The sequence below is a fragment of the Panthera onca genome, chromosome B4, assembly GCF_046562875.1.
Source record: "Panthera onca isolate mPanOnc1 chromosome B4, mPanOnc1 haplotype 2, whole genome shotgun sequence".
NCBI lineage: Eukaryota > Metazoa > Chordata > Mammalia > Carnivora > Felidae > Panthera > Panthera onca.
Genome location: NC_138345.1, coordinates 43,058,092 through 43,202,270, shown reverse-complemented (window position 1 = coordinate 43,202,270; position 144,179 = coordinate 43,058,092). Strand labels below are relative to the sequence as shown.

Here is a 144,179-nt window from a genome sequence, read left to right as displayed (position 1 = left end):
AGCGTCCGACTTCGGCCAAGGTCAAGAGCTCACGGTTGGTGAGTTCAAGTCCCACATCTGGCTCTGTGCTGACAGTTGGGGACGTGGAGCCTGCTTCAGATCTGTGACTCCCTCTCTTGGCCCTTCTCCTGGTTGCGCTCTCTCTCTCAAAAGTAAATAAACATTTTTTAAAAAAATTTTAAAGTAACTAAAAGGGGGGAATAGAAACTCTGAAACGTGGGTTCTAGAAAGATCCTACTGCCCAGAGATCCATGGAACTGCATGAGGAAGACATGTTCCCACATGAGGAGAGAGAGACCTGAAAACCATAACTGAACGAATGGCTTGATTTCAAACTCAACAACAGCAAGAAAGAAAGAGAGAAATCGAAACCCTGTTATGCAAATTAACGATAGGGTTGACACAACTAAGAATACAAACTATTTAAAAGGAAATGAAAATAAAGACTCGTCATACCACAACCACCAGGACAGAAGAAAAGTGGCATTGTGAGGACAACGTCAGATTTGAAATATGCTAATAGAAGAAAGACTGTAAAGAATTATCTCAATACCACATGTTATGAAATTAAACATCTTAAGAGAGGCACATGGGAGGCTCAGTCTGTTAAGCATCTGACTTGAGCTGAGGTCACCATCACTCCGGTTATGAGTTAGAGCCACGGGTCCCCCTCTGTGCTGACAGCTCAGAGCCTGGAGCCTGCTTCAGTTCCTGTGTCTCCCTCTCTCTCTGTCCCTCCTCTGCTCACACACTCTCTCTCAAAACTAAATGAAATAACAAAAACTTTGTGAATCTTCCAAAAAGCTAACTTCCAAGAATTTCAAGAGTGACCTAACAAAGATCAAAGTAAGAAGAAATAAAATAGACAATCGCACTTAAAAGAGCAGTGAAATCTAAACCTAGACTTTTCCGGGAGACCTGGGTGGCTGAGGCGGTTAAGCCTCTTAAGTCGGCTCAGGTCATGATCTCCAGGTTTGTGAGTTCGAGCCCCGCGTCGGGCTCCGTGCTGACACCTCAGAACCTGGAGCCTACTTCAAATTCTGTGTCTCCCTCTCTCTCTGCCCCTCCCCCCACCTATTCTCGCTCTCTCTCTCTCTCTCTCTCTCTGTAGTCAAAAATAAATACTTGTTAATTTTTTTTTTTTTCAAATGTAGACTCTTCCTAGGATAAAGTAAATGGCTACACTTGACACAAGGTAATCAAAAGCTAGAACAGATTCCATACCCAGAAAAGATCACCAAGATTGCTTCACAAATAGAGTCACCTAGACATGGCTTCCTACCTGAGTTACATAGTTAACTTTTACAGAGCTGGGCACTTACAATAATATTTCAACTGTTATCCCAACAAGGGACTCACCTTCATTTCATCAAGTCAGCTTAATGCCAAAACGCCCAGATATGGCCCCAACAAAGAAAACTAGTCAATACCAAGTAGGAGTAGAGATGAACAATTCTACCTAAAATGCAATCAAATACAATCCAGCCACACATCAAAATAATACATTTTATTTACACATACAATAATCATTGAACATCAAGACACCTTTGGGTACAACTTCTTATAACAACACTGTATATTCATTGGACTCTCTACTTATCACAGTTGCAGTTGCCTTTAAAACATCATTTCTCAAATTTCGATGTGGCCGTCAGACCTCTAATGGCGCTGGTGACAAGTAAGCCCAGGTCGAGGTAGACAAAAGTAACACGTATTCACAGTGTTGCACTCTCTGAATCTTGAGTCAAGGAAAGAAAAACCACGAATATTCCCAGTGGCTGATCTTCTCCAAGCAGTGGTCATTTCAGAGCATGTAGCATATTTGAAACAAGTTCTTCCTGGAAGAAAGGTTTAAAACAAGTTAAAATTAATTGTGCATTTCCGGGGTGTTGTGGGCAGCTGGAGCCTTGGACAAAGTCCACACTTCAGAAACAAAGTGTGAAAAGAAATATTCTCTTCAGTGACCTGACACTTGTGTTCTATATACTCTCATGGTATTCTCAAGATGAACACAAGAGATAAGATTAGTATTTGTAAGACTTTACATCACAACACTCAGACAGACAGGGATGCCTGGGAGCTATGTTGGTTAAGCCCCCAAATCTTGGTTTCAGCTCACATCATGACCTAATGCTTCTTGAGTTCGAGCCCTACGTCCGGCTCTGGGCTGACAACATGGAGACTGTTTGAGGTTCTCTCTCTCTCTCCCTCTCTCTCTCTCTCTGCCCCTCCCCCACTCATGCCCTAGCAGGCATGTTGCCTCTCTCCCTCTCTCTCTCTCAAAAGAAATAAATAAAGTTTAACAATATATGTATTTTTTAAAAAGTAAATAATTTGGGCAACACAAAGACTGTTGTGTCTTATGGGTTTCATTGTCGTGTGAATCTCAGCCCACAGCCGCTGGTCAAGCCAAATAAACCGCAAAGAAACACATAAAGGTGTTGGAAAAACACAGAATTCAGTGACCATGGAACAGCTTGGGAGTACTCACACAGCTCTTCACTTCTTCCATTGTTTCATACAACATTTTGAGAAACTTTCTCCTCTTTTTATGGTGCGAGATTACCTTAAGGAAAAGACAATCAAATGGGACGTATTATTCAATCTTATTTCATTCAAAATTTTGAAAACTCTATTCTTTCATTGTTCACGATTTCGTCACTGCAAAATGTTCATGTTGCTGTACTCCCCAGACGAGTACAACTCTGGGACATTTCAGCTATTTGAAATGACTCTCTTTTCTTTCCTAATATCACCAACTTAGAGGCAATTCTCCTTGGAAGGAGACCTCTGACATCAAGACAAATGGCCATTTTGGAGACATGAATTTTCCGCACGACTTGCCATCGGCCTTACCTTTTTCCGGCCATGGTGGCGAGTTTTCCTGAGTTTCTTCTCTGTTCTTGATTCCCACATTCCATCCTGGTCCCTCTCAGGAACCAGCGATGTTCTGTCTGCCTCCTGATCATCCAGCTTCAAATCTGACACTTCAAAGAAAGATAGCTCTGAAGGGGAGATGAAGAAGGTCAGGTTTTCCAGAGCTGGGGATATTTGAGATTAAGCTCCACCCATGTAGAAATAGATACATGAAAGAGTGACTATGTGCATGAACAATCCAACTGATAGAGGCTAAAATCCCGAAATCTGTCCTAAGCAATTGTAAGAAACCAAAAATACATCTGGTCTCTGATGTCTCATCCCTAACTTTTGCCCCACCCCAGTCGTCTTCCAAACCTCTTAGAGACTCAAACTAACCTCGTGAAGCAGCTTGACACACATCTTCCTTTCCTGTCATTTCTTTTTCTCCATTTGCTGGCATCTCCAACAGCATTTTAATATCATCTTCGATTTCATAGTTTTGGAGAAACTGGGCTAGAAACTCATCGCCAACAACGGGTTTATCTGATGATACAGAAAAGAAATGCTGAAATTTGGAGACTCCGGGGAAATTAGATTTCCCCAAACATATTCTTCTTGTACAACACTCAGTAATACCCCTACGTCATGAATTAGAGTTAAGCCATGGGTGGGTACTATGGAAAACAGAGCAGAAAACAGTTAGATAATGAAGAGAGAGGGGCGCCTGGGTGTCTCAGTCATTAAGCATCTGACTCTTGGTTTCCAGGAAGGTCCTGATCTCACAGTTCTTGGGATCCAACCCGCGTCCACCTCTGCACTGACAACATGGAGTTTGTTTGGTTTTTTCTCTCCCCCTCTCTCTCCTGCCCTCTACCCCCCCCACCCACCCCGACACAAATAAACAATTAAAAAAAAGAAAAAACCTGCGGGATACAGGTATCATCTGAGAGCGATATATTCACTCAGGTCTTAGACTAAAAGACAAGTAAAGATTTCATTTCATACAAGGCTAAAACCTCTCACATTTAAACATATAGTCTTGTCCTTGGCATCGAGTTCTCCCTTTGCCTAACCAGCAGAGAAGTGTTGAAAGGTCAATAGATAGACATTAAGGATCTGAAAGGCAACAGCTTAAAGGAATAACACACACAAATTCTAAAGAGAAGGACAGTGTTGTCAAAAGAATACCTGTATGGGAGATCTCCTCTCTTTGACGTATGTTCAAGGGAATTTCCATTGAATGATTCTGGAAAAAAAAATGGAGAAGAGTTTCATTTTGGTGGGACTTCTGAGCCCAATGGAGCACATAGATTTCTTAGACATGGTGGACAACCAAAGGCGATATTTGTGAGGGTCTTTTGGCTGAATACTGTCACCTGGAAGGTGAACTGAAACTAAGGCTGTAATCTCCACAAACTTAAATGGTATCTGATACGTTTTAGTCCGGACACTCGTAGCCAGTTACGTCCTTGAAGGCAAGTTGGAGACAATTCCACAGTCTATGGCTTTGCCCTGATGCCACCCGCTGTGACTCTGGGCCCAGTATTTGGCTCATGAAAAATCCAATACAGTTGCAGAGAATCCAGCCTCCATTCTTATACTCCCATACTCCTCACAAGCACCTTTACAATTCTAGGTAATTCTCCAGAGCCCCCAAGTGTTAAGTGGTGCCGTAGTTCAATACTAATCTTTCCTTCATGCAACGGCCCCTCCATGTTAAGCATGCCCTCGACATGGACTCACTAGTATTTCCACGTGCCCAAGGTCAAAACTCCCCTAGGCATCTCCAGGATGCTTCTTGGCCCTCAAAGTATTCTACAACCTGCATAATAGTTTTCTGCTCGTCCCATTTTTCTCTAACTCCTGGGGAAAAGCCATAACCCACCTGGTATGGCAAGCTCTCCATCCTTGAAATGGCTGAAGACAGATTTCCACCAGGAGACTTCTCTTTTTCAAGGCAAGGAAATCGCATTAGCATTAACCAAATCAAATCAATCAAGTTGTTACAGGAAGCTTGGCTCTCACCTTTATCCCTGATAACATGAGGACCTTTCAGACTCTTTCACCATGAAGATGATACTCCCACTTTGATTTGAGTACATACGTTTTCTATGGGTACCTTGGATCCCTGAAGCCCATTGATGGAAGTCACGTGTAAACTCCCTGGATAAGTGAATTTTCCCTCCAGAGTCTAGTTCCCAAACACAATCATATGGGCCCCGCACCTAAATTTTAGGAAGATTCATAGCAGAGCCCAGGAAGACTGAGTGCAACCGTAACTATTGAGAAGCTAGCTACAAAAGAATTCTTCAGTTCAAATTGTCTGTTGTTCCCTTCTAGAATTTTGATTTCAGAAAGAAAATACAAATTTGGCATTGCAGAGTTGGCTTTAAAATATTTGATAACCTCCTAAGAATGTATGTGTTTACTCTGTCAACGAATACAATGGCAGTGTTTTTGTCAAGGCGATACAAGTTTTTCGAGTATTTTTAACAGGCTCAGCCAACTGAGATCCTACGAGGAAATCAGCTAAAGTTCCTGTCTCCCGGGCACCTGGGTGGCTCAGTCAGTTAAGCTTCCGACTTCAGCTTAAGTCATAATCTCATGGTTGGTAAGTTTGATCCCCACGTGGGACTCTGTGCTGACAGTTCAGAGCCTGGAGCCTGCTTCACATTCTGTGTCTCCCTCTCTCTCTGCCCTCCCCCGCTTACACTCTTTGCCTCTCTCTCCCAAAAATAAAGAAACACTACAAACGAAATTGTTTTAAACCCTTCAACAAAACTACAGACAAATCATATTGATTAACATAGATTTGTTAAGATCTTAAAAGGTTGCTTAGAAAAGGAATGTGTTAGGGGCTCCGGAATGGCTTATCTGACTTGGGCTCAAGTCATGATCTCAGGGTTAGTGAGCTCCAGCCCAACTTCCTGTGAGCCCTGCTTCTCTCTCCCCGCCCCCTTCCCCTGGCTCACCTGGACCCAGTCTCACTCCCTCTCAAAAAAAATAAAAAACAAAAGCAGTATATTAGGAAGAAGTGCACTTTACTGCAGGAATTCAAGGACGGTTCAGCATATAGGAATCAATTAACATTATCTGTTTGGGTTGCAAATTAACACTATAAACTGAGGAAGACAAGTCCCGGTGATAATACTGATAGGTGTCAGAGGAAAATATGTGATGCTCTACAACAACTTTCACATTTTAAAAAATTCTCATCAAATTAGATGCAGTGAAGCACTTTTTTTTGTTTTTAAATTCAGACAAGTTAATTAGCATATAGTGCAACCATAATTTCAGGAGTAGATTCCTTAATGCCCCTTGCCCATTTAGCCCATCCCACCTCCCACAATCCCTCCAATAACCCCCTGTTCGTTCTCCATATTTAAGAGTCTCCAACGTTTTGTGTTACTCCATTGTATATATTTATCACATCAATGTATTACTCCATTGTATATATATATATCACATCTCCTTTATCCATTCATCCGTCGATGGACATTTGGGCTCTTTCCTTACTTTGGCTATTGTTGGTAAATACTTTTTAAAATATGAATGAATATAGATAGGACAGGTATTTTAACGCTGATGTTTTTTTCTTCTCTTTTTCAGTATTTCTTCTTTTTTTAAATTTTTTACTTTTAATATTTATTTATTTTGAGAAAGAGACAGAGACAAAGAGGGAGAAGAGGAGGGCCAGAGAGAGAAAGAGGGACACAGAATCTGAAGCAATCTCCTGGCTCTGAGCTGTTAGCACAGAACCTCACGTGGGGCTTGAACTCATGAACCGCGATATCAAGACCAGAGCAGAAGGCAGGTGTTTAACCGACTGAACCACTCAGGTGCTCCTTTATCTACTTTTTCTAGACCCATGGTCTGTTCTTTCCAAGCCTTTGGTCCCAGTCCAATGGAGATCATATCTTTGTGTTTTGCTCTCTTGACGATGAGCAGGTTTCGGTTTAACTTTCTGTCCAATTTTTTTAGTACATCATTTAATAAGCTGAGCTTTTTTTTAAGTGTGTGATCCTCCTTCTTCATATTTAATACTGTTTCTTTTTCTTACTCCCCGTTTTAAAATATTTTTATTCATCTTCAAATGGGTAGGATTCTTGCCAGACTCCCGGGCTGAGAGGCATGTAGATTTCCCTTGGCTTATTGCATTTGACATACATATGTGTGGGTTGAATGCCCTTCAAGGAGCAATATTTACCAGTCACTTTGTTGTCATTAGCACTTACCTCAATTCCTAGTGGTCTACCTCAAATCTTTCATCGAAGGCAGTGTTTGTTAAACTAAAGATCACAACGTATTAACAGAGCCTGATATCACTTTAAAAAATCACAACTCCAAATGTCCTTGTGCATTGCCTGTAACTGTGTAACGCCTGCTCGGCCAAGGCTGTTTTCAGTTGTATGTACATATTCATTCATATGTGCGTAAAATGCATTTCTTACTGTGGTCATAGTCACAATTGTTGAAGAGCACTGCTCTTGGCGGATATGCTCTGCTAAAATCGGTTGATCCCTTAGTCCCACTGCCTGTTTCTCGAATCCTTTGAAATACAAGAACGTAACAAAACTTAAATCCACCTTCTGATGCACGTGTTTGTCACACATCAAAATAGATTAAAACTTTCTCTGATACTCTGACGCATCCCTCCTTCCCTATGTCCTCAAGCCCTGCTGGCCCTGGCCTTTGCGAAGACTGCTTTTCAATGCAGTGATAAAGGATTAAATGCAATGGACAGCGTCCACAGTTCAGGGACAACTAACTGTTCCATATGATGCTTTAACAGGACCCAACATCTCTCAACAAGGGAGAGGAAAGGAGGCAAGAATAAAGTCTCTTTCAGGCTCCTGTCAGGTAGATGGAGCTTCTGTATCTGTTTAGAACACATCATCACCATCTGTGCATTCAGTGGAAGGAAATCGTGAATTGCTAGTAGTCTTTTACTTAACCTTTCTTTTTTTTCCCAAACTCGTCTGTTTCATGCTACATATTTCCTGGAGAAACTGCAGTAAAATTTCCAGTCTCACGACATTTGAAATCACCTATTTTATTTTACTTATTATTTTTTTTTTAACATTTATTTATGTCTGAAAGACAGAGAGACCCAGAGTGCGAATGGAGGAGGGGCAGAGAGAGAGGGAGACACAGAGTTCCAAGCAGGCTGCAGGTTCCAAAGTGTCAGCACAGAATCCGATGTGGGGCACGAACTCACGGACCGCAAGAGCGTGACCTGAGTCGAAGTCAGTCGCTGAACCGACTGAGCCACCCAGGCGCCCCTTCTTTGATTTTATTTTTAAGTTTATTTATTGATTGATTTATTGATTGATTGATTGAGATAGAGACATTCCCAAGTCAGGGAGGGGCAGAGAGAGAGGGAGACAGAGAGAATCCCAAGCAGGCTGTGTGCTGCCCCCACAGAGCCCCATGTGGGGCTCTAACTCAAAAGAAGGTGGGATCATACCTGAGCCAAAACCCATAGTCTGACACGGAATCGACTGAGCCACCCAGGTGTCCCCGAAAGCATCAATTTTATGTATTTGAAATTGTCACCTGCCTGTTTTGTGTATCATTATATCCACTTTTTTTCCCTCATCTTTGTCTCTTTGTTTTTGTGTCCTTTGCAACTTTGCGAAAGATGTTCAACCTCAAATGGACCCAGAGGATCCAAAAGGAAATATGTCCTGCGTACGTGCTCTGCACTTAGGAAAACAACGTGTAAGAACTACGGGGCTGATTTTCCGTAAGTGCCCGATTTACACAAAACGGATAACATTGACATCATCTGAAATGACAGGGATGTGGTCAGGGGTTACCTTGTATGACCCTTGTGATGTGCTGTTTCACCTACAGTGTCCAGACACGTGAACAAGAACCACCCCCGATCAGGTGGGTCTCACCAAAGAAGCCCTTGTGAACTGCATTTGGATGATTGGATTGCTTTTGTCCACTGGGGGAATTTTCAGAGCTGCTCTCTGTTTTTATTCTAGCAGATTCTGAGTGCCTCTCCCCTCTTTGGATTCCCAGCTCATTAACACAGCCTCTGCCACGCCCTCAACTCACCCACCTGTAGCTTGCCTCACTTTGCCCATTTCAAATTGCAATTCCTCCCTTATTCCCAAACAAAGTCATCTGTTTTGAGTTTGGAGCTTCTTTTTTAGGTCAATATTCCTTGCATCAGAAGTAGGATTCAGGGGGGTGCCTAGGTGGCTCAGTGGGTTAAACGTCCGACTTCGGCTAAGGTCAAGAGCTCACAGATATTGAGTTCAAGTCCCACATCTGGCTCTGTGTGGACAGCTAGGGGCGTGGAGCCTGCTTCAGATCTGTGACTCCCTCTCTTGGCCCTTCTCCTGGTTGCGCTCTCTCTCTGTCGCGCTCTCTCTCTATCTCAAAAGTAAATAAACATTTTTAAAAAAAATTTTAAAGTAACTAAAAGGGGGGAATAGAAACTCTGAAACGTGGGTTCTACAAAGATCCTACTGCCCAGAGATCCATGGAACTGCATGAGGAAGACATGTTCCCACATGAGGAGAGAGAGAAATGAAAACCATAACTGAACGAAAGGCTTGATTTCCAACTCAACAACAGCAAGAAAGAAAGAGAGAAATCGAAACCCTGTTATGCAAATTAACGATAGAGTTGACACAACTAAGAATACAAACTATTTAAAAGGAAATGAAAATAAAGACTCGTCATACCACAACCACCAGGACAGAAGAAAAGTAGCACTGTGAGGACAAGGTCTGATTTAAAATATGCTAACAGAAGAAAGACTGTAAAGATTTATCTCAATTCCACATGCTATGAAATTAAACATCTTAAGAGAGGCACATGAGAGGCTCAGTCTGATCAACGTCTGACTTGAGCTGAGGTCACCATCACTCGGGTTATGAGTTAGAGCCACGGGTCCCCCTCTGTGCTGACAGCTCAGAGCCTGGAGCCTGCTTCAATTCCTGTGTCTCCCTCTCTCTCTGTCCCTCCCCTGCTCACACTCTCTCTCTCTCAAAAATAAATGAAATAACAAAATCTTTGTGAATCTTACAAAAAACTAACTTCCGAGAATTTCAAGAGTGACCTAACAAAGATCAAAGTAAGAAGAAATAAAATAGACAATCCCACTTAAAAGAGCAGTGAAATCTAAACCGAGACTTTTCCAGGAGACCAGGGTGGCTGAGGCGGTTAAGCCTCTTAAGTCGGCTCAGGTCATGATCTCCAGGTTTGTGATTTCGAGCCCCGTGTCGGGCTCCGTGCTGACACCTCAGAACCTGGAGCCTACTTCAAATTCTGTATCTCCCTCTCTCTCTGCCCCTCCCCCCACCTATTCTCTCTCTCTCTCTCTCTCTCTCTCTCTCTCTCTGTAGTCGAAAATAAATACTTGTTAATTTTTTTTTTCAAATGTAGACTCTTCCTAGTATAAAGTAAATGGCTACTCTTGACACAAGGTAATCAAAAGCTAGAACAGATTCCATACCCAGAGAAGATCACAAAGATGCTTCACAAATAGAGTCACCTAGACATGGCTTCCTACCTGAGTTACATAGTTAACCTTTACAGAGCTGAGCACTTACAATAATATTTAAACTGTTATCCCAACGAGGGACTCGCCTTCATTTCTTCAAGTCAGCTTAATGCCAAAACACCCAGATATGGTCCCAACAAAGAAAACTAGTCAATACCAAGTAGGAGTAGAGATGAACAATTCTACCTAAAATACAATCAAATACAATCCAGCCACACATCAAAATAATACATTTTATTTACAGATATAATAATCTTTGAACATCAAGACACCTTTGGGTACAACTTCTTATAACAACACTGTATATTCATTGGACTCTCCACTTATGACAATTGCAGTTGCCTTTAAAACATCATTTCTCAAATTTCCATGGGGCGGTCAGACCTCTAATGGCGCTGGTGACAAGTAAGCCCAGGTCAAGGTAGACAAAAGTAACACGTATTCACAGTGTTGCACTCTCTGAAATCTTGAGTCAATGAAAGAAAAACCACGAATATTTCCAGTGGCTGATCTACAAGCAGTGGTCATTTCAGAGCATGTAGCATATTTGAAACAAGTTCTTCTTGGAAGAAAGGTTTAAAACATGTTAAAATTAATTGTGCACTTCCGGGGTGTTGTGGGCAGCTGGAGCCTTGGACAAAGTCCACACTTCAGAAACAAAGTGTGAAAAGAAATATTCTCTTCAGTGACCTGACACTTGTGTTCTATATACTCTCATGGTATTCTCAAGATGAACACAAGAGATTAGATTAGTATTTGTAAGACTTTGCATCACAACACTCAGACAGACAGGGATGCCTGGGAGCTATGTTGGTTAAGCCCCCAAATCTTGGTTTCAGCTCACATCATGACCTAATGCTTCTTGAGATCGAGCCCTAAGTCCAGCTGGGGCTGACAACATGGAGACTGTTTGAGGTTCTCTCTCTCTCTCTCTCTCTCTCTCTCTCTGCCCCTCCCCCACTCATGCCCTAGCAGGCATGTTGCCTCTCTCCCTCTCTCTCTCTCAAAAGAAATAAATAAAGTTTAACAATATATGTATTTTTTAAAAAGTAAATAATTTGGGCAACACAAAGACTGTTGTGTCTTATGGGTTTCATTGTCGTGTGAATCTCAGCCCAAAGCCGCTGGTCAAGCCAAATAAACCGCAAAGAAACACATAAAGGTGTTGGAAAAACACAGAATTCAGTGACCATGGAACAGCTTGGGAGTACTCACACAGCTCTTCACTTCTTCCATTGTTTCATACAACATTTTGAGAAACTTTCTCCTCTTTTTATGGTGCGAGATTACCTTAAGGAAAAGACAATCAAATGGGACGTATTATTCAATCTTATTTCATTCAAAATTTTGAAAACTCTATTCTTTCATTGTTCACGATTTCGTCACTGCAAAACGTTCATGTTGCTGTACTCCCCAGACGAGTACAACTCTGGGACATTTCAGCTATTTGAAATGACTCTCTTTTCTTTCCTAATATCACCAACTTAGAGGCAATTCTCCTTGGAAGGAGACCTCTGACATCAAGACAAATGGCCATTTTGGAGACATGAATTTTCCGCACGACTTGCCATCGGCCTTACCTTTTTCCGGCCATGGTGGCGAGTTTTCCTGAGTTTCTTCTCTGTTCTTGATTCCCACATTCCATCCTGGTCCCTCTCAGGAACCAGCGATGTTCTGTCTGCCTCCTGATCATCCAGCTTCAAATCTGACACTTCAAAGAAAGATAGCTCTGAAGGGGAGATGAAGAAGGTCAGGTTTTCCAGAGCTGGGGATATTTGAGATTAAGATCCACCCATGTAGAAATAGATACATGAAAGAATGACTATGTGCGTGAACAATCCAACTGATGGAGGCTAAAATCCCGAAATCTGTCCTAAGCAAATGCAAGAAACCAAAAATACATCTGGTCTCTGATGTCTCATCCCTAACTTTTGCCCCACCCCAGTCACCTTCCAAACCTCTTAGAGACTCAAACTAACCTCGTGAAGCAGCTTGACACACATCTTCCTTTCCTGACATTTCTTTTTCTCCATTTGCTGGCATCTCCAACAGCATTTTAATATCATCTTCGACTTCATAGTTTTGGAGAAACTGGGCTAGAAACTCATCGCCAACAACGGGTTTATCTGATGATACAGAAAAGAAATGCTGAAATTTGGAGACTCCGGGGAAATTAGATTTCCCCAAACATATTCTTCTTGTACAACACTCAGTAATACCCCTACGTCATGAATTAGAGTTAAGCCATGGGTGGGTGCTATGGAAAACAGAGCAGAAAACAGTTAGATAACAAAGAGAGAGGGGTGCCTGGGTGTCTCAGTCATTAAGCATCTGACTCTTGGTTTCCAGGAAGGTCATGATCTCACAGTTCTTGGGATCCAGCCCGTGTCCACCTCTGCACTGACAACATGGAGTTTGTTTCGTTTTTTCTCTCCCCCTCTCTCTTCTGCCCTCTACCCCCGCCCACCCTGACACAAACAAACAATTTAAAAAAAAGAAAAAAACCTGCGGGATACAGGTATCATCTGAGAGCGATATATTCACTTAGGTCTTAGACTAAAAGACAAGTAAAGATTTCATTTCATACAAGGCTAAAAGCTCTCACATTGAAACATATAGTCTTGTCCTTGGCATCGAGTTCTTCCTTTGCCTAACCAGCAGAGAAGTGTTGAAAGATCAATAGATAGACACTAAGGATCTAAAGGCAACAGCTTAAAGGAATAACACACACAAATTCTAAAGAGAAGGACAGTGTTGTCAAAAGAATACCTGTATGGGAGATCTCCTCTCTTTGACGTATGTTCAAGGGAATTTCCATTGAATGATTCTGGAAAACAAAATGGAGAAGATTTTCATTTTGGTGGGACTTCTGAGCCCAATGGAGCACATAGATTTCTTAGACATGGTGGACAACCAAAGGAGATATTTGTGAGGGTCTTTTGGCTGAATACTGTCACCCGGGAGGTGAACTGAAACTAAGGCTGTTACCTTAGTTTGATACCACAAACTTTAATGGTATCTGATACGTTTTAGTCCGGACACTCGTAGGCAGTTAGGTCCTTGAAGGCAAGTTGGAGACAATTCCACAGTCTATGGCTTTGCCCTGATGCCACCCGCTGTGTCTCGGGGCCCAGTATTTGGCTCATGAAAAATCCAATACAGTTGCAGAGAATCCAGCCTCCATTCTTATACTCCCATACTCCTCACAAGCACCTTTACAATTCTAGGTAATTCCCCCAAGTATTAAGTGGTGCCGTAGTTCAACACTAATCTTTCCTTCATGCAACAGCCCCTCCATGTTAAGCATGCCCTCGACATGGACTCACTAATATTTCCACGTGCCCAAGGTCAAAACTCCCCTAGGCATCTCCAGGATGCTTCTTGGCCCTCAAAGTATTCTACAACCTGCATAATAGTTTTCTGCTCGTCCCATTTTCCTCTAACTCCCGGGGAAAAGCCATAACCCACCTGGTATGGCAAGCTCTCCATCCTTGAAATGGCTGAAGACAGATTTCCACCTGGAGACTTCTCTTTTTCAAGGCAAGGAAATCGCATTAGCATTAACCAAATCAAATCCATCAAGTCGTTACAGGAAGCTTGGCTCTCACCTTTATCCCTGATAACATGAGGACCTTTCAGACTCTTTCACCATGAAGATGATACTCCCACTTTGATTTGAGTGCATACATTTTCTACGGGTACCTTGAATCCCTGAGGTCCATTGATGGAAGTCATGTGTAAACTCCCTGGATAAGTGAATTTTCCCTTCAGAGTCTAGTTCCCAAACACACTCATATGGACCCCGCACCTAAATTTTAGGAAGATTCGTAGTAGAGCCCAGGAAGACTGAGTGTAACCGTAACTATTGAGAAGCTAGCTACAAAAGAATTCTTCAGTTCAAATTGTCTGTTGTTCCCTTCTAGAATTTTGATTGCAGAAAGAAAATACAAATTTGGCATTGCAGAGTTGACTTTAAAATATTTGATAACCTCCTAAGAATGTATGTGTTTACTCTGTCAACGAATACAATGGCAGTGTTTTTGTCAAGGCGATACAAGTTTTTCGAGTATTTTTAACAGGCTCAGCCAACTGAGATCCTACGAGGAAATCAGCTAAAGTTCCTGTCTCCCGGGCACCTGGGTGGCTCAGTCAGTTAAGCTTCCGACTTCAGCTTAAGTCATAATCTCATGGTTGGTAAGTTTGATCCCCACGTGGGACTCTGTGCTGACAGTTCAGAGCCTGGAGCCTGCTTCACATTCTGTGTCTCCCTCTCTCTCTGCCCTCCCCCGCTTACACTCTTTGCCTCTCTCTCCCAAAAATAAAGAAACACTACAAACGAAATTGTTTTAAACCCTTCAACAAAACTACAGACAAATCATATTGATTAACATAGATTTGTTAAGATCTTAAAAGGTTGCTTAGAAAAGGAATGTGTTAGGGGCTCCGGAATGGCTTAGCCGGTTAAGCCTCTGACTTGGGCTCAAGTCATGATCTCAGGGTTAGTGAGCTCCAGCCCAACTTCCTGTGAGCCCTGCTTCTCTCTCCCCGCCCCCTTCCCCTGGCTCACCTGGACCCAGCCTCGCTCCCTCTCAAAAAAAATAAAAAACAAAAGCAATATATTAGGAAGAAGTGAACTTTACTGCAGGAATTCAAGAACGGTTCAGCATATAGGAATCAATTAACATTATCTGTTTAGGTTGCAAATTAACACTATAAACTGAGGAAGACAAGTCCCGGTGATAATACTGATAGGTGTCAGAGGAAAATATGTGATGCTCTACAGCAACTTTCACATTTTAAGAAATTCTCATCAATTTAGATGCAGTGATGCACTTTTTTTTTTTTTAATTTCAGACAGGTTAATTAGCATATAGTGCAACCATGATTTCAGGAGTAGATTCCTTAATGCCCCTTGCCCATTTAGCCCATCTCACCTCCCACAATCCCTCCAATAACTCCCTGTTCGTTCTCCAAATTTAAGAGTCTCCTACATTTTGTAATACCTCATTATATATATTTATCGCATCAATGTGTTACTCCATTGTATATATATATATCACATCTCCTTTATCCATTCATCTGTCGTTGGACATTTTGGGCTCTTTCCTTACTTTGGCTATTGTTGGTAAACACTTTTTAAAAAATGAATGAATATAGATAGGACAGATATTTTAACGCTGATGTTTTTTTCTTCTCTTATATTTTTGAGTATTTCTTCTTTTTTCAATTTTTTACATTTAATGTTTATTAATTTTGAGAAAGAGACAGAGACAAAGAGCGAGCAGAGGAGGGCCAAAGAGAGAAAGAGGGACACAGAATCTGAAGCAATCTCCTGGCTCTGAGCTGTTAGCACAGAACCTCACGTGGGGCTTGAACTGATGAACCGCGATATCATGACTGGAGCGGAAGGCAGATGTTTAACCGACTGAGCCACTCAGGCGTTCCTTTATCTACTTTTTCTAGACCCATGGTCTGTTCGTTCCAAGCCTTTGGTCCCAGTCCTATGGAGATTATATCTTTGCATTCTGCTCTCTTGACAATGAGCAGTTTTCGGTTTCACTTTCTATCCAATTTTTTTAGTACATCATTTAATAAACTGAGTTCTTTTTTAAGTGTGTGATCCTCCTTCTTCATATTTAATACTGTTTCTTGTTCATACTCCCCTTTATAAATATTTTTATTCATCTTCAAATGGGTAGGATTCTTGCCAGACTCCGGGGCTAACAGGCATGTAGATTTCCCTTGGCTTATTGCATTTGATAAGCATATGTGTGGGTTGAATGCCCTTCTAAGAGCAATATCTACCCGTCACTTTGTTGTCATTAGCACTTACCTCAATTCCTAGTGGTCTACCTCAAATCTTTCATCGAAGGCAGTGTTTGTTAAACTAAAGATCACAACGTATTAACAGAGCCTGATATCACTTTAGGAAATCACACCTAAAAATGTCGATGTGCTTTGCAGGTAACTGTGTAATGACTGCTTAGCCATGGCTGTTTTCAGTTGTATGTATGTGTTCATGCATATGTGCGCAACATGCGTTTCTTACTGTGGTCATAGTCACAATTGTTGAAGAGCACTGCTCTTGGCTGGATGTGCTCTGCTAAAATCGGTTGATCCCTTAGTCCCACTGCCTGTTTCTCGAATCTTTTGAAAGACAGGAACGTAACAAAATTTAAATCCACCGTCTGACGCACGTGTTTGTCACACATCAAAAGAGAATAAAACTTTCTCTGATACTCTGGCATGTCTCTCCTTCCCTATTTCCTCAACCCTGCTGGCCGTGGCCTTTGCAAAGACTGCTTTTCAACGCAGTGATAAAGGATTAAATGCAATGGACAGCGTCCACAGTTCAGGGATAACTAACTGTTCCATATTATGCTTTAACAGGACCCTATATTTCTAAACAAGGGAGAGGAAAGGAGGCAAGAATAAAGTATCTTTCAGACTCCTCTCAGGTAGATGGAGCCACTGTATCTGTTTACAACCCATCATCACCACCATCTGTGCATTCAGTGGAAGGAAATCATGATTTACTATTAGTCTTTTACTTAACTTTTTTTTTTTTTCCAAACTCGTCTGTTTCATGCTACATATTTCTTGGAGAAACTGCAGTAAAATTTCTAGTCTGATGACATTTGAAAGCACTTATTTTATTTTTTTAATTTCTATTTTTTAACATTTATGCGTTTTTGAAAGAGTGACACATTGTGCGAATGGGGGAGGGGCAGAGAGAGAGGGAGACACAGAATTCCAAGCTGGATCCAGGTTCCAAACTGTCAGCACAGAACCCGATGCGGGGCTCGAACTCATGGACCGCAAGAGCATGACCTGAGTCAAAATCAGCCGCTCAACTCAGGTGCCCCTTCTTTGATTTTATTTTTAAGTTTATTTAATTATTTATTTTGAGATAGAGACATCACAAGTCGGGGAGGGGCAGAGAGAGAGGGAGACAGAGAGAATCCCAAGCAGGCTGTGTGCTGCCCCCACAGAGCCCGATGTGGGGCTCTAACTCACCAGAAGGTGGGATCATACCTGAGCCGAAACCCACACTCTGACGCTGAATCGACTCAGCCACCCAGCTGTCTCCAAAAGCACCTATTTTATGTATTTAAAAATGTCACTGCCTGTTTTATGTATCATTATATCCACTTTTCTTCTCTCATCTCTTTTTCTCTTTCATTTTGTGTCCTTTGCAACTTGTGAAAGAATTTCAACCTCAAATGGACCCAGAGGATCGAAAAGGAAATATCTCCTGCGTACGTGCTCTGCACTTAGGAAAACAACGTGTAAGAACTACAGGGCTGATTTTCCATAAGTGCCCGATTTACAGAAAACTGATAACATTGACATCATCTGAAATGATAGGGATGTGGTCAGGGGTTACCTTGTATGACCCTTGTGATGTGCTGTTTCACCTACAGTGTCCAGACACATGAACAAGACCGCCCCCGATCAGGTGGGTCTCACCAAAGAAGCCCAAGTGAACTGCATTTGGATGATTGGATTGGTTTTGTCCGCTGGGGGAATTTTCAAAGCTGGTCTCTGTTTTTATTTAAAGAGATTTTGAGTCAACTCTCCCCTCTTGATCCCCTGCTCATAATCACAATGGTAATATCCACTTCCTTCAGGATGCTTACGCTTCTGCCTTTAGAAATAATTACAGGACAACTGAAGCACTTAAGGCCCTCCCCACACACACTTGTTCTTACCCACAACTAATGAAAGGGCTTATACTAAATCAAGCACTTAGAAAACATTTAGGCTCTGGTAGAACAATCTTTCCACAGTCCATTCCAGATGAAGACACACATCACAACTTACAGCCTGGAAACTTTTTCTATTGGAAAGACAGCTCCAAAAATACTCTTCAACATCACTGGCAAGGCCTCTACCAGCTATTATTATTAACCAATCTCTGTGCACCCAGACTTCAAGGCACACATTCCTGGATTCATGGGTCACACCCCAAGTAAGCCCCACATCTGCATGGACTTGTACACCAACTAGTGACCTGACACTGAAAATTTCTGGGAACTGAAGCAGACAGCATCTGAAGTAGACAACTTACCCGAGATATACAGACCAGACCTGTATAACTTGACATTTTTTTTAAATTCCTCTATGCTTAATATTTCATCCCATTCAGGCCTTCCATTGATCTTTCTCTAGTTTTCCTGACATTCTTTACTTTCGCTTTAACACATCATTTTATCCCTACCTTACAGAAACTCTGATTCTGCTACCTTACTGATTATTGGATTTGTGCCAGAGCAAATAAAGCTCATGATGAACCCGAATTGTGGCGCAACTATTGTCTTTAGAAGGATGGCGAAACCTATCTGGCAAAGATAATGGATCTTCCTGTGGTAACTTTGAAACCATTCATGTCCTCTTTCTAGAAGTCTGGCACTAAATATTATGGCTTTCCATTGGGTTTCCCTTACTCATAAAGGGATACCCTCACTCAGGTCTGGACTCTTACCCAAAATCTGTTTTGAAAACTATTATGAAAGTGGAAACACTCTAGGATATCTCCCACTAACTACTTATAACTATGTTATTTTATATAACCTAAATAAACATGAGGGAAACTTAATTCAACTTGCTTCTTCCCTAGATATCTTTTTCCCCAGATATCCAGACTTCCAGCAAAATCTTACTGATATTACATCAACTCACTTGTTACTTCAGGTCTATACAAATTTAAGATGTTCACATAACCATTCCCATAATGCTAGTAAACCAGATTATCATATGCTCCATGTAAATGATTCTATTTCTGATCATGCTATTCTCTCATTTTAGGAAAAAGAATTTGGTCAAAGGGACCCAATTATGCTCGACTATGCTTTATGCTTAGAATACATTGGATATTTCTTTTTATGTGGGAAAAAAAAAAAAGGTATATTCTATCCTTTCCCTTAATTGGAAGGGACATTGTGGGATCATTGCCCTCACCCCTGATGCCAAAATTAGAAACCCTCTTTCCTCTATTGCTTATATATCTAATCTAGAGTCTTTCTCCTATCAACTTAAAAGGACACAGCAGAGCTGGGAAGTTTATAATTTTGAGTGGATATCTACAAATAACCCTATAGAAATGGTTTGGGGCATGCTTTCTCCAGGGACTTTTGAGCTTGGATTGGAGTAGCAGACCTTGAAAAAGCAATCTGTGGTCTTTCTAGAATCATGTCTACCACTTTCAATGCTTCTGTCTGAGCTTTTAACTACCAACAAGCCCAAATAAGCCTCGCAGGAACAAGCTTTACTACAACTTTAGGCTGCAGAGCCCTAATCCTGCTTAGCAGGGGGGAGCATGTGCCCTCCTTAGAAAGTAATGTTGTTTTGATGTCAGTAACCTGGAAAAAATAACACAAGCACTAAAAATAATGAAAGACACTATCGGGCAGAATACTGCCTTCTTCTGCTAGCGGAAGTTGGCCAAACTCTTGGAACCTGGGACACGTTTGATCTACTAAGCATAGGCAATTGGGCAAATTGGCTGAGAAGTACATTTTAATCACTAGCTATCATTGAGGTTTTGGTCATCAGTTTACTTGTTTTCTTAAATCTCTATTGTTTTAGTAAGCAAATGTCTTCTTCCCAAATGTAGGTACAAAATAAAATTCTTTCCTTTTCAAAGGCTTTTCCTGGAACTCAACTAACCATGGAAACTAAACCATCCACCCTAGAGGGACATAACTGGGATTCTTCGTTTTCAACCCTCTTGTTCAAATAAGGCCAGTGAAATCCCATATCATGTTCCTCCTCTGTGGGACAAGACGCAAAAAGATGGTCTTCCTCAGCTTCATGGAAAAAGACCCCTGCACCTGAGAACAGCCCTTCTCAGCTCCATGGAACATACAATACAATCTGCATTGTATACAAATGAATACAATGAATTGTAACAATGAATACAACCAACATTGTTTTCTATGAAAGACCTTGATCAAAGGAGGAAATGGGGGGGGGGGGGGGGGAGAAAGGAGGAGAGGGATATGAAAGAATTTGTAAATGGAAAGTGGAGAATGGAAAGTCTCATGTATGTGCCCTCAAGGGGAAAAAACATAAGGAATGAGAGACTGATTTCCCATAAATGCCTGATTTACAGAAAACAGATAATGTGGAATTTTCTTAAATGATAGGGAATTAGTCAGGGGTTCCCTCTCATGAGCATTGTGGAAAGTTTTGCTTATGGTTTCCAGAGACACGAACAATGAACCGGGTCAGGACGATCTCACAAAAAGCAGACTTGAGCTTTATGTGTATGATTGAACTGGTTTTGTCTGCTAGGGGACTTTTCAAAGCTGGTCTATGTTTTTCATTCTAAATGAATTCTCCCCCCTTTCTATTCCCTGCCCATAAATGCAGCCAATCCCAAACCCTCAACAGTAGCTTGCTAGAGTTTGTGTGTCCTGCAATGCGATTTCTCTGTTATTCCCAAATAAATTCATCTTTTTTGAGCCTGCCCCCGTTTACTTCTTTACTAGGTCGACAATTTCTTTCTATTTTTTACTACTTTACCTTATATTTCATATTTGACCTTTTTTCTTTAGCATACATCTATTTTCTTCTTTTTCAGTTTTCACTTAACTTGTTCATTGTTTTAATAGTTTGTTACACTATTTTAACCATGTCTCTATTTATTTCATCTTTTCATGGACTTATCCATGTTTTGCATTAGAAAACGTTATCCTGAAAGCACAGTTGTTTCAATTTCTGGACTTTTCTTCTCACAATCTCAAAAAAGTTCTAACTTCCTTAATAGTTACTCTGTTATCTCACTTGCAACTTCCCCTTTCTCAATCCCCATGCAAAAAATTTGAAATTGTAATTCTAAAGATTTATAACCCAAAATCTGCACCACGATCCCATGATACTCACACATCAGTGACCACTGTAGTGTCTTTTTTTTTTTTCCCACTCCACGTGTAGTCCAATTCTTCCAAGAGAACAAATGAAATATAAAATACGTAATATCTTACATAGGATCATTCAGCGCTGATTAAATCCTGAAGAGGCATTACTGCATAATAGGAAAGAGAGATTACAATTTATGAGAATCTTCAAAATAAATCTCAGATTTAACCGTTAAGAGTAATCAGCTTACTTCCAAAAGCTTCGTGAGGGTTGCCTTCCCTGTTTCTTATAATCAATTTGTCAGTTGATTTGCCAACAGATAATTAAGAGTAAGAACCTATTTCTGTTACTCTACGTTTTTGGAAAATAGCGTTCCATCTTTCTGTTTCTGATTTGGTGAAAAATAATAATAATAATATCATAAATACAATAATACAATAATAACGTTGGATTGATTTCTCAGGCAAGATGTGAAATGAAACGCATAAGAGGCTCTTCTGGAATTTATTTTAAACACTTAAAACTTTGGGGGCCTGGGTGTCTCGGTCAGTCATCCGACTCCTGATTTCAGCTCAGGTCTTGACCTCAGGGTCGTGAGTTCAAGCCCTGCATTGGGCTCGGTGCTGAGTGTGGATCCTAACTAGAAAGAAAGAAAGAAAGAAAGAAAGAAAGAAAGAAAGAACAAATAAAGCACAAATGACAAAATAAACAGTTTTTTGAAAAAAAAAAAAAAACACTTAACAACTTTGCAATATTGTGCTGTCTCAGAATCTTGACTCTGATAAATCCCCACAGGAATCTGTGGAAAATCTGGAAATCCTGCACAAGGAAATGGAGGGTGGAGGAGGGGATGATCATCCATGCAACTGCCCTTGCCTTGCTTCCTGGCATGAAAAGTTTCAGCAGGCCTGATGTTCTCCGAAGTCTTCGATGGAAAGATAGCAATTCCTCTGTTCGTGGATTTTCCTTGCCCGAAGGAGGGACATTTGCCCTGATGCAATTGCCCCATCCTTGAATACAACCTCGTAGTTGGAGAAGGCGCCTAGGGCTTCCCAACATCTGTCCCTCTGTCCTCTAGCTTGGAGCTCCTTTAGGAGATCTGGGTAACTAAAAGATCCCTTTTAAAAAGATTTTCAACCTAGAACATCTGTCTCTGAAAACAGTAAGCTTATCTTTTCTGAGTAGTTCCTTAAAAATGTATGCTTATTGGGGCGCCTGGGTGGCTCAGTCGGTTAAGCATCCGACTTCAGCTCAGGCTATGATCTCACCGTTCATGAGTTCGAGCCCTGCATCAGGCCCTGTGCTGACAACTCAGAGCCCGGAACCTGCTTCGGATTCTTTGTCTCCCTCTTTCTCTGCTCCTCTCCCACTCCTTCTCTGTCTCTCAAAAATAAATAAATAAATGTTAAAAAAAAAAAAAAAAAACATTTTTTAAATGTAAGTTTATTGTCTTCTTAGAAAATTGCAAAATAGCATCTCTCAGACTCACATTTTCGTCTGGAAAAAAATCAGCGTTCAAAGATTGTTATGTTACTCTTAGTTATTGCTGTATAAAATCATTTTATTACAAAATCAATCAGGAAAACATGTTTATCACTGAAACTGACCTTTGACATCGACTCTCCGGTCATTCACTGACTATGGAATAAGCTACCTGGACTCAAAAAAGAGTTTTATATCATTTTACAAAATCTTTATTTTCATACTACCTCAAAAATATTATTACATAGCAATATTCCACCATCAGAAACAATAATAAAGTGGAAGAGTGCAACAGAGAACTGCCTGTCTATCTTTCTTCCATTAGCTAATATCTTAACCATTTAAAAACATGCTTACAAAGGAGCACCTGGGTGGCTCAGTCGGTTAAGCGTCCGACTGCAGCTCAGGTCATGATCTCACGGCACATGCGTTCGAGTCCTGCGTCGGGCTCTCGGCTGACAGCTCAGAGCCTGGAGCCTGCTTCAGATTCTGTGTCTCCCTCTCTCTCTGCCCCTCCCCCTGCTCAAGCTCTGTCTCTCTCAAAACTAAATAAAAAATTAAAAAGTAACATGTTTACATGTACAAGATAATGTATTTTTACCCGTGTCCTTAGCAAAAAGGAAGGACTGTTGTGTTCTGTTGATAAAAGTATGTAATTGAATCTTGTTAATTGATTTCTTGCAGAAAGACAAGTTTAACAACATATTAGGTAAATCTTAACTCATTCTCCTTGAAATATTATTGTTCCATATCAAATATATACATACAGTTCAATGGATTCCTTTATAATTTTTATTTATTTTGTAAGAGAGAAAAAGCAAGTGTCACATCTCATGGGCCCATGATTCTTCATTCATTTACTCAACAATGATTGAACGCTTGCTGTTATTGGATATGGTTCCCATTCACAAGGATCAGTGATCCACAAAACTGCATTTAAAATGGCAGTCTACCCCCCTATCTTGTGGCATTACTGACCTCCCTTGTTCTGCTAGGAACTGCAAGCATTAAGTCATTATTGAATAAATGGATGAAGAATCATGTGCCCATGAGACAGGACACTTACTTCTCATTGAGAAGATGACGGGTGAGCAAAAGCAGAAGAGAGGAAGTTAGCCATGTCAGTATCTGGGAGAATACTGAAGGGTGAAGGGAATAAAAAGCACAAAGTCTTTAAGGCAGGAAAGCTTCTAGGTTCTGGAGGAAAGCAAGTGCCGTATGGCTAACGCAGACAAGGTAGAATCAGCAGTTTGGGCATGAGGAGACTGGGGATCACAGGACCGTGGGGGAGGGTTGTGCGGGCATAGAAAATGGCACACTCCTGAACAAAATTTCCAAAGATTATTCAGAGGCAGGAAATTGAGCTGCATCGAAAGTTATTTTGCCACTGGGGCAGTTTTTAATGATGTCCATGAAGAAAATACTACTGCCATCTAAAGGAGGAATCACAGCTCAGCTGACAAGCCCATTGGCCTGATCTCTGAATCATCATGGTGACATTAAACATGAGTCTTTCTAATAAGACCCCCCCGAAAAGCATCTTCTTTATATTCTTATTATCATTCACCTTGCTTCTCAAAATCTGACTGGAAATCCTTAATGGATAGAAATGTGTCCTTTATGCTCCCGAATTTTCCAGCTTGCTCTCTACTATAAGGATAAAAATGTGTCCTTTATGCTCCAGAATGTTCCAGCTTGCTCTCTACTAAGCCAAGTATTCACGGGGAGAAAAATATATATATACCCCAAATCAGCAAGTTACTATAGAGGATAAATTATCACAGCCAGGATTTCTGGTTCTTTCATCCATTAAAAGCATCGCTATGAATGTCCCACGTGTGTTAATACAAGTTTCAAGTTTATTCTACACCTGGCAATGCTTCTAACTCTACCCCCCTACTCTACGTACACTAAGGTGGCAAGGACACTCATTCACATCCGCTCACGGTTGCTCAATGTTCTGTAAACATACTTTTCTTTGAAAATAACATTGGTTTAGAGCTATGTCCAAAGGTAATGATGTCTTTCATAGAGTTTTTTTAATAGCTTTATTTTAAGAATTGTTAAAAATGTATTTGTTCAATTAACATTATATCAGCATTGGGGCACCTGGGTGGCTCAGTCGGTTGGGCGGCCGACTTCGGCTCAGGTCATGATCTCGCGGTCCGTGAGTCCGAGCCCGGCATCGGGCTCTGTGCTGACAGCTCAGAGCCTGGAGCCTGTTTCAGATTCTGTGTCTCCCTCTCTCTGACCCTCCCCCGTTCATGCTCTGTCTCTCTCTGTCTCAAAAATAAATAAACATTAAAAAAAAAATTTAAAAAAAAACATTATATCAGCATTATCAGTGATACAAAGTCGACTTTTCATGTTTACTTACTCTCCTCTAGTCTTCGTTTATGTAAATATTTAATGCCATTATTAGAGCCATAACTTAGCTTTTGTTCTCTTTTTCATGTAGCAGTAAATAGCAGTAATAATTTACATGTTAACTAGTGTAATCCAATCATGCAGGAATTATTGTCATTAAGTCAATGTTACAGGTGAAGAAGCAGAAACACTGAGAGGTTGCGTAATTTGCCCAAGACGGCACAGGAAGTGAGGAACCTGGGATTTCATCCCAGACGGTTCGGCAAGTGAGTCTATTGTGTGAACCCCTGTGCTGTCCTACCTTAAGTCCAGTTAAAATATTCTCACATTGTATTTCAGATTTCTTCTTTTCCAGACACTTTTCTTGCTTATATGAACATGATTTTAGCCAGGAAACGCTGTCAAATTATTTTATTTATTACTGCATTCAACAAATATTTATCAAGTGTCTATTAAACTGATGCTTGGAATTCCGTTACTGTATGTTCTTTCATGTGAGTTTAGTGGCTACCTACTATTAAAAATTGGAATGCTGGGACACTGATCTCTGACCTTAACATTTGGCTAAAACCTGCCATTCGGGTTCAGCCTTGGCCTCAACCTATTTCAACATCATTTCTGGATCCCTCAAATTGTGCATGATCAATAATCCAATGGTCTTTGTGGGTCATAATTATATAAAATCATTATCATAATGTTGATAATATAATCCAAGTATAATTTGTGGATCTATTTTAATATAGGAATTTTCACTTACAGTTATATGTATTTTAGATCTATCTTGCAGTGGAAAACTTCTTGCTCATCTCTTCCAAAAGGACAAATCAAAATATTGATATTTGCAAAAACTCCCTTGAGACATCAAAGCCCACTGTTGACCTTATTCATCCATCTGTCCTAAACATATTCCTGGTATAAAAAATATAGCATTATAAATGGGTAAATTAGGCTCACTTTTGAATTTTCTGTACTCACACATTTCATAAGGGTGGGTGGCAGATATAATGACAACTTTTATGTAAATCCCCACCTCTTTTCTGCAACTCTTGTCAATGTCTATTGCCCCTGAGAGTTCTGTAGGAATAAAGCAGAGAGCATGGGAAGAAATACTGAAGCCTGGTGTCTTCATCTAGGCAACAAATCCCCAGCAAGACCCTACCTTATCTCAGAATTTAGAAGTCAGACAATTGCCACAGGGATGTATATTTGTCGGTTTAAGAGAATTAAAAATGAAGCAATATCTGTCCTATCAGAAATGTTTCATTCGACCAATTATTTTGACAATGAGGACTGGCTTTGCAAAATTAGCTTATCGGTAAACATTTTCTAGAAATGTAATCAGCTAAATGTGTAAGTCATCATTTAGAAAATAGGTTAAAAAATTTTATAAAGTTTTATATTTTAAAAGTATAATTGAATTAATATTTCAATTTTCCAAAATTTCTTGAGTGTATTAAGTGTGTGTCTTTAAGTGAGAAAGTAACCATCAGTAGCCATTTATAAGTGCTGATAAGTCTTTTTCTAGAGACTGAATATGAGGATGATTCTAATGGCTGAGTTCCAAATTCTTTAGCAATTGACCTAGTTTCCAGTACTTTGCTTTCAACAAAATTAAGGAGGCTATTTTTTTTTCAGCTGATAGATAATTAAAATTATATTTAATGATGATTATAATGTGACTTTTGGTTTATAACCTAGATGCCTAAATAATTAAATGATATTGTTATAATAGAACTTCTCTCATATTTGTCTCTTTATGTGAAAAAGTTGCCTTGGTGTCTACACCTTTATGACAGAAAACAGAGCAGGAATATTCTAGAATAGAAGTAGAATAGGATCAGGTTGCCTGCATGGCTCAGTCAGTTAAGTATCGACTCTTGCTTTCAGCTCAGGTCATGATCTCATAGTTCGTGGGTTCAAACCCCACATTGGATTCGCCCTAACAACGTGGAACCTACTTGGGATTCTCTCTCTCCTTCTCTCCCTGCCCCTCCCCTGCTCATGCTCTCTCTCTCTCTCTCAAAATAAATAAATAAACATTAAAAAGATTTTTAGAATAGAATAGAAAAAAACAGGAAGTAAATAAAGAGTGGAAACTTGTCTCAAGCAATAAGTAATATTCATCCAAAGATAAAAAATCTGATTGGGGGAACCAGATGGATGAAATATACAATTTCTTTCATTAAGAAATTATTTTCATACAAAATTTTATCTCTTGTGTTTAACATTTATTAAGATTGTAGTAGATATGTATGATCTTGATAAGTGATATACTGATAATATTTGTAATGATAACTCAACCCAAAAAATCGTATTCCTACTCAGAACCTTATAGCTACAAAAAAATTTTTTATAATTCTGATTATCTTTAGTTATAGAAATGAATGATAAGGTATTCATTAAGGTGTATTGAAGAATAAAACACCAGGATAAAATTATGTGGGGAATTAGAATGGAAATACAAGATCAAGAAGAAACAAGATTGATGTAAAATTTCCAGCTGGTAACAAAGGAGTTCATGTGTGTTTTAAATGGATGATGACTATACCAATAAATGACTGTGGTATTCACATTTCACTGCATGTATTTGAAAAGCAATATTACAGTTTTATTTTTAAAATATCATTATTTATAACATGGTTTTTGGCATCTTGCACATGATGAAAAATGTTTAAGTTAAAAAAGTGTGAGGATTTATATGTTTAATAAAATTCTTTTAAGGAATATAAGAAAAAAGGTTGAAGACCAAAGTGTATAAAAGCCATCATTGAGAATCCTGAGAAAGAATTATTTACAACATATAATAAATATTTTAAGTGTACCTAATAAAATTTGCAATTAAAAATCAAAATGATAGGGGTGCTGGATGGTTTTGTCGGTTAAGTGATTCACTCTTGACTTCAGCCCAGGTTATGATCTCACAGTAGTGGGATTGAGCCCCGGGTCGGGCTCCATGATGAGCTCCAGCCTGGGATTCTCTCTCTCCCTCTCTCTCTCTGCCCCTCCCCTGCTCATTCTCTCCCCCCCCCCCCGCTCTCTCTCAAAATAAGGAAATAAACTTAAAAAGAATCAAAATAATAAAGTTTTCATGACACCCAATATGTTCTTCCATTCTCAAAGTTCAAGCTATGAGTTTTGCTTCATCCAAATATGGATTTTTATTTTCCATTATTAGGCATTTGGCCAACATATAGGGTTGTTGCACATCCAAAAAGCTTAATTATGCCTGGGGGAAATAACATGGAGACCTCTTAACATCATTTATTATTTATTATAAGTTAATTTATCCCACATGAAGTCTGTAGAGTGTAAAAGTATTATTTATGACAGTGCAGGAGTGAAGGAGGAAAGCACTGAGGAGATCGGTAGAAAAGAACATAAAGATTCTAGTGAGGGCACAACCCAAAATGAAACAGAAGAGATTTGTACTCATTCAGCAAGCATTTACTAACTACTAAGGGCCAGGACAATGTGTTATTATGGTTTATTCTATTTGACTTGGCATTATATCTCCCATTGAATTTATTACCCTCCTTGAAGTTTTAATATCTTAAATATCTATAGTTTTACAGTTCACAAGAGGTGCCATGTAAATTATCTTCACTTCTCACTCTTTCAGATTATTTACAAAAATGTATGTCAAAAACAAAATATACTTCATCCACAGAAATGCCTGTTTCTCATCACATCATATTTTAGAGTTTAAATTGATTCTCTATTCAAAACATGCACACTTCATTTCGGGTGGTGTTAAATTCATGTAATAGTGTGGATCTTTCATATTTTCAGGATTTCTTACAAATAGATTCTAACACCGGAATAGCTCTTGGGAAATCAATAGGATGCTGAGTCACTATTGATAAGATATTTTTATATTGCTCAAGGTAAAATTAAACAAGAACATTCATCAAATAAAGGTCATTTCCTTAGGGAATAAAATGAATTAATTGGCTTTATAGTCTAGATGTTCAGTGAACTAAGAAACAATAAGAATGTATTATATGGGTGGTATTCTAATGAACTACTATTTTCTTTATAAACAAACATAGGTTTACTATAAAACGCAAGCTTTAAACTGCTAAACAAGGGAGAGATTGTCTTTAGAGTTATTGTGTTTAAAATCCTGTGATAAATTTCACTTCTTTGTTTCACCAAAGAACCATATGTATCACCCAATAATTGCACTACTAGGCATTTATCCACGGGATACAGGTGTGCTGTTTCGAAGGGACACATGCACCCCCATGTTTATAGAAGCGCTATTGACAATAGCCAAAGTATGGAAAGAGCCCAAATGTCCATCGATGGATGAATGGATAAAGAAGATGTGGTAAATATATACAATGGAGTATTACTCGGCAATCAAAAAGAAGGAAATCTTGCCATTTGCAGCCCTGTGGATGGAACTAGAGGGTATTAAGCTAAGTGAAATTAGTCAGTCAGAGAAAGACAAATATCGTATGACTTCACTCATATGAGGACTTTAAGATACAAAACAGATGAACATAAGAGAAGGGAAGCAAAAATAATATAAAAACAGGGAGGGGGACAAAACACAAGGGACTCTTAAATACACTGAACAAACAGGGGTTGTGGGAGAAGGGATGGTCCAGATGGGTAGGGGCATTAAGGAATCTACTCCTGAAATCATTGTTGCACTATATGCTAACTAACTTGGATGTAAATTAAATAATAATAATAATAGATTTAAAAAAACTTAAAAAAAAATAATAAAGAACCAGATGGGATAAAGCTTGTTCCCTGAACTACCAAGAAGATATTTAGGACATGTGTTTACATTAATAGCTATTTTTTAAAAAATGAAAGTCAAGAATATTCACTGAGGGACACCTGGGTGGCTCAGTCGGTTAAGGATATGACTTCTGTTCAGGTCATGATCTCACGGTTCACAGGTTCGAGCCCTGCATCAGACTCTGAGCTGTCAGCTCAGAGCCTGGAGCCTGCTTGAGATTCTGTGTCTCCCTCTCTCTCTGCCCCTCCCCCACTTGCATTCTATCCCTCTCTCAAAAATAAATAAACATTAAAAAACCTTTTTAAAAAAGAATATTAACTGTTTTCATCAAGTCATATAATTTATTTTGCTTCTTCTTCAAAATAGGTTAGGTACTGATTAATAATCAGAGACAGTGTAGCCTGAAAGTAATATTTTTCAAGGACAGAACATTTGAGAAAGCGGATAAAAGAATACTGATGGTCATAGAAATAATCTGGAATTGATTTTTTTATACTGGAAGTAGTTAATATGTTACAAAAATAAAGGGTTAGCAGTTTACTTTCACTGCCCATCAGGTAAAATAAAAACCAGTGATTCTAGGACAAGACCAGAGTTCAAGGAATCAAGGGGCTCAGATTCCTGTTATTTCCTATTTCTCTCCACACCATGAGGAGAAATCAGCTGCCCAGTCCAGTCTTGATTCTACTTTTCCTGCTTCTTCCCAGAGATGCTTTCACTGCTTCAAAACCGTAAGCAACAACATTTTCAGAAAATTCTGTTGTCCTTCTCTTTCCCATTGTTTTATCTGCTTCTTAATGTCTCTCTTATTTGTTTTCTGATTTCCTGTGAATTTATCGGCTGTTGAAGGGGCTTAGAAAGGTCAATAAGTTGTTATTGGTCATGTGGAAGAGGCATCCTCTAATTCTAGAAAACACAGAGACATGGGGCAGTAACGTTTACGAAACATTCACCGAATAAGAATACAGAATTATACAACATTTATTAAATAATAATATAGAACTCCTGCCAAAAAGAAAAAAAAAAAAGGATACATCCTTCATTGGCTCACGAAAAGGGCTGCAGTGTCCATCCAGTGTGAAATAACTCAATCTCTGTATTTTCCCCTGGTCAGAGATCACCAAGATGAATACATGACTTTCAGAGAAGCCAGGATTTTTGTGTCAGATCACTCAAATTCTTGAGCAAACCCGTAGGGGCTGGTGTTTAGATCTTGGGAATACACAGATTAACACAATGTGGACCCTGTCCTCAACACTTCACGGTATAGAGAATAGAAAAAGTGTGCAGGGAAAGGAATACAGTGCAAAACCAGAAGCTAGCCTTGCGGGATTCTGTGAGAACAGTCGCAGAGAAAACCTACCTCCTCCTGGAAGCTGTGAGCCATATAAGGGAAGGGACGTCGCCTAAGTCTTCAGAGAGAAACTTGTTTGGAAAGAAGTCTTATGAAGCAAATAGAACTTATCCAGATAGACAAGGACACTTCAGGAAGAGAGAGAGAGGCGTGGGCAACCAGAACATTGCAAAGTGAAGCATGTTTGGTGGTAGTAAATGGTGGGCGAAACAACTGGAAAGTGGTAGTTTCTTCTGGGTGTGCATGTTAATATATTTGGTGACTAGCCTCGCATGGCTCGATCGACTCCGCTTCCCTCATCACAGAGTGAAAGAAAGAAAAGAGCCAACATTGCTTCTGAAATAGTACTGAGAAGCAATGCCACTCCTCCTTATCCATTAAATATCAGCTATTTAGTGTCCTAGAATAAAGAAATTCATATCACCCACATGAAACCCAAGACCACATGTAGACAGGTTCTTAAGGCTTTCGATGATAATTAATGGGTTAATCACATTTTGTTGTTGCTCAAACAAACATTGTTTTAGCTTCATAGGCATACAATTGACAAAATTATGAAATATCTAAAAAGTACAACGTGATGGTTAAATTTACCTATATACTGGAAGGATTCCTCCCATTGGCTTAATTCACACATCCATCTCTTGAGTATTTATTTACTCTTCCTTTTTGTGTGTGTGAGAACAGTCTAATTCTCCTTCCAGCAGATTTCATTCATACAATGCAGAGTTATCAACTGTAGTCACTGTGTCACACATTGTATCTGTGTCACACTGTGTATCTTCAGACTTTATTCATCTTATTATAACTGAAAGTTTGTACCCTTTTGCCAACTTCTCCCTATTTCCTTCAACCGCGCCCCCTACCCTGCCCCGCCCCTAGTAATCACAAAACCATTGTCTCTTCTGTTTCTGTGAATTTGATTTTATTTAAAAGGGTCTATATAAGTGGCAGCATGCAATATTATCTTTCTCTGGCATATCTCACATGTATATATTTCTTTAGAGAGAGAGGGAGAGTGCACATGAATGGGGGAGAGGGGCAATAAGAGAGAGAGAGAGGGAGAGAGAGAGAAAATCCCAAGCAGGCTCCACACTCAACACGGAGCCCAACACAAGGCTCAATCCCACCACCCTGGGATCACAACCAGAGTCGAAATCAAGAGTTGGATGCTCAACTGACTGAGCCACCCAGGCACCCCTGGCATATTTCACTTACAATGTCCTCAAAGCCCATCCATGTTGTTGCAAACAATGGGATTTCCTTTTTTTAAGGGTGAATAATATCCTATTATACATCATCCCATTTTCTTGATCCATTTCCAAATTTCAAAGCACATAATGATTCATGGATTGCTTATCCATAGCTTAGGAATAGTTCTATGATTGGTGATTACAGAAAAGATTATCTAGAAAACAGCCACAATCATGAAGTCTTTTTAACCTTTCCATGGTTGACCCGGAGCCCTCTTCTCCACAGGCAGTACCTGGTGCTGGTCCCATCTCAGCTGTACACTGGGGTTCCTGAGAAGGCCTGTGTCATGCTCAATCACCTGAATGAGACGATGACACTGAACATAATTCTGGAGTATGGAATGCAGATCAGTACCCTCCTCACCAAGCTGGTGACAGAGAAGAACTACTTCTCCTGCAGCCCCTTCATTGTCAGTAGGACTCTTTGGGATATGGAAGCTCGTTAGAGAAAGAGCGTATTAGCTGATGCCTTGTATTCTGACCCCCAGCAATAAAAAAGCATAATGAAGAAACACATGAGAAGTACAAAGTGAAAGTTTCTACTGAATACGCTTTCATAATATTTACAAACAGTCCTAGTGCAATATATGAAAAGTAATGGTAGTTATAGGAAAGGTTTCATTGGCTCCTACAATTCGGAGATGAATAAAGGCCATGCCGTCACCCATTACAAACACTGAAATTCATAAATTTAAGTGACTTATTTAAGATCTCACACGTGATTGATGGTTAATGTACTGTCCTTCTAACTTTTTGCTACATAAGGTATTAAATAGTTAATCACACTGGCTTACTACCAGTGATAATATGTAACGTTGACGTTGACCATTGGAAAATAACATTTGATAATTACTTCAACGCCATCATACTGCTGTGGAAATTAGAGTTTGTCATTGCCTTCACTGTCATGACTATTTGAAGACTTAGTTGGTTTTATTTCGGTGACATTTTCCCTTTAAATCAACAAAGTGTTCCTGTCATGTTACAGAAGCGTGAGAGTCTATAATTCTTGACTTATCCCTTACTAATTCTCTGGGACTAACCAGAGAAAGAACAAAGTCAGAAAGGCTGAGACATTCAGACATGGGTCTGGGCAGATTTTTCAGTGCTTTTCTGTTTTACAGATTCCAAAGCTGTTCACTTCCTCAGGGTTCATTACCGTGGAGGTGAAAGGGGCAACCCAGGAATTCATAAAGAAGAACATAATACATGTAAGGAGAGCAGAGACCATTGTCATTGCCCGAACAGACAAACCCATCTACAAACCAGGACAAAAAGGTATAAGGAACCAAGGTGGCAAGAGCAACTTTAAGGGGTGGGTGTGTGGCTATTACTTTATTCTGCAGTCATGAAAACACAAGCATGCTGTTATCTGTGTTACTGCTTTGGATTCCCACAGTAGGGTTTCATGGGGAAAATCTCTGTGTTTCAGTGAGATTCCGCATCGTCTCTGTGGATGTCAATTTTCACCCTGTGAATGAAACGGTAAGTCTCCTGACAGTGGATGAGTGTGGGGAAAACAAGCACAAACTTAAGGCCCATTCTTTTGAAAAACATGAGACCAATATGATCTAAGTGGTACCACTGCTGGAGAATGAGATCAGTTCATCAACCACATTATCAAAATAAAATATTCCGTTGAAATTATCTTTTTAAAGAGCCCAGTCATTTTGGGGGTGCCCAGGTAGCTCAGTCTGTTAAGCGTTCAACTTCAGCTCAGATTATGATCTTGCAGTTCCTGAGTTCAAGCCCTGCCTCAGGCTCTCTGTTGTCAGCCCAGAGCCCACTTAGGATCCTCTGTCTCTCTCTCCGCCCCCCTAACCCCCCTCCCTTCCTCTTCCGCTCCCGTGTGTGCACACACTCTCTCTCTCTCTCTCTCTCTGTCTCAAAAAATAAACATTTTAAAAAATGTTTTTTAAATGTTTATTTATTTTTTGAGACAGAGAGAGAGAGAGAGAGAGAGAGACAGCCTGAGTGGGGGATGAGCAGAGAGAAAGGGAGAGGCAGAATCTGAAGCAGGTTCAAGGCTCCCAGCCATCAGCACAGAGCCTGACACGGGCCTCAAACCCACGAACTGTGAGATCACGACCTGAACCGAAGTCAGATGCTTAACCAACTGAGCCACCCAGGCGCCCCAAAAATAAATAAATATTTTTTTAACCCCAGTAACTTTTATTAAACAAAGGAAAGTAAGTGAACTTGATTTCTCTCTTAGAGAGGTGGAGAATTTCTCAGAGATAAATTTCATCTGCAAAATAAACTCACTCTTTTGACCTTTTTACTTAAGTGTAGGTTTCCTCCATTGTACATTATTTCATAAAAGGAAAGTCATGACTTCTCAAGAGATATATATATGAGAACTAAACATGTAAAACTAAACTAAACATGTAAAATGCATGTGAACCAAATTGGGGCACTTTTCCTTGTTTGGATAAAAAATATATACAGACTCACTTCCCCTGATCCAGATAGGCTATCAATGCTGAGATCATGGCTTTCTTTTTCTAACCTCCATCCCACACTCATACTATCTTTTTTTTTTTCTTTACAGTTCTCGGTGGTTTATATTGAGGTAGGTAAGATCTTATGCATCTCCGTTGGGATGTGAACTTACTACAAGTTAGGTTCCACTGCCTGTCCCGCCTCCTCCCTCCCCTCCAGCACTCCACCAAAACTAAACACTGTTTTCCCTATCTATCTTAAGTCCTCTGGAGACTGGGTAAGATGTAAATGAAAGAACAAAATCCCCTGAGATGATACAATTTAGTAACTTTTCCAGTATTTCTAACCAAAATGGATACCCGTTGTAATCTTTAACATCTCATAGCTAGTAACCTTGATGTCCTTTTCTGAGCATAGGATTCCTAGAAAACTTTGTTCACTACCTTTGATTTGTAGCAAAGTACCTTTGATTTGATTTGATGTAGTCAATTTGCCAACTGTCTACTATCCGACTCCCAATGTGCCCTCCCTGGAAAGCTGCCCCTCTACTCAAAATACCTATTTCAATGGTTTCTATGAACTCATGTTTTTACCTATAGAATCCCAAAAGGAATCGAATTTTCCAATGGCAAAATGTCAGACTGCAAGGGGGACTCAGCCAGCTCTCCTTCCCACTCTCGGTGGAGCCCACCCTGGGTACCTATAATATTATGATGCAGAAGGAGTCAGGGGGAACACTACAGCACTCCTTTGAGGTGAAGGAATATGGTAAGAATTCTGCATGTGCTCGAGACATTTATGACATTAGAGTATTTAAGAGCTTAAGAATTTTTATACATAGGTACAAGCAAAAATCTAGCATATAGTAGGTGAAAATTAGCAAGTTTTTTATTTATCTAAATATTCACTAAGTGCTTTTCATGCGCTATCTTGTTTAATCCTCACATCACCCCTCTGAGGCAGAGACTGTATTATCCCCATTTTACAAATGAGTACATGAGTACTAGAACTGTTAGTAATTTACCAAAATCACAGAGCCAGCAAGAGGCAAGAAATATTTTATTAAGTCCATTTGACCCTATTCAATCAGAAATTGTTAACCAATACAATAAATATGTGCATGCATCTGTTGATCTATATCTTATAACTGAGGGTACCTCTGGGCCGCACCTATGACCTAGACCTATACTACTCCAACCAAAGTAGTCAGACGTTGAAGCCACCTTACCAGTTATCAGTTATGTGGATTTTCTCATGCCAATTGAACGTGGGTGAGGAGACTTGATCAACAAAAGCACGATTCCCCAAATTCACCAGACCTGCCACGGGAATTATAGAACAAGGATCTCTTGCAGGAACAGCTAATCTTACACAACTGTGAGAGAGGCCGGAAAAGTAAGGGTCCAGCAGGAGGAGCTAATGAGTCAGAGGAAATTACTAACCAGTTCTCCGGAAGCATGGGTGGGGACAAATAAGTTAGCACCCGCAAGGGTCCCTTCAGATGCCAAAGTGGACCCCCAAGGGCCACCGCCATAGAAGAATCTATGGAAGGCCGTACGTATACATATCTCTTCATATCCACTGCTTCAGTATTTCTGTAGTCAAGCGTCTAGTGGTAGATCTTGGGCCTCTATCAGTTAGCAGGACTCGCAGCTGGGAGGAAATGGACACAGAGAAGGACAGAATTAGGACAAATTGGAATCAACTGGCTTCTCTGTACCTTTCACCACATCCAACCATGTGGATCTTTAGAGACTCAGGGTGCTTCTTTCCTTCCGTCTTTGAAATCTTAAACAAATTCAGAGGAGATGCTAGGAAAGGTAATCCCAGCTTAACCAAGTTAACGCAGGACAGACTACCCGTGGTCGGAAACACATCACCCTCGTCAGAGGTGGCTCTGCTGCTCCTTATTGCAGTTGACATCATTTCATGTGATCTTACATTATAAGGTTCTGTAATAGAATCATTACTAATACTTGCGAGATATCCCGCCCACCTTCATGTCTTTCTCCCTTCTGTTGACAACAGTTTTGCCCAAATTTGAGGTCCAAGTGAAAATGCCCAAGGTTATCGGCTTTCTAGATGAAGAATTTGTGGTATCCGCCTGTGGCCTGTGAGTTACACTTTTTTTTTCATTCCAATTCTATTTCCCGGCTCTATTTGCATTGGTAACTGGACTTCAAGGTATTTTAATTCGAGAATGACTTTCTCCAACTAGGGAGCATGAGAGGCAGCATAAGACATCCTACTAATAATAAAAGTATTGCCTGACCCCTGAAAATGTGCAAGACCGTGTTTTAAGTGCCTTGCCCCTGTTAACATTTATTCTCACACTAACCTTGTGAGATGGGGATAGTTATCCTTAGTTTGCAAATGAGGAAACTATAACACATAGAGGATAAAAAAAACTTGCTCAAGTTTCTACAGATAGTAAATCACAAACTGGAATTTAACCCAACAGTCTGGCTCCAGGGCGTGAACTCTTCACCCCTATCCTATATTCCTTCTGCAATTAAATAAAAAAAAAAAAAAAAAAAATCTAGTTTCATGAAACTTTCTACAACCGAAATTGAATGCAAGATGTCCAACTCAAGGTCATGCTCATGCTCATAAATTCTGTGTTATTCTGTGTCATACAATCCCCATTTTTTTATTGCCCCTGATTTCCTAAACTATGGGAAATTAGAAAAAAATTAAGAACTTTTCTTAAGTAGATATATAGACATATAATGTATAGATATATAGATATATATAGATGTATACATGTGTCACAGTTATTTCTTCCCTGGTTACCTTTTGGTGTAGTAAGACACTCTTCACGTGTACTGAAGAGACACTTTACCTCTTGGTTTTGAAAGCAGTGTGAGGATCATCATATCTTCATCTTTCTCGCCAGTTTTGATGCCGTAGATCTTTCCCTTAGAAGGGGGAGCACTTTCAGTCAGGTTTAAAGATTCCTCAGAGTGAGAGTTAGTAAATCATTTATTGCTTTATCAGCATTGCTAGAAACTGGGGTGGGGAGGACTATAAGAAGAGGAGACTCGGGGCCATTGAAGCCAACTGTCACCTACCCCACAGTTTTGGCTAAAGCAATAGGTCTCAAACTTAAGTGAGCAGCTGGATCTATTGAGGTGATTAGCTAAAATGTAGTTTCCTTGGCCACGCCTCTGGAGATTCCAATCGTGAACCTAAGGAAAGATTGAGGACTCCGAATCGCAATACCTATCTCAGGTAATTTCAGGGTAGATAGTCCATGAAGCATACGTTGAGAAAGAACAGACTAACCTGGCTTCACATCATATCTTCATTCAGCCTGCTCTGACACATACCACAGAATGGTTAGTTTATAAACAACAGAAATTTGTTGCTCACAGTTCTAGAGGTTGGGAACCCCAAGGTCAAAGTGCTGGCATGGTCACATTCTGGTGAAGGTTCTCTTTCTTGCTCATGGCTGGTTGCCTTCTTGCCATGTCCTCATATGGTGGAAGGGACAAGCGATCTCTCTGGAGCCTCTTTTATAGAGGCACCAATCACATTCATGAGGGTTCCACCCTCATGATCTAAGCACCTCCCAAAGACCTCACGCCTAATGCTTTCATCCTTGGTGTTTAGGATTTTCACATACAAATTTGGGGGGTGCAAACATTCAGAGCATACCATAGCATATCCTTCCCTCAGATTTGGCAGAATCAGACTAAGTCATTATGATACTGTTCATTTATAACATTTCTGTTCGATAGCTAGTGCTTTTGAATATTTAAATTTCCAGTGAAGTTCTCATTTATCTTCTTAAAATATATACGAATTAGAGATGACTTAGAAATACACCATCTACAGACCCTTAAATTTTTCCCCCAAACAACTTAGGAGGCATTGTCAAAGGTGGAATTATAACTTAGATAATCTGATGGCAAAGAAAGAAGGAAATAAGACAGAGTAAAACCCCAACTGGAAAGGAGGAAAGATCTGAGAAAAACCACATTGTTAATTTTTCATTTGGAGGTGTTTCAAAAAGTTTCAGTAAGTATTTTCTCTTAGAGTTGTAGATGTATATCCACTTGGATAATTAAGACGGTTTCAGAACAAGTGCTTCTAAAGAACAAATTCATATGGAAGGAATTACGACAGCTATAGATGAACAAGATGGATATACGAATGGATCAAATTATGTGAAAAAATATCTGAGTTATTTATATTAAACATATTCTTATCTATAACTGTTTGACTGTCATAGATACACATATGGAAAGCCGGTCTCTGGTCTGGTGACAATTAATGTATGCAGAAAATATTCACGATACCATTCCAACTGCCATGGAAGATATTCACAAAAGATCTGTGAAGAATTCAGTCGACAGGTATATGGAAACCACTCTCCCCAGGACACTAACAACAGATCTTGTTTTCTCAGGGATTCAAATGCAGTAAGGAATATCATACAATAGAATACAATATTGTATTGTGAAAACAGTATAACAAAGAGTAGTGTTTGAAATGGTCCCCTAGGAAAAAATGTAGAATAAGGGAAACATTGTAAGATTGCCTGGCAACGTTAGGAGGTTTCTTGATAGTTGGGTTCATGAATTTATACTGGTATTTATGCGGCCAGCAGAGAGTGGCAGTGAGTGGGCCCTGTAAGGGTATGGAAAAGAAAGTTATCAGAGCTGCAGAGAGCAAATGAATGAAAGGCTAGGATGATGAATATGATAATGAATGTCAAGACAAACATCAATAAGCAACATAAACATGAGAGGAATTTAGTTACAAAACCTTTAAAATATCAGGGATAAGGGATGAGTTTTTATTTTCAAGTGAGTAAATTAAAATATGATTAAGTAAATTAGATGTAAATTAACTATGATTACATTTTATTATGCAATGAATATTTTCATGGAGATAAATAAAAAAATGAAAACAAATCTTTCTTAAGGTATGGATCCCAATATTTAGTTGGGAAATCTATTATAATGATTCATATATTCAATGAATATATGTTTTTATTAATGTCCTAGACATGGAGAAATACAGTGAAGAAAACATAATCCTCAGTCGATGTTTAGATGAAGGTAGTCACAGAGGAGATGTTACATCTTTTTTTAATTAATGTTTTATTTATTTATTTTGAGAGAGAGAGAGAGAGAAAGCAAGGGAGAAGCAAACAGAGAGAGGGAGAGAGAGAATCCCAAGCAGGCTCCACGCTGTCAGCACAGAGCCTGATGTGGGGCTCGAACTCACAAACTGTGAGATCATGACCTGAGCTGAAACCAAGAGTCAGATGCTTAACAGACTGAGTCACCCAGGCACCCCAGAGATATTATGTCTGAGCTGAGTTTAGAAGAGTAGTAACCGTTAGCCCGGATAAGAATGGGAGCAAGAACGTCATCGTCTGAGGAACAGCATACGCAGAGAGGCAGAATTACAAAATACGGTGGCGCATTTGGAAACTAGGAAGTTTAATTGGGCAGAAGCAGAATAGGCTTTCAGAAGAGGAGAGAGAAGCCAGAGGCAATGAGTAACTCGATTAATGAAGAAATATGATGTCTTCTTTGGCTTGGGAAGGGATAAGCACCTGAAAGATGTTCAGAACATTTGTAAAATCTCCTTTGGCAGGAAATGTGGAGCACAAAATTTTCGTAGATTGCTAACTGCTTTTTGTGGCAGCAAATCAGAGGACCCAGGAATTCTCTTTCTTTCCTTTCAGGCAGACGGTAAAGGCTGTTTCACACAACTCGTACAGACGAAAATATTCCAGCTGAGACAAAAGGGGTATGACATGACAATACAAGTGGAAGCCAAGGTCAAAGAGGAAGGAACAGGTTGGCATTGTTTTTAAATATTGATTAATTCATTAGGTTACTAGTTTATTACCCTTTTTTCAAGGTTATGTATGTATGTGTGTGCATGTGTATGTATATATGTGTGTGTATGTGTGTGCATATATTTATAACCATAATAACATTTTCACAAGAAATGTAAAAACTAGGAGCCCCTGAGTAGCTCAGTGGGTTAAGCGTCAACTCTTGACTTCGGCTCAAGTCATGATCTCACGGTTGGTGAGTTCGTCAGGCTCTGCACTGACAGCGTGGAGTCTGCTTAGGATTCTCTCTCTCCCCCTCTCTCTCTGCCCTACCCACACTTGCACTCTCTCTCTCAAAATAGATGAACATTAAAAAAAAAAAAAAAGAAATGTAAAACCTAAAGGCCAAATGAGCATGAAGAGAATTAATTCTAATAGAGAGGCAAAGTTTATAAAGTAGCATGTGGGCTGATTTGTACAGAATGGATAATATTTTGAAAGCTAGCAATGGACTGAGAAAAAAGCATGATTCACATAAAATAAATGTGTTTGGTCTCAGAAGGATTTGAAAATGCAGGTAGGGGCTAAGATGTGTAAAAAGTAAATCATATGCCAAAAAGGTTAGACTTTATTATGAAAAGCCTTGGATATCTTCAGATATATTGGAGTAGAATGTTCTAAATAAATTGATATTTTAAAAATACAATTCTAGCAAACATGAAGGGGACAGGCTAGATGAAACAATTTTAAGGTATCACAGTGTGATACAGCAGATTATTCAAAATGGCTTCAAAGATTACAAATCTGGGGCCTGGAAAATGGAAATGCCATTAACCAAGATAAGGAGTAGATGTGAAAAAGTTATGGTAATGAGAATGTGTCAAAGATAATTAATTATAATCTGGAATACCAAAGTAGAATATGATTCGTTCATCCTCAAAAATAGTTTTAAAAGAAAACCAGAGCAAAATCAGAACCATAAATGCATATCTGAAACAATTCCTATTGTATCTATACCCTTGTAAGGGTAAATGCAATTGTTCTGAAAGAGAACTCACTTAGCTTTGCTAAATTGAGGCTAGAGGCAGACAAGGAGAGGCCCAAGGACAGAAATAACTACATTTAGGACATAGTATCAAATCAGTCAGAATAATAAAATTAGAAGTCATAGGGATGGGGGGAAATAATAAAATAGAGTTTCTTAGAAGACACTGGAAGGGTTTCAGTGGTACTGATGTATGAAGTATTTCTGAGAACTCACTTGGATGAAGTCTGAGATGAAAATACTATAGTGGGAGAAAATAAGGGATCTTTTAGAATTTGATAGAACAGTGCTTTAGATGATGAGGATAAAACACAGATTACACTTCAATAAATGGAAAGGCACCAGGTGTTGGCTATACCTTGCAAGGGCCATACAAGTGAAAAGAAGGGTCTTTCTGGGTAAGAGGTTTGTGATAGAAAATAAGCATATTTTAAACATGATTCCAATGTAAAGAATCATGTTGCATGCAGAAAGTCATGGGGAGAGGGCAAGGATCTGAGAGAGATGGAAACAAAAATGGCGCAAGATCACAGAAGAGGTGAGGAGCTTAAGAACATAGAGCAAGTAGGATACTTGCGAAACCAGAGGAATTGGGGAATGAGGTAAAATAATTTTTTATATGAAGGTGAAGCTAAGGTCATGTTGCTTATATTTTCTAAGTGTGAGAAATTCTAGAAAGGAGAAGATATAGAATAGAGATGGTAATTTGTTATGATGGAGTGAAGCTGGCTTGGAGGTAGGAGGTGAGTTGAATATATAGAACAGTTCAACCTCGCTTATTTCTTTTTCAGAGTTGGAATTAACTGGGCATGCATCATGCATAATCACAAGCACCTTAAGCAAATTGAAATTTACAAAAGTGGATACATATTACAGACATGGGCTCCCTTTTTTTGGACAGGTAAAATATCTTTTCAATAGAATCATAATTTGGGGGATGTGGCCTTTAAGAAAATGAATTTTTGTACCCCAAAGTATAATTTGTTATAAAAATAAATATTTATTTTGAGTGAGGAAAGAAATTATGGCAAATGACAAACTTAAAAGGCAAACACTATCACATGCAGAAAAATAAAGCACACTTTTATTAACTTCTAACACACCTCTAGAATACATTTTTCCCTGTGTAGTTTGCGTATTCTCTCTACCTGTTTATAAACAATGATTTTGTTTTATAACTTTTTAAAGACACTCTTACATCTAGATGATTGAGATTGAATTTTTCATACTGATAGTTTTAAACACATTTTTTTCAGCTTCAAAGATCAGTATCGGTAATCACATTGGTAAATTTTCAGACTGATATCCAGCTAAGTAAGTAAGCTATCAGTTTTCTTTCATATAAGAGATAGAAGTTTTCTGGACATTTAAAATTTTCTTCTTTAGTAACTAATCTTTAACCTGACAGTTGATAGACAATTTCCTTATTTTAGTGATGTTGTGAATTGTATGTTTTCTTCATTTATTGCAGTATTTTGCATCAAATTGGCAAAAAATTAATAAATGTATAGATGCGGTTGTGTAAGACCATTTCAAACCAAGAGGAGGACATGAGCAAACGGAGGACTTAAAAGATGAATATGACTTGGCCAGAAATTTAAGAAAGAGGGGAGAATGGCCAAGGCTCTAGGTTTTAAATAGCTTTTAAAGACCAAGGAAGCGGGGCGTCTGGGTGGCTGAGTCAGGTGAACGTCCAACCCTTGATTTCGGCTCAGGTCATGATCCCACAGTTCATGAGATCGAGTCAGCGTCAGGCTCAGAGCTAACAGTGAGGAGCCTGCTTGGAATTCTTTCTCTGCACCTCTCTTGCTTGTGTTCTCTGTCTCAAAATAAACAAATTTTTTTTATTTAATTTAAGCAAATTATTTTAACTGAAGAGCGAAGAGCTAAGAGGTAGCCAGGGTGACTGGCTGAGATAGAAGATATAACTGGATGGACTGTATAGTTGTAGGTAAGCCAGAGCAGCCGTTGAGGGCCTTTTAGAATAAGCTCAGAATTTTGTACTGAGGAGTTACTAAAGGTTTTAAGGAGAATAGCATGATCAGTTTAGCTGAGGCAGTATAGAGAATGGTTTGAAGCCAGCAGGAAGCAGGAAGAAGGCGAACTGTGTAAGATTCAATAAAATGGTATTGGAAACCAGACGGAGAAAAATATTGTGTCCTGTCATCTGAGAAAAGAGGTAGAGTTAAAATAAAAACAAAGCTTTTCAGAATTGCAATTTGGGAAACATGGATTTGGGCAACAATTCAAATAGTGCCCCCTGGCCTGCAAAAACAAAAATCAACAGTTTTTCAAGACAAAGGGGAATTCTAGTACATGTCTTTTATGAGGAATTTCGATTGGCGTTGGTGGCAGAAGACTAATCTTGACTGAATGTAAGCGGTTACTAAGGATATCATCGAGCAAAATCTCCTGTAGCAGGTGGCAGGTGTTCGGGCTGAGTTTGGTCCAGTTCCGAAGTTCATGGTTCTTCTGCTGAGGACCATCAGCCTGAGTGCCTAAGGCACTCAGTGCCTAAGTGCCTAAGGCTGATCTCCCTAATGGCCTCCCAGCTCCATTGTAAACCTTTTGATAAGAGACCTCATTTTATTTCACCTTTCACAGGTTTTAACTGGAATGGCAGCAATGAATCTAGAGAGAAATGAATAGGAATAAAATGCGTTCAACAGGGAAAGAGATAGCATTTGGCCAATGGTTAGATACAGTCAGTCAAAGAGAGAAAAATGATTTAAAAAGAGAAGAAAAAAAGCCTATGGGATGAATAGAAGCACCATATACTGAGACAGAGAACAGCGGGGAGGAAGAAAATTGGGAAAGGTAATATCACGAGTCCATTCTGGGATATTCGCAGTTGTTTCAGGCTCAGGGAATATCTATATAGAAAAGTCAAATAGTCTAGAGCCCAGAAAACAAGTCTAATTTTCAGATTCTAAGATCTTCGGTAAATGACAGCAGCCACGAGGTCAAGAGGTGAATGCAACAAAGAACGGAAGATGCCATTGCCACGTAACCCTTGACACCAGCTATCTCTTCCTCACTTCTAGGTTCTTCTAGTCAATGAGAAGGATCAGCCAATCCCCAATAAAACTGTAGTCGTCACTGTGGATGGAAATGCATATCATTCCAACTTTATCACGGATGACCATGGTTTGGTAGACATTTCCATTAATACCACCAGGTTCACATCTTCTTCATTCACAGTTTCGGTAGGTGGGAAGGGGCATCTGGGGCTGCAAAAAGATTGCTGAGGCTGCATAATTTAAGGGTATATGGGAAGCATGTAAATTCTACGGAAAAAGAAATGGCAACACAGAGGAAAATAGAAATTAAGCAATGTGGAGACCTAACTCAGAAGAAAACATGATCTGCCAGAAACCTTTTACTTTAGATTGACTCCATTTACAACCTGCCGTAGACATTTATTGGCTCATCTTGACCTTCCCTCGTAAAATTCAATGTTTTCACAATTCTGTTACAGATTAGATTTTCTTGATTTCTTCGATGTGCCACTATTGTTTGTTTTCTGTAGAAGGTTCAGATAACTTTATGCAGTTTATAGGCATAAGGGTATTAAGAAAAAGTAATTGGTCTTGACTGTGAGTGAATATCATCTACTAAATCAGTATGGCACAAGCATGAATAAAGTTAAGGAAAAGTCACTCACAGATTATGCTTTATTTGGGAAAACAAACTATAATGGAGCCAAATAAACATGGTTCACATAAAATCTTTAGTAAATGAGGGAAACCCTGGGTGGCTCAGTCGGTTAAGCGTCCGACTTCAGCTCAGGTCATGATCTCACAGTCCGTGAGTTGGAGAGCCCACGTCGGGCTCTGTGCTGATGGCTCAGAGCCCAGAGCCTGCTTCTGCTTCTGTGTCTCCCTCTCTCTGACCCTCCCCCGTTCATGCTCTCTCTCTGTCTCAAAAATAAATAAACATTAAAAAAAAGAATCTTTAGTAAATGACAGAGTGACCAACACGTACATAATGTATTTTCAAGACCTTTATTCTTTCCACTAGGTCACTTACAAAAAGAACACCCGCTGTTTTGATAACTGGTGGCTTGAAGAATATCATATGCCAGCACAGCACACTGTAAAGCGTATTTCCTCCCCGAGCAAGAGTTACCTACACCTTGAACCTGTTACTGGTACCGTGGCCTGTGGACAAATCCAGGAGATCCGGGCACACTACATCCTGAATGAACAGATTCTAAAGGATGAAAAAGATTTGACCTTCTATTATTTGGTAAGAATAGAAGTACCTCTTCCTTATTACAAGACCTCAATAAGATTGAGTTCTTATCGAAGTGATACGCTTTGTAAGACATCAGTGAAAACCTTTTCTTGTCCTTGTTTTTATGCTTGAAGAGAAGTAGCTTCCTAATACATTATCAATGCTTTCATTTCTCATTTGTGCTCTGGTCTCCACTGGAATTTCTAAGCTTTTTTCTGAGTTCCAATGGAAAATTATTGAAGGAGAGAGGAAAAAGCCAGGGAGAATGCCTTGTTAGACAAAAATAATGTTTTTCTTAGAACTCAATAGATAAATAAGCAAAGGGCAAGAAATCAAGAACTTATTCAACAGGAAATAAAATTATAAACAAGCTTCTGGAAAATATTCAGTTTTGACATTAATTGAAGAAGTGAAAAATAAAACAATAAAGCAGTAGCAATACACCTGTAAAGCTTCTAAATAGTTACAAACCTTATGACCAATGTTAAATGAAGGGAAAAAGGGCATTGACAGGCATATCATAAACTGATATGATACTTTTGAGGCCAATAAACCTATTTGTGCCCTGAGATTAAAAATATAATCCCAGGGGCGCCTGGGTGGCGCAGTCGGTTAAGCGTCCGACTTCAGCCAGGTCACGATCTCGCGGTCCGTGAGTTCGAGCCCCGCGTCGGGCTCTGGGCTGATGGCTCGGAGCCTGGAGCCTGTTTCCGATTCTGTGTCTCCCTCTCTCTCTGCCCCTCCCCCGTTCATGCTCTGTCTCTCTCTGTCCCAAAAATAAATAAAAAACGTTGAAAAAAAAAATTAAAAAAAAAAAAATATATAATCCCAAACTGGCAGTTACTCAGATAAGTCACTTTAAGAAAAAAAAAAAAAAAATTACATGTAAGAGACTGTGTATAGGAAGATTAACTGTAGACAATATGTTTTTAATTTTTTTAAGGTTTTTATTTATTTTTGAGAGAGACAGAGACAGAATGTGAGCGGGTTAGGGGCAGAGAGAGAGGGAGACACAGAATCCGAACCAGGCTCCAGGCTCTGAGCTGTCAGCAAAGAGCCCGACGCAGGGCTCGAACTCATAAGCTGTGAGATCATGACCTGAGCCAAAGTCAGATCCTCAACTGACTGAGCCACCCAGGCGCCCCGTAGACAATATTTTTAAAAATTCTATTGAAAAGTTTTTTAAAAAGTTGACAGTAAGTCAGAATCTTAGTTTTATTGCTTGTTAGTTACGTGACGTTGGGCAATTTACCTGATCTCGTTTGTAAAGACAAACGTCAATCATCTTACCTGAATACTAGGGATGAGATTTATACCCACTTCATGGGAATACTGTGCACATTAAATAAAATCCTATAACTAAATAATTTAGCTCAATGCCTGGCACAAAGAGAGTGTCAATACCTTTGGCTTTTTAACAATAAAGAATACTTACATATATTTTATATCTATCTGCTTTTAGTACATATTGCCTTGTGTATGTTTAAAATATTTGTTGAAAGAATATGCAAATTTGAAATATCAATATTCAAGAAAAATAGCAAATACTAAATAAAATACTAAAACATTGCAAAACATGTATTTGTTATTTAAAGTATGTAACTCTACACATAGGAAAATACTGAAAGAGAACTTTAGTGTTCAAAACTTCTGGGTTGCAGTAGTGAGATAATTTATTTATATATTTTGAATAGGCTCTTGTGAGTTTAATATGTGCCTTTTAAAACGATAATGGATATCTTTCCGTCTTCAGATCAAAGCAAGAGGAATCATCTCCCGATCAGGAATCCACGTGTTGTCCATTGAGCACGGAGAAAGTAAGTACTTCCAGGATTTCCCCCTTTTTTTTTTTTCTCTCGTATACTCAAATTCTGTACATTTTAGCAAGACGGAGCTACTTTTACATTTTACATTTACATTCTACAGAGGTCATGGTCTCCAACCTTCTTCTATCAACCAAAGACGAGGATAAGCTAATACAAAACAAATAAACATTTTAAAGGTTGCTGGGGGGGGGGGGGGGGCGGGGGGCACCTGGGTGGCTCAGTTGGTGAGGTGTCCGATTTTTTATTTCAGCTCAGGTTGTGATCTCACAGTTGTGAGATCTAGCCCTGTGAGACGGAGCCTGCTTGTAATTGTCTCTCTCCCTCTCTCGCTCTCTCTCTCCTCCTCTCCCCCACTAGCCCTCTCTCTCTCTCTCTCAAATAAATAAACATGCAAAACGATAGCATACTAGGTTCATTTTAGTCCATTTAGTAATTTCTCTTATTTTTGTAACATTTCTATATTTTAAATTTTATTCCTAAAGTAAAATATATTCATTTTATAGTTAAATGTTTTAAAATGCATATATTTTTATTAAAATGTTAATTTTATTAACGTATTTATTTGAAAGTGCAGAAAATCACCAAGGAAAAATTTTACTGTGTACGTCTTTGAATTCATTTCCTATTGCTGCCGTAATACATTACCACCCACTTTCTGGCTTATAACTGCAAATTTATCATTTTACACTTCTGTAGGTCAGAAGTCTCACTGGGTTAATATCAGGGTGACAACAGGACTGGCTGCCTTCTAGTGCTCTAAGGAGTTACCCGTTTCCTTGCCTTAGAACCTCCTGCATTCCTCAGTTTGTGGCCCCTCTATCTTCAACCCCGGGAGCACTTCATCTTCAAATCTCTCTCTTACATTTCTGCCCCCTTTTTAAAGATCACTATGATTCAGGGGTGCCTGGGTGGCTCAGTCGATTGAGCGTCCGACTTCGGCTCAGGTCATGATCTCACAGTTGTCTCTCTCCCTCTCTCTCTGCCCCTCCCCGACTCATGCTCTGTCTCTCTCTGTCTCAGAAATAAATAAACATTAAAAAAAAAATTTTTTTTAAGTAAAGATCACTATGATTCCATCGGGCTCACTTGGATAACTAGAATGATCTCCCCCTCTCAAAGTCCTTGACGTAATCACATTTGCAAAGTCCCTTTTGCTGTGTAACATAACATGTACACAACTTTTTCAGATTATGATATCTTTGGGGAGGACGTTAATCTGCCTACCACAAACTGCCCTCTGGCCCCAAAGATTCACATCCGTCCCATGTGCAAAATGCACTCACCCTATCCCAACAGCCTTAAAAGACTCCATCCTTTACAGCATTAACTCAAGTCCAAAATCTCATGTAAGTCTCATCATCTCAAAAGTCCCAAATATCATCTTATTGTCTAAGTTAGATATTGGTGAGGCCTTAAGTGTAACCCTTTCTAGGACAAAAAGAGTTATCAGTCCCAAGAAATTTTGAAAGCCGTTTGGACAAACAACGTTAGGTTTCAGAATACTGCTTAAGCTGCATCATACAAGTATTTGCATGTGATATTTTCATTTGTGCTCAGTTCGAAACATTGTCAGATTTCCCTTTTAATTTCTTCTTTGGACTCTGGGTGAGTCATAAAATAAGTATGTTTTTTAGTGTCTAAATATTGAGGTATTTTTCAGAAACTTTTCTTAGTGATTTCTACCTTCATGCCATTGTGGTCATTTCTTTTAAATTTACTGAGACATGTTTTATGGCCCCACATATGGTCTATCTTGATAAATGTTAGTATTTCTATTCTTCTGCTCTTCAGCGTTTTCTAAATGTCATTTAAGTCAAGTTGGTTCACAACATTTCTATATCTTATACGGCACTTTCCTTCTGAATTTTCTTGAATCACCAACATCTCTCGATTTCTGTTATCCCACGAAGGATAATTAACCTTAAAAAAAAGGGGGCGGGGGTTTGTTCCAAAAGGTAAATACATTTGGTCTGTTTATTTGTTACATGTCCCTAGGCTAAATCTCATAAATAGCTTCCTTTTTTTCTGTTCATTTGATAATTATAAGCTATCATTTTACAAAAACAAAATAAAAATAAAATAAAAACTTTTATTAGCAGCATATTTAGGAACCAAAAAGCTCATTCACCCAAGGTGAATCAGTATATGCAGGAAAAAAATGAAGAGTACCCATTACAAAAATTAAAATATGTTTGTCTTTTACCTTTGAAACCCCATTTCCGTGTCCTTGGCACGGAGTGGGCACACAAGAAATATTTTTAAAGTAATTCATAAATAAAGGATAAGATATCTCTTTGTCTACAACCTGTGGTAGCTAAACTTTATTTGAAGTTTACATATTTGAACTATATTTGAAGAGAACTAACTTTGAAAATAATATAGCTTCCTGTCCTGATATATCTCTATAATAAGAGTTTTGGATAAAAAGTCTATGCCCTCAAGATGTTGTTATGCTATTTTTTATGTTTATTTATTTTTGTGAGAGAGAGAGAGAGAGAGAATGCGAGCAGGGGAGGGGCACAGAGAGAGGGAGACACAGAATCCGAAGGAGGCTCCAGGCTCCGAGCTGTCAGCACAGAGCCCGACGTGGGGCTCGAACCCACGAACTGCGAGATCATGACCTGAGCCGAAGTTGGATGCTTAACCACATGAGCCACCCAGGCGTCCCTGTTGTGACACTTTTTATGTGCTCTTTATATGGTTTTAGTATTATGGTTTCAAATTACTTTATTGAAGTATAATTAACACACAGTGTTATAGTAGCTTCAGGTGTCCAACATACTGGCTTGACAATTCTTTACATTATTCCGCGCTCACCATGATATGTAGAGTCACCATGTGTCATCATACAATGTTACTACAATATCATTGACTATATTCCCTAGGAGATCTGGCCATTAGCGACAACATGGATGGACATAGAGCATGTTATGCTAGATGACAGAAGCCAGAAGTTTCGAATTTATTTTGACCCTGCTGTTTCCGTGCTTCTTCACCCCAAGCTGCCCTCCAACTTTCTAAAGACACGGGAAAGCTATACTTTTGAAAGAATTTCCTGCTACCCAGAACTTAGATCATTTACAAGAAAATTAAGTGTGGACATCACATAAGCACTATGCAATGCACGCAGAAAGAAGCAACTAAGATAAATATAGGCAATTCCCTGATAAAACTCAGATTCACACCCGGTTTTGTCGGTAATTATTCGTACCCGTATCTCTGCGGTATTGAAAATGGCCTGAAGGTCAGACGAGGTTGCGTTCTTTGCCTTTTCCTCGTGCATATGACAGGAATTGTGTTGATGTGGATCAGAGGTAGAGGTAATTAACGATATCTAGAAGTTCTTCCCTCTTGATTTCTTTCTTAAGAAATCTTTTTTTTTTTTTCCTTCCAAGATGTTATTCAAATTCAAGTTAGTTAACATATAGCGGAGCCACTGGCTTCAGTAGAATTTAAGTGATTCCTTACTTCCATATAACACCCAGTGCTCATCCCAACGAGTGCCCTCCTCGATGCCCATCCCCCATCTAGCCCATCCCCCACCCACTCCCCTCCTACAACCCTCAGTTCGTTCTCTACAGTAGAGTCTTAAATCTTTTTTTCAATTGAAAAACAGAAAGGCGCATTAAATGCGTTTTTCGACTTAAATGCACAAATGTATCCTACACTTTTCCGGGAAAACGTCATTGGCTCAGCATGTCCGCACTCAACACAACTGCATACACGATGGTGTAAATGCAAGTCTTCTCTTCCTTTAGTGTGCTCCAAATGTTAGAAGGAGTTAAGTCATTAGAGGGTCTCTTCTGTATAAAGTTGAGAACTCCTCCCTCTTCCTAATCAAGTATCTTGAACGTTTTCTTACTCTTCAGTGAAAGGAGTATTTTCCTTCTCCTTTCGAGTGGAGTCGGACATCGCTTCTGATGCCCAGTTGCTGCTGTATGCTTTTTTGCCTGATGGAGAAATTATTGCCGACACGGAGAAAATCAACATCGAAAACTGTTTTGCCAATAAGGTGAGTCACCTGTATCAGCAGTCCTTTTATTCATCTCCCCTTTTGAAGGGCGGAAAAGACAGATGTCGTGGCCGTTTCTAAAACTGCCATATAGTGTTCCTGGAACTTTCCTCCAAAGGACATCCAGAGGCCGAGAGTGATGCCATACCCTGAGAGGGCTGGTGAAGAAGTTCAAAGCAGGTGGCCCTAGACACACAATATTTGACAAGTTTCTTGTTTTATCTTAAAATTCATGTGCAATTCAAAATCTATTCTGTTATACAACCTGAATAGTTTTAATCTTGACGTTTCGTTCCCTAAATTTTCAGTTAAAAATGATGTCTCCCGAGGATGTGTCCATTTTATCCCATCATACCCCCGACGCACCTCAGTGTGCTATTGCAGAAACCAGTAACTCATTGTGAGTTTAAATTCAGTTTGATAATACAGAACAGGGGTATATGTATGTGCCCCATGTTGAGAAACACAGCCTGGGCACTCTAATAATGACTATAGCATAAAAATATAACATACTTGCACATAGAGTCTTCTCATGTTTCCAAAGAATATATAGCTGTAACAAGAAGCCTTTATCCCAACAGAATTTGGTGCTTAACATGAACAATCAGAGAGCATCCACCAACTTCACTTATCTTTTTAAAAATATACCTAGGACTCTTTAACATGAATTTTATGAAGATTCAAACTATGCAAGGTACCTGGGTGGCTCAGTTGGTTAAGCATCCGACTTTGGCTCAGGTCATGAACTTGCAGTCCGGTGGGTTCAAGCCGCGAGTCCGGCTCTGTGCTGACAGCTCAGAACCTGGAGCCTGCTTCAGAATCTGTGTCTCCCTCTCTCTCTGCCCCTCTCTGCTCATGCTCTGTCTCTCTCTCTCAAAAATAAATAAACATTTAAAAAAATGTTTTTAAGAACAAACAAAAAACTACACATTTAGGGGCGCCTGGGTGGCTCAGTCATTTAACTGCCTGACTCTTGATTTTGGCTCAGGTCATGATCTCACGGTTCATGAGTTCAAGCCCCACATTGGGCTCTGCAATGAGAGCGCAGAGCCTGCTTGGAATTCTTTCTCTCTCCTTCTCTTTCCACCCCTCCTGCACGCGCCCGTGCTCTGTCTCTCAAAATAAATAAGGAAACTTAAAAAAAAAAGAAAAACTATGCTTTGATGGCAAGTGAACATTTCTGCAATGCGAACTACATTAGATTATCTTTTTTAAAAAACATATAATGATCTAAGAAAAATACACAATGGATTCTGGTATAAAATTTTAATTCTATCGTACTAAAGAATGCTAGTAAACAGGACAGGTGTCCAAGGGCATAGTTTCTTCTGCTCTATTTGGATGTTCTTTGTGTTCCATGTGAACCTAGAAGAGATTCCTGTCTCAAACTTCAATGCCCTTACTGCTAATCGCGGGTAGTTGGTTGTTGGTTACACCTTGGAATGGCCATGTTATGCTATAGCTTTCGGCACACTTTGCTTATTCCAGCAGGGGTTTCTTGTTGGTAGAAAACAGGTGACCATTCCTGAGTAACACCAGAAAATTTCCACAGAGGAGTGCAAGCCCCTGGATATCGTTCTCAGTCTCTTCATATCAAATATCTCGTAACTTATTCATCACGAGTAGAGAGACGCTGTGAAAACCAGAAAAGTATTTAGAAGAAAGGTGACTATTTTCATTTACCACCAGCAGTTAGAAAAAAAGAGGTATTAAAAAGTTAAAAACTGAGGACCTTAGAAGGTAGACAGCCTGGCAGGCTGATGAACAAACAGAGGCAAGAACAGGTGGAGAATGGGAGGGAAGAACCAAGTCAGTCTGAGATGTGTGTTCCCTCAAACCAATAATATACTTCAAGTATTCTCTTCAGTCTTCATTAGGATAGAGAAAAACTGTTTTCTATCCAAAATTTGTATCTCTCTTACTTTAACAATAACAGATCTAGTATATAGGTTAAATACCACATAACACTTTGCCTGTCATTCTTAACTGGATTGAATTATTTACGAAGGATAACATTGATTAACTCTCTCTCTTTCACAAATAAATAAACATCAAAACAAATTTTTTTAAGGGGCGCGTTAGTGATTCAGTCGGTTAAGCATCTGACTTTAGCTCAGGTCACGATCTCATGGTTCGTGAGTTCGAGCCCGGCGTCAGGCTCTGTGCTGACAGCTCGGAGCCTGGACCCCCCTTCGGATTCTGTGTCTCCCTCTCTCTCTGCCCCTCCCCTGCTCATGCTCTGTCTCTCTGTCTCAAAAAATAAATTTAAAAAAATTTTCTTAATTTAAAAAATAAATAAACATCACAAACATTTTTAAAGGATAACACTGATTAATATGGATAAGTGCAGACTCTCCAACTATGCCTTAAAATCCTTTGTTTGTTCGCGTATCAGTAAAGCATTTTACATTGTCTAATGTAGTCACTTCTTGATTAATAGTCGTTTCGGTGGATTATAATGCAAATAATTCATGTGTTCATTTGAAATAGGCACTCACAAACATGTTTTCATACGCTTAAATTTTCTGAAAACAAAAACAAACACGTTTAAAACAAAATTCTCCATACGCCATGTTTTCATAATATAGTGAACTACAGGGATGAATACTTCCTCATTTTGAGAATAAATCTATTAATTGTTTTTCGTGTAGCTCTCATGATACACGAATCCAATTGTTACATTAATTCACAGACCACATAGCGGGATGATCACGGTTAAATTCAGCAAGCAAGTGAGATATTATTTTAACTAAGCATACTGACATTTCATTCCAATCCAAATCACCTTGCCGTTCAAGAACCTGGAAAGTTTCCTGGTGCTACTACAGACTCTAGATTCTAAATTATTTTCTTTTCTATATTGAATATAAAATAAAACTCAGACTCTGCTCCAGAAATATTTACAGAAACATGAAGAACGGATAGGTTCACTTATCAGTGAGTTTCTCCCGGCCGAAGCGGCCCTGCACCCCTTTAGAATGTCAGACGACTAAGACTGCGACCTGGAGGAGGCTTCAGGTGGCTGGTCTCAGAGGTGGAGCGTGACTTTTCATGGCACCATGCAAACTGTGCGCATTCACCACGAAAACACCGCACGGAGATAGGTCAACTGCATCAGAGTATGTATATTTGTTAGCAGTGTGCGCTCTTTTTCCCGTCGGGGATTCTGTCTCAATGTGATCAAAACCAATGTACATTTCACCAGCTACACGAGGACCAGGAAATCTCAGTGAACTGGAGCTACATTTCCAATTTACCCCAGAGATCGTTCACTGGTAGTCCCTACCGGTTCGCACCTCTTAAGCCTGCTCCAAAAAGGATGAAGGGAAACCAAGCGTAGAAAGAATTAGTCCTCGTCTGGGGTAGAGGTGTTGAGGCTGTAATACTTAGAACATTTGCTGTCATAATCATATCCTTTTTACAGGTCAATTTGAGCTTCTCCTCAGCCCAGAGCCCACCGGCCTCAAACATCAACCTGGAGGTCACAGCCACTCCCCATTCTCTCTGTGCCCTCCGTGCGGTTGACCAGAGCGTCCTGCTCATGAAGCCTGAAGCTGAGCTCTCGCCTCGTTTGGTGAGTCCCCTTTCAGCCTTGGATTTCAGAAAATGCACATATGCTAAGACCAGTTATAACTGAGAGGACGTATCCTTCAGAGTGTCAGGCATACTCTGGTAAGTTATGTATGAATTGGACTTGAATTCAGTTCCACAAAAGACATTGCGCCAGGTGCTTAACATAATCTGCTCTCACTTCATTCTCTCTCGTGATATATTCTCAGTGAGGGAGCAATATTGTTCCCCACTGCATTCACCGCCTAGCACAGTACTTTATGAATAAAAGGTGCTCAACACATTGTTAGGGAATCAACACATGAGTAATAATTCCTTAAGGTGGTCATTATTACCTTAATTTTATGAATGAAGAAAACACAGCTATGACAGATAAAGCCACTATAGAATATATTAAAATATAATATCTATTATATATAACGTATATAATATATACTATATATAATATATATTATATAAATTATATTATATATATTTAAATATAATATATATATAATTTATATATAATATATTATATATATAATAACATATAATTTAAATATAATATATATGTTATATGTTATTATGTTATATATATAATATATATTATATATAACATATATATTATATTTAAATATAAAATATAATATATATCACATAAAATATATGTATTACACAAAAATATTATATAGTATATATTATATAGAAATATATATTATATAATATATAATATAATTTATATAATATATATTTATATTTATATTTATATTATATTTATATAATATACTATATTTATATTTAATATAGATTATATATAAGTTATATTATATAATATAATATATATTTATTTATGTATACATAAATATATAAATATAATATATATTTATGTATAATATATTATATAAAATATATAATATATATTATATGTAAAATATATAATATATATAAAATATATTTTAAGGGTGGAGTTTGAATCAAATCTCATTCCAAGCCACCTTTAATGCACCACATCAAGATAGTATGTGAAATGCCTGATTTTTCAGCTTCCCCTAAAATCTAGGTGCTTGCTCACCGGTTTGAAGTATGGACAAAAGAGAGTTTCCATTCAAACTTGTCTTTTACAGATGTCTCTTGTAATAGAGCACTTTCAAAAAGGCCTTATAGTTTACTTTCTCTGTCTGTTTATTTATGTAACAAATCTTCACTGCCTCTTCCCTAGAGGCTGGATCCTGCTCTGGAAACAGGAGTTCTAATGGTAAACTTTCAGATGTTGGTTTTGACCATCTTAGACTAACGGTCTTATGAGGCATTAACATAAACAAGTAAGCAACAAAAACATAAACATATAATAGTTCCCAATTTGGGTGAGGATAGTGAAAGAAATAAAAAAGATGCTGAGATAAAGAAAAAAAGAGTTGGACATTGTTTCAAGTGGTGATTGAGAGTGTCTTCTCATGGTCAGAGAATGAAGGAAAAAGGACAAGTATTATGAAGAATGAGGGCAGTGCGCCCAAAGGGCTTGAGGTCAGAACAAGACTGGAGTGTTCTAAAAGGAAAAGGTAATAACCTAATAAGTAATGGGGAGAGACGAGGATGCTAGAGACTGTAGGTAAAATGGAAAGTAAGGAAGATTGTGACGAGCTCTGTTAGCCTGGAGTGGAGTTTGGAGGTGACGGCAAATGCTATGGTAAATCTGAAGAGTTGTAAACAGAAGAGTGCCAATTCCGATTTATCTGTTAAGGAGATCCTGTTTGCTGCTGAGCGAATGAGAGCAAGAATGAAAGAATGGGAACAATTAGTAGGTTATTGTAGTAGCATAGGCAAGAGGTGAATGCAGCCACATTAGAAGGTCTGCGTGGAGGCCTGTGTTTATTTAATGGCCTGGGTACTATGTGACTGAGCAGGTGGCCTGACACCAGGCTCTGGGCAAAAACTGAACTGCAATTGATTTATTTCTAGGTTGCCTGGGCACCTAGTTTTTGGTCAAGCTAGAGTTGGAACTAAAATAGTAGACTAAAACAAACAAAAACAAAAAACTCAGTAAGAGTTAAAAAGAACTTAATCGTAGAAAATGGGAAAAGGAATGAATTGGGAATGTACGGAAATTATTTCTGACTGTTGGGATTATGAGTGGCTTTTGTGCTCCTGTCACACTTCGCTATGCTGTCCACATTTTTGGCTTCCTTTTAAAAGCAGGCATTTGGGGGGCACATGGGTGGCTCAGTTGGTTAAGCATCCAACTCTTGATATCGGCTCAGGCTGTGAGCTCATGGTTGTGAGATCGAGCCCCATGTTGGGCTCCACACTAGGCATGGAGCCTACTTGGGATTCTCTCTCTCTCTCTCTCTCTCTCTGCCTCTCTCAAAATAAATCAATAAACTTCAAAAAAAAAGATAGGCATTTGGTGTAGGAGACAGGAGACGAGTTTTATTCTTACTCAACCAAAATGGGCTCTGAGACTTTGATCAATTAATTTCATTTCTCTATGTATTAATGTCTTTTGTACAACAACAGGATTAGGATCCCTAACATTTATTATCTCCCCATGATTTGTCTGTGGTTCTTTGTATCATTGGCATGGGAGTATTCAATAAACACCACAATCTTTTAAATCCCAGATTGAACATTATCACACTAAAAATGAACTTAAAAGGCAAGACAAAACAAGAAGTTTCCCTTTGTTCTCTCAACTTTGCAGGTCTATGATTTGCTGCCACCAAAGAGGGTCCCTAGCCTTACACACGGAGGTCCCCTGAATGCATATGGTGAAAAATGTATCAATGCAGAAGACATAGTTCACAATGGAATTGTTTACACACCAAAGTGGGCCATAAAAGAGGATGACGTTTACAGTGTTTTTGAGGTAATTCACCTTCCCAAAAGTATAAACAACATTGAGTTTTAAGTTTTTGTTGAAGTGGAGAACAAATGGGCTTCTAAGCTCTAGAATCTGATCCTGCACCCCCCCCAAAACAAAGCTAAGCTTAACAGAAAAACACTGAAACCTCAGAAGCACGGAGAACTTTGTACACATACGGATATTCAATCATCAATGTATCTCGCACTCTTTAGCGCAAGTGGTATGCTTTTAGGGCCCACAGCCTCAACCAGGTTGATCCCAAAGCTGTTTACGACTGCCATAGCCCCCTCAGCAATTGTCAGAGATTCTAGCAAAACATAGAAATGTTTCATAGAAACATAGAAAACTAGTGTGAGCATAGTGAAACATTTTCCACAGTGAAAGGTGAGTACCTTATTGGCGGCCATTATCGTCAGTCTGTTGCACAATACATACAATGTTGAATAAAGAAATGACTGAATACACAAAGTATAATACTTTCATCATCTTTACTGCAGTAAAATTTCCGGGAAAACTGAAAGTAGTCTTTCACAAAGAAAAGATTTACAAAACTTGGGTCAGAATGTGAGCAGGCCTGGGGCAGGTTAAATGCCCCAGGTTAAATAAAATGCCTAGCTTTCAGATTAACTGTAACTAGACAGTGTTACGAAGGGAGAGTTTGTCCAGCTTTGAGATGAAGTCTTATCACACGACCAAAGAGGGCTTAAAACCCTTATTGTATCTTGAGGAAACGTGCCCTTCTTCCACAGCGTAGCGGAGAGCAATTTAAATCTCCTTCTTCTAGAGCCTCCGGGATCTTAAATCAGTTGGTGAGAGAGGGGTAGGTAGAGGACTCTTTAGGCTCATTAGCTAACTGTTTAATCTTTAAACATTTGCTTCTGACTTCTTTCTCCCTGTTTCATGTCACTGCCACCACTGATAACTGTGTCTCAGCCTCGCACAGTTTCCCGCGTATTTGGAGGTAAGACAGCGAGTAGTATTTCCTGGTGACAAATAGTGAGGAAAGAGGCCTCTGGGACCAAGTGGACTCGAGGAATCAGGCTACTGTAGGCATCTGCATGTATGTTTTGGATGCAGAGATTCAAGATGCTTGCAAGAAAATGAGAAAGAAAAGAAGCAAGACTAAATTAGGAAAGTGATGGGCTGAGCATAGATATTTAGGGAAAGACACATTTTCCAATAAAACTTAAACAACACAAAGTGTAACTAACTGTGAAGAAAAATCTCCAATGTGCAACCCTATAATTTCAAATGAAAAGAAACATAAACAATTATTCTGTGCACACACACACACACGCACGCGCACACACACACACACACACACACACACTATATATATATATATTTGTTTGGAGAAACAAATATTAGTTGGTTGGAGAAAAGGAAGGGAAGATAAACATACAGGTGCAAAATAGTTTCTTGGATGCAAAAGATAATTAAAGAGGCATCAGCATATAGCAACAAAATTCAGAAATAGGAATCAGTAGAATCAGGGTTCTAATCCCAACTCCTAGTCACTAACTGGATGAACTGGACTGTCTGTGACTCCGTTTTCATATTTATAAAATAGCTCTCTTCCTTTTTGTGTGGCACTTTCATGATGATCCTATGGGCTATATGCATGATAATAATGAAAGTGTGATCATGTAGGGAAGGAAAAATTCCTCCTCTGCGCCTCAGGGTGTTCCGGCTGGACTAAGAATTAGATTTCTAGGAGACAGTTTAACAGGAGAGAAAAACGGTTTTATTACATGCTCTGGGGGCCCAATAATGAAATTGAGACCTAAAGAAATGAACAAACAGGAAGCTTTTGTACTTTTTAGCCAAAGAGAAGACAAATTTGTGGGAAACTGACAGGATAAAGAAAACATGTTCGGGAGCTTTAGAATTCTAAATGGAATTTGGGCTGAGGTCATAGATTAAAAAAAATAATAACGGGGTTTGTTTCTACAACATTCTTGGCTTTAAAGTTCCTATCTCTGGTGATAAGGATTTTTATTTTCCTTACCCTTTCCATGAAAGGGTACCTTTCATGTGGGAGATTTATTTACTGCTGTGAGGAAGACAGAGGAGGGATTGAGTGTCCTTGAACCAAATGTTTCCCAACTAGCCTCAATTCAAAATAATCAATATGCTATATTCGCTTTGGGCAGCCTGCTCTTGACCCCTACAGTACAAATGTAAGAAAAGATCCCATTCTCAGGATTGGATTGCCAATATGCTTTAATAATCCATTTTCTTCCAGTCTGCAGGATTAAATATTTTTACCAACTCAAAACTCCACAGTCCATCTTTTTGTTGGCTGCCTCCACCATATCCTATAGCCTATGAAGACGGTAAGGGGGAGATACCTTTGCCTGCTAGGATAATAGGGGAAAAAATGATGTTTTGCTGGGGTGGGGTGGGATGAAAAGTTATTTTTCTGAGTATTGAATCTTGTGACTCTTGTGAATCTGCAGCGACTTCTTGGTGAGTTTTCTTCAAATAACACCCCCTCCCCTCCAAAAAGAAACAATTTTTAAAGCAATTATCGTTTCATTTTTTTACTCTGTCTCTGAAATCAAAGTTGACTGCTTTTTTGTCCTAGCCTGCAGTAGTCTTGCAATTTCAAATCCTCCTTATCCAGTGTGGGTTCAACACCTCAATTAGCATAAGACAGATTTTACTGCAATAACAACCAAACTCCCACAGCTCAGCAACTAAGATGATAACATTTGCTTTTCTTTGTTCGCTCACACACAACTGCATATGCATCCAGTAGCTGTCCAGAACGGCTCCCCCCCAATCAGTGAGTTAGGGGTACCCTTTCTACTTTCATCTTGTGACTCCATTTCCCATGTGCCATCCAAGACCATTACCATGAGAAAGGAGGGAAATGATTATTTTGTCCTGCTGTGGAAGTGGGATATCTGCCCTTCCTGCAAGGAAGGCTGAGAAATGTGAAAGATCGTATGGACATTAATTGTCTCTGTCATCTTCTTTTTATGAAAATCAAAGTGACTTTGATATGTTGAATGAAATAGAATAGCCCAACTTTTGGCAGTTAGACTACTGGTCTCCTTGTGTGTTTCCAGTATACCTGGCAATGAGGAAAATTTGAAAAGATTCTGAGTATTCTTTTCTATTGCTGTCACGTCTAGAGAAAGTTTTCTCTACGCATTTGTATATCCACTAGTCCTACTTTCTAATAAGAAATGTTCTAGAATATTGGGGCGCCTGGGTGGCTCAGTCGGTTAAGCGTCCGACTTCGGCTCAGGTCACGATCTCGCGGTCCGTGAGTTCGAGCCCCGCGTCAGGCTCTGGGCTGATGGCTCAGAGCCTGGAGCCTGTTTCCGATTCTGTGTCTCCCTCTCTCTCTGCCCCTCCCCCATTCATGCTCTCTCTCTCTCTGTCTCAAAAATAAATAAACGTTAAAAAAAAAAAAAGAAATGTTCTAGTATAAAGTGTTCCTTAAAAATAAAATAAACACGGACTTGAATACAGTAGACATGATTTACCTAAGAAGACAAAGAATAAAGTTCTAGTTGGCAATAGAGGAGCAAATCAGAATATTCCCTCAACAGAAAGAAAATTCTGTATAGTGAAAAAAGCAGTGTGCTAAGGGCCAAGGGACATGTTCTTATCTGTGTGGTAGGTCATATGGGACTTTCCAAATTCACAGACTAAGGCTCAACTTCTTCAAATCTGAAATCAGAATGACAACATCAAAGTTACTGAGCATGTGTTGTGAGCATAAATGAAAAAATATAATCATGTTGCCATGAATAGTATATGTTCAAAAAAATAATTGAAAAGAGGGGTGACTGGGTGGCTCAGTCAGTTAAGCTTCTGACTCTTGATTTCAGCTCAGTTGATGATCTCGCGGTTCGTAAGTTTGAGCCCCGCATCGGGCTCTGCACTGGCGGTACAGAGCTTGCTTGGGATTCTCTCCTCTCTCTCTCCCTCTCTCTCTGCCACCCAACCCCCTCAAGATAAAGAAATAAACCTAAAAAATAATAATGATAATAATAATAATAATTGAAAAGCACTATTACTTTATTTTCCTATCCCTCTTAATACCAAGTGTGTATTTTCTTTCCAAACATAAGAGAAAACATGCTCATAGAATGATCCAGAAAACCTAAAAACAGAGTAGTGTCATTACATTCTTACCCCAAATATTCTGTAAGACTCTATGCAAACTTTGCATTTGTATTTGTCACCTACCCATTATTTCCTTTTCCTTCTCAGTTATACCACCTTATTCTTGTGCCTCATTATTTCATAACGAAATTAGTTACAAACTACCCTAATTTACTTTTCTTGCCTCCTGTCCTTCTTCACGTCAGTCTATCCTGGATACTGTGAAGGGCACTATCACCCTTAAACGTTGCTCTTATCATGTCACTTATTTCCCATAGATGGTCACCATTTCCAGAATTCATAGAATTATTGTACTTAAGGTTTTAAAAAGGCATGTTCCACTATATTATTTTATGTGTATGTAAAATATATATCATATTTATATTTATATATTTACACCTGTGATCTTTGGATCTTCTGATCTCTAGAGTGTCACTTTTATTTAAATCAAGCTAACTCCTGCATTAACAGATCTACTTTATTTGCCCTAATCTTCCTGGTACTTCATTATATAACTACACCTACTGTTTACTCAACAAACCCTCAAAATAGACATCTCACTCCCTTTTCCCTGTGGAGCATCCCTTCTGACCTCTGTGTACATACTTTTAGAGCCCTTTCCTTCAAATATCTCCTCGATTCTCCTTTGTTTCTCATCTTTCAATGATCATCTAAAATTCTACTTTGGTAAAGTCGTTTCTGGTCACTCCAAAGTTCATTTTCTGTCCTTTATTGAGTTTCTGGGGTCTATAACATCCTCTACTGTATTCTAGTGTTTGTGTCCCTATCTCATTCACTGTCAAGGAAAAAAGCGTTTCTTAAATCCTTTCTGTAGCTACTACTCATTCTTCTCGTTCAGTTCTCACTGCAAGTGGAGAACACGTGATCATCCTTTCAGTGTAAAGGCACTATTGGGTGTGTTATTCCTCCCTTCGCTAATTGAATAATCCACAGAGAGCTACATTTGTTTTCATTTCTGGAGAAAAATACATTTACCTCCAGACTCTTTGAAGGAGATAGGATTAGCTTTCTTAGAGAGCAAATAGGTAAGTGAACAAAGTAACAAGCTGATAGGTTAAATTGCTCTGATAATGAACATTCCCTGAGCAAATGACCTTATTCTGCTTGAGAAACTAGGCAACGCGAAGAAATTCATGATAAAAATGAGGTTTCTGTTGGGCCCTTCGTATTGTCTTTCCACAGCCCTTCCACAAGTCTTACCACAAGTAGCACCTGGTGTTGGGGGAAGAGCTCAAGCAATAACAATGAATGAGAATGTTCCAGCCATGGTAGAACGTCCCAGGAAAGAGACAATCCGAAAGTACTTCCCTGAGACCTGGATCTGGGACTTGGTACCCCTCGAGTAAGTTGTGTGTTGCCCAGAATTTAGTTTAGGAAAAGATGTGACTCCTCCTCTTTGATTCTGGTGTTAGCATTGGTTCCTGAGCCTTTCAGTGCTGTTCCATTTCTTTCCGGTAAACATTTAGGCTCATAGTTCATTGACCTCGTAGATCAGCAATGCAAATTTTTTTCTAATTTCATCCTGAGATATCTAAAACAATGGAAAGTGGGAAGCTACCCTTGCCTCTAAAAAGAAAAGAAAAACTTCCAGAGACCTCCTGAGGAGTCCCAAGTTTGGCATTGGCCACACTGGGTTACTAAGATACCCCGCTCTAGAATCAGCTATGGCCCGTGTTAAAAAATGTGTTGACTCACAGTGTTCCTCTTTTTTCCTTCTCCAGTTTATCAGGTAGAAGTGAGTTGGCAGTGAAGGTCCCTGACACCATCACTGAGTGGAAGGCCCATGCACTCTGCTTGTCTGGAAACACAGGGCTGGGTCTCTCCCCCATCATCTCTCTTCAAGTGTTCCAGCCCTTCTTCGTGGAACTCACTCTCCCCTACTCTGTGGTTCGAGGAGAAGACTTTACCCTCAAAGCCACCGTGTTCAATTATTTGTCCCACTGCATTCGGGTAAGGGCCCTTCTCTGGGAGCAAGCAAGAGTACAAGGAAGGCACCCAGTCGCCACTCATTATCCCGGTCTCCTACATAATCCCCCGGCAAATCATAGCTGAATAATGATGTAGGCTAATTTTGGAATGGAATAGGTGCTAAGAGCAAAGCTACCTGGCCCGTCCAAGGTGGTAACGTTGTATTTGCTTGGGGTTCTATATTTTCTGTGTATTCCTAAATTCAGATATTATTTCCACCTGATTCCTTCTTTTTTTTTCCCCCCCTGTGTTCTTTCTCACACTTGTGGGCGGGTATGGGGTTCAGGTCAGTGTGCAGCTAGAAGCCTTCCCTGACAACTCGGCCGACCTAGTGAGAAAGAATGAAGCCAATCACTGCGTCTGTGGAAGCAGGCAGAAAACGGTGTCCTGGACTGTGACTCCAAAGTCACTGGGTGAGTGATAAGGTTGTTGGCAACTCCCACTTCCTGCGTTGTAGTGATTTGCTTTCCACCCTGACCCTGACCCGGATACGTGGGGTTTTTCCCTCCTCCTTCAACCATGATGCACTGAAAGAAAACCATTATATCTCCTGGAGAAACTTAAAAAGGGAAACCATTCAATATGGAATCACTGTTTAACTCCTTAAGGATCTTATTTTCCAGGCAAGGTGAATTTCACAGCTACCGTGGAGGCCCCGCAGTCTGAAGAATTGTGCGGCAACGAGGTGCCTACAGTCCCAGTGGTTGGGCAGAAGGACACTGTAGTCAAGCCCTTATTAGTTGAGGTACGTGGGTAAACTTCCTGAGTCTCAGAGGCCTTATTATATTATATAGCATTACCTACTATGTATGTGAGTGCCATTTCGTTCCCAAGAATAGAAATGGATCTGCAGCTCAGTGTCTTACTAACATTTTCTCCTCTCCTTTAGAGTAATTGGGTTTTTTTTTTTCTTCTACACTCAGTATGACTTTACTTTTTCACTTTTTTTTTTTTTTCCCCAACGAAAAGCCTGAAGGAATAGAACAGGAGGAAACTTTCAACACACTCCTCTGTGCATCAGGTAAGGGTCAAAAGTAGACAAAATTCTCAAGTTCAGCCACTCGCGCCCAAGTGTAGGGTTGTAGAATGCCATATGCGGTATGTTTTCCTCTGGAGAAAAAATATAGCGTACTCTCCCAAGGGCAAACCTCAGGGCATTTGATTCAGAATGGTCTTTTCCAGATGAAGACTCAAAGAAGTTAAAAGACTTACCTAAAAGCTTCCGGCTAATAAGGAGAACCAAAGCTGATGACCGCAGAACAGGATCCTTTCCAATGCACCTGCGTTTATCAAACTTCTCCCTAAATAATTTTCAAAGTATTGAAATACCTGTGTGGCAAGAGTAGTCATTATTCAATGACTAGCTTAAATGTACTCAAATTTAACTTACTCATGTAAGTCATTTGAAGAAGAACTTCAGGTCACTAGCATGTATAGAAAACCAATATTTTACTAACACTATCAACAAAATGATATAAAAATTACCATGAAAATGTTCAACTCTGCACCATCTAGAATCATCTTGAGAACAGTGCTCCGTGTGCAGATCTCTCCTGTAGGTGAGCATCCCTTGATAATCTCATTCAGTCCCAGAACTTGAATAACTTGAATAACTCCAGCTTTGCACTGGAGACAGCAAAGTGTACAACTTGGGTCCACACTGCTTTCTTAATTCAGACTCGTGTATTCAGCTGCCCACTTATCAACTCCACTGACGGGCCTGTGGACTCATAGGTATTTCAAAACCAGCATGTTCAAAACTACACTTCTCCTGGTTCCCACAAACCTGCTCCTCCTGCCATTTTTTTTAAATCCATCTCAGATGATAAAAATCCCACTCTTCTACTTGCCTGAAGGAAAAATTTGATAGTCATCCTTCACCATTACTTCCTTACATTCCACACCCAATCTGTTTTCAACTATGATCGGCTCCACCTTGACATTTTATCCAGAATCTTCTTACTTATCGCCATGTGCACTTCTACTCTAGTCTTTTCTCTCCTGGATCATCTCAATAACCTCCTAACCGGTCGCCTGGCCACCTGCCCTTGATCCCTGACAGCAGGAGGGATTATTTAAAGCACACTTCAGATCATGTGCCCCGTCCGTTCAGACCTTCTGAGAATTTCCCATGTCCCCAAAAGTTACAGCCTATTCCTCCAATGTCCCCTCCAAACCCTCACGATTGCCATGACTTCATACCCTGTGACTCTCTCCCTCACTCACCCTCCTCTGGGCACAGTGGACTCCCAGTCTGGTCTTGGAACACAGCCAGCATACTCTAATCTCTGGAGTCTTTTCGCTTTTTGTTCCTTTTCCCTGGAAGTCTCTTCCCCCAGATATGTGTAAATCATATCCCTTGACATCCTTCAAATCTCCGGTCACCTATGATTTTATTGAAGAGAGGAGCTTACTTCACACCAGCTCTGTCTTTGCTTTGTCTTACCAGCTGTCCCATATAAACATTCTGCTTTAATTTTCTCTATAGAACTTCTTTTTTTTTTTTTATTTTTTTTTAACATTTATTTATTTTTGAGACAGAGAGAGACAGAGCATGAACAGGGGAGGGGCAGAGAGAGAGGGAGACACAGAATCGGAAGCAGGCTCCAGGCTCTGAGCCATCAGCCCAGAGCCTGACGCAGGGCTCGAACTCACGGACCGCGAGATCGCGACCTGAGCCGAAGTCGGAAGTCGGACACTCAACCGACTGAGCCACCCAGGCGCCCCACTATAGAACTTCTTAACGCCTATCATACTAAATATTTGTTTGTTATCTGATTACTCCCGTTAAAATGAAAACTCTGGGAAGTCAGGAATTTTTTTTTTTTTTTTTTGAAAATTGTTATATCATTGCACTTGAAGCAGAAGCCGGTATATCGCGTGCACTTAATGCATATTTATGGAATGGAGGTATTTTTAAAAAAACACTCATCATATATATCAGCATAAGCAGTTAGGGGAAGAAAATAGTCATAACATAAGGCATGTGCTCAGAAGGAAATCGGTACAAATTTAGCACAGACATATGTTAATATGGACTTCACTGCGAGATGAACCATGACTTTAGGAGAAACTTAGACATCAAAGAAATGATACAGTGATCCAGAGAAAGGACAGGTGGGAATTTGATCAAAAAGGGGGAAGAACTTGAAACAAAAGTAGGACATTGCTCTCTTGTTGTCCCTCCCTTATACATATTTGTCTTCTTTCATTAGAAACTGGAGTGTCTGAAAAGCTGTCACTCAAAGTTCCTTCAGATGTGGTTGAAGGATCTGCCAGGGCGACATATTCGGTTTTGGGTGAGTCTGCCAGCCCGAGGCAAACAATTTTCCATCTCACTATTCTCGTGCACGCAGCCTCACTATCCACAGTTAAGACATTGGCTGTAGGCATTCGTTTGAGAGAAAGAGTGCTAAGCTAAGAATCGCATTGGGTATTAGTCACAAGAGGGCTGAACAGATGTTGTGCTACCTTGACACACTCTAAAAAGTACCAAGGGTCACCTCTTGGTGCCCTCATCTTCAAGAGACTGACTAGGTGGTGAGGCATCCTGAAAGTTGGTTTTTACTGGACAAGTTGTTTATCAGAAAAGATGGCTCCTGCCATTCAGTTTTTTCCATCCTTGAACCACTGACTTTATTTTTCCCACTTTTCTCTATCCTTTCCATTTCTTGTTTTTCTTCGCCTCTTATGCTTTCCTGTCCTTCTCTCCATAAGTGATTTGACCTCACACTTTGCTAGTAATCTATCTTCCTATCCCAACATAGACCAGCTCTGAGTGCCTCAGATTTTTTTTTATGTTCTCATTCCCCAGGTGACATACTAGGTTCTGCAATGCGAAATCTTCAGAATCTTCTCCGGATGCCCTATGGTTGTGGAGAGCAGAATATGGTCCTTTTTGTCCCTAACATCTATGTTCTGAACTATCTGAATGAGACAGGACAGCTGACGGAGGATATCAAGTCCAAAGCCATCAGCTATCTTGTCAGTGGTGAGAGATTACCCCGAAAGGAGAAATCTTAACTGATTCCCTAAATAGCTCTTTCACTGAACTCCAATCAGTTTCTCCTTGGTTAAGATTTTAAAAAATCACCGTTGCCACGATAACCAATCAAATGTCCCACTATACCTCCAGAAAATTCAATGGCATTATCCAGTCTTGGAGATATCTTGATAAAACGGTAGTTTTCCTAAGATTCCTAACCAAGTTTTGAGGAAAAGACTGATTAATTCTCCAATGTTTCTGCTGTTTCCTAAACCTATGAATACTTCCTTTTCAGGGTACCAAAGGCAGTTGAATTACAAGCACAAAGATGGTTCATACAGCACCTTTGGGGATTATGATAGTAGAAGTCAGGGAAACACTTGGTAAGATAATTATTTCCATATGCTCACTGCAGATTCATTCTATTTGGGAATTCTGGAAATATTGATTCTCTGATACCTGGAGTTGTTTCATGGAATGCGCTATCCTTTAAAACTCCACAAGCCTGTCATCACTATCGTGTGATCTCACCAATTCATGTATGAACACTCACCTGTAAAATAAAGTAAATAGTAAACAGTAAAATAAAGATCCCCCAAAATGGAAATATAAGGCAGGAAGCATTGTAATGTGAATGGTAAAAGAAGCTTCTATACTGTGTATTAAGGGAAGGAAGAGGGAAAGGACAGAAAGGGACTGTGATGTGATAAAGAATCATTTAGGAAATGGCAGTTTGGGTGATGGACAGCGTTGTCGGGCAAACATTGTGCACGAAAAAAAAGTGAAAAAAAAAGTGGAAGGTTCTTCATCAATTCTGAAGAAACCAGTTAAGTCTAGAGATTCAAGAAAGAACTCAGATAGTTGCTGCACAAACAAAAGAATATTTAGCGTGCATGTGTCCTGTCCCCACCAATTCCCCCAATGGTTGCTTCCACTGAGTTGTGAGGACCAAAGTCTGAATGCCGTTGCCCAAAATGAGCTTTGAACGTGAGATGGTCCTCATGTCTGTCTCTTCTGTGCTGGACAGGCTTACTGCATTTGTGCTCAAGTCCTTTGCTCAAGCCCGGTCGTACATTTTTGTGGAGAAGTCGCACATCACGGATGCCCTCACTTGGCTCTCACAGAAGCAGAAGGAAAATGGTTGTTTCCAACGCTCTGGATCACTGCTAAACAATGCTATTAAGGTGGTGCCATTAATTTTGTTCTGGTCCCTGGAAATAGTCACATGTAGGGACAAAGATACTCCTACTGATTCCTCAAGTCTTGGTGACATAGATTTGAGGTAGGGAAGTAGGTTCTAAAAGCTTCTGCAACCTGACAACAAATCAGTAGTTTTTTAGGGAATTAAAATAGTGTGCGAAACGCCTCAGCGTGTTACTAAGAGTGAGGGTGAGTGATTTGGAACCGATTCAAGAATTTTAGGGTGGAGGAGAAAGAGGGGAAAATCAATCATACTGCACAAGAAAAGATGCTTTCTGGTGAAAAGTGAGCAAGGGGAAAAGTAGAGTTAGCCAACTCCGGCTAATGAATATTGGGATGTTTGAGTATCTCTGCCTGTGATCTTTACAGGGTGGGGTAGACGACGAAGTGACGCTCTCTGCCTACATCACCATTGCTCTGCTGGAGATGCCACTGCCTGTCACTGTATGTACCAGCACAGTCCCTATATCCTGTCTCACAAATATAAGGAATACAAATCACGAAATTATGAATCTCTGAGGACAATGAGTCGTGGTTTTTATGTTATTTAATTTTGGTATATTTTCACTGGCACATAAAAGACTAGATACTTTTGGAAGCCGCAGAGGAAATTATTCTCGGGTCAGAACCGTGATGTTACGTGACACATGGAGACTATTCATCTGGTGTTAGCCTGGAGACCGTTCATTAGCCTGGTTGTGCTAGATAAAGATCTTTTTTCATCTGCTTTAGCACCCTGTTGTCCGCAACGCTCTATTCTGCCTGGAAAGTGCCTGGAGATCCATCTCAGAGTCAGAGGCCCAAGGAAATCTTGTCTACACCAAAGCATTATTGGCCTATGCCTTTGCCCTAGCAGGAAACCAGGCCAAGCGAAGTGAGCTGCTTGAATCACTGGACAAAGATGCTGTGAAAGAAGGTAAGAGCTGCTACGGTGAAAGGAGGTAGAATTTACGTCCGGAATCACCAGTGATCAAAAGAAGGAAGAGAACCTATCATGACTATAGTACATCACATATATCACATTATATTATTATAATGATGATAAAAATAATTATCATTGATCCAACGCTTCAATTCTGTAGGTGACATGGAATATTTTTTTCAGTTCACACATTATAGACTCTGCAGCCCGACCTCTAATATCACACCAGTATGTAATAGACACAAAGAAAAAAAAACTGTGATTTACTGGAAACGTAAATTGGCAAAGCGTTGCTTGATTGGTGATTACTATTTTTACACCAGCTCACTACTACGTGAGCTCTAACGCTAATGAATATTCATGAATCAGATTTAAAAGTCATTCTTTAAGTTGAAGATGATACTCTTTTCCCTTTCAAAGATGAGTCGATCCACTGGCAGCGTCCTGGGAAAGTTCAAGAAGTTCTGTCGCTCTATTATCAACCCCGGGCTCCTTCTGTTGAAGTGGAGATGACCTCTTACTTGCTCCTTGCCTATCTTACTGTTTGGCCTACCCCATCTTCGGAAGATCTGTCTGTGGCTTCACGTATTGTGAAATGGATCACCAAGCAACAAAACCCCAATGGGGGCTTCTCCTCCACTCAGGTCTGTGGAGAGGCCCTGGGAAGAAAAATAAATACCTGACTACATATGTAGACACAACCATATTCTAGGAGTTGGATAATTGGATAATATTTCTAATTCATACTTTCTCCATTCCTCCATCAGCAGAAGGGTTCCAGCCCCCTGTCTTAATATATTCATTACTGCGCTGCCCTTTGTACAGTCTTTCTTATCTTCTCTCCTTAGTGGACCCCCAACTGTAAAATAGATCAATCTTTTTAACGCAATATTTCATAAAATTACTTCCTCGTTAAAGTAAATCTTTTTTTCACCCAAAGACTAGAATCGTCTAATATTTAATGCAAAACATTTCCTCTCCCCAGTAAACACGAAGACTCCTATCTGCTTGGGCTGATCCCTTTGCTTTTTTCTGGAATTGGCTCCCTCCTTTTTCTGTGTCTTCCCACCCTGGTAGTCCCTGATGCCCCTCTTCTGTCTATATAAACCCTTCTCATAATTCATCCATACTCTTATGTCTAACATTCTTCACAGTCTCCTCTATCTAGCTCCAATTTCTTCCCCTTTCTTCGAATGTGTACACATGTATTATTATATAAATTTATAAATTATCGAGAAAGCCTCTGCTTTATGTCAAATATCTGGGTCGAATTTCCATGTGTTGAGTGTAAATTACTTGAATGGGGAAACTTTTTAATGTCCCCCCCCCCACCACCAAGGACATAGAATAGTTTATGATTAATAACAGGTCTGCGTTTGTCACTAAATAACTCCGAGAGAGAGTAGGGTTGATATGATTTACATCCAGTATGATTTTGGTACCTTCTCTCCCATGATTTCTGCCCCATCTCTTTTCAGGACACAGTGGTAGCGCTTCAAGCCCTGTCCAAATATGGAGCCGCAACATTCAGTAAAATGGAGAAAGCTGCTGTAGTCACTGTCAAGTCTTCGCAGACCTTCTCGGAAAAATTACAAGTACACAATGCCAATCGCCTGTTGCTTCAGGAAATCAGGTTGCCAGAGATTCCAGGGGAGTACAGCACGACCGTTTCAGGATCAGGATGTGTGTACCTCCAGGTGAGACTACCAGGGTGTAAGGGAAAAGTCTCAAGAATTAGATACGAACCTCCAAATGGAAAAAGGCATGTGGGCTAAGAAGAGATATGAATCATCTAGAAGAGACAGACTATTAAAGTGCAAAGATAAGGGATGTTTTTAAATTTTTTCTAGACATCCCTGAGATATAATGTCCTGCCCAAGAAAGAAGGGAAAGTTCCCTTCGCTCTGAAGGTTGATACTCTCCCCAAGAATTGTGATGGCGTAGAAGCTCACAGGAAACTCCAGATTCACATCAACATTAGGTAAATCCTTGTGTAGGTAAGACCTTTCGTAGAATATTGAGAAACCGATTTTCTTGTGCGGGGAACTTCCGTTGTCCAAGATCACACATTGTGAATGTGTAATTCTTGCAATATTTACTAGTGAGAAAATGTTCTTCACTCTTGCTGAAAAGCCTTAACATTGAGAACATGATGTTGCCATGCCTGCGGAGTGTGAGTTCATAATGGTGGGTTTTCCAAATAACAATAGCAGAAGCAAAGAAAGTAGATGGGGAAGCTGCGTGGTGGTTAAGGATAGAAAACACCAGAAATAAAAGAGAAGGGGAGACTTCTGTCTTGAACAAACTCCAAAGGATTTTGTTTGAATGCCTTCTCCCGATGCCTTGACTTTGTAGTTATACTGGAGAACGACCAAGCTCCAACATGGCCATTGTTGACGTGAAGATGATATCAGGCTTCATACCTGTGAAATCATCAGTGAAAAGGGTAAGCCCTATATCCCTTACAGATATCAAAGTCATGATAAATACTGGCATTTGTGCTTGTCAATTTTATTTTACCGATTCAGTTTTACTTTATTTTACTGATTCAATTTTCAAGAGGTACTCCCTCAAACTTACTTCTCTAGAGTGTGCTTACGTCATTTTAATAGTGAATCATCCCTCTTATGTGGTATCAGGTATAAGACGTAAGTCCTAGACATGGTGAATAAGGCTCCAGCAGGCCCGGAGACATCTAGATATGTGGAGAGGTATTGAATTATCTTCCAATCGTGTATGTTAAAAAGGGAAAATATATCACATATATACACATGTATATGATATAAAAAGATGCCAGAGAGAGAGAGAGAGAGAAATGTGATACTCTCCCTTTTTCTTTTTATATGTAAAGGATAATTCTCTCTCATATATTATGAAAATATATATGTTATGGATAGATTAGTTAGATGACAGATTGACAGGTAGGTAATAGATAGATACAGAGATACAGAGGTATAAATAATGGTAGATAATATAGAAAGGGCTTAATACATATTACTATATTCCTGAAGAAATCACAATTAGCAATTTGGATGTTTCCAAGCAGCCCATTGGATCATAAATACCTGAAAAGTACTCTCAGCCTGGAATTTCCTCATCTCATATATCTGCCTTATGGTCTTGATCAACAGCTCCAAGAAAAGCCTCAGATTCAAAGGACTGAAGTGAGCACCAACCATGTCCTGATTTACTTTGAAGAGGTGAGATTCTGTAGACTCTGCCAGATCCAGGAACACTACTAGAGGTTCCAACACACCAATCCAGATCCTAGATAATAATGTTTTTCAGACACACAGGTGAAGGAGGCTGAACCAGTCAACAAAGTTCAAGCTTACTACATTTCACTGTCCATAGAATCATCTTTTTTGTCCTTCCTGTATCTGTCACTGAGTCTCAAAATGCCATTCTCTCCAAAGGTTTTGTTACAGACGGATAGCGTAACCATAAGATTTGATGATATCGTAGGAAGAGAGGATGGTAACCGGTAACTAAGTTAATCTTGGATTCCAATTTGGTTTTCCTGTCTCTCCAGCTAACCAATCAAACCCTGAGTTTCTCCTTCTCAGTGGAACAAGACATCCAAGTAAACAATTTAAAACCAGCTACTGTAAAAGCCTATGATTATTATGAGACAGGTAAGTGGGATTCATACATGCTGAACCTTAAAAAGAAAGAACTAACCTGGTAAAGGGTCACCTTCACTGAAACAAAACTGCGCAGTCTTTCCCTGGAGGAAGAAGTGAGTCTGCGGTCATTGGATAGGTACAGCTCCAATAAGAAGAGCAGGGCTGCGAAGAGGGCTACCCGGTGTCCAAAGAAAGACAGCCTTCCATTTGTGAAACCTGGCCCTGAATTCTGTATCCAAGCCTAACTTCTTCTTCCTCCCCTCTCCACCAATCCTGCATGGTTTAGCACAGAAGTTCTTAGTTTACAGCTTATTTATAAGTAACTGCCCAGATGCCTGTTTACTGGAGGTCTTCATTCTTTCTGTCTTCTCATTTTGTGTTTCAGAGGAATTCACTATTGAAGAGTACAGTGACCCCTGCAGTGCTGGTAAAGTATAAACAGTAAAATCTAGTGCCAAGATGAAAAAAAAAAAAAAAAAAAAAAAAAAAAGCACCTGTCGTCTGCATAAGGCTGTTGCTTGAGTCTATCCTTATCATATTATAAAGGTCCATGGTGTGGCATTTATGAAGCAAACTGTTTCAAATGTATTATCAAATTTCTCAGTAAGAAAAACATGCATGTAAAGTATAATTTCTGAATCTGGGAGTACTTGTTTGCAGATGAATCCAGGAATTTGCCACATATGAAAACTAAATCATCTAATTTGTCACCTATGACATTTTTAGGATGTTTCTGCACTTATACCATTTAAGGTCAGGAAGTTTTTCCCTGTAACCATCCATATAGCACAGCATAAGAGATAGGACCTACAAGATTTTCCCTTAGGCTGGTCAACGGTGTTCATCTTTGACAATATAACACTTGCTTTGAGACCTTCAGTTTTCCATTCTAAAATTGGCGGGGGGCGGGGGGGGGGGGGGACAAGAACATCCCTATCATTGAAAGTAATTAAAATTTATTACATTTGAATATTTATGATTGAAATATGAAAATTATTCCTTTAGTAGATGACAGAATTTCCTTAATTTTCCTACCTTTTATTCTACTGTTTAGAATCTGAACACAGAAGTGCTTAAAAATGGAAACTTGTGGACCTCATCAGATGACCTTCTCTAGCAATGAAGAACAAAGATTGATCAGCAGAAAATATAGAGAAACAGGAGACAGGAATCGGAATACATAAAATTTGTATGTGGAATAAATTTATGACGTATACACATCTACAATTTCTTTTGTTCTTTATCAATGTTATATTTCCCTTCTGAAATCTGTATCTATTCCCCATAACATTTTTAAAAACACTATTAAAGCTCTACAAAAAGCTGCGCTCAAAACACTATAGATAAATCAAAATGGAATTCCAGTAAGTGTTCAGATAACCCACAGGAAGGTAGGGTAAAGAAAGCAATGTTTCCAAATATTGAAAACATCCAAAATGTCCATCAGTAGGTGAATGGTTATATTAACTGTGGTGCATTCATGCCGTGGAATACTACTCAGCAATAAAATGGAACAAACTACTGATTTACACAATAATTTGAATAGATCTCAAAAATATTACGCTGAATAGGGGCGCCTGGGTGGCTCAGTCGGTTGAGCGCCAACTTCGGCTCAGGTCACGATCTCACGGTCCGTGAGTTCGAGCCCCGCATCGGGCCCCTGTGCTGACAGCTCAGAGCCCGGAGCCTGTTTCAGATTCTGTGTCTCCCTCTTTCTGACCCTCCCCCATTCATGCTCTGTCTCTCTCTGTCTCAAAAATAAATAAACGTTAAAAAAAAAATATTACGCTGAATGAAAATACAGCCAATTTCAAAAGGTCATAGTGCATGTTTCCTTTTGTCTAACATTACTGAAATGACAAAATGATAGAAATGGAAAACAAATTAGTGGTTCCCAGGGGTTATGGATGGTAAAGCAAGGGAGAATTGGCATGACTATAAAGGGCTAGCTTTAGACAGATCTTTGGGTTGATGAAATCCTGTGTGTGTTTCCTTCACAAGTAAAATTTTTGAATTTGTGTAGCTTAATAAAATACAGCTTTTAATAACTATTATGGCTGGTCTGTCTCATTTCTCTGTTTGCATCTTTTCTTTGCAATACTGTTTATTATTTACTCCAGGTAAAACTTTAAAATCCTTTGTGAAGTTAATTATCTCCCTAGTTTTACTGGGTACTATTTAGTATTGCATTGAATATTAATCAATTTCTAATGATTGTGAAAGTCAACATTTTACAATATTTAGCCTTCCCTATTCAGACACAGTTTATCTTCATTTATTCAGTTCACAAGAAAGTGAATTCTAAATTTGATTTACTCTCTGATTTTGGACTAAACTACAAAGTTAAAATTAGAGGTTGACTTCATAAATATATATAGTGTGATAAGTTAAAAGCATGAAGTGGGACGCCTGGGCAGCTCAATCAGTTAAGCACCCAACTCTTGATTTTGGCTCAGGTCATGATCTCATGGTTTGTGAGATCCAGCCCCATGTCAGGCTCTTCACTGACAGAGTAAAGCCTGCTTGGGATTTTCCTTCTCCCTCTGTCTCTCTGCTCCTCCTCTGCTTGTGCCCTCCCTCTCTCTCAAAATAAATATTTTTTAAAAATAAAAATAAAAAATAAAAGCATAAAACAATGTATATACATGGAGACAAATTAAAAGATAAATGCAAGAATAAGGTTACAAGGGGCTCCTGGGTGGCTCGGTCGGTTAAGTCTGACTCTGGCTGAGGTCATCATCTCACAGTTTGCGGGTTCGAGCCCTGCATGGGGCTCACCTGAGAGTGCAGAGCCTGCTTGGGATTCTCTCTCTCTCTCACTCTTTCTCTCTCCCCTCCCCTCCCCAAGCTCATGCTTTCTCTCTCTCTCAAAATAAATAAATAAACTTAAAAAAAAGAATACAATTACAAGATAATGAAAGACTAGAAACCGCTGAAAGATTTTAAAGCGAGAGAATATTTCAGACTTGCATTCTGAGAGTTCAACTCCTTGGCAAAGGGAAGAAAGGAGCTTTTGCTGATGTCCAAATACACAGGCCATTTGTGCACAGCCAGGCTATCTTCTTCACGCCTGATCACATGGTTTAGCACACATATCTCTCTTCCACACTTCTACACACTTCATATAAAACAAACTAAAAGATTATTTTCCTCTCATCTCCGAATCAGATCTCTTTGAAAACAAAACCTGGGAGCGCCTGGGTGGCTCAGTCGGTTAAGTGTCCGACTTCGGCTCAGGTCACGATCTCGCGGTCCGTGAGTTCGAGCCCCGCATCGGGCTCTGTGCTGACTGCTCAGAGCCTGGAGCCTGTTTCAGATTCTGTGTCTCCCTCTCTCTGTGACCCTCCCCCGTTCATCCTCTGTCTCTCTCTGTCTCAAAAATAAATAAACGTTAAAAAAAATTTTTTAAAAATAGAAAGAAAGAAAGAAAGAAAGAAAGAAAGAAAGAAAGAAAACGAAACCAGTATCTTAATCATGCCTGCGGCCTATTCACTTAACACAGTGCTGTGAATATCGTAGGCTCTCAGCAAAACAAAAGTGTGACGGAACAGGTCCTTGAGTGAGCCTGTTCCCAAACGTGGGTACGTGCAAGATAAATGCAGTAACACAAAGGTGTTGGAATACATCAGGAAAGAAAATGCACTAGAAAGATCATTTCACCCCAAGCTGAGTTGAATTGCTTAATGTGTCACAAATGTGTTACAGAAAAGATTTTCATACTTTTCCCAAGTCAAGTAGATGAGGAGAACAAGGAATTTGGCTTATTTATGAACACCTTAAAACTTGTTTAAAAGTACCTTTTATGCATTCACTGAGCTCAAAGAGGAAAATTAGCACCTCTGGCTTGCGAAACTAGCTGTCAGCAATCACCAAAGGGGTAAAGACACATTATCTCTGTTGTGGGTTGAATTGTGTCCCCCCAAGAAGATACGTTGAAGTTCCAATCCCTGGTACCTGTGAATGTGACCTTATCTGGAAATAGGGAATATCTGTATCTGGAAATACATCTGCAGATGTAATTTTGATGTAAGTTAAGACGAGGAGCACCGGGGTGGCTCATTCGGGGTTAAGCGTCTGAGCTCAGGTCATGACCTCGCGGTTTGTGAGTTCGAGCGCCACATGGGACTCTGCGCTGATGGTTGGGAGCCTGGAGCCTGCCTCAGATTCTGTATCTCCCTCTCTCTGCTCCTCCCCTGCTTGCTCGCGGTCTCTCTCCCTCTCTCTCAAAGAAATACACAAACAAACATACATTAAAAAAGAAAGGTGGAAATTAAGATGAGATCAGACTGTGGTAGGATGGACCCTTTATCCAATACTACTGTTGTTCCATAAGAAAAGGTGAAGATATACAGAGGCAAACATGCACAGAGGGAAGACGATGCCAGACTTGCAGGAAAAATGCCACGTGGTGATGGAGCAGGGACACAAATACCAGGACTGCTGGCAACCAATGAAGCTAAGACAATGGCACGGAAGAGATTGCCCCTGAAAGCATTTGGAAGGTGCATGGCCCGGGTCGGTCAATACCTCGATTTGTGACTTCTAGCCTCCAGAACTATGAAAGAACAAATTACCATTGTTTTAAGCCACCCAGTGTGTGGTAGTTTGTTATGGCCGTTGTAGGAAACTGCTGTAATGTCCCGGGGTCTAGTTTTTCACGTCTGGCTTTCTGCCATGTTGACAGCTTCTCTCATAAAAGATGAATCAGTTCTTGTTATTAAAGTTCTCCAGGAGGAAGTTCTTGTAGATTTCTCCTGTGGTCATAAGGAAAATAAAATGATCCAAAATAAAAATAAAGGAATCCATGGGTCATTCATATTACTTGACTTCAAGGCACATTTGGGTGAAAATGCTGGCAGATTTTAATCGGTTCTGGTACACTCCCTCAAGAAATATTTGGTACTTAATACAACACAAAAGTACTGTTGTAGACCTTTCTTCTTCGTGATTCTAAAAATATAAAGAAGTCACTGTTATTTAAATGGTAATAGTGTGCAAAATATCCTTACGCTTTTCACTTAATATCCTCAGGCATTTTTCTTATAAAATTGAGGAATCCGAATTCATGAGATAACATTAAAGAACACTCAAGCCACTAAATGTACAAGCTGTGCAAGGATTCACGTTATGGTTGAACAAAGCTTCGCCTGAAAAAATCTGTACCAAGATGTAATGTGTACTTAATCTGACAAAATGAAACTTGTCATGTTCAGTAAATGATCTTTGATTACCCAAACTCTGTTAATATATAAGCCACACAAAAGACTTTCATCCTCAGCAGGCTTAGCTATCATTTGGCCTAAAGGTTCTCTCTTCAAAGACAGTGAGCAGCCGAATATAAAATTAAACTGCCTCTTGATTATCAGATATCGAAAAAGAAAAGATTAAAAATAAAAGGGAATGCTTTTCCCAATTTGTGTAAAATAAAACAGCACCCTCTCTGTAAATTTTTTTATAATTTATACTGGGACTCATAGATGGATATTATTAACTCTGGTATCTCCTTATTTTACAAACTGTCAAACTGTAACTTTCAAAAAGAAAATATATATTCATATACTTGTAACTTATATTCTGAGGCAACTATAAACTGAACACAGTGTCTAAGATCTTATTTAGCCTATTAATTAACAGGTAAAATGTTATAACAAGTCCAAAAAGCTAGGAAACTTACAAACAATTTTTAAAAAACTGTTAGGAGAAGAATGATGAGTTACGTACAAAACTAAATAATGTAAAATAAGCCATACAATCTTAGGGGTTATCTGTTCCACTGGGCAGAAGTTATTTGCGTGTGTACCTAACAAAAATCAACAAGTAACCTCACTGAGTCTAGAGCCTTTCATTTGTAGTAAATAATGAAATGAACTAAGCATATGCCCCTGGATAATCTTTAAGTGGTCCTTGACCCCAAGTTATATAGAAAGAATGTGCTACTCCCCATTTTTGCCTTACTGCTGAGTTTCTGATAGTTTTTCTGACGGTCTCCCCTCTATAAAATTATTCTTGATTAAAAAAAAAAAAAGAAATGACCATCTTATTAGGTTTGTACTCATTGTTTTCACAAGTGCCCGGGAAGGTTAATGAGGGTTAATGTAGGCCTCCTTGGGTTTGTCTGAAAATCTTGAGCCTTCAGTATTAAACAGCTATTAAGGCCACATAACTAACTTCTGTCCAGCAGCTTTCATAAGGAATCTTGGCTTAGACTTTTAAAAACCTCCATGACTTATTATTTCACCTATAGTACCTACAACGTTAGATGAATTCCTCTCACCTAAAAGTCCCCCAAATTCTGGGGCGCCTGGGTGGCTCAGTTGGTTAAGCGTCCGACTTCAGCTCAGGTCACGATCTCGCAGTTTGTGAGTTCGAGCCCCACGTCGGGTTCTGGGCTGATGGCTCAGAGCCTGGAGCCTGCTTCCGATTCTGTGTCTCCCTCTCTCTCTGCCCCTCCCCCGTTCGCTCTGTCTCTCTCTCTCTCCCAAAAATAAATAAACATTAAAAAAAAAAAAAAATAATAAAAAAAAAAAAAAGTCCCCCAAATTCTAAGATCTTTGGCTTGCCAGGGAATGATCTTGTTTATTCTTTTGAGATTGAAGCCCTATAAGTCAGGTACCAGGTCATTTTCACGAGAGAACTTTGTAGGCACCACTGGTATTTCTCAATAGCGAACGTATCATGTCTGATTAAATGAGAATTATTTTCAAATATTATTGCTCCAAGTATGACTTGATTACACAATCAACCTGTGCAACTATATCCACGTTAAAAGAAACAGCAAATACTTATTAAACTATGCAATCAATGTTTGCTGTGCGAAGTATAAAGATTCAGTCAAAGTATGTGTTTGAATTCTAAGGTTATCAGTGGGAATCAGCTATCATCTTTAAATGTTTTGTTTCCATCCACGGAAATAAAATCTGCTAAATTAGGGGTTAGGTATAAGGTAAAAAGAGTGAGAAAAAAACTTTTCCTATATTTGTTTAAAATACAACATTAAAATAATACCTACCTACCATATTCCAAAGAGATAACCACATTTTAATTTCCCTACCATATTCCAAAGAGATAACCACATTTTAATTTCCCTCTTTGGTTTAGTCAATCCTAGTAATTCTCATTCTGCTTGATCTTAAGTCAAGCATTGTTCTCTCCTGGAGTATATTTGTTTCTAAACTGAAAAGAGTCCCAGAAATCTTGCCTGATCCATTAGGACAGTCTGAAAGTTGTCTAAGGAAGAACAGCTTAGAAAACTGTATCCAAGAGTCTGTTCTTTGAAGTACCAATGTCCATAGTATCTAGTAGGGAACTTTCCAGAAGCATTCAGCAAGCATCAAGCAGCAGACAACTGCTTGATGGTGAGATAAGTTAGTTTCTTACAGTAACTTATAATGTCATAGTGAAGGAGAGAAAATTTCTCATAGGCATACTTCACATAGCTATTTCACACAGGTTTGCTCGATGTTTTCATAAAAGTGAGAATATACACGGACAATGAAGACATTGACAAATCTCCAGTATCTTCACATAAAAGCTACAATTTCTGAAATATTTATATTGACATTTTGCCTGTGCACATTTAACCTAGAGAAGGCTGAGGATATCTTCCAATTTGATCATTCTTCTCAAGTAGGTCTTACAACAACACTGCTAAGCTAATTAATAAAGACAATGAAAAATATCCTGACTTTATAATTTCCTTTTAAAATCAGGATGCTATCTGAGGCAAGCAAAAGAAAGTGGCCAGATTGATTAAATAGGGGAAACTAGATTAAATAGGGGAAAGAATACATTATTACTTATTACCTAATCAAAGTGAAAATATTTTCAAATTAACATAGAAGAAGAAAGATAACATGATTGCAAAGTCAACACAAAACAGAAAAAAATATTCCGGTGCAACACACTGAATAACTGCTATCTAGACACGTTGTAACAGAAAATAAGTAATATTCTCAACCATTGTTGAAAACAAAATCTACTAAATTGAGGGTTAGATATAGCATAAAAAGAAATAAAAGTAACTTTTCTTATATTCATTAAAAACACAATATTTAAAATAATGCCTACTATATTCCAAATAAATAATCACGATTTAATTTCTAGGACCACTATACCATTAACAGAGAAAGCCTAATTTTAGTTTTGCATTGATATAAAATTTTGCAGTAAATGTTTTACAAGTTTTTAAAAACTAATAAAGCCATCAAACTTGAGCTAAGAATAACATCAGCAAAAATGGTGGAGGAAGGAACTCCAAAATATCAAATGTTCATGAATTGAAAGACTTACATATTAATATAAAATATATTGCATACAGTAATAAAATATTAACATATAAATTGTATTTTACTAATTTATTGATATTAAGATGGCAATATCCCCCAAACTGATCTGTAGATTCAGTGCAATCCCCACCAAAATTATAACTGCTTTTCTTTAACAAATGGACAGGTTGACCCTGAAATTCATTTGGAGATGCAAGAAACTCAAATTAGCCAAAACAATATCGAAAAAGAAGAACAAAGAAGAAAGACTCACAATTCTCTATTTCAAAACTATTTTCAAAACTAGGTCTAGGATCCCAAACACATAAAAACCTCTTACAACTCATCCGTAAGAAAACAAATTAAACTATGATTTATTTAATTTATTTTAATTTATCAAATTAAACTACGATAAAGAAGTTAAATAGAAACGTCTCTAAAGAAGATATGCAACAGTCAATAAGCTCGTGAAAATACGCTCAGAATCATTAGTTATTAGGGAAATGCAAATCAAAACCACCATGAGATACCTCTTCACCCCTGGTAGAATGGGTATAATTAAAAAACAACAACAACAACAACAACAAAACAGAGAATGACAAGTGTTGGCAAAGATGTGGAGAAAACGGAAGCCTCATTTATCAAAGAGACAAGGCAAAAAGCCGCATGCAGCTGTCTGGGAAACAATTCTGCGGTTCCCCAAAATGTTAAACAGAGAGTTCCCATGTGACCCAGCAATTCTACTCCTACTTACATACCAGAGGCAATTGAAAACATATATTTGCACAAAAACGTTTACACAGCTGTTCAGAGAATTATTCATAACAGCTAAAAAGTGGAAGCGACCCAAATGTCTTATCAACTGATGGATGAATAAATAAAAGATAGTACAGCTGTACAATAGAGTATCTTTCATCCATATGAAACAATACTGATATATACCACAGCACGGATGAACCTTGAAAATACCGTGCTAAGAAGCCAGACACAAAAAGCCACATAAGGCATTATTCCATTTATTTATTTGAAATGTCCAGACAAATCCATAGAGACAGAAAATAGGTTCGTGGTTGTCAGACACTGAGGAGTAAAAAATTGGGAACAGGTCCAACATTTCTTTTGGTGGTAATGGAATCTTCAATAATTAGATAGTGGCAAGGATTGCCTAACACCACGAATATCATTTAACTGTACATTGGAAAATGGTGACTTTTGTATTATGCGAGTTACGTCTAAATAAAAAATTTTTTAAAAATGTGCCAGCTATGGAAAAAGTTACGTTGCTTTTTTCCAGATTCAATGTTATAAATGAGGGTGAAAAAAATCATTTCCTACAGACGTTATTCCACATTCATTGAGATTTTTTTTCTTTCACTGTTCTATTTCACATTATGAAAGAACCAGGCATTTTTTTTTTTTTTTTGATGTTTTATTTATTTTTGAGAGACAGAGAGAGACAGAGACAGAGTACAAGCAGGGGAGGGGCAGAGAGAGAGGGAGACACAGAATGTGAAGCAGGCTCCGGGCTCTGAGCCGTCAGCACAGAGCCGGACACGGGGGTTGGAACTCATGAACTGCGAGATCATGACCTGAGCTGGCTGAAGTCGACGCTTAACGACTGAGCCACCCAGGCGCCCCAAGAACCAGACATTTTAAAACAAAAAATATTCTCTTTTTTCCCTCGGAAAACAAACACGCCGCTCATTACTCTGCATAATTGTGTTTATTCTGTTCCCAGAATAGTCAAAACCATCCCTGATTATGACTTTTAGCCCTATATACGGAAAAACAACGGCAAGAGAGATCATTAAGTTACCTTCTGTATCTCGCATTTTCACTGGCTAATAAAGCACTCAAGAACCATATAATACAATTTTCTATGGCCACACATATCCTTTTTACAACGTTTCAAAGTTTGGAGTTGTAAAAACAAGGAATAGGAAACAGGCAAGGAAAACGTGGCTGATGTGAAGAGAGACCAGCTATAAATAACTCAAGAAATAAGAAATGAACTCATGGAAATACAAAAGAAATCAGCTAATGGTTGAAGCCGTAGCTCTGACAGAAATAAGATGAAACGAACAACTTTATAGTCAGATGGGCGGAAATCACTCCCAAGGCAGAAGAGACTAATAAAGGGACACAAAATATCAAAACCAAGTTAAAGGGCAGAAAGCACCGAGGGGAGTCAACACTTACTTCCGACACGATGAAACACTAGCGCAGGCTGTTTCTTCCTCCTTCCAAACAACCCGGGAGAAACAATATAAGCAAAAGAGAAACATGGGTTTTAGGAATCAACAAAGTATCAGAAAAACCTGGAGAAATGAATGCACTCTGGAACTGTTGAGGAACTGGCAGGGGGGGTGGGGGGGAGGGAGGGTTGGTAATCAACGAGAAAGGAAGCTGGAAACGGCCTGACTTGATAAATTCAAACACAGTTATTTAAATGCTGCCCTTGCCTTTCTTTCAAGTTGGTTTGGGATGGTCATTATCCCTTCACAGAAATCGGCAGCAAAAGCCTAGAGTGAAATCCTGTTAACCGAAAAGCTCTGTAAGTGTAAAGATGAAATCAGATGTGGAATAACCAGCCGCCTCGGACATTTGCTTTTCCGGTTTGTCCCCCTGTGAACCCTCAGAGCTCCAGGGAGATGATCTCTCTTCTTTTCTTTCTTTCTTTTCTTTCATTCTTTCTTTCATATTTATTCATTTTTGAGACACAGAGCGTGAGCAGGGGAGGGGCAGAGAGAGAGGGAGACACAGAATCCGAAGCAGGTTCCAGGCTCCGAGCTGTCAGCGCAGAGCCCCATGCGGGGATCGAACTCACAAACCGGCGAGATCTTGACCTGAGCCGAAGTCGGATGCTTAACTGACTGAGCCACCCAGGCGCCCCGAGAGGATCGGTTTTCATTGCTGTCTCCTTAAACATATAGAAATGTAAAAAGTATCATTATTACACTATGTGTTAACCAACTTGGGTTTAAATTTTTAAAAAAATTAAATTAAATTTTTACAAAATGTAACAAGTAAAAGTGATCAATGGTGGTCCTTGATGACTGGGGATTTCCTCCCAGGACTCTTTCTCTCCCCAAACTTTACACTCACTCTCCAGATCACACACAGGATCTGATCCTTGGCTCTTCCCCAATATATAATACGAGACAAAGTATCCCATTTATAATGGGCTCACAGCCAAAATAACAATAAATTTCAGCTGTTCAAGTCCTATAAAAGAAACACAACAGGAGCGCCTGGGTGGCTCAGTCGGTTAAGCGTCCAACTTCCGCTCAGGTCTTGATCTCAGGGTTCATGGGTTTAAGCCCCGCATGGGCCTGTGCAGCCCACTTCAGATTCTGTGTCTCCCTCTCTCTCTCTGCCCCTCCCCTGCTCACATTCTCTCTCTCTCTCTCTCTCTCTCTCTGTCTCTCTCTCTCTCTCTGAAATAAACATTAAAAAATTTTTTAAAGAAACACAACAAACTGATCAACATATATTATCTGAAGAAAAATTATCAGAACGAAATACCAATATAAAATAAGCCTAATGAAGTAGACATTAAAAGGTATACAAAATGTAAATTAAACACAAGAAATCATAACACCAAAAAAGTGGAAATATTAGATATGAATACGTAGTATTTGAAATTTCTGAGATTACCATCCTGATGTGTAGAACTGAAGCAAAAAATAATGAGCTTGAAGGTGAAGTTGAGGAATTTTGCAAGAAAGCAGCAGGAAAGTTTAAACACATAGAAAAAGTAAACGGAAAGCTAAGTAATACGAAAGATTGAAGTAAAAGTCTGAACATTTACATCTTCAACTTCATGAGACGAAAGTAAAAAGGAAAAGGAAAAAAATATGAAGAAGTAATGAAAATAAATTTCCCAGCATCAAAAAAAAGTAAATAACTACACAAAAGAGATAAAAAAAAAAAAAAAAAAAAAAAAAAAAAAAAAACCTGGACACATACTAAGCTTTTATTTTTTTTTTTTTTTTAATTTTTTTTTTTTAACGTTTATTTATTTTTGGGACAGAGAGAGACAGAGCATGAATGGGGGAGGGGCAGAGAGAGAGGGAGACACATAATCGGAAGCAGGCTCCAGGCTCTGAGCCATCAGCCCAGAGCCCGACGCGGGGCTCGAACTCACGAACCGCGAGATCATGACCTGAGCTGAAGTCAGATGCTTAACCGACTGAGCCACCCAGGTGCCCCAAGCTTTTAAAATATCTAAGATAAAGAAAAATTCTAAATGGTTCAGGAGAAAAAGACTAGGTACAGGTTCTCAACAACACTGGACACAAGAATACAATGGGATAACAGGTTAAACCACTAAGGAAAAACTTCACATCATGAATTTTATGTCCATACAAATCATGACTCAAATGTGAGAACATAAAAATCTTTGTAGGTGTGCACAGCCTGGGAAGTTTTGCTAAATAAGAGCCCTACCCTGAAAACTATTCAAGAAAAAGTTTGCAAGCAAAACAGAGAAATAAACCAGAGTATGCTATAAAAGATTTGAAAGTTGGGGCCCTGGGTGGGTCCATCAGTTATACATCTGACTCTTGGTTTCGGCTCAGGTCATAATCTCATGGTTTAGGGAGTTTGAGCCCCGCGTTGGGCTCTGTGCTGACAGCACGGAGCCTGCTTGGGATTCTCTCTCCCCTCTCTCTCTCTCTCTCTCTGCCCCTCCCCTGCTCACACTGTCTCTCACTCTCTCTCTCTCTCAAAGTAAAGAAGCTATTTATAGATTTCTTTAAATAAAGTGGGTAAAATCAAAGAAACTTGAGAAAAGTATAATTTTGAATCAAGCAAGGTACAATCAAGGAATCCAAACCACATGGTAATTTGAACAGGGAAGGTTTAAAATAAAGTATTAGAGGGGCACCTGGGTGGCTCAGTTGGTTAAGCGTCCTACTTCACTCAGGTCATGATCTCACGGTTTGTGAGTTTGAGTCCCGCATTGGGCTCTGTGCTGACAGCTCAGAGCCTGGAGCCTGCTTCGGGTTCTGTGTCTCCTCTCTCTGCCCCTTCCCCACTTGTGCTCTGCCTCTCTCTGTCTCTCCAAAATAAACAAATGTTAAAAAAAAATAAAATAAAGTATTATAAGCAAAAACAGAGGGTTGGGATAATAAGAAATTATTTAATACAGAATAAAAAGAACTCTAAAAAAATACAGGAATAGCAGGCCTATGGAGCAGACACTGTGGAGCCCCTATCCATGGGCTGAAATAGCGCACCAAGGAAAAGTCAGATCTAAAGTACAGCCAGAGAAGGAATTCCCGGGGTGCCTGGGTGGTTCAGTTGGTTAAGCGTCCTTCCTACTCTTGGTTTCCGCTCAGGTCACGATCTCACAGTTCGTGAGTTTGAGTCCTGCATCGGACTCTGCACTACTGGTGAGGAGACTGCTTTGGATTCTCTCTCTCTCTCTCTCTCTCTCTCTCTCTCTCTCTTTCTCTCTCTGCCCTTCCCCACCTCCCATGCACTCTCTCTCTCAAAATAATCAAAATAAATAAATAAACTTAAAAAAAAAAAGACAAAAACAAAACACACACACACACACACACCGAAAAACAAAGAAGGAACTCCTCAATGCTGAGTACTAACCATTGTTGGAGAGGGAGCAATCCTGGCCCCCGGATGATAGAGAAGGTTCACTCAGGCTTTAAAACCAGGTGACAAGGGAGGGTGCTGGGCTGGTGGCACTCTTGCTACGAAGCCCTTCAGAAGGTGTTGGGAAAAGTCACCCACAGGTGACTGCTGTCAATGGGACACTCTAATAGCCTCGAGGTGCAGAACCCACTGGCATTGCTGAAGATGGGTATTAAACATATCATGCAAACTGCAGGAATCAAGACGCAGCCATTAAAATTATATGAGCATAAGTGGAAATAAATTGCAATGCAAAACAAGTATCACCTTCCCCTCTCAGCAACTGACAGAGACTACAGGGAAAAACAACAACAAAATATCAAATGAATAAGCTCCCCCTCTCTCCGTCTCCCTTTCTCTCTCTTTCTTTCTCTTTCTTCCCCTCCCCCTCCCCTCTCTCCCCTCTCTCTCCCTCCCTCTCTCTTTCTGTCTCTTCCTCTCTCTCCTTCTCTCTCTTTCTCCCTCTCTCCCTCTTTCCCTCTCTCTCCCTCTCCCTCTCACTCCCTCTCCCTCTCCATCTCCCTCTGAAAGATAAAAAGAAAAAGAAAACAAGAAATGAGTAAGCTCACTACATGTATATGGGGGAGATTACCGGTGCAAGAATGAACAAAAAGACCGGCGGTCAGAAACACAGAGTTCAGAGATAGTTCTATGCAGATATGAGACTTTAAAAGACCTTACAAGTGGCACCACAAGTCAATGGGGTTTAAAAAGATTGGTATGGGACACCTGGGTGGCTCAGTGGGTTAAGCTTCTCTGACTCTTGATCTCAGTTCAGGTCTTAATCTCAAGGTCGTGAATTCAAGCCCCACATTGGGCTTCACTCTGGGCACAAAGCCTACTTAAGAATAAATAAATAAAAATGGGGCGCCTGGGTGGCTCAGTCGGTTAAGTGTCCGACTTCAGCTCAGGTCATGGTCCCATGGTTTGTGGGTTTGAGCCCCACATCGGGCTCTGTGCTGACAGCTCAGAGCCTGGAGCCCACTTCAGATTCTGTGTCTCCCTCTCTCTCTGCCCCTCCCCTGCTTTTGCTCTGTCTCTCTCTCTCTCTGTCTCTCTCTCAAAAATAAATAAACATAAAAAAATTCTTTAAAAAAAAAAAAAAGAAGAAATAAATAAATAAATAAATAAAGTTGTTAGTAGAAAGGGCTAGGAAAATTAAAGGTTAAAAACATAACTTGGATCTGCAAAGAATACCACATACAAAGTGAGAATACAGTTAGCTTGCTGAAACACTTGTGAAAAGTCAAACTATAAAATTAACAGAAAAGTCAAATTGGGACTGGGAGGAAATATCTTAAACCAAACTGCAAAAGCATAAATCACAAGGAAAAGAAGCTGAAGTTGATCAGTGAAACGTTAAGAAATAGAAGATACTATGGACAGAGTTATAGATGAGAAAATGAACAAAAATGTTTATAATGTCTAAAACTGACAAGGAATTGGTATGTAGATTTATACGAGAAATTCCAGCAAAATCAACAAGACTGGGATAGCAACTATAATTTTTCAAAATGAGAAAGGGGGTGGGGGACGCCTGAGTGGCTCAGTAGGTTAAGCATCTGACTTTGGCTCGGGTCATGATCTCATGGTTTGTGTGTTGGAGCCCACATCTGGCTCTCTGCTCTCACCTCTCAGTGTGGAGCCTGCTTCAGATGCTCTGTCTCCCTCTCTCTCTGCCGCGTGCCCATGCTTGCTCTCTTACTCGCTCTCAAAAATAAACATTTAAAAAAAATCAAAAAAATAAATATGAGAAAAAGGAAATGAACAGGCAATTTACAAAGTATAGCCATAGTTAAAAAACAAAACAAACCCTTGAAGTCATTGTTAGTCGGATAAACACAAATTCAAACAATGATGCAATATCACTTCCTACCCATTTATTTGGCAAAATGTAAAGACCAGCTGTTGGCAGAAGTTTGAGATTATGAAAATCCTTACGCACTAGCTGGTGGAATCACAGTGTGTTACAACCATTCTGGGGAGTAATCTGGTAGTTAAGTACACGCGGCAGATCGAGCCATCCCTCCTCTGTGCGTGCATCCTCCAAAAAGTTTCACCTACGTCTCTAAGGAAACACGTTAAAAAGACACTTATCCATTCATCGGTTGATGGACATTTAGGCTCTTTCCATATAGACAGTGGAATACTACTTGGCACTGAGAAAGAATGAAATATGGCCTTTTGTAACAACGTGGATGGAACTGGGGAGTGTTATGCTAAGTGAAATAAGTCATACGGAGAAAGATACCATATGTTTTCACTCTTATGTGGATCCTGAGAAACGTAACAGAAGACCATGGGGGAGGGGAAGGAAAAAAAAAAAAAAAAAAAGAGGTTAGAGAGGGAGGGAGCCAAAGCATGAGAGACTCTTATAAACTGAGGGTTGATGGGGGCGTGGGAGGGAGGGGAAAGCGGGTGATGGGCATTGAGGAGGGCACCTGTTGGGATGAGCACTGGGTGTTATATGAAAACCAATTTAACAATAAATTTCATAATAAAAAAATAAAAAAGATACTTATCAAAGCATTACTTGTGGTGTCGGGGAGATGGAGACGATCTTGATTCTATCACCGGGCAAGTGGCAACATAAAATTTGGTTGGCCATGACCAAAAAGTGCTGCGCTGTAACAAAATAAACTGATTTACTGTATGTATAACACGGATGAATGGTTTAGAACTAGTCTCTCACCAGGAGCTCTGCCGTCAAAGTAAAAAGAAAGTTCATGACAATTAAATATGAATTTCATCCTCTGGAAATGCCCCAGAGCCGGTCAGAGGTTAGCCTTGAGGGTAATGAGGCAATCACTGAGAGCAATGACCTTTTTTAGGGAAACTCTGCCCAACTCTGAGTGCTATTTGGAAGCCTTGGGGTGGAGCCTGTTTGCAAATAGCAGCCACAGAAAGCCTGGTAAATTTAAGACGTCTCAAGGGACCAGGCTGAAGGCAGGGAGTTGGGCATGATACAGTCCCTGCGCTTTGTCCCTCACTATGGAGAAAGGCAGACCTCCTCGTTCACGTTTCCCGCTACTTCTCCTTGTCCTGCTTTCTACCAATGTTTCAGACTCTGCAGAACGTGAGTCTCTCTTAGAGTCCCCTCCTCAAGAGTCCGTTCTTTATCTCTGTCTCTTCTTTATATCTTTGCTTTGACCTTCCCATTAAATGCTACCCTTCCATTTCTTAGGATACCTTCCAGTCATAAGAGATTACTCATAACTGATTATTTTTGTCCTTTCATTTGTCGGACCCTTTTAATTTTTCTCATTGGATCATCACAGTCATAAATAGGGTAAGTAGTCACGAGAAGGGGTGATTTGGTCAGACACTGAAACCTCAGATCCCACCTTCCCAGAGTCATTCTTGAGGACGGAAAGTGTTGACTATAAACACAGTTAAAGTGTTGGGGCACCTGGGTGGCTCAGTCAGTTAAGCGTCCGACTTCAGCTCAGGTCACAATCTCACGGCTCATGAGTTTGAGCCCCGCATGGACCTCTGTGCTGACAGTTCAGAACCTGGAGCCTGCTTCAGATTCTGTGCCTAGCTCTCTCTCTGCCCCTCCCCCCACTCACACTCTGTCTCTCCCTCTCTCAAAAATAAACATTAAAAAAAACAACAAAAAGAGTTAAAATGTACAGTGGGGTGCCATTTAATTCATATTGTAGGTCACACATGCAGAGGGAGCATGGGTCCTTTTCTTTTTCTTTTTCTTCTGTTTTTCCAATAACTTACTGAGTCCTCAGCAAGAGACCCCGGTGACGAATCAGTCAGGGAGAGGGGCAAGGAGTCATTTAAAACTAGTCAGTTGTAAAGTTGGTGGAATCCAATAACTGCAAAGCTTCTCTTCCACCTCTCCCCAGTTCCTCCCCAATAGTATCTAGATACTAGATACGGCCTCCCCATAGTATCTAGAAGGTTGTGATCTCCATTCCTTCCTGGTGGAGAAAAAGGCTCAGAGTCTGAAACCTGAGAGTTTTCGTTCTTCCTCGGCCATTGCTAATCTAGCCTCTTCTTACCTGCCAGCATTCATCACTTGAGTCTTCAGCCATCTGGTTTGTCTCAGCTTGCTTCCTTGACCAAGAAGTCCCAGAAGCCCTCTCTGGCCGACTCTGATCCACCCTCAGCTCTTTTTTTATGCTATAGAACCCCGAACTTGTCACAGCATCCTTCCTCCAATCCCTTGACTGTTCCAATACAACCTGTATTGCAGAGTCACCTCTCCCGTTTGAAGTTCAGACCCCTACCCACTCCCCTCCTGACTGACGTAGCTACATCCCAGATTGATCATGGCAGCCTCCAGAGTCCTAAACGTGCAGAGGCATCAAAGGTCAGAATGCTGGCCAACTCACTTTCCTTTCTTCTTCAAATCCCTTCAGCATACAATCTCCCAGTAACCGGTCAGCGTACGTTTCTCTCCCATCACTCCTCTACCCCATCTCCAACTATGGATGGTACCACCAGCCATATGGTACCACCTCCCACTGCATTCCACCCAGAGAGGATCTGGAAATATGGCGGGGGGGGGGGGGGGGGGGCTGTTCAGATTTCTGCGAGGAGGCTGGATGGATGAAGCAAGGGGCATTTATTGGGGTCGGAAATGTTAAGCGGTCTGTGTTTTCAGTCCAACACAACGCAGGATGACTCTGCCCACTGAAAACTGTTGCTTTACATCCCATCCACCATTTGATAAAGAACAATAAGCCTCATGGCCTAGTTGTCATAAACAGAAGAGGTATCGTCTATGTAGAAGACATTCTGCGTCGCCCCAACTTTATTAGCCCTCGATGCGATAAATCAGAGACATTACCCAAAAGCCCGGGTGACTGTTCTCCTTTGCCTTGGGGCAGTGAGCTTCAGAGTCATGGAGGTTTCAGGAGAACATGATGAAAAGAGAAAACTAAAAGTCCTCTGTTTAATATTTGCAAAATTCAGTCACTCCTACAAAGGCAAATATTTAAAATGCCAACATTCATGATTAGGTAATATTTTAAGGGTTTAATTGCTCACTTACAGAGGAAATCTTGGGCAAATTACTCAACCTGGATGGGTCCCAATTTCAATATCTATTAAATGAATGCTCAAGAGCCTTTATGAAATAGTTGTTTGAAATATCTGGTGTATATGGAATTACTTTTTAAATTATGATATCAAACAGGCTTATAACTAATAAGAACAAAAACAGTATATTGAATAAGTTATTATACACTCATGTCTTCTTTCCTATGAACATCAAAGAACTGGAGGAAAAAAGTGTGGACGAGGAGGTAAAAACCGATAATTTTTATAAGTTATCACATGTTTGATAAATGTGATTTACATTATATATATATATATACATATATATATATACACACATATATATATATACGTATATACACACACACACACACACACACACACACACACACACACACATATATATATAGTTCAGAGTAGATTATTCAGGTCAAAAACTACCCAGATGCCAGAAAGGGATTCAATGAGAGGTACCATCTGAATGATTATGGACAGGTTATTTAACTGCTCTGAGCTTCTTTCCTTTAGAACAAAACTTTAGCACTTATCCAATAAAAACACCTGAGACTTTAATGAATTTTTTTAAGTTTTTGTTTACATTTCAGTTAGTTAGCATACAGTAAAATAGTTTCAGTCGTGGAATTCAGTGATTCATCACTTACATACAACACCAATGCTCATCACAAGAAGTGACCTCCTTAACACCCATCACCTATTTAGCCCATCACCCCCCAACCTTCCCTCAATGTCAACCTATTTTTTTTAACGTTTATTTTGATTTTTGAGAGACAGAAACAGACAGACAAGGTGTGAGTGGGAAGAGGCAAAGAGAGAGGGAGACAGAATCTGAAGCAGGCTCCAGGCTCTGAGTTGTCAGCACAGAGCTTGACGTGGGGCTCGAACTTGGGAACTGTGAGATCATGACCTGAGCCAAAGTCATTCTGTTTTAAATGTTGGATCCTCTGTGTGTCTGAATCGTAGCTCCCAATGTGCAATGTTCAATATATTACTTCATAGTTTAATTATAAGTGTTTGTTGGTAATTTGGAGTGATTTGCCTTTGAAGTTTATTAAAAGAGAGAATATGTGCAGATTTTTCTATTTCTGCACAAATGTCATTGGGGTTTTGATAAGGATTGTATTGAATCTGTGTATGAGATTTTAATTATTGAAGAGCAGATCTAAAGATCCATGGCATATAGTTTGGCCAAGGAAAAACTTAAAACACATACAGCTTGATGAATGCGTTGGAAGAGACCCCTTGGAGAATGAGAGAACCAAATCTGACTACCAGATTCCACAACTAAACTGTCTCTGTTATTCTCTTCTGTGAGTCTCATACCTATTAATTCTGAAAAGTAATAAAATAGTGTTTCGTGTGTCAAATTGCCTGCTGTTTCTTAAGCGTAAGAGTCCATGTTGGAGGTAGAAGGGAAAGGCTAGTAAAACAATATAAGAAAAGAACAGCCCTGGTTTTTTTTTTTTTCTTAATTGTAAATTAACGCCAATAAATTAAGGACTTAAATCTGCAGCTATTGAATCACTAAAGTTTTGCAAAGTCACATTTTGTGTATGATTTATTGGTTTAGTGAGTCGGCAGAGCAGGCAGTATCTTACTGTTGCGTATTCAAATTTGGGAATTGGCGAGGGTCTCACGTTTATCATGAACATACAAAATATGATGCATGTACCACACAGGATTGTTAGGAGGCTTAATACAGAGACTGCTTAACACAATTCCTTGCAGGTACCAGGCACTTAGGAAACACATTTCAGCCCATAGGGGTTCAGGCTATGGGGAGATTATATGGCGTCGAATGTTTCATGAACAGTTTTTTGGTCAAGCGTGTCACTTGGGAGGGTTCCTGAAAAATGGCTAGAATTGTGACTGGAACTATCCGGAGGGGGAGGGGGTTTGTAAGAATATAATAGATAAAGGAAACGTGTCAGTAAAGTCAAGAATGTAAACTCACAAGGGTGCCGGGCTGGCTCAGTCAATGGAGAAAGTGATTCTTGACCACGGGGTTGTAAATTCAAGCCCCATATTGGGTGTAGAGATTACCTAAAAACACAACCTTTAAGGGGCACATAGGTGACTCAGTCATTTGAGCATCCATATTTCGATTTCGGCTCTGGTCATGATCCCAGGGTAATGGGATAGAACCCTGAGTCAGGCTCCACCCTGAGCTTGGGCTCTGCTTGCGATTCTCTCTCTGGCCCTCTGTCCTCTCCCCCACTCGCACGTGCACTGTCTCCCTCTAAAAAAATAAAGAAAGTAAACTCACACACAAGGTTGCCCATACCTCTGAATAATTAAATACATTCAATAATTAGCATAAAAAAGACTGTAAAGTAATACATTTTGTGTGAACTTGGTTTTTTAATAAGATAATTTATTGACCCATAGAGGTTTGACCACAAGGATATATTTATGAACGTAGAAGTATTAATATCAATATATTAATATTGATTACCTCAAGAGGGTGAGGATGAAGGAGGATGTTAATCAAGTGCAATGTGTCCTTGTGAGTGCATGTGTGTGCATGCAAATTAATAACAAAAATTAAAACTTGTTGACAAAAATACCATCGATTTTGGCTAAGGTATGTCTGAAGAACCTTAGAGAAACAGCAAATACATTATGTCTTCAGTACCGCTGTTACAAAGAAAACGATTTCACTGAGGTTTTTCCAAATGAATGTATTCAGTCATGGTGTTCATGCACAAGGGATGTTTATAGAGACAGAATTTAATGTAAATCTTTTTATAAAGTGAATAATCATCAGCAATTTGTTATATATATGTACTTTTATGGGTATATATTCAGGAACTCGGATATTAAAGTCCTTTAATACAAAGAGTGCACGTAAAACTATAACATCCTTGAAGACAACTGCTGATATAGGCTGTGCGGGTGAGGGACTACTCAGGAGTGAAAAATAGAATTCTTATGCCTGGCAGCGATGAACCTTCCATCATCCTGTTCTTTGTTCATTGACACTTGGTATGGAATCAGTCGTAGCAAGAAGTACATATGGTTACGGAAAACACGTTTATGGTTGAAAATGCTTGTTAAGGGGCGCCTGGGTGGCTTGGTCGGTTAAGCGTCCGACTTCGGCTCAGGTCACGATCTCACGGTCCGTGAGTTCGAGCCCCGCGTCGGGCTCTGGGCTGATGGCTCAGAGCCTGGAGCCTGTTTCAGATTCTGTGTCTCCCTCTCTCTCTGCCCCTCCCCCGTTCATGCTCTGTCTCTCTCTGTCTCAAAAATAAACGTTAAAAAATTAAAAAAAAAAAAAAAAAAAAAAAAAAGAAAAAAGAAAATGCTTATTATTCCCCATTTCTGTCTCTGACTCAGCCTTCTCTCCCCAGGCAGTATATGGTGCTGGTCCCCTCCCTGCTCCACACAGAGACTCCTGAGAAGGGTTGCATCCTTCTGAGCTACCTGAATGAGACAGTGACTGTAAGTGCTTCCTTGGAGTCCCTCAGGGGAAACCAGAGCCTCTTCACTGACCTGGTGGTGGAGAAGGATTTATTCCACTGCGTCTCCTTCACTGTGAGTACTATTTGCCTGTCCTTGTTTGATACGTTATATCGAATCATGGTGACGGGAGCTGGTGTTGAATCTGCAAAGAACAACTTTAAGAATGTTAGTGAGCTGGGGCACCTCGCTGGCTCAGTTGGTAGACCATGTGACTCTTCATCTTGGGGTCACGAGTTTGAGCCCACGTTTGGATGTGGATCCTTTAAAAAAAATACAATATTTTTTTTAAATGTTGGTGGGGACTTCATAACGTATGAAAGAGAGTGAGTTTTTAGCTACTAAGAAACAAAGCATGGAATTTCCATCCACAGAGGAGAGAAATATTTTTCTGCATGCCAAAGTTCGATTTAAATTAAAAATTCTATTGGCCATAGAAAGCATGACTTAGTCAAAGAGATTTTCTTTTCTTTTCTTTTTTAAATAAAGGTTGTTTATTTATTTTGAGAGAGAGAGAGAGAGAACCCCAATCCCAAGCAGGCTTCATGCTGTCAGCGCAGAGCCTGACACAGGGCTCGATCTCATGAACCATGGGATCGTGACATGAGCCGAAATCATGAGTCGGATGCCTGAACCACCCATGCGCCCTGACTTAGTCAAAGAGGGTTTCTAATTTTGATATGTAACCATCTCTTTAAGGTCAGAGCAAGCAATACCTAGAAAGAGATTATACAAAAATTTCATGGTAGGACAGCAGAATTTTGTAGCAGAATTTTTCTCCTATGGCGAAATGTTAGGTGTCTTTGTCCTCTGAATGTATTAATAGTACCAGAAACTCCAAGCAAACATCCAGTACCTCTTTGAGGTCGCCCTCTTTGTGCTTGGGATACTCAGCTCCCATATTCTCCCATATTTTTATAAAGATGCTTCTTTCCATTCTTTCCACATAGATTTTGCTCTGTTAAAAGGAGTGTGATTTAATCACTAGAGTTCCAGGTTAGCTCTCTGGATATTTGGGTTCCACTGACGGCTGTTCTCACTGACATATCTCTCCTATATCTTATATTATTATCTTCATTCATGTCTGGCAAAATATTTATACTTACCTAGCCCTTGGTGAAGCTGAGAGAGAGGTAGAAAATAGTCATGGATGAAGGATTCAGAGAAAGAAGACTGTGCAACTCCTCGGTGGTATTTTTTGTTGTTCAGCTCCCAAGGAGCTCCTCCTTGTCAGAGATGGCATTTCTCAGTGTCCAGATAAAGGGACCAACACAAGACTTCAGGAAGAGGAACACAGTGCTGGTAAAGAATGCTCAAAGTCTGGTCTTTGTCCAGACAGACAAACCCATCTATAAACCAGGACAGACAGGTATGGAGGGAAATTCTACTACTGGGGCACTACTGAGAAGGAGAGGCCACCCCAAAGCTGGTTTTCCAGCCAGGCACCATTAATTATCCCCATCTCTTAGCCTCCTGCCCTATCACTCACATGACCTGCCTTATCATATCATGTCTGAGTCTTATCAGAGTATTTCTTTCTTTTTTAGTAAAATTCCGTATTGTCTCTGTGGATGAAAACTTTCACCCCTTAAATGAACTGGTAAGGATCTCAGTAGTTATGGTTTGGGTTGATGGCAGGGATGGGAGGAGGGGATGGGAGTACTCACCCAAGCAGGGGCAGGAAGGTCCAGGAAAAGCAAGAAGATGAACCACATTCCTTTTGGAAACTGGGATCCTGCCTCCCTACAGATCTAGAGTCTTATGGAAGGCATTACAGAGGGGTAAACGATGGAGGAAGCTGTCTCTCTTATAACAGTAATTAATCAGCTCAACAGTAGTCAGCTACATTTATTGCTGTGACCATAATACATTAAACATAATGAAGAGTAAAAAAGTGAGATATTATCCATATCCATACTCTCAAGGAGTTTATGATTTCTAAAAGCACAGAGTTTCACTGCTTCTGAATATATACGTAATAGACAATATTATAATATGGTAACAAATACATATATATACTATATACACATGTATTTGTCATAGATATTAACACATAATGTAATATACAATATATATCACATGTAAAGATTTCACTTTTGTTAATTGGGTGATCCTTCCTCCAACTAGCTTTCAACAAGGAAAGAAACAAAGCTGCTGTAAAAATGCAATTTTTTAAATTAGGAAAAAATGTCCTTGGTTAACTGTTAACCAAAATTCTTATTTGGTCTAAATCATAATGACATATCACGCTATTAATATATAATTTATATAAGTAAGCAATATAGTCATATTCTTTACTTACAGGTCGTAAGTACCTAGTATTACTGATTAAAAATATGAGTAAATTAATAAATATTAATAAAACTTATTCACCAAAAATATTTTTCCGGGAAATGGCAACACAATGATTGTTGTAGAAATACGTTATTTATGCTTTTCACTTAGAACTATTTACTAGTTTCCCTGAACAGTTCTAGCTCTTTAATGTTTCAGGTTAAATTTTGTTATAACTTACTACAGAATCCATTTTCCCATTTCCCTATTTGATCACAAGTCTGAAATCATAGTCTTTGGTGAAATTCTAATCACATCTCTTCTTTCCTTTTTTCATATAGATTCCACTGGTATACCTTGAGGTAAGCATCAGAGTCTTGTATAAAGAAATCAGTGCATTTAAGAATGGAAGTGCTGATACTCCTGACAGATGAATTACTATTAAAAAAACAACTGTCAGATCTAAAATCCCCTGCTCCCAGATGTCAGGTTTACTCTGTTTTATCTTCCTTCTGTGTTTATCTCTTCTGAAGGCAATGCCAGTTACCAACCCCAAAGTCTTTTGTTCAAGGGCTATCATAGCTACATGATTATTCTCCATGCTCCCTGTTTCTGTCTAGGACCCACAAGGAAACCGTGTTGGACAATGGCAAGGTGTCAAGTTGGAGAGTGGCCTCCAACAGCTGGCCTTTCCCCTCTCGTCCGAGCCCATTAAGGGCTCTTACAAGGTGGTGGTACAGAAGGAATCAGGCAAAAGGATAGAGCGCTCCTTCACTGTAGAGGAATTTGGTATGGATTATGAACGATGAAAAGGACATAACATTTTGTTTCATACCAAGCATTCATTTAGATTTTTTGAATTCCGTGTAGGTATGTTGAACTTGGATTAGAATCAGCTTTAGCTGTTTGTAAAGTCATCGTAATTCTGTGCACCAGAAATTCACGAGAGTCTGATTTCCAGTAGCAAGTTGCGCTTTGCCAAGTATCAAAATTCTTATTTCAGTGGAACCATCATCATTTGTTTAGTGTCATTGACATCTGCTGTCACCACGAAGTCAGTTAAATTTTGCATGAGTTGTTAAACCTTATTATCTTAAAGTTGGCACATTGAAAAATGCATCTATAAGAGACTCTTAAAAACTGAGAACAAACTGAGGGTTGATGGGGGGTGGGAGGGAGGGGAGGGTGGGGGATGGGTATTGAGGAGGGCACCTTTTGGGATGAGCACTAGGTGTTGTATGGAAACCAATTTGACAATAAACTTCATATATTGAAAAAAAGAAAAAAAGAAAAAAAGAAAAATGCATCTAGGCCTTCAGGATATTATTTTGGGGAAAATTATAGACATGAAAATATTTGTATTTCCATTAAATATTTACCAACCTCCCTATTTCCATTATCTCTACCAACAGTGCTTCCCAAGTTTGAGGTCAAAGTTCAGGTGCCAAAGATAATCAGTATCCTGGATGAAAAAGTGAACATAACAGTATGTGGGATGTGAGTTAAATTTCTTTTGCCTGAAATTTCAGATTTTGCCTCCATTTGAGTCATTACTTAGCTAGGTACCTAAGTACAAATTAATTTTTAACTGAATTAAAAAACATTTCAATGACTTATTTCAGCTGCTTATTATTAAAATTTTCAAATATGCAGAGGAATAGAGGACACCCATAATTATGATTTAACATCTAACACCTTTCTATATCTGCTACATCATTTTTTTTTTTTGCTTTAACGTTTCAGGATAAATTACAAAGATCATTACATTGTCCCCTTGATGCAGCACTATATACCTTTAAAAATTATTGACATTTTCTGGGGCGCCTGAGTGGCTCAGTTGGTTGAGCGTCTGACTTCAGCTCAGGTCATGATCTCACGGTTTGTGGGTTCGAGCCCCACATCAGGCTCTGTGCTGACAGCTCAGAGCCTGGAGTCTGCTTTGGATTCTGTGTCTCCCTCTCTCTATGCCCCTTCCCACTTGCGCTCTGTCTGTGTCTCTCTCTCTCTCAAAAATAAACATTAAAAAAATTTTTTTAAATAATAAAAATAAAAATTACTGACATTTTCCTACATAGTCATGATGTCATTATCATACTTAACAAAATTAAAAGTAATTTTCTTATACTAATTCTTATTTTATACTCAAGTTCCCTCAATCTTTCTAAAACTGATTTACTCATTACTCTTGATTACGATGACTCATATGTACTCCTTTTTTCCAACTCTCCACAATGGAAATTTTTTTGAATGCAAAAGTTAACAGAATAGTAAAATGAAAATCATGTACCCATCATGATTACCCATGGACCATTACACAATAATGAATTTTTGCTTAATTTGTCCCATTTGTTCTTTCCTCCCCCTTCCAGTTTTTTTCCCTAATATTTTTTAGCAAGCCATGGGAATCTATAAATATCTTAAAGTTTTAAAAGTCTGGAACCTCCTTTTCTCTCCAGGATGTTAACTTATTGGAGAGAGCGGCCAGTTGGCCTGTAAATATCCCTTTTGCTGGATTTGCCTGAAATGTCCCTTTTGCTGGATTTTTCTCAATGTCGTAATGAGACATTGAATTAATTTTAATTTCTCCTCTGACCAATTTTAAGAGGATCCTTGGAGTATTTTCTTTTCTTTTAATTCATTTATTATTTAATTTACATCCAAGTTAGTTAGCATATGGTGCAACAATGATTTCAGGAGTAGATTCCTTAATGCCCCTTACCCATTTAGAACATCCCTCCTCCCACAACCCCTTTTTGTTCTCTATATTTAAGAGTCTCTTATGTTTTGTCCCCCCCTCCTGTTTTTATATTATTTTTGTTTCCTTTCCCTTATGTTAATCTGTTTGTCTCTTAAAGTCTTCATATGAGTGAAGTCATATGATTTTTGTCTTTCTCTGACTGACTGACTTCACTTAGCATAATACCCTCCAGTTCCCTCCACGTAGTTGCAAATGGCAATATTTCATTCATTTTGATTGCCAAGTAATACTCCATTGTATATATATATACACCACATCTTCTTTATCCATTCATCCATCGTTGGACATTTGGGCTCTTTCCAGACTTTGGCTATTGTTGATAGAGCTGCTATAAACATTGGGGTGCATGTGCCCCTTCAAAACAGCACACCTGTATCACTTGGATAAATACCTAGTAGTGCAATTGCTGGGTTGTAGAATAGTTCTATTTTTAACTTTTTGAGGAAACTCCATACTGTTTTCCAGAATGGCTGCACCAGCTTGCATTCCCACCAGCAGTGCAAAAGAGATCCTCTTTCTCCACATCCTCACCAACATCTGTTGTTGCCTGAATTGTTAATGTTAGCCATTCTGACAGGTGTGAGGTGGTAAATCATTGTGGTTTTGATTTGTATTTCCCTGATGATGAGTGATGTGGAGCATTTTTTCATGTGTCTGTTCACCATTTGGAAGTCTTCTTTGGAGAAGTGTCTATTCATGTCTTTTGCCCATTTCTTCACTGGATTATTTGTTTTTTGGGTGTTGAGTTTGATAAATTCTTTATAGATTTTATATTAACCCTATACCTGATATGTCATTTGCAAATATCTTCTCCCATTCTGTCAGCTGCCTTTTAGTTTTGCTGATTGTTTTCTTCTCTGTGCAGATGCTTTTTATTTTGATGAAGTCCCAATAGTTCATTTTTGCTTTTGTTTTCCTTGCCTCCAGACACGTGTTGAGTAAGAAGTTACTGCAGCCAAAATCAAAGAGGCTTTTGCCTGCTTTCTCCTCGAGGATTTTGATGGCTTCCTGTCTTACATTTAGGTCTTTCATCCATTTTGAGTTTCTTTTTGTGTATGGTGTAAGAAAGTGGTCCAAGGTCATTCTTCTGCATGTCGCTGTCCTGTTTTCCCAGCACCACTTGCTGAAGAGACTGTCTTTATTCCATTGGATATTCTTTCCAGCTTTGTCAAAGATTAGTTGGCCATACGTTTGTGGGTCCATTTCTGGGTTCTCTATTCTGTTCCATTGATCCGAACGTTTGTTTTTGTGCTGTTACCATTCTGTCTTGATGATTACAGCTTTGTAATATGTCTTGAAGTCTGGGAGTGTGATGCTTCCAGCTTCAGTTTTCTTTTTCAAGATTGTTTTGGCTATTTGGGGCCTTTTCTGGTTCCATACAAATTTAAGGATTATTTTTTCTAACTCTGTGAAGAATGCTGGTGTTATTTTGATAGGGATTGCATTGAATATGTGGATGGCTTTGGGTAGTATCAACATTTTAACAATGTTTGTTCTTCCAATCCAGGAGCATGGAATATTTTTCCTTTTGTGTGTGTGTGTGTGTGTGTGTGTGTGTGTCTTCTCCAATTTCTTTCATAAGCTTTCTATAGTTTTAATTGTATAGATTTTTCACCTCTTTGGTTATGTTTATTCCTAGGTACTTTATGGTTTTTGGTGCAATTATAAATGGAATCTACTCCTTGATTTCTCTTTCTGTTGCTTCATTACTGGTGTATAGAAATGCAACCGATTTCTGTGCGTTGATTTTATATCCTGCAACTTTTCTGAATTCATGGATCAGTTCTAGCAGTTTTTTGGTGGAATCGTTTGGGTTTTCCGTATAAAGTATCATGTCGTCTGTGAAGACTGGAAGTTTGACCTCCTCTTGGCTGATTTGGATGCCTTTATTCCTTTGTGTTTTCTAACTGCTGAGGATAAGAATTCCAATACTATCTTGAGTAACAGTGGTGAGAGTGGACATCCCTGTCGTGTTCCTGACCTGAGGGGGAAAACTCTCAGTTTTTCCCCATTGAGGATGATATTAGTGGTGGGTCTTTCATACATGGCCTTTATGATCTTGAGGTATGATCCTTCTATCCCTATTTTCTTGAGGGTTTTTATCAAGAAAAGATGCTGTATTTTGTCAAATGCTTTCTCTGCATCTACTGAGAGGATCATGTGGTTCTTGTCCTTTCTTTTATTGATATGATGTACCACATTGATTGTTTTGAGGATATTGAACCAGCCCTGCATCCCGGGTGTAAATCCCACTTGGTTATGGTGAATAGTTTTTTTAATGTACTGTTGGATTCAGTTGGCTACTATCTTGTTGAGGATTTTTGCATCCATGTTCATCAGGGAAATTGTCTATAGTTCTCCTTTTTAGTAGGGTCTTTATCTGGTTTTGGAGTCAAGGTAACGCTGGCTTCATAGAAAGAGTTTGGAAGTTTTCCTTCCATTTCTATTTTTTGGAACAGCTTCAAGAGAATAGGTGCTAAGGGACTCTTAAAAACTGAGAACAATCTGAAGGTTGATGGGAGGTTGGAGGGAGGGGAGGGTGGGTGATGGGCATTGAGGAGGGCACCTGTTGTGAGGAGCATTGGGTGTTGTATGGAAACCAATTTGACAATAAATTTCATATTTAAAAAAAAGATACAGAATAGGAGCTAACTCTTCTCTAAATGTTTGGTAGAATTCCCCTGTAAAGCCATCCAGCCCTGGACTCTTGTTTTTTGGGAGATTTTTGATTACCAATTTGATTTCTTTACTGGTTATGGGTCTGTTAAAATTTTCTATTTATTCCTGTTCCAGTTTTTATTTACTTTTTATTTTTTTTAATGTTTTATTTATTTTTGAGACAGAGACACACAGAGCGTGAGCAGGGAAGGGGCAAAGAGAGAGTGAGACACAGAATCCGAAGCAGGCTCCAAGCTCCGAGCTGTCAGCACAGAGCCTGACGTGGGGCTCAAACTCACAAACCGCGAGATCATGACCTGAGCCAAAGTCGGACTCTTAACTGACTGAGCCACCCAGGCGCCCCCAGTTTTTATTTATTTATTTAATTTTATTTATTTGGGTCCTTTCCTTTTTCTTTTTGATCACACTGGCTAGTGGTTTATCAATTTTGTTAATTCTTTCAAAGAACCAGCTCCTGGTTTCATTGATCTGTTCTACCGCTTTTTTGGCTTCGATATCATTGATTTCTGATCTAATCTTTATTATTTCCTGTCTTCTGCTGCTTTGGGGTTTTATTTGTTGTTCTTTTTCCATCTCTTTGAAGTGTAAGGTTAGGTTGTGTATCTGAGATCTTTCTTCCTTCCTTAGGAAGGCCTGCATTGCTATATAATTTCCTCTTATGACCACCTTTGCTACATCCCAGAAGTTTGGGGCTGTGGTGTTAAATATCCAGTAGTGGAATTATTAGGTCATATGGTAATTTTTTGAAAATCTTCCATAGTTTTCCACGGTAGCTGTACCAATTTACATTCCCATCAATAGTGCACAAGGATTCCTTTTTCTCCACATCCTTGCCAACACTGGGGTATAATATTCTAAATATGTTTCTTAAGTCCATGTAGTCTAAGATTGTTCAGTGTCACTGCTTCTTCTTGAATTTCTGTCTGGATATTCTATCTATTATTGACAGTGGGGTATTGAAGTCTCCTACTATTGTTGCATCATTGTCTGTTTCTCTTTTCTGTTCTGTCAGTGTCTGCTTCTTTTTTTTAAATTTTTTTTTTTTTAACGTTTATTTATTCTTGAGACAGAGAGAGACAGAGCATGAACGGGGGAGGGGCAGAGAGAGAGGGAGACACAGAATCGGAAGCAGGCTCCAGGCTCCGAGCCATCAGCCCAGAGCCCGACGTGGGGCTCGCACTCACGGACCGTGAGATCATGACCTGAGCCGAAGTCGGACGCTTAACCGACCGAGCCACCCATGCGCCCCGAGTGTCTGCTTCTTATAGTTAGACGTTTTGGTGCTGAATGCATATATTTTTATAATTGCTATATCTTCCTGGTGAATTGACCCTTGTATCATTATACAACTTCTTCTTTGTTTCTTGTGGCATTTCTTGACTTAAAGTTTATTTTCTGTGATGTTAGTATAACCACCCCTGATCTTTTTTGGTTACCATCTTTATGGAATATCTTCTTCTATCCCTTCACTTTCAGCCTATATGTGTCCTTCAGTCTAAAGTGAGTCTCTTGTATACAGCATATAGTTGGATCTTGTATTTTTATCCATTCATCCCCTCTATGTTTTTTTATTGGATAATTTGATCTGTGTACGTTTAAAGTAATTATTGATAGTGAAGGACTTACTAATGCTATTTTTGAAATTTTTTTCTGTCTTGTATGGTTCCCTTCTTCTTTAACCTTTTGCATTTACAAATAGCTCTTACAGTTCATTTCAACCTTGAGAATTAAAACTCATTTCCTATAAATCATCAGTAGAAGAGGGAGCATACAGGGTACAAAAATATGCCCATCTAAATATTATATACCGGAAGCATCAAAGGATCTGGACCTTTGCCTCAAGGATCTTCCTAACTTAATGGCATCCTAGTGCTGATATCTGTATCTTAGAAAGGGGTTTCAGAATAAGTTGCTCTGATTTTATTTGAAGTGATATTGGAAGTATTTACATATAAAACTAATGCCCAAAGCAAACTGATTATTAATTATTCCATTTTTATCGAGAAAGGAAAAAAAAACTAATAGAGAAATAGAGTGCACACACACGCACACACACACACACACACACACACACACACACACACAATTTTGTTTTATATGCCCCATGGTTGTTTGGCTTTATCAGAGCTCTCTTTCCTCTCTTTCTCTCTCTCTCTTTCTGTGTGTGTGTGTGTGTGTGTGTGTGTGTGTGTGTGTGAAAGCACATTATGGTGTTAGCGTTATTATTTCTATTATTTATTTATTTCAATTCTATTTATTATCTAAGTTTCCCACTTGGTATAAACAACAAGTTTTGATTTTATAATGACAGAATAAAAAGAATGATAAAAAAAATAGGCTACAAGGAAGAAATTTTTCTAAATGTTTATTTATTTTGAGAGAGTGTGCAAGGGGAGGGACAAGGAGAGGGGGAGAGAGAGAATCCCAAGCAGGCTCTGTGCTTAGCACAGAGCCCGGCACAAGGCTCAGTCTCACAACTGGGAGATCACGACCTGAGCTGATATCAAGAATTGAACAGTTAATCGACTGAGCCACCCAGGTGCCCCAAAGGAAGAAATTTTTTAAATCCCAAAGGAAACTTGTTTGTACATTGCAGCACAGTTTCAAATGCCTTAATAAGTAGTACCTCTTGATAAAGATACTTTCCAGACATATTTCAACTTGATATAAGCCCAAAATGATAGAGAAGTACAAGGAACTGCAAAGAGTATGTGTTTGATCTGTGGTGGGTTGATGTAGTGGAAAAGGTAGATACCCTTCCTCAGTTCCTGATTTGTTTCTTACATGACAGATACACCTATGGGAAACCTGTCCCAGGACTTGCAACTGTGAGCCTGTGCAGAAAATTACTTCATCATTCTAATTGCCAAAAGAACGAGTTCTGTGAGAAATTCAGTCAACAGGTTAGTCTACAATGTTCTCGCCAGGGACTATCATTGTTGACAATAGCTACCCTATTTTACTAACTAGAAAGAAGACATCAGAGCAAGCTTATCCCAATATATTCCCCACCAAAAAAAAGAAAGAATTTCTATTCTTAGTCAATAAAATTCTCACTTTGATGACTAACCCTTAGAGAGCAGATGTGAATATTAAAGGCCAACTAACATGTTTAACCCAAAGAAATTGTCTCGGCATCAGAAAGAAAATGATAAATTTAGTCTCGGTCAGTATGGTCTTAATCAGTATGGGATTGATCAATTTTTTTTTTCCTCTCTCAGCTCGACAGCAATGGCTGCATCACCCAACAAGTAAACACAAATGTACTCCAGATTAAAAATATGGGTTTTGAAATGAAACTTAAAGTGGAAGCCAAGATCAGAGAAAAGGGAACAGGTGTGAACTCCAAATTAATGTGGGGAGTGAAACCATAAGCATTGGTTTGTTTTCCATAACAAAACAAGGGTCATAAAGAAGGTGGAAGGACATGAATTTTAGGACTAAAGTAACTTCCAAGAGTACTTACTCTTCTCTACATATTTTTAGACATAGTACTTACTGGAAACGGGACCAGTGAAATCACAAATACTGTAACCAGAGTCAGGTTCGTGAAAGTGGATTCACACTTTAGACGAGGAATCCCCTTCTTTGGACAGGTAGAGTATATTGCAATTCACAAATAATGAAGTATCTAGTTGTACCTACCATCAGGGCATGATGATGTAGCCTACATCTAGTTAGCGATATCAATTAGACCCAAAACATGAAACCAAGAAAAAGGACCTTCCTTTGTAAATATCACCAATAAAATGTACAAACACATACGACAGTATTTTGAGAATCAGAGGTATTCTTTCTTTTTAGAACATGTAGCTAATGAAGATTCTTAATGTGATATGAAGTAGTGATTATGTCAAACCTTCTCTACCAACCGTCTTACAATAAATACATTTCTGACATTATCCAGCCAGCTTCAGAATTTTAAGAGAATTTCTCACAAATCATTCTCAATTATGGCTGCGAGTATCCTCCTTTATATCCGTCGTTCTATTTAGAAGCAAGTGGATAAGTGGTTTTATTTTTAGGCATAGGACCTATAAGAGCATATATTTCATGGTCATTATTATTAAATTATTCTCATGCCTAAGGTATACATGTTCATTTTAAGTAATAATTTTACCCTTTTTATAGTTATTTATAATTATTCACCCATTTTATAATAATGTATTTAAAATAACTTATAATTCTTCTCAAAAAGAAACACTTTTTGTGGGGCTGCTTATGGGGTTTGTCTGCAGAGACGAAAAGGACATGAGGATCCAAAAACAGAGTAAAAAGGTGAAAGAAATGAGGATACAGTGGAAAAAAATTTGATTTTGTAGTAAATATGGAAGGGTTGTTTTAGAGGTTGGCTTTTGCTTTTTTCGTTCAGTTATGGCAGCAAAGGAATTTGTTCCCATGAGTTCTGTCTTCTCTGAGTATTATCCATATAACTTATCAAGTACTTTTCTTCTCTAGGTGCTTCTGGTGGATGGGAAAGGTGTACCCATTCCCAATAAACTTATCTTTATCTCTGCAAGTGAAGCCAATTATCTTTACAATGCAACTACCAATGAACAGGGTCTTGTACAGTTTTCCATCAATACCACTAACGTCTTGGCCAACAAAATTTCTGTTGTGGTAAGTATGAAAGAAAAAAAAAAAAACCAGAGGACAAAGAGACACCTCGGTGACCATTATTTATTCAAATACGAAGAAGCATACATTGTATTTAAGAGATAGAAATGAGAAGCTGTCCAACTTAGGGATAAACTTGGGAATTAACATTTTCATTTAAAATAACAAAGACAGGGGCGCCTGGGTGGCTCAGTCGGTTAAGCGTCCGACTTCAGTTCAGGTCACGATCTCGCGGTCCGTGAGTTCGAGCCCCGCGTCGGGCTCTGGGCTGATGGCTCAGAGCCTGGAGCCTGCTTCCGATTCTGTGTCTCCCTCTCTCTCTGCCCCTTCCCCGTTCATGCTCTGTCTCTCTCTGTCTCAAAAATAAATAAACGTTAAAAAAAATTTTTTTTAAAATAAAATAACGAAGACAGAAGAGATACTATAGAAGTGTCTGATCATTTCATTCACATTATCTTTAAAATTTTATGTATCGTAAAAAAAAATAAAAATAAAAAAAATTTTATGTATCATGCAAAAAAAAAATGCATATAGGATTTGGTCCTGAACAATATCAGTTCCTCAATAGGTGAGTAATTCATGTAATTTGTTTTCTGTTGTTTTTCTCTACGTCTACTCAAATAACTTTAAAAGTGATTGGAACCCCCACACATTCTTCGTATATATTGCCTAATGATGAGGATCAAAAGATTTCTGTAACTAAAAAGACTTTGCTCTTGTAAGCTCAAGCAAAGAAGTGGTAAAAAAAGATAATGATTTATTGATTCCAGGTTAGATAAATAGCATTTAAATTATTTCCATTTCCCAATGTTGACATGTTAATTCAATTTAAAATATGGAATGATGCTTAATGTTTTCTATGTGATAAATACCTGCTCTTCCTTAGGATTGAAAGGATGAATAGAGTGTCCCTATATTTGAAACTCTACAATCATAGTTACAATTATTAGTATGATATATTTCAGGGCAATCATAAAAAAATAGGAACTTTATTATGATAGCAAATACAAAGGTCCACAAAATACACCTAGTAAATTCAGAAAAAGAAAGGGTGTGTACTCATAAAATAGCTAAGGAGCAACCACTGCGGGGGCAATAAATAGAATTATCTCCTAGACAACATTTTCAAGGTTTAAAGGTCCCAAAACTACAAGGGCTTAAAAATCCAAAGTCATAGTAATGATAAGAAGCATAGATGATAATTGGCTGGGATTATTTACAAACAACTTTGAAGCCCTTACAGTTATAAAATATTACATTAATACATACAACATAATTTCAATTAAACCAATTTACAAGGCACTTCTCTTATCTAAAGATTTCCTTTTATGCTTGTTAAGACTACTTGCCATTCTCACTGGGACGCCATTGTTCCTCCGGCCTTGCGCTACAGAAGAGAAGATAAATCAATGACAATTTGGCAAATTCAGGGCAAAGGAGATTAATTTCTAAATATTTCCTGTTAATCGCTGCAATTTGAGAGGCTGATAATTTGTTTATTCGGTGGTGAACAGGGATGAGGATGATGCACAGTATATGTTAGAAGGGAAGACACAAAATTTTAACTGTTCATTTTGGTGGGAAGCTAAAGTGAAGAACTATCGAAACAATAATCTTTGTTTTTCTGTTTTATCAGGCCTTCCACGAGCAAACTAGCTTTTGTTTTAACTTTGTATGGTTAAGAGAAGAACACCAGGGTGCTCAGCACCTTGCGAGGCACGCTTTCTCCTTCAGCGGGAATTATGTTCACCTGGAGCCTGTGGCCGGTACCCTGCCCTGTGGCCAAACTCAGATTATCAAGGCATACTATACACTCAATGGGCAGGCCCTTGGGGAACCAAAAGAGCTCATCTTCTATTACCTGGTAAGGATAAGGCTACAAAATATATTTGGAGTTCATCGGTAGACGAAAGTGGTTAAAAAGCCAGGAATGTAAGAATTGCCTGTGCACCGCCATCTTGCTTTCTTACCCATGTTCCCCTTGATTCTTTGATTTTCAGGCAGTTGATTCTCTCTAGCAGAGATTCAAGGACAGAAAGCAGGTCTTGTGGGGAGTACGATGTTGAGAAGTGTGTTAGGCTCAAAAGGTTGTTTTTGTGTTGGTTTTTCATTTCAGTTCATGGCTAAGGGAAACATCATCAGATCAGGAACACATGCTGTGCCTGTAGAGCCGGGAGACAGTGAGTATCTTCAAATCCATTCCCCACCCCCCATCTCCTTCCCAACACATCCAGCTTTACACTTCAGTGACAGTTCACAAATAGGGAAATTATTCTCATTATCCCTTGTAACAAGGACACCAAAGAAAATATAGATTCTCCTTATGACTCTAGCATTTTTTTACTCAACACAGTCAACAGATAAATTTGATTGCCTACTATGTGTCAGGCATTCTGCCTGAGTCACACTTTTTTTCTCCCAGTCTGTCTCTTCCAGCTGATACTTAAATTCCAAAATTCGGAAAATCGAAGCTTCCTTCTGTTTTTTAACCCTAACAATAAACGTGTATTGGCCATCTTTAACCTTAGTATTGCAGAGGAGAGAGTTAGGTATCATGGAGAATTTTTTTTTTTCCTGATGTGCCAGACTCTGGGCTAGGCTCTCTTGTCTCTGGGAAGGCTCACTCCCTTCAGCACTTAATGAGGATGCATACAGTGCCGCCAGCATGAACTTGGGAACCTCACACGTGAATCTGAGTGCACTTCATTAATAAGTCGTGGGAAAGGAAACCAGGATTATTTTCCATTCTAATTAAATCATGTCAAGATTTAAATCACCGAGAAAAGAGCCCATGAGCATGCTCATAATTAACTAGAATTAAGGCAAATATTTCACCAAACTCCACTGCACCCCAGAGCTAAACGTAACGATGCTTGAAATTATGATTTTCTTAATAGTTTCCTCCCCTATCACGCTGGAAAAATAAGACATCAATTATATTTTTATTTTTCCATATTGAAACAATATTGGAGAAGGTTTAATTTAAACGAAGTTACTAATTAGCACTCTCACTAATTAAAAATTATTTAGGGGGCACCTGGGTGGCTCAGTCAGTTAAACAAGGGACTCGTGACTTCAGCTCAGGTAGCGATCTCACGGTTTGTGAGATCAAGCCCCTCCCCCCCCATCGGGTTCTGAGCTAACAGGCTACTTGGGGTACTCTCTCTCTCCCTCTCTGCCTCTCCTTTGCTCACACTCTTTCTCTCAAAATAAATAAACATTTTTTAAAAAATTGAATTAAACATTAAAGAGTGCTGCCAGCTTTGAATATCATTTATCCCAATATTTATATAGGGATACTTTGATGTACAGAATGGACCCCACAGTGTGCATTATTTGCCTTCCATGCATCTTGTTGCCTGCTTTTCTATTTTCTATTTTCTAAGACTGCAGTGTGTAACCATTTATAGAAATAGATGACGGCCTGAAAACATTATGTGCTGATCTGATTTTTTTCCTTTCTTGACATTTTAATTCGTGCATCATTCAGAAAAGGAAGACTTTCTACATAGTAGTAGAGAGTTTATTAATTATTTACTCCATGAAGGTATCACAAAAATGTAATGAAATTAATTCTGCCAATAATTGAAAGGAATTTCTTTATATAACCAAGTGAATTCACAAGTATTTATAATAACACTATTTTAACCACACATTGTTATGTTATTCATTATCAATTTGTTCTTCATAAAGACATACTGCAAATCCTTGACTCTAATAGATAAAAGAACCAACTTTGTTCAGAGTTTGTCTAAATTCAACCTTTTTCATTGCTTACATTTAACTTACTCATATCATTCTTTTCTTATACTATTCTGCAGTTTTGATATCAAGGTGCAAATTACTAATTTCAGAACAATGTCTGAGTCTCTTTTAAGTGCAGAATTCAGATGTTCAGTGACCAAGCCGTCACAAAATTCATTACTTAAAGGTTACTTTCTTTCCAGTATTCCCTGGGGGAAAAAAAATCTGCCATAATTTTTTTTTTCTGTTTTTGTGATACTTCAACCTACTCTTACCTACCATGGTTCACTCCAGACACAGCAATACAAGGGTTGAAATCACCCTCTTTTCACAGCAAAACTTTCCTTTTTAGGGATCTAAGTTAAAACTTGATCCCTCCAATGAGACAATAATACGAATGCCATGACACTGCCTTGGCCATTCCAAAAGACTGAGGGAAGGGGGGAAGTGAGTGGTCAAATGGACATCGCATTTCAGATTTCCAACATGAGAAAGTTCTGGAGATTTGTTTCACAACAAAGTGAATATCCTTAATACGACTGAACTGTACACTTTAAAATGGTTTAACATGGCTGGGGAGCCTGGGTGGCTCAGTCTGTTGAGCGTGTGACTTCTGCTCAGGTCATGATCTCGCAGTTCATGAGTTCGAGCCCCGTGTTGGGCTCTGTGCTGACAGCACAGAGCCTAGAGCCTGCCTCAGATTCTGTGTCTCCCTATCTCTCTCTGCCCCTCCCCCGCTCGCACTCTGTCTCTCTCTCAAAAATAAACATTAAAAAATTTTTTTTAAGAAAATAAAATGGTTAACATGGCGAATTTTATGTGTGTTTTTTTTTACCACAATAAAGAAGACATGTATTTGGGAAAAAAGTAAGCCCTCTGATTATATCTTACAAATTATAACTCTGAGAATCACCTCTGGCCTGAAATGGTTTCTAAAAGGAATGGTTTCCATTCATCATGTAAATATATGATATAGATACTCATATATAACATATATAATTAATTGCTTATTGTAAAGTTTTAAAAATTTTTTTGAATGTTTATTTACTTATTTAGGGAGAGAGAGAGAGAAAGAGAGAGTGCAAGCAGGGGAGGGGCAGAGAGAGAGGGAGACAGAATCCCAAACAATCTCCATGCTGTCGGCACAGGGTGACGTGGGGCCCAATCTCGCCAACTGTGAGATCGTGACATGAGCTGAAATCAAGAGTCAGACACTTAACCGACGGAGCCACCCTGGCACCTCCCTTATTGTATCATTTTTGATTGAGCCCAGCAGCCTTTATGAAATATTCTTTGTACACATATATATGTAGAAAAACGTAGACCTACTCTAACTTAAGTCGCTTCCAGCCCTAGTTAAGTGGAAAATCAGACACAGACATGAGTGTAAGGGACTTTCACTTATTCCACAGTTGACGTTGCAAAGGGGAAAAATAGCCTGTTAATTTCACCAGATAATTAGAATGGCGTTAAAGAGACTACGCCATTGAAGGAGTAGGCACAGGTCTAAACTGGGTAAGATCTAACAGTAGTGCTCTGACCCATGACCGTCTTGTCTCATTCTCTCCACGTCCCAGGGACAGGCAGCTTTTCCTTATCCTTCCCTGTGGAGTCGGACGTTGCTCCCATCGTCCGATTGTTCATCTTTACTATTTTACCGGACGGAGAAGCTATTGGAGATTCCGAGAGTTTTGAGATCGAAAACTGTCTAGCCAACAAGGTGAGTGTCTTCGGCATGAAGTGACAACACCAAGAAATGGAACTATAGGCACCCTCCGTTTGCCTCAGAGAAAACTGAGCCCAGAAAATGAAATTAGTTGCACACAGGATCCCAGCCAGTTAACGGCAGAGCGAAACCTCCAGGCACCTAGTACAATAATTTGTCAATTATGCCAAAATGCTACCAAATTTGCTACCAAATTGCTACCACATAGCTAAAACATAGTCCAACCTTGTGTCCGTGGCGCCCTGTCCACTAATTCAATTGCATGAGGTATGTAACATGCTAAGATTCCAACATTCCAAAGACCTTAAGGACAGACAGAAATACCTAGAACCACCTTATAATGGGTCAGAGGTAAAGACGGGCCTCTAAATATCAAACAAGCTACGTATCCCTTATGAGCTACCAGTTGTCCCTTTAGGAAAAGACTGAGCCATTGAAGGAACCTTTTCAATGTTTTTTTTTTTTTTATTTATTTTTGGGACAGAGAGAGACAGAGCATGAAAGGGGGAGGGGCAGAGAGAGAGGGAGACACAGAATCGGAAACAGGCTCCAGGCTCTGAGCCATCAGCCCAGAGCCCGACGCGGGGCTCGAACTCACGGACCGCGAGATCGTGACCTGGCTGAAGTCGGAGGCTTAACCGACTGCGCCACCCAGGCGCCCCTGAAGGAACCTTTTCAACAGCAAAGGGAACTTGGGAAAATAGGTTCCTGACTTTAATGTAAAGATGACTCGGGAAATGTGGGTGACGGCAGGGTCCCAAAGGTCGAGGAAGCACTGACTGACTTTTCCCTCTGCTCTCACAGGTGGACTTGAGCTTCGGTCCAGCACAGAGTCTCCCGGCCTCACATGTGCACCTGCGAGTCTCAGCTTCTCCTCAGTCCCTCTGCGCCCTCCGTGCCGTGGACCAAAGCGTGCCGCTGGCGAGGCCCGAGGCTGAGCTGTCCCCGGCCTCGGTGAGTTGCCGGCAGCTTTGTGGGTCAGGAAGGGCCGCGTAAGGGACCACAGGAGGGTTGGCGGGGTGGGGGGGAGAGGATAAGCCCCTCTTAAGAGTAAACTATGATGGGGCGCCCGGGTGGCTCAGTCGTTTAAGCGTCCGACTTCAGCTCAGGTCAGGTTTATGGGTTCGAGCCCCACGTCGGGCTCCGGGCTGACGGCTCAGAGCCTGGAGCCGGCTTCGGATTCTGTGTCTCCCTCTCTCTCTCTGCCCCTCCCCTGCTCATGCTCTGTCTCTCTCTCTCTCTCTCTCTCTCTCTCTCTCAAAAATCAATAAAAACATTAAAAAAAATAAAAATAAATAAATAAGCCATTTTTGGTCAATGCAGTAAGCTTTTTAGACAAAATTGATATTTGCAAGCCTAAGCCATTTACCTCCCAGCAGATCTATTTATCTCTCTAGAGTGCTTCCGATCTGTGAAAATGGTAATAAGTGATTCGCAAGTTATTTTCAATTCAGAAAAAAGTGACCTACTCCAGCTTTGTCAGCAAGGATGAGCCCCAGACTACCTAAAATTTTAAGTTCCTTCTTTTTTTTCCCTAGAAGTGTATTAATTAATAGTGGTGATATTGGGGGTATCACATTGGTTTTGATTGCTATCATTGTCGTCATCATCATTATCACCAGCTTGCAGGCCTACTATGTGCTAGGTCTGTTTTAGGAGCTGGGGAAATCGCAGTAAACAATCACAGTCTTTGTCCCTTACAGAGGTGTCGTTTTAGAGGGACGATAATAAGAAATTGCATGTGACTCCAAAAAATAAAAAGGGAAAATATGGTCAGTAATTAGCATCAGGTGAAAATACTTTCAAACATGCGGTTTTTGAAAACCATCAGAAGTAGAGGAAAATTCAGAAACTGCTTTTCTAACCTATTTAAAACTAGATTACTGGGGGCACCTGGGTGGCTCAGGCAGTTGAGCATCCAACTTTGGCTCAGGTCATGATCTCATGGTTCCTGAGTTCAAGCCCCACATTGGGCTCCGTGCTCACAGCTCAGAGCCTGGAGCCTGCTTCGGATTCTGTGTCCCCCCTCTCTCTCTGCCCTTCCCTTACTTGCAATCTGTCTCTCTCTCTCAAAATAAATTAACATTAAAAAAATAAAAAAAAAAAAAACACTAGATTACTCATCTTTCGAAAATGCTCACCATGATGCAAGAAAAATGACATGTTACTGGAATTTGATCATTGTCAAAAAGTTATCAGTGGTGAATTTTATAACCTTAATTGCCTTATGCATGAATGTTTAAATAGATTAACTCATTAACTTGCCTACCTGGGACTTATTATTATTTGGCAATACTGGAGGATAAATCAGTAATATTGAAGTTTCTTTTGGTTTTCTTCTGCTTTCTACTTCTCAAAATTCATTTGTAGGTATTAAATTTTAAAACTGTGGGATAACTATATCAAGAATCACTGTCTTGTTTCTAATCATCAAAATTAACATTCTTCGGAAAAAAGGGTATCATAAAAATTTTTTTCAACCTTAGCCTTGTATTAACAGGTCAAAATATCTCCTCATAGCATCATAATTATTAGAGAAAAAGACAGATTTCTCTTACTACAGTTTTCTATTTGAATTAGAAGATGGCATGATGAAGTTAACCTGAAAAAAAGGGACTTATTCTCTCTAGGTGCCTTCTTTGGAGAAATGCCTTTTTTTTTTTTTTTCTTTTTTACACTGTATTTGCGTAGTCTATTCTGAGCTGTTTTTCAGCTCAGCTTGTATTGAACAAGTTTAGTCTACTTTTCAATATTTTTGTGTTTATCCTATTTTGTTTAGTTCTATAAATTTAACAGTCGATTCAATTGCATAACACAGCTTTCAACATTATAGAGATAAAAAAAAGGAGTATGAACATAATTGGAGACTTGGGCTCTTACAGTTGTCTTTACGTCACTTGCTTTAACAATAGCCTGGAAAATATTCGTTCATCCAAAACAGATGGAGCATGCTCACTTATGCGACCATTTGGTTCTCCTACTCAAGAACAAAGTAAATAGGTAAAGAAGTTTAGAGAGTGTTTGTGGTTAGTTATCAAGTGCTTCATAATGATGCTCCCCAACTGTGTTGGTGTTAAACAATAAACATGTATTGTCATTCGCACTTTCTGTGGATTAGGAATCCAGAAGGGACTTATCTGGGCTAAGTGACTGGCTTGTGATCGCACCTGTTCGTCAACATGGCAACATGTTATTAGGGCTTGGCTGAGGTTGGAAGTCTACTTCCAAGATGTGTTGCTCATACAGTTGTTCCTCACCACACTGACTGAGTGTCCTTGGGGTTACCTGAGTGTCCTCAGCACATGGCAGGTGATTTCCTCTAAAGCAAGTGATCCAAGAGACAGCAGCTAAGGCTGCAATATATTTTATAACATGGCCTTGGCATTTACACACTACCGCTTCCACAAAATGTTATTAGTTATAAGGACCCCTGGGTGGCTCAGCCGCTTAAGCCTCCGACTTCGGCTCAGGTCATGATCTCGTGGTTTATGGGTTCAAGCCCCGCGTCAGGCTCTGTGCTGACAGCTCGGAGCCCAGAGCCTGATTCGGATTCTGTGTCTCCCTCTCTCCCTGCCTCTCCCCCCTCACGCTCTGTCACTCTCTCTCCTTCAAAAATAAATAACATCAAAAAAAAATTTTTTTTAATGTTATTAGTTATAGATGTCAGCCCTATTCATTACGGGAGGAACTACACAAGAACACAAATACCAGGAGGTAGAGATTACTGGGGGCAATTTTGGAGGCTGTGTTCACAGTTTGCCCTCTGACTCCCAGTGACCTATTACCTTCCCACATGTAAAATACACTCACTTTCCTCCTATGACCCTAGAAGTCTCATTCCCAAATTAGGCCCAGGTACAGTTGATGTTCCTTGGGCGTTGTTCCTCAAGTACAATTCCTCTAGCTATGAAGACCTTGACCTAGCGTGTACTTAAGGTGTTTACCTTCACACATTCAGCATACAATGGTGGAACTGACATACTGATACTCCTGTTCAAAAGGGGAAACAAAGGCACATAGGAGGTATTGGTCCGTGGCAGTTCTGAGATCCACCCAAAGGCTGAAAGCCCTTTGATTAGGACTCACTCTTACTCCAGCCTAGGAAATAAATATCCAAGCCCCTTGGCTCCACCCTACGGATTCGTGGTTCTTTCATTTAAGTCATCCTTCTTCAAAAAAAAAAAAAAAAAGGTGGCCTGAGCTTGCAATTGTGTAGACATTGTTCTGTTGAATATCAGTGATATTCACCTATGTACCTATGTGGTTTTTCTATCCAAGAACAAAACTATATAGAAATAGAAGCTTAACAGATTGCAGTAATTCCTACCTAAATTAGCGTATTTTTTTCTTTTCTTTTTTTACAGCTCATTTATTTATTTTTGAGAGGGAGAGAGAATCCCAAGCAGGCTCCATGGTGTCAGCACAGAGCCCCACGCAGGGTTCAAACTCATGAACCGTGAGACCATGATCTGAGCTGAAATCAAGAGTCAGGCACTTAACTGACTGAGCCACTCAGGTGCCCCTAAATTTGTCAGGTGATTAACTATTCATCAAACACAGAGACAGTTCAGATCTTTCTTTATTTGGTCTAGTTTTACCTCTAAACACTAGAATGAATTTTTCAGTAATCCTTGGTAATTTAAGTTGTATAATCCTTGGAAACATTTTCCCAGGTAGGTTTTATGTCAATAGAACCACAAAAATAAATAAATTACAAACACAAAACACTGATAAAAATAAACAAACAAAAATTTTAACTTCTCTCTAAGGGACCGACTACTTCGAGGTACTCAAGAAAGGACTGATGGTGATTCTTATCACATTTCTCTCAGTTCAATGGCTATTTCAAAAGAAAAACAGGTAAGAGCTCTGTCTTTGATCGCCCCTCTGTTCCAGGTATATAATCTGCTAACGATGAAGGATCTTACTGGTTTCCCTGACAAACTGGACCAGCAGGAAGAAGAACATGCAAGTTGTAGCGATCCTTATATCATTGTTAAAGGAGCCATCTACATTCCCCTAGCAAGTTATGATGAAGAAGATATGTATGACTTCCTAAAGGTAAAATCCTTATTACCTGTTAATGTACCGGCTTATGAACATGTTTATGTTAGTAAAACTATATATATATATAGTTATATATATAGTTTTATATATATTTACATACACATTTATATATTTTTATATATATTTATTTATAAATATAAATATATAAATATACATATATATATATATATATATATATATATATATAATTTAGAAATATATAGTTTTAGAAAATGTTTAGCCTAACAGTTGATAACTCAGAGACAGGGCTAGATCCAACCTCTGCCATTTCATTGAAATATTTTAGTTATATTTAATTTGCAAAAGGCCATAAATTATAAAATCTTGATAAGCCATAAAGTATTATAATTTTACCACTCTTTTATTGAGTCTGTGTACCCCTAGGGAATTAATCTAACATTAAGGCTATCGGGGTTACATAGGGAAATTTCTAAGGAAAATATATTTCATGGATTCTAATCAAGTTTACAAACCTATTGAGTCACCATTTTTACAGGGTATGGGATTAAAGGTGTTCACCAACTCTAAAATCCGAAAACCACGGTCGTGTTCAGTGATCCAACCACCTGCAGGAGCAGAAAGGCAAGCAATGTATGGAGGTAAATAGCAAGTTGCTTTCAATTTTGTATAGCATCCAACGATATTACTTTGCCAAAAAAAAAAAAAAAATGTAAAACGAGATAGATAATGTGGCCTTATCTCCATTTGATACATAGAGAAACTAAGATTCAGATGTTTCTTGCTGAGATCATTTAGCTGGTAAATGGCATAGACAGAACTGACCAGTTTGTTAAAGATCAGCCCGATATTTTATTTTATTTTATTTTATTTTATTTTATTTTATTTTATTTATCTTATTTATTTTGAGAGAGAGAGAGCACAAGCAGGGGAGGGGCAGAGGGAGAAAGACAGAGAGAGAGAGAGAGAGAGAGAGAGAATCTTAAGCAGGCTCCACTCTCATCATGGAGCCCGATGCAGGGGTCGATCTCTTGACCATGAGATCATGATCTGAGCTGAAATCAAGAGTCAGCCACTTAACCGACTGAACCACCCTGGAGCCCCTACGTGAATCAGATATTTCAGGGCACAAAATCAGATGAAACACAAGATTCTACTATACTATAAGAAAGGAAAATGTTTACCATGTAAGGAGAGAATAATTCTAACTACAGAATCAGGAGACATTTTTAGAGATGCTATATCTTAAAGAATAGAAAGGAAGAGAACAAGCCTTGCTGGTGAAAAGAAATAATGTGAAGATGGCAGAAATATCTCCTAATCCAAAGCCAAAAGAAAACGAAATAAAACATCAAAGGAAGCAGCCTCTTTCAACACCCTTCACTTTCCCATTAAAATACATGTTTTAATCCCCAGATCTGTTTATACTTACAGCCCATTAACCAAACCTTTTTCCTCTCTCTCTCTCCCATGATTCTGTCTTTTCTTCCAAAATATTCTTGATGTATATTGTTAATGAAGATGAACATCTTCTGAGTTTTGTATTTACGAATCAGAGGTTTTATGTGCCCAGTGAACATGACAGATGGCTTTATTGAGATATAACTGATATAGAACATTAAATGATTTTAAGGAATACAATGTGTTTATCTGATGCACTTATATATTACAAAATGATTATCACTATAGCATTAATTAAAATTTCTGTCACCTCATAATTTCCATTTCTCCTTTTTTTTCTTTTAAATTTTTATTTTCATTCCACTTAGCTAACATACATTGTTATACTAGTTTCAGGTGTAGAATTTAGTGATTCAATACTTCTGTACATCACCCTGTGCTCATCATAACAAGTGCACCCGTCAGTCCCCAACACCTATTTAACCCATTGCTTTTCCTCCCTCTTCCCTGGTGACCATCAGTTTGTTCTCTATAATTAAGAGTCTGTTTCTTGGTTTCTCTCTCTCTCCCTTATTTTTTTCCCCTTTGCTTGTTTGTTTTCTTAAGTTCCACACATGAGAGAAATCGTATGATATTTATCTGTTTCTGACTGCCTTAGGAGTACTACTCATCCATTAAAAAAAAAAAAAAAAAAATGAAATCTTGCCATTTGCAACAACATGGATGGAGCCAGAGAATATAATGCTAAGTGAAATAAGTCAATCCATTTCTTTTTTATGGTTCTCAGCACTTTTCAAATGGAAAAACTGAACCCAGAAAGGTTAAGTAACTGAAGCCGTTAGGATGCCACAACCAGTAAGAGATAAGATGGAGATTCAGATCTGGCTGTTTGACTCCAGATCCATGTTTTTTAACCTCTACACTATTCTGTCTCTCAAAGGCTTTAAGGTGAGAGCTTACCTGGAATGTTCTAAGGGTAAGGAAACCAGCATGGTTGGAACAGAGTGAATAAAGTAAGTGCAGTTGGAAAGAGAGATCAGCGGAATAATTGAGGCCAAATGGTATAGGGCTTTGTAGATCATTGTAAGAATTTGACTTTTTACTCTGCATGAGATGGAAAGATTTTCAGAAGTGGAGAGTGACGTGATCTAATATGTTTCTTATAAGGATCACACTAGATACTGAATTTAGAAGAAAATTAAGTTTTCAGTTTTTATGCTTTTTTTGTTTGAAAGTAGCAAAGGTCAAAAATGAATACAAGAATTACAAAGCTAAATTGAGTGGCCCTTCCACAGCCATGAACAGAGTATCCAGTTGAAAGTATTTTGTGATCAGCAGTGAAATAGAACGTAAGTGAACGTGTCCAGGGATCAACACATTTCGATGAAGTCAGATGGGAAAAAGAAGCAGAATAATAATAATAACGACCACAATAACATTTCGTCTTGGGAAATGAATCTAAAGGCATTTAACGTAGAGTGTATGAGTTGTGACAGAGGAAGAATAGAATTTTAACATACACACTGTGAAAGGATCAGTAGAGAGTTGAAGTTGACCTTGAGAATGAGACAATAAGGAAGGTACAGTCATCATCCAATACATGGAGTTAAAATAACACATTAAGCCACTGTTTGTTGACTGGAATAGCTGGAGAAGTTGAAGGGTCTTTGACATCTGTAGCAGAAACGAGAAAATAGCTTCTTTAGATGCATCATCCATTTAGATAAATTTAAGTACCAATAACAGATTTACATATTCAACGTAAGAGTAAAAACAGAGACAATAGAGCAACATCAGGGAGAAATCAAAGTCAGAGACAGAGATGGCTACCACGTGGAAGGACTTATAGGAAAGAAGTTGTAGGATATTAATTAAAGAAATTACTGTGGATGCTTTTTTACAGTTGAGAGAGATATCAAAGGAAAATACCTGGAAATTTTTTTTTTTAATTTATTTTTTTAATTTTTTTAAAGCCTTTTTTTAATTTTTTGTGATCTTTATTTTTGAGAGAGAGACAGAGTACAAAGGGGGAAGGAACAGAGAGAAAGGGAGACACAGAATCCGAAGCAGGCTCCAGGCTCTGAGCTGTCAGCACAGAGCCCAACGTGGGGCTCAGACTCACAAACGGTGAGATCATGACCTGAGCCGAAGTCGGACGCTCAACTGACAGAGCCACCCAGGTGCCCCATGTTTTGTTTTGTTTTTTAATAAATATTATTTCACAAGGCAATTCTGAAATATCACCTGGGGTGCTTGGATGGAGAGCCTAAGCCAAACTCAATTTATAAGCATGACCTCAGGCACAACAAGGATCAGAAAGCTTTCATGTTTAGTTCTCTATCCCCTCACTTTTGTAAATAATTTCTCTGTCTCTGTCGTAGCAAATGGAACCATCTTTCTATGGCATCTTGAATTTTTCATTTCTCCTTCCCAAGACATAAAGAGAAGAAAATCTAATGCTCTAGCCTTCTTATCAAGAGAACAATGAGTTTACAAGCTTCATTATAGTGCAAAGAATGATGTTATTAAATTCTATTCACCCATTGGTAACTCAAACAATTGAACACATGTTGCCTGAAGAGAGTTTTGCATTTTCTGCTCAGTCCTTCTTACGGAGGAAACAATACTCTGTGACCTTGAAAACCCACTATATCTCTCACAAACTATAAATGCATGTCCAAGTTCTCTTGCTCTACGAGCCTCCACTCATACAAAATTATGCTATCTCTAGGGTACAGGGAATTTCTACCTTTAACAGAGACTCCTGTCTGCTCAAAGAATGAGGGCTCAACAAGTTATTTCCAAAGTTCTACAACCCTTAGGAGACCATCTGAGCAGGAAAAGTGAAAACTTGGTCTTCTAACTCTCACGTATGCACCATGAATGGATGCTTTTTCTTTAACTAGATTGTAATTTTCCTTTATTTTATTAGTGGGAATGGCAGCAAGTCCATACAGTCCTCAATTTGACGCATATAATATAATGCCCATAAATAATCCAGAGCCAGTCTCTGAAACGGTACGGACTTATTTCCCTGAGACCTGGATCTGGGAGTTGGTGGCCGTGGAGTAAGTAATTTCACTCTCCTCCATTTGCTGTGGGTGAGCCAGTGAGAATCCTCCAGCATTTTCAACTCTAAGATAACCTTTCTGAGAAATTCTAAATAATCATCTTAACCTCTCATCCTTTCGGGATAGGTCTAAGAAAATGCCTTTATTATAGAGGTTTCAAATATAATATAAAAATATATTTTACTTTATAGGTAAAATTTTCTCAGAGATGAGCAATTCTGAAATAACTGTTCCTGAGACTGCCAGAAAAGAGACATGGGTGCTAAAAATATCCAAATGCTAGACTGCCTAATGCTATGGGGGGAGCCTTCCGCAAACAAGATTGGAACGCGCGCATAAACAAATCAGGCTACGTAAATGTAATGGTCTGTTTGTTAGATCGTGATTCTTAAATATGCTTGTTTATGGGATTGTACAACAGTGAAGGACATCTATGGACCAAACTGAATCACATGCAAGTATTTTTCTTTTAAGGTACAGACATGTTGATAAGGGAAAGAGGCACCGTTGAGTACCTTCTATTTTCCCAACTCAGTTTCCCGATACATAATCTGGTGTACTCGTGTGGACATATTGATTCTCGCTTGAGAAAAGATGTTTCACCTGCTTACTTTCTGTTCTTCACATTTCTATCCTCCCCAGCGCATCAGGTGTGGCTGAAGTGGGAGTAACAGTCCCTGACACCATCACGGAATGGAAGGCAGGGGCCCTCTGTCTGTCCAATGACACAGGGCTTGGTCTCTCTCTTCCCGCCTCCCTCCGTGCCTTCCAGCCCTTCTTTGTGGAGCTCACAATGCCCTACTCTGTGATCCGCGGAGAGACCTTCACGCTCAAGGCCACTGTCCTAAACTACCTTCCCAAATGCATCCGGGTAAGGAAAATGAGGGTGAATTGAAACGGGGGATAGAATCAAAGACTTCTTCGGTCGGTCAGCTCCCGATTCCGTTCCCAAGACTGTGGATAACACTGGGAATTCTGCCCTAGAACTGCAAATAAATAGTGCTAAGCAGGGCAGAACCTGATCAGGAAGATAACACAATGACCTTTGGGCTACAGGTACAGGATCTCCAAACCACATACTTTTAAAAAGAAAATTGCCCGAATCTGGCCGAATCCTTTAACACAGGATAGGCTTTTTGCCAGGAAAATTCTTGATGCTGACAGAAAAAAAGTCAGTTTTCTTAATTCCATGAGTGTCATCCTTCAAGTTCTTATCTCTAAACTCCCACAATATGCTTGTAACTTCTACAGCATGTATTTCTTTGTAAATTTCATCACGGTTTTGTATATAGATTATCCCCTTTGTAACACAATATCCTCAAGGTCCGGAAGCTCTTAATTTGCTCTGTCTTGTATATAGTAGACAGGTGATATTTGTTGAGGGAAGTGGGAAGAAGGGAAGAAAGAAGTCAGGAAGAAAATCTACACGGGAGGTAGGAACCAATGGGTAGAACCAGTAGGTAATGCTCCCATGGGCAATCTTCCATTGCGGTTTTCCCCTCCCCTCCACTATTGCTATACCTGCAAATTTCTCCAATCTACCCTAATGCAAAGGCCAGATCCTCCTAGTAAGGAATCATTCTTGCTTTGTATCACTGCCATTCTTAAACTCCTCAAAGCATGCGTGGACTTACGTGACATAATTTTTTTCTCCAAGTCCCAGTCTAGTGCAGCATCTCATATGTGGTCCCAGTTCCGTGCATTCATTGTCTCTCCATATTCTGACCATTTGTTTCTATGCCTCGCTTGCAAATGATAGGTCAGTGTGCAACTGGAAGCTTCCCCAGCCTTCCTACAATCCCAGAATGAAAAGGGAGAGGAATCTCATTGCATCTGTGCAAATGAGAGGCAAACCCTGTCTTGGACGATAACTGCCAAAACACTGGGTGAGTGACGTTCCCCCAAAACGTTCTCCGATCAACAAGCGTAGCAGGTATCCTACGTACATCACGTTCTCCTTTCTGCTTTCCGCAAATATAATTCCGTAAGGTTAGTTTGTCACTTCTTTTGATTTCTACCCCCAGCGGCCTCCCAGTACTCCCACTGCACCTGGGTCCCATGATCATTGTGGCTTGGGCACAGTGGACATTAGCCTTGGGGTCTTTTTCAGCTTTATTTCCCACTTCCGGCCAACAATAAGGTTAAAGGGCAGCCCTTCAAGATGATGACAGAGCACAGAGTCATTTTCCGGGGGTAACAGCTCAGTGGTAGACCATTTGACAAGCACACATTCTCAGCTATTAGGGATGGCGTGGATTGCTCTCAAGGTGAACGTGCATGTTTTTCTACGTTTTTCTGTTCCAGGGAGTGTGAACTTCTCGGTGAGTGCAGAGGCAGTGCCGTCCCTCGAGCTGTGTGGAAATGAGATTGCTGAGGTCCCTGAGATGGGGAGAAAAGACACGGTCATCAAAACCCTGTTGGTGGAGGTAGGTCGGTCCGGACCACTTTGACATATTTTTCTGAGACCCTAACAATAACAACAATGAAAAAATATGGCCATATTCTTGAGATAATAAAGGGCAATTATACCATACTCACACAATGCCCCTGGGAAGACTAACGGAATTTCCTGTCCTAAAAGTTTATGGGAGTCGGTTAGGCACCCGACTCCTGATTTTCGTTCACGTCGTGATCTCACGGCCATGAGATCGAGCCCCGTGTCAGGCTCCACAATGTGGAGCCCACTTAAGACTCTCCTCTCTCTCTTCCTCTGCCCCTCGCCCCTGCTCACTCTCTAAAATAAAATAGAATATGAAAAAAAAGTGTTATAGTAAACTTTGCTAACTAACCTTGTTAGCTTATTGTAAATACTTTTTTCATAGATTAATTTAGAACTATTCTCTTTTCTTGATCTCTACCTCTCTTCTAAGATTCACTTATTTCTCACCCCTTGTACCTTTGATTCTCATTCCTTATTATCCCTCCTTTCCTCCTCTGCAGATCTCCCTGGTTTTTCGAATTGTATGGATTTATAGTAATTTGATAATAAGTGGGATGTGAAGATTGTTTAGTGTAAATTCCAGCCTTCAATGCAATGAATCTACGGTTGTCCCTCAAAAACCTGGATATTTATCCATTTTCTCCTTTTTTTTTTTTTTTTTACTCCAGCCTGAAGGTATTGAGCAAGAAAAGACTTTCAACTTTATGATCTGTGCTTCAGGTAACAGTCAATCTTCATAATCATAGTGAGAATAACGCCTCACAGGGATATGTATGTCAAGTTACAGTGCAAACTCAGTTCACATTTAGCCTTTACCTCCGTAGCCCAGGGACTGATCGTGAACCAGTCAAGACATAGTAGCTTAGAGTGTCATAGTTTAGGTAGAAGGAGAGCAAAGTCATGATAAGTATGAATGACAATAATATTCCCTAAAATAGTTGATGATGAAATATGTGGCACTTTGTACTCATCTTACTAAAAAAAATGTTTTTCATGGCAAAGAGAAAACCCATTTTACATCGGGAATTTGTCATATCACTAAGAAACACCTGTACCTTGCAAATTACATTACCACATTCGTATTAGCGCTACGTCATAGTGTGTATGACGCTTTTCTTGTCACTTGAGAAGGACCATTTTAAAATATAAACTCAGAGAACAATAAAAGCAGAGAATTGTACCATTAAATCAAAGAACTGTACACCCTCACCAGTTCCCAGGCTCCTTTGAGAGAGCCACTATGCACGGCAACACAAAACATAGCAAAGTGAGAGGGGAAAGGACTCTGGTAGTCATACAGCACCAAGAAGAGCTGGACTATTAAAGGTGATCTCACCATAAGCCACAGTCCTTATCCCTTGGACCCCGAGTCCCTGAAGGAGACATAATTACACTACTGCTGAATATAATAATAACAACCATAATAACTGCTCACGTGTATTGAGATACGACATGTTGCAGAGGCTGTTCTAATGCACACGTGTTTCGCATGCATTCTTCCTTGAATCATCATACGAGCAAGTTGGACGATGAAGAGGTTAAGGAATTTGTCCAAGGTTTGTAGCTAGTAAGTGGCAGGACTGGTACCATATCCAAGCAGGGTGGCTCTGACCCCCTCCTAACCACTACATCATATTGCGGTAAGAGATGCCGTCTTTTGATATGGGTTGTCTGTTTCCAAAGGCACTGAAATATCTGAGCAGTTATCTCTGAAGCTCCCACCTAACGTGGTCAAAGAATCGGCCAGAGCCTCCTTTTCAGTTTTGGGTGAGTCAACTTGCACCCAGAAAACTTGAGACAAAAGATCAGCCATAATACATTTTTTTCCATCTATCTATCTATCTATCTTTCTATGTTTGTGCTTGAAATCTCAACTTATTGATAGTATCTATTTCTATTGGGATTCTGGAAGTCTCACTCTCTAAATAGAACTTTTCCCTTGCCTAAATGATAGTATCTATACTAAATAGGAAAATCACTTGTCTTTAATAGTGTGAGCTACTTACGAGCTGAAATTACTCTGACACCTAATCTTTCACATCCCCCAGGTGACATATTAGGTTCTGCTATGCAAAATATACAGAATCTCCTCCAGATGCCCTATGGCTGTGGAGAACAAAACATGGCCCTATTTGCTCCGAACATCTATGTTTTGAACTATCTGAATGAAACCCAACAGTTGACAGCGGAGATCAAGTCCAAGGCCCTTGGCTATCTTACCAGTGGTGAGACAAAGACGAGTTTACTTTGTTACTCTAATGAGATTTTTCCCGATTAAACTTGAATCATATTACCAGATATTAAGCTAATGATGGTGATTTTGGGGGAAATGACAACTTTCCCAACATTTGATAGGATGTTGTGTTGTGACATATCCATATCACCATGACAGATCCTATGCACAAGAGACCGTACAATGTCTGGGGCTTCTGACCAACCTGCACGTATGGGTGGCTTGCCTTTCTGTAATATTTCTTGAACTAATTGAACCTTTCATTCCAGGTTACCAGAGACAGCTGAACTACAAACACCAGGATGGTTCCTACAGCCCCTTTGGACAGCAATATGGCAGGAGCCAGGGCAACACTTGGTAAGAGAAGAAAATCTGAGTCTCAACGATGAGCTCACAGCATGTACATATGTTAGCCTATTTAATTCTTACAACTACCCTGTGAAGTGAGAGCCGCTTCATTTTACAGAGGAGGAAATGCTATACAACATGGATAAATAAATGTCTCTGGTATAAACGGCTAATAGGTGGCAGAAATGAGAACACTTGGAACTTGATTCTTTTTTATATCTAATATGCCAAGCGTCTCTTCTTTCTCGTGTTGCTAAGAGACCATTGTAAGTTTGTGGTTTTTCCCTCTTAAGTTGTTGCTTAGCACTGAGAGACACTAGAGACAGGCAAGAAAAACCGTAGCCATTCCTCACTGAGTGTCCTTTACTAACTTCTACTAAATGATTCTCTCTGTCTGTCTGTCTGTCTCTCTGTTTATCCATCCATCGTGGTCAGTCCATCCATCTATCTTCCATCTGTCCCTCCATCTATCTACCTGTCTGTCCATCCACTCATTTATTTATTTTTCTATTCATCCATCTTGAAGAAGTCAGACCACAAAAGAAAACGAGAGGAAATCAATGACCCAGAAAGTGGTGGAGAAGCTGGGCGAGGTGAAATATTTACTGAGGCAGGACATTAAAAGCAGTTCATTAGACTATTAGCTGCATAAGAGGAGGTAAGAAATCTGTGAAAAGAGCCTGGGTAGCTCAGTCGGTTAAACATCCGACTCTGGATTTCGGCTCAGGTCAAGATCTCATGGTTTGTGAGTTCAAGCCCCACATCAGCACAGAACTGTCAGCACAAGCCCACTTAGAATTCTCTCTCTCCCTCTCTCTCTGCCCCTCCCCTGCTCAAGCACTCTCTCTCTCTCTGTCTCTCAAAATAAATAAATAACTTTAAAAATGGAAATCTGTGAGAAGAAATAAATACAGAAAATCCAGAATGTGAGAGCAAATATCTCAACTTCCCAAGAACACTAGGAGACACCTGAATCTCTGAAGTGACACAGAAATGCTTTAGGAAGTCAGGACCAGTTGGTAATGCATTCGACAACAGGTTGCGATGAAACAAAAAGAGTATCGTTAACAGACAAAGTCTCCAGACTCTCAGTAATAGTTCATTGACTCCTCAGGCTCACAGCCTTTGTACTGAAGACTTTTTCCCAGGCTCGAACCTACATCTTTATCGATGAAGCACACATCACCCAAGCCCTCAGCTGGCTCTCCCAAAGGCAGAAGGAAGACGGCTGTTTCAGGAGCTCTGGGTCTCTGCTCAACAATGCCATTAAGGTGAAGTGTTCTGAGTACTTGTCCCGAACCTCACAATGATACACACATGCTAACATTCCTCCAAAGGTGATGGGAGGAAAAAAGGCACAGAGGGGTTGCAAAGATGAAGTGCAGTATTTTGTGAGAGGGCATCAGGGAAGGAATGTTAAACCTGAAGATGTGAAACCTGAGAAGAAAGAAATGGTACTTTGCATGAGGCTGTTAATTTGCTTGATAGAGACAGATACTGAGGAGAATCTCCATGAAACAGCAGAAAAGAATATACTAACATCTTAAAGTGGGATTAATAAAAATTCTCTCTCTCTCTCTCTCTCTCTCTCTCTCTCTCTCTCTCTCTCTCTTCCTCTTTACACAGGGAGGAGTAGAAGATGAAGTGACCCTCTCTGCCTATGTCACTATTGCTCTTCTGGAAATTCCTCTCCCTGCCACTGTAAGATTCACCTCAATTCCACTTCCTACCATGAAAACTACAACCCTGATGTCTGAACACGCCCTACAAAAAGCCAAGTCTCAAAGTTCCCTTCGCTCAATGCAGAGGCATTTCTCAGCTCACAGAGCTCTGTGGTTAATCCAGCAAAGGGAACTTATACTTGCCTAGCAACGCCCTCAGGCTATGTACAAAACTCATCCTAAACACTCAGGTTCTGTAGACTTACTCTTTTAAGACTTAAGTATAAAGCTAAGAGATTTAAAACACTTTTTCAACTTCAAAATCGTGGATATCCGGCTGTCTACCTGGCTGGCTAACAGCCGTGAATAACATCTGTCACTCGATGTCCAACCCAGGGCCCGCTCCATCCGCGACTTGCCCTAGCTTGACATCATTACCTCCTGGTCTTTGCAGCACCTGGTTATTCGCAATGCCCTCTTCTGCCTGGAGTCTGCCTGGAACACAGCAAAGGAGGGGACCCATGGGAGCCATAGCTACACCAAGGCGTTGTTGGCCTACGCTTTTGCCCTAGTGGGAAACCAAGACAAGAAGAGAGAAATACTGGACTCTCTTAGGGAGGAAGCTGTGAAAGAAGGTGAGAGCGAATGGTCAACAAATGTCCCCCTCCTCTTCCCCTGACACTGCAAAAAGAGAATTGTGTTCCTGCTGAAAGTAACAAGTCTCCTTATCCAACTCAGGTGTTATGAAATCAGAGCACCTCTCATAAAAATGTCGTCTCTGCAATGTCATACGTTATACAGTGTGTCACGTAGTAGACAGTGCTGCAGGTAAATTGTGGAAGTTTATTCCTCACTGCGACATATATATATATTTTAAATTTATATATATTTCCCATGGTATCTGCCTGCTTGAATGAAATTATACTCGAATGAAAAGAGGCACAACAAAAAAGCCATACTCAGGGAAGTGCAATAACATTTTCACAGTGTTTTTATCTCTATTTGCAAAAGAGATGATCACAAAAAGTCCTCTGGGATCAATGCGTAGGTTTTATATTCCAATTTATCCTCCAGTTTCCACGAAATATCTCAAGCAATAAGGGAACTCTTTTGGGTGCCTGGGTGGCTCAGTCGGTTCAGCGTCTGACTTCAGCTCAGGACATGATCTCACAGTTTGTGAGTTCAAGCCCCACGTCGGGCTCTGTGCTGACAGCTCAGAGCCTGGAGCCTGCTTTGGGTTCGGTGTCTCCATCGTTCTCTGCCTCTCTCTCTCTCTCTCTCTCAAAAATAAACATTAAAAAAATTAATAAAAATAGGATGTTCCGTGCTTTGTCCTCCAACAACATTCTTCAACTTAGCCCCACAGGACTAAACCAAGCTTAGTATGGAAATGTGACTCAGGGAATTTGTGGGGCTTGTGGCAGAGAGGACCTTACTCCATCCCTGTATTATTTTCAGCTACCCATGATACAAATGTGTTTTCATGTATCATCTGTGAATCATCATCCTTTTTCTTACCCTTAAGGCAACTCAGTCCACTGGGAGCGACCTGAGAAACCCAGGGCACCAGTGGGGCCTCTTTATCAGCCCCAGGCTCCCTCAGCTGAGGTGGAAATGACTTCCTATGTGCTCCTCGCTCACCTCACGGCCCAGCCCGGCCCGACCTCCGAGGACCTGACTTCGGCCACGGGCATCGTGAGCTGGATCCTAAAGCAACAGAATGCCCACGGGGGCTTCTCCTCCACCCAGGTCTGTGGTTCCCAAATAGTCTTCTTTTCCAGATTCACTTGGCAGATGGGAAGCTTGAAAACAGAACAGTTACGAGGAAAAGAGAAGAGACCATTAAATCATGGGGAGGGTTCTTTAGGGATATTTGAGGACAGTAGGAATCTGAAGGAAACAGACCTGAGACATTCCCCCAAAACGCTTTTCCCAAGTGCTATGTTGACACCCTATCCATGTGGCTAATGACCATGAACATCAGCCCTCTCTAAAGCTTACACACATGGGTCGCTGGCCACACTCTAGACTAGGGTTTTTGAATATCGGTGCTCCTGACATGTTGGGGAAGATAAACACTGTTGTGAGGGGCTGTCCTGGGCACCAAAGATGTTTAGCAGCACCCGTTTCCTCTCCCCACTAGATGGCCCATAGCACCCCACCTACTCTCAGTCGAGATAAGGTAAAATCGCCACTGGATAAGACACAGTGTCCTTGGCTCCTGTAGGATTCTTCCAACAAGAAATCCTCTAAGGTGAACCAGAAAATTGTGTGATTAAAAGGAAAGTGACCGAGGCACCTGGATGGCTCAGTAGGTTGAGTGTCTGACTTTAGCTCAGATCATGATCTTGCAGTTCATGAGTTCGAGCCCCACATCAGGCTCTCTGCTGTCAGCAGCACAGGGCCTGCTTTGGATCCTCTGTCCCCTTCTCTCTCTGCCTCTCCCCTGCTCATTCTCTCTCTCTCTCTCTCTCTCTCTCTCTCTCTCTCTCTCTCTTTCAAAAATAAATAAACATTAAAAATTAAAAAGAAAATAAAAGGGAAGTGACCAAGTAGAGTTCACTTTGATCTCCACAGAATGATTGAGAAGTTCTAGCCAGCCTCTCCACGCCTTTCTGCCTGCCCTGAGAAATGTGTTCTCCCTTTAAACCAATTTTTGTTTTCAAAGCTGAAGTTCTTGGAATTTTCTTTTTTTCCTACCACAATTCTGGAACTATTTTACTGAGGATATGAGTGATTGTGTTAAATATCCAGGGAATCTGGGTTTTCCCTCCTACAAAGCTCTTTCAATATTTAGGATGTACATAGTGGGACTTTTATTTTTCAGAGAAATTAGGTGTGGGAAGTGAAAATACGCTATATAAAAGTGGGAAAGAAACTTGGGAAAGTGCAATGGTCTCATATCACTACTCGCAGCCAATTTCAGTCACTCTTCTACCTAAATTAACACCATTCACTCTTTTTCCTAACTTGTCAATTTTAGACCCAATCTTGGACAGCTATAGCCAGGAGCACCATTGATGAGAAAGGGTAGGCCGTAATCTCTGGACGTAGGGGAATAGTCCCTTAGGACAAACCTAATACAAGTGAAAACAAATTGCCAGGCTAATTGGCATCAGAAATCTTTTATTTCACTTGCGGAAACTGTAGCATAACTTTGATAGTGCGTGAAAGGCAGAGAAAAAGGAAACACAATTAGCAGATGTATACTTCAGGGGGAAAAAGCCATCATCCCCTTGTGGTAACCCACACAGACTTTGGGGGCAGTCCCTGCTACCAAAAACTTACTCTTTGGGGGTGGGTTCTCCACTCTTCTCTTCCAGGACACGGTGGTGGCTCTCCATGCCTTGTCCAGATATGGAGCAGCCACATTCACCAGGACTGAGAAAGCTGCACAGGTGACCATTCGGAATTCACAGACATTTTTCACGAATTTCCAAGTGGACAAAACCAACTTCCTGTTACTGCATCAGGTCTCATTGCCAGAGCTGCCTGGGCAATATGCCATAACGGTGACTGGGGACAGATGTGTGTATCTTCAGGTGAGACTCAAGTTATGTTGGAAATTTTAACCTTACCGAATGAAAGAGGAGTCCTGGTCTCTCGTTTCTGAACATGGAAAGGGCAAATCTGGAGGAGTGAAATGATGAAAAAGTGAGGCGTTCCAGGCAAAGAGAGAAACTGATGGTGCATTGCCGTTCCACAGGCATCCATGAAATACAATATTCTTCCAGAGAAGGAGGACTCCTCATTTACTCTGAAGGTGCAGACTGTACCCCAAACTTGTGATGGACCCAAAGCTCACACCAGCTTCCAGATCTCACTGAGTGTCAGGTAAGACTTATGGCTGAATCATGCAATCCTGAGTCTAAAAGCTACTTGGAACCATCAGTATTTAATAATATATTTTGAAGCTATACTAGTAGGTGGGTATAATTTAAAGCTGTTATATCTACTAATGAAGTTAGCCTTCTATCACCATGAAGTGATTCTTTTATTTAGTAACTTTTTTTGTCTTAAAGTTTCAGTAATACTTCCAAAGCCTTTAAAAGCAAAGTCTGGTCTTAAACTGTCAAATAAAAAGTGTGGACTATTCGAATGTTAAAAATTCCCTACTTTTACGCTAATTTTTGTTCAACGCATCACTGAAGAGTAAATTATTTTCCACAAAGATTTGTACTTTAGGTTGAAGAAAGTCTTCTTTACCTCTTCTGAATGATTATATTCTATTATTTTTCTAATCAGATAAATAGCAAATGCTAATATTAAAGAGAAGTATAAATTGCATATAAGATATAGAAATTGCCCTATAATAACCCATCAAAAACTTATAGGAACCCTAAGAAAACATAGCAGCAATAGAATACTATGTAACTAATATTAATGATATTGATATTGTAAAACAAATCTTACTTGCATAAAAGTATAAAAGTCTATCCGATCTTACAACACTTTGGAGCCTCTCTGGGAGACATGCTACATTCAAGTTAATTAAAAATATTAAAGTAATACCTACTAAATAACAAACATATAGATGAAGTGTCCAAAAACTATCATGTGTTAACAAATGCAAACTACTAAGCTCCATTCCCAAAGATTCGGATTTGATAGTTTGGGACTGGGGCTTAAACATCTATGATTTTAGTAAACAGTAGATCTTATATACATTCAGGGTTCCAAACATCAGTGTCATACATGTCTGGGGAACACAGATTTCTAGGAGTCATAATGTCACAGAAAACTTCAAGAAGATAGGTTTATGGTAGGTCTTGAAGGAGGGACTCTGGCTTTCTTTCACATACAAAGCCCTTACTCCTTTTCCCTTTGACACTATAGTTACACAGGGAGCCGTCCTGTCTCCAATATGGTGATTGTTGATGTGAAGATGATATCTGGTTTTATCCCCTTGAAACCAACAATAAAAATGGTAGGTGAATTTTAAGCCTAGTAAATTTCAAACAAAGGATGCTCTGTATATTCAAACTAGAAGCCTACCAATAGCAAAGCCTTATCTTTATCATCCTGCCCCCAAAATATTTTTCTCAAACCCAGGAAATTAAATTCAATAATTGTTTATTTGTCTCTAAGCCGAGGGACTTGTGTGATACCAGAGAAACCCAAGAGGAGTCCCTGTCCTTAAGCCATTCGCAGTCTAGTTAGGGAATTAAAGCACATGGGTACAAAGCTGTATTTTACTATAACAATGCAAGAAAGACAGACTTTGATTAAGTATCAGATTGGCTGATATGCTCTCAAACATTTGGCAATGACAGAATCAAAGTGAACTAGAATCATTAAAGATGCCAGAGGGTCTAATGTGTTATTTGGATATTGAAGCATGATGGAAATCCTGATCTGAAAATACTGGCTTCCTTCTCATCACACAAAGCCAGATGATTTTTTCATGGTCAAGACATGATAACACTGAAGCCTGTATCCAAATGTGATTTCCGCCCCCCACCCACCCATGTTTTATATCTTTAATGTACCCTGGCTATTTAATCATGAAAATGACTTATAAGAATCCTATCCCTGACATCATTTGGACATTTGTCCCTTACTACAATCTTCTCTCATTTGCTAATTTTTTAAATTTTCTAATTTTCTTCAGCTCGAAAGATCTAGTCATGTGAGCAGGACGGAAGTCAGCAATAATCATGTCCTCATTTATGTGGAACAGGTAAGAGCTCTGACATTTTGGCTGAGACTATACATCATGGTGGTCTTTTCAAGTGGGTCTCTTCATTAGAAAATAAGTAATATGAGGTAAGCAGTAATTAGTAGCACCTTTCCAGAACGTTCCTTTATTCTAAAAGAATAAAAATCTCCTTTTAGACCCATGGAGTGTTCTGCTCCCTTTAATTATGTTCAAATTGGAAAATGAATATGTCTATGAAATTGCAAGTAGAACATCAATGAACAAAAAGGTTATTGTGTCTGTTATTTCAAAGACCTCCCCCCAAAGAATAAATGTACGATAGTGGTTGATTAATGATAGTGTAAACATCCTGATACATCCCTCTATAAGATAAAATAAAATGTAGACTTCATGAATATCTTCAAATCTGACTATAAAGCAAAGGGAATGTCTTATCCAGTCACACAAAAAGAATAGCTTGATAATTACAGATGTTACGAAGCCAAGTCTCTGCATCTTGGCAAACACTCACACAGGCCCAGAGAGTTAATCTCATAGCTAAGCCTACCAGAGAATGTAGATTGTCTCAGCTATTTAGGAGAAAATCTGGGGAATTTTGGTCACAGTAAAGTGTTTCCAAAGTTGCATGTGAAATCCATCTTGTCACCCATAAATGTTTGCTCACCTAAAAGACACCAGTGCATGAGAGTCAGAGAGCAAAGAAAGAATATAATTTACTCAAGGAAGAGGGAAGGACACTTTCTAGACTCTTCATTCCTCCCACTTGTCCTTTTAGGTAACAAATCAGACACTCAGCTTTTCCTTCACGGTTCTGCAAGATATCCCAGTAAGGGACCTCAAGGCAGCGATTGTCAAAGTCTATGATTACTATGAGCCAGGTAAGTGAGAAGAAACTGAAACAACTAAATAAGTCTCAACCCAGAGCCAAGAAATAGAATCCGTTGTTACAACAGATCTTGGTTTTAGTCCATTCGGTCAGTGCTACATCTGTTTGTCTCTTTGCTCTAAGATACATATTGTAGCAACTATTAGTGGAACAAATTCATCACTATCTACTGAGTCAGAAACTTAGAAATTTAAGAAGAAAGATAATATCTGGACACTGCTCTCAAATATTTTAGAGACGTAGGGAACATAATCCACATAAAAAGATAATGTAACGAGGAAAGGCAGTTTATGACAGGTGAATGTTCGAATATAGATATTTTAACTATCCTGTTCAACACTTGTGTATTTATGTAGAGTTTTGACAATCCTGATGTGTACTTGTCTCCAAAAGTAAAGTGAACAGACTTAGTATGGGCTCCCGTTTATAGATTTGTTTTTTGTCTCCTTTCATCCAACGATTCTTTCAGATGAGTCTGCCATTGCTGAGTACATCGCCCCCTGCAGCATAGGTAAGAGGTCACATGCCAGGACCACCCTCATTCCGCATGAACTATGCTCCCTAAAGTTTCTTCTAAATTTAAAATTCTCTACAAGTCTTTTCCTAGACCCAAGACAGTTCACGTGGCACATTCTCACACAAAGAGAAAACCGTGGCCTCTCCAATTTCAGATAGCCACACCGTTATCAGTAAAGTCAATAGGTTTTGTTTGCGTGTTTGTTTGTAGGATAGCTATCACGGACAGGCAACATTTTACATCACAGTTAATCCGTCCCTTTCAGCCCAAGGGACAACTATTTAATTCTCCTGCCAAATCTAGCCCAACATCTATTTTTGTAAATGAAGTTTTTATTGGAACAGAGCCACACTCATTGCATTATTTTCTACAGCTGTTTTCATATGTTGAATAGTTATGACATAAGCCACATGGCCTGCAACATCCAAAATATTTACCATACGCCCTTTCACAGCAAAAGTGTGCCAACCCCTGTTCTAGCCCAGGCTCAGCAGAGGGAATGTTCCTGAGGAAACCCCACCACCTTCCTATGTTTCTCTTCCCTCCATAGATGCAGAGCATGGCAATGTTTGAAGACCGTATTTAGGCTCCATATTTTGTTGGATTCCCTGTCCTATACTTCTGTTGAGAAGAAATGGAGTCGTTTGTCTCTGTGAAACAGACATCAAAGAGGCTTGTTGAATAAATATATGTTTCTGGGCAAGCTATCATTTGTTCAATCGTTCATTTATCAAATATCAATTACATGCTTACATGAAATGTTATGTTGTTTTAAATAATGTGAAGAATACAGATGTGTAACATCTGCTGATAGTTCAGCTGTGGCTATTGCATATAAAGTCGAACAGAGAATAACTGAAAATAGTTTATGTTCTGAGAAATCTTAGGGAAAAAACTCATTCATTGGTCTAGGAAGCTTTTGTTTAGACGGAGGTAAGTAAGTAGTATTGATTAGTTAGGCATAAATATTTTTGGAGAGGAAGCAAGAAATGTTTATCTTCGTCCTTAAGAAAGTCCATCAGTTGGGGCACCTGGGTGGCTCAGTCGGTTAAGCAGCCGACTTCGGCTCAGGTCATGATCTCGCGGTCCGGGAGTTCGAGCCCCGCATCGGGCTCTGTGCTGACAGCTCAGAGCCTGGAGCCTGTTTCCGATTCTGTGTCTCCCTCTCTCTGACCCTCCCCCGTTCATGCTCTGTCTCTCTCTGTCTCAAAAATAAATAAACGTTAAAAAAAAAAATTAAAAAAAAAAAAAAGAAAGTCCATCAGAAATGGACTTCACAGGAGACTAAAGTGATTGGAGTAAGAAAATGTGTTGGTGACAGGCAGTATTGTGCAGTGGCTAAAATCTAGACACTGGGGCCAGACTACCTAGAGTCAAATTCTGACTCCATCCCTGTCTCACCAGCTGAATGACTGGGGCTGTTACTCAACTCTCTGCTTCGGATTCCTCACAAAGAAATGGGAATAACAGACCCTATCTCAAAGTATTGTTATGAGGATAAACTATTCTCATGGAAGAGGGGAAAGAGAAAGAGCTGAATCAAGCAATGGCTCAGAAAGCTTTGGCTCAGGGGCACCCGGGTGGCTCAGTCGGTTGGGCATTGGACTCCTGATTTGGGCTCAAGTCATGATCTCATGGTGCAGTTCGTGAGTTTGAACCCCACATTGGGCTCTGCACTGGCAGAGCAGAGCCTGCCTGGGATTCTCTGTCTCCCTCTCTCTCTGCCCCTCCCCCTGCTCACTCTCCAGTTCTCTCTCTCAAAAGTAAATAAACATTAAAAAAAAAAAAAAAAGCTTTGCCTCAAATGTGGTGTATATAACTTTCATTTGCATTCTATTGGCTAAAGCAAGTCACATGACCAAGCCCAACTTTAATGGGGCACTCAGTATGTTCTCACTTACCCCCATGGGAAAAGTCGCAGGCCACGGGGGTCTCTCCTGCCACCAAAAATGTGCTGCTTTAGGGAACGGTGATGAAGGCAAAGTAAAAATATTCCTCTTACCTTTTTCAGTGCATCTATTCTTGGATTCCCAACAGTGGGCCAGAACTTCCCCATTGGACTTCCCAACTCCCCCCAGTGTACTCTCATAACTGCTAAAATCCATGTTCTGTGGAGGGTAATGGTGGAGAACTCTTACCTGATACCCCCTTTCACTTTCAGCCCTACTGTGTGTTTCTTCTTGTCTTCAGCATCCTTTAAAAGGGGTTGAGAAAAGAAAAGGAGGGAAATGGATGTACATTTTATTCAGAAGCCCAATTATCTTTCAATTGTTGTCCTCTTTATCAAAGAATTCTCAACCCATAAGGGTTGGAGGAATTTTGTCTATTTACTTTTTATTTCTCTCTTATGTGGGTCTCCTCCTCCTCCTTCATAGGAAAATTCAATATTGATGTAATTTTATACTTGCATAGCATTTTAAACATCTCAGAGACTTTTCTATGTTTTCTAATTTTATCTAAACCCATTTTGCAACTCATAATGAAATAATGTATCTAAGTCTTGAACACCAGTGATTGCTAACATCAGAAAGAGAGAAATAATTAGATATTCTGTGCATCCTGATGCATGAATATAATATTTCCTATGAAGTCGCATTGCCAAAAAAAATGAAATCTAATTCTCTGTTCCTGAAAAAAGACTAGAAACAGCGTGAAAAACCATTCTCCTTGGCCTTCCTCAGAATCAAGGCACAGTGTTTCAAAATGGAAAATTTAGAAGAAATCTTTAAAGATGACCCAAAAGATCTGAATTCAAACGTGAGAATTTGGTAAGAAACAGAGGTTTCTCAATCACAGGGATTAGATGGGAAGACATGAGGGAGGATGGGAGGGCAGGTCAGCCAGGAGGCTAAGAAATCCTTTCCCTAATCCAGAATGCTTTTTTATTTCATCCTAGGTTTTCCAAAGAGAGAAGAATAAACACAGTTTATTCGTAATTTATCACTACGAATTCTGATCCCTTTCTTATGAGGTCAAGATCCACTTTTACATAAGGAAAGGGAGAAGTAAGAACCAGAGATTAACATATTTTTCTAACATTTTACAGTTCCCAGAAAAAGAGTTAAGTCTTTTAATGCTAGGGCTCTTTATTGAATCCTAGGATTAAAATTCCATGTTTCTAGGACCATATTTTTGCTTGCACAAACAGGGAAAATATATGTGTGGGATAGTAACGGCATTATCAAATAGGGACCAAAGAAGAAATCAGGGAGATGGTAAATTTTTCCATGAAAATCATGACATGGGAGCCAAGCACCAGAAGTCTCTGCATGTTTTTATCCAATAATGTGAGGTTATAGAGATGTACGTGTAAAAATGGAAATTACCAAAATGATAACTAGCCTGTTCTCTCCCTTTATCTTTTCCTTTCTTTTTCCCCCCAAAAGATATATATATATCATATATATATATATATACATATATATATATATATATGATATATTCCGCCCCCAAAATATACACACACATACACACACACACACACACACACACACACACACAAACACATACACACACACATACTTGCACTGAAACTCTGCATGTTCATTCTGCTTCTCCCAAAATAAGTGAAATATTTCTGTTTCCCAGCTTCCTTCCCTGAATAACATGGAAGGGTAACTTATTGAAATATGAACTGGTGTTTTGTTTTCACTCCTCAAAAGGATTTGCAAAGAATGTGATCTGTGCTGATTCCGATCCCTTGTTTTTCCCTTCCCTATTTCAAAGCCTAGCCAGGACCTTGTGTTCTTTGGCCTTAAAAGAATTTTCAAGGTCAGAAGTAGAGGTTGCTTAAAGATAACTATGTGAAAGCCCTGCCTATCTGAGCAAATCACTCTAGGCGCTCATGAAGAGAAGAAAGAAGTCTTTTGCAGGGAGGGAAGAGTAGGAGCCCAGCTGGCAGGGAGAATCCAAAACCAGGAGGTGGGTGGAGGTTTGTGTGACCCGAGATAGTGGGCATCTGGGGTCCTCTCCCTCATTGCACCCAGGGGAAAGATAGGACCTCTGAGTTAAATGACTATGTGAGGCCACCCTGAACCAAAGAGCTCCCAGTCTCAGCAAACATTCTTGGGCCCAAACGGCCAGGCTTCAAAGGGGCTGAGGGGTTGGACAATGACACAGTCACATCAAGAGTAACCATTTCAAGCGAACAGTAAAGCAACCTTCCCAGACATTTTGCTTTACAAATCCCAGTGTGAGAAAAGCTCTATTAAAAACTGAGATTAATTCTCACCCAGAAATTTGGAAAAATGGAAACAGAATTAGATTTCATTTAAAAAGTGGTATACGTTTTGAATGACACGGTTTGTGGTTCCTAATTCATATCTGCTACAGCAGTAAGTGTTCTTAAAAATTGTCAAAACTTCTATTTCCTTACCCCAAAAGTTGAAATTTCTTATTCTTAGTTACCATTATTGTGAAACCACTATGACTAATTCAAGGCCTAGCGTAGTCAGTTAATTCCTTCCTTCCTTCCTTCCTTCCTTCCTTCCTTCCTTCCTTTATTTCTAAGTAGTTAATTTTCTTGAGTTATGATTGACAGACAAAAAAGCCATATATAGTTAACGTATACATCTTGATGAGTTTGAAGATACGTATGTATATACTTATGAAACCACCACCATATACAATACCATAGATGTGACTGTCATCCGTTTCTTCCCTCTTTCTTTTTTGATAAGAACATTTAATCTAAGATCTTCTCTTCTAAGAAATTTTTAAGCACACAATATTGTTAACTATATGCACTATGCTCTACAGATTTCTAACCTTCTTCATCTTGCGTGAATGAAACCATATACCCTTTAACCAACATCTCCCTGATTCTCCTTACCCTCAGCTTTTGGTAACACTACTCTCTGCCTGTTGAGTTTCACTGTTTTTGATTTCTGATATAAGTAAGACCATAGAGCATTTGTTCTTCTGTGTCTGGTTTCTTTCCTTTAGCCTGACGTCTTTCAAGTTCATCCATGTAGTAGCAAATGGCAGGATTTCCTTCTTTTTTAAAACTGAGTCTATTCCACTGCATGTATACACACATTTTCTTTATTCTATTGTCTATAGACAGGTTGTTTCCATGTCTCTGTTATTGTAACTAATGCTGCAATAAACATGGAAGCTCACATAGCTCTTTGAGATCCTGATTCCAATTATTTTGGGTATATACCCAGAAGTGAGATTGCTGGATCATGTGGTATTTCTATAAATACCTGTTTTCTGTAATGGCTTTACCAACTTACATTTCCACCGACAGGTATAAGGGGTCACTTTTCTCCACATCCTTCTAAACACTTAGCTTTTGACTTTTTCAGAATGGCTGTCCTAACAGTTGTGAGGTACTATCTTATCGTGGGTTTGATTTGCATTTTCCTGATGATTATTGATGTCGAACATCTTTTCACTTACCTGTAGGCCATTGGTATGTCTTCTCTGGAGAAATGGTCTTTTGCCCATTTTTAATCATTTTTTGGTGTTGTTTTGGGGGATTTGAGTGGCAGAGGGGTTGTTCTGGGGGGCTGTTGCTATTGAGTCATGTGAGCTCCTTATTACTTTGGATACTAACCCTTTATCAGACACATGATTCGTGAACTATTTTCTCCCATTCCACAGGCTGCCTTTTCACTTTGCTAATCATTTCCTTTGCTGTGCAGAAGCGTTTTTGTTTGATGTTGTCCCATTTGTCTGTTTTTGCTCTTGTCGCCTGTGCTCTTAGTGTCATATCCAAGAAATCATTGCCAAGACACTTGCTCTCTGTTTTCTTCTAGGAGTTTTACAGTTGTATGCTTAAGTCTTAATCCATTCTGAATTGATTGTTGTGTATGTGTAAGAAAAGGGCACAACTTTCTTCTTTTGTATGTAGATTTCCAGTTTTCCCCACAACATTTATTGAAGAGACTTTCCTTGCCCCATATGATCTTGCTCCCCTTGTTGAAGATCAATTTACTATAAACGTGTGGGTTTATATCTGCACTGTTTTGTTCCATTGGCCGATGTGTCTGTTTTTATGCCAGTACCCTACTGTTTTGATTTCTGTGGCTCTGTAATACAGTTGGAAATCAGGAAGTGTGATGCCTCTCATTTTGTTCTTCTTGCTCAAGATTGCTCTGGCTATTCAGGGTCTCTTATGGTTCCATACGAATTTTAGGTTTGTAAGTGGGCAATTCTAATATCTTGTGGATCGGCCTTTCACAGAATTCTTACTTTAGAAATGTAGGAAAGGTGGTGAATGAAAAGACTTCTCTTAATTTTCCGTATCACATTAGTAGTCTTTGTGTCTATCAGAGAACATACAATAGTTGCTGAAGGAGAAAAAAATGAAGAGAAGGAAAAAGTGGGTAGTAAACCCCTATCTTTGGAACTTTCTCTCTGTCTGTGCTCACTCCATGGGCATTTCACCCAAGGTTTATGCTTTAAACACTAGTGCCATCGGTATGCTGATAACCTCCAAGCTTTTATGTAGCGTGGGTCACCCTATATAACTATGGAGTTGTAAATACAACTGTCCACTCAACAACTACATGTAAATGTCTGTTTGACATTATAAACCTATGACATTCAAAACAGAAATCCTGACTTCTCCCTTAAAAAAAAAAAATAGAAAACTGCTCTTTCCAGAGCCTATCCAATATCAATAAATGGTAAATTCATTCTTCAACTAATCAGACGAAAACCT

General features: G+C 39.5%; 2 protein-coding genes and 3 long non-coding RNA genes across 6 annotated transcripts; 2 read left to right on the top strand and 3 right to left on the bottom strand.

Moving 5' to 3' along the window:
- Positions 1 to 1,669: 1,669 nt before the first annotated feature.
- LOC132676885 (uncharacterized) lies at positions 1,670 to 3,050 on the bottom strand. The gene is made up of 3 exons (XR_013556563.1): positions 2,857 to 3,050; positions 2,492 to 2,566; positions 1,670 to 1,838 (listed from the first exon to the last, which is right to left on the bottom strand). It is a non-coding gene; the product is annotated as an uncharacterized LOC132676885 (long non-coding RNA).
- A 27,370-nt stretch (positions 3,051 to 30,420) lies between these two features.
- LOC132694754 (pregnancy zone protein-like) lies at positions 30,421 to 76,115 on the top strand. The gene is made up of 36 exons (XM_060658440.3): positions 30,421 to 30,577; positions 32,680 to 32,863; positions 33,578 to 33,731; positions 33,886 to 33,938; positions 35,005 to 35,025; positions 35,495 to 35,663; positions 36,924 to 37,008; positions 39,130 to 39,253; positions 40,597 to 40,711; positions 42,529 to 42,638; positions 44,782 to 44,943; positions 45,758 to 45,985; positions 47,727 to 47,790; positions 51,669 to 51,811; positions 55,236 to 55,385; positions 58,059 to 58,223; positions 60,466 to 60,556; positions 63,546 to 63,705; positions 64,085 to 64,313; positions 64,618 to 64,744; positions 64,955 to 65,076; positions 65,301 to 65,352; positions 67,547 to 67,630; positions 68,146 to 68,322; positions 68,612 to 68,699; positions 69,344 to 69,500; positions 69,886 to 69,960; positions 70,249 to 70,432; positions 70,859 to 71,082; positions 71,917 to 72,135; positions 72,289 to 72,419; positions 72,794 to 72,884; positions 73,570 to 73,638; positions 73,971 to 74,073; positions 74,450 to 74,491; positions 75,119 to 76,115. Exons 1-36 carry the CDS (start codon positions 30,495 to 30,497, stop codon positions 75,139 to 75,141), a joined length of 4,458 nt encoding a protein of 1,485 aa, XP_060514423.1. The 5' UTR covers positions 30,421 to 30,494; the 3' UTR covers positions 75,142 to 76,115.
- Positions 76,116 to 90,855: 14,740 nt separating this feature from the next.
- Positions 90,856 to 138,234, top strand: LOC132694759 (pregnancy zone protein-like). Of its 2 annotated transcripts, XM_060658456.3 has the most exons (37): positions 90,856 to 91,056; positions 91,425 to 91,429; positions 96,366 to 96,545; positions 97,680 to 97,839; positions 98,018 to 98,070; positions 99,086 to 99,106; positions 99,365 to 99,533; positions 100,157 to 100,241; positions 106,973 to 107,084; positions 107,403 to 107,517; positions 107,668 to 107,777; positions 108,640 to 108,801; positions 110,435 to 110,662; positions 110,915 to 110,978; positions 114,120 to 114,262; positions 115,073 to 115,222; positions 119,165 to 119,329; positions 119,832 to 119,934; positions 123,627 to 123,762; positions 124,408 to 124,636; positions 125,525 to 125,651; positions 126,070 to 126,191; positions 126,874 to 126,925; positions 127,889 to 127,972; positions 128,254 to 128,430; positions 128,708 to 128,795; positions 129,901 to 130,057; positions 130,413 to 130,487; positions 130,902 to 131,082; positions 131,973 to 132,196; positions 133,771 to 133,989; positions 134,154 to 134,281; positions 135,284 to 135,374; positions 136,059 to 136,127; positions 136,882 to 136,984; positions 137,462 to 137,503; positions 138,060 to 138,234. In XM_060658456.3, the coding sequence occupies exons 1-37, from the start codon at positions 90,972 to 90,974 to the stop codon at positions 138,080 to 138,082; spliced, it is 4,437 nt and encodes a 1,478-aa protein (XP_060514439.3). In that variant the 5' UTR covers positions 90,856 to 90,971; the 3' UTR covers positions 138,083 to 138,234. The 2 variants fall into 2 exon arrangements, with proteins under 2 accessions (XP_060514439.3, XP_078306233.2); XM_078450107.2 differs by lacking the exons at positions 90,856 to 91,056; positions 91,425 to 91,429 and having other exon boundaries at positions 96,333 to 96,545.
- On the bottom strand, positions 108,972 to 110,908 carry LOC132694762 (uncharacterized). The gene is made up of 3 exons (XR_009617471.2): positions 110,769 to 110,908; positions 110,144 to 110,185; positions 108,972 to 109,146 (listed from the first exon to the last, which is right to left on the bottom strand). It is a non-coding gene; the product is annotated as an uncharacterized LOC132694762 (long non-coding RNA).
- LOC132694761 (uncharacterized) lies at positions 133,996 to 141,190 on the bottom strand. The gene is made up of 3 exons (XR_009617470.3): positions 141,032 to 141,190; positions 139,648 to 139,703; positions 133,996 to 134,077 (listed from the first exon to the last, which is right to left on the bottom strand). It is a non-coding gene; the product is annotated as an uncharacterized LOC132694761 (long non-coding RNA).
- Positions 141,191 to 144,179: the final 2,989 nt, after the last annotated feature.

Excerpts from the sequence above, each read along its gene's own strand:
- LOC132694754 (XM_060658440.3), top strand. The coding sequence starts at position 30,495 with ATGAGGAGAAATCAGCTGCCCAGTCCAGTCTTGATTCTACTTTTCCTG. Across the intron at positions 72,136-72,288 it reads CAGGATGTGTGTACCTCCAG|ACATCCCTGAGATATAATGT; the intron begins GTGAGACTACCA and ends AATTTTTTCTAG. Across the intron at positions 74,074-74,449 it reads CTATGATTATTATGAGACAG|AGGAATTCACTATTGAAGAG; the intron begins GTAAGTGGGATT and ends TTTGTGTTTCAG.
- LOC132694759 (XM_060658456.3), top strand. The coding sequence starts at position 90,972 with ATGGAGAAAGGCAGACCTCCTCGTTCACGTTTCCCGCTACTTCTCCTT. Across the intron at positions 107,778-108,639 it reads GAATCCCCTTCTTTGGACAG|GTGCTTCTGGTGGATGGGAA; the intron begins GTAGAGTATATT and ends TTTCTTCTCTAG. Across the intron at positions 110,663-110,914 it reads AGCTCATCTTCTATTACCTG|TTCATGGCTAAGGGAAACAT; the intron begins GTAAGGATAAGG and ends TTTTCATTTCAG.